This window comes from Mus musculus, chromosome 12 (genome assembly GCF_000001635.26).
Source record: "Mus musculus strain C57BL/6J chromosome 12, GRCm38.p6 C57BL/6J".
NCBI classification, from domain to species: domain Eukaryota; kingdom Metazoa; phylum Chordata; class Mammalia; order Rodentia; family Muridae; genus Mus; species Mus musculus.
This window is the reverse complement of record NC_000078.6, coordinates 18,475,498-18,619,676: the sequence shown is the minus strand read 5'-3', so window position 1 is coordinate 18,619,676 and position 144,179 is coordinate 18,475,498. Positions and strand designations below refer to the sequence as shown.

Sequence of the window (144,179 nt, the reverse complement as noted above, 5' to 3'; positions counted from 1 at the left end):
TATAGGGCAGTGATTCTCAACCTGTGGGTTGAGACAACTTGTGGGGAGTCATATGACCTTGTCATACGGGTCATATATAAGATATTTACATTATGATTAACTACAGTAGCAAAATTACAGTTATGAATTAGCAGTGAAATACTTTTATCGTTGGGGGTCCCCACAACATGAGAAACTGTATTAAAGGGTCACAGCATCAGGATGGTTGAGAAGCACTGCTCTAGGGGATATTTCTATTTCAAACCACTACAGAAAGGAGGTGTGGCCTGTGTTCTGTCGTACTTCACCATGTTAACTATCTGTGAGGTAGGCTCTCCACGCACACCTTACAAACAAGAGTCAGCTGGCTCTGTGAGCTAACATCACTTCAAAGTGGTGCTCGCCCATCTGTAAGCACAGGAGCCCCTTGTTCAGACCCAAAGAGTGGGTCAAAGGCTTAGATGCCCACCCGGGGCTGAGCAGAGAGTGTATGGTAGCTCTCCCACATCTCTGTCCAGAGCATAGGTGGAACTCTGGCAGGGTGTTAGCCTTCTCCCCTTTCCTTTCTTACCCAGGGCCCCCTTTTAGTTCCCAACACATTCCAGCTCAGGCTAGTCAGCTGCCTGATCCTGCCCTTTGTGAGCAATGATCCTGCATTACCAGGACCTGACTTCAGACCTTGCCTGAGCTTGCCTCACAGCACTTGCCTTCTTCTTCCTGAAATCCAGGGGAAGAGCATGCATAGCCCATTACCCAAGGTGCAGTGGGGTTATCAATCTGAGTGGGAAGGTACCCAGGCAATGAACATTAAAGAGGGATTTGAGGAAACAAGAGTTCTGTTTGTGGCTCAGTGCTGGGCTCAGGGAGACTGCAGCTCCCTTTCCCAGATGATAGGTACCAACCAACCCTGGGAGGAAAGCCAGAAATGTAAGGGAAACACTGTTGAGCCTTCTTGTTAGCCAGCACATCGCCATCAGTGGCAAAGTAGAGAAAAGCCACAGTTGTATTAGGACAGGTTCTCTAGATAAACATATCTCAAATCAGAATGAATTTCTCCGTGGATACAGAAAGTAAATTTAAGAGAATGTCTCTCTAATGTCTAATATAGAAAGGTTCTTGGCCAAGGGAACTTAGAAAAATCAAGGACGGGTTATCTCATGTTGCATGATATTACAGCTGATATTTAGCATGTACCAGAATTCTGAAGAAATAAGTATTTTCCAATGCCAATTTTAAAACTCAAACACTCAAATCGCCTTTTCTAAAATACAAAAATAGGGCAAGTATAAAAAAATGAAAGAACAACCCTGTTCATTGTCTTTTATGTATGTAGGATGCCAAAAGAATCTATTGCCTAGATTGGAGGTGGATCTGATGATCCAAAAGATCAAGATTAATAAATGGTTTCTCACTTCAAAAGGTATACTGAAGACATTTCCCTCATAGTAAACAGGGTTAGACTTAGGGTTAGGCTATTAGAGGGTTAGGGTTAGGATTAGGGTTCTTAGCGTTAGGGTTGTTAGAGGCAAGGCAATGGTCAGGAAGCAGGGGTGAGCTGAACTGGAAGGTTTATTACTTATTTGTTAGTAATTTATTCTTTGACAATTTCATATGTGCACACAGTATATCTTGATTGTTTCTATCTCTCATTTCTACTCTACCTACATCCTCTCTGACACTTGCACCTTCATGTCTACATTGTGTCTTCTTTTTCCTCCTAGTTCCCCCATTTCACCTCCCTCTCCATCCCCTCCTCCTCCTCCTCTTCTTCTCTTCTTCCTCCTCTTCCTCCTCCTCCTCCTTCTTCATCACCATCATCATCATTACTAAGGTCACTTAGTGCTGCCTGATGCAATATTACTCAATATCTGTTAGGCTGGATCTTGTGCATATAAATGGAATGGCACTGCCCAGGGGGCAATGGTCGCATTATATCCAGAAAACAAGTGTTTTACCAAATGTATCCTCTGATGCTCTTTTTAGCCACTCTTCTGCCATGTTTCTGTGCGTATTAGTTTTGGAGACTTTTTCTTTGATCTGAGAAGAATGGATCCTGATGATTAGGACAGCCCTAGGTGGAAGGTATGTTCCTAACAGTTACCTTAATTGGCATGGTTTAGCTTGTGCCCCTCTAAGAAGCAGCAGCCACCATACACAGATCTCCTGGCCTAGAAGACCCAGCCTGAGTCCATTCACTATGAGGCGTTTATGTACACAACCCAGATGGTTTTCTGGAACCCACAGCCCTAAGGGACCAGGTATATTATTAGACAACTCACTCTGTAGCAGTGAAGGACTCTCAGTAAACGCCTCTAGAGGCTACAGAGGCAGCTCAGTTGGTAGAATGTTTGCCTGGCATTCAAGAGGCCCAGGGTTTGATCCTTGGCACCACATAAAACAAACATGATAACACATGCTGTAATTGCAGCCTTCGAAGGTGGAGGCAGACGCAGGAGGATCTGAAATCCAAAGTTATATTTGATACATAGAGTTCAAGGCCACCCTGAAGCCCTGAATAAAAAGTAAAACAAGAAAAGAAAAGCCTCTAAAAAAGGGCCTCTAATGCTACCTGTCTCCCCAGGGGTTAGCACTTGATAATCTCTGGAGTTGTCAGTCTTGGCTCCTCTAAGTTGACAACAATGGAAGCTGGCCTGCAGAGACTCACTGGACACCAGCTTGCACTAAGGAAACCCACCTCTGTACAGTGAAAGGACACTGAAGAACCAACCAGAGTGGTCAGAACTCCTGTTTTGTCAACTGCTGAAACCCAGAGTCACATGACTCCATGGTGCCAATATGACCTCTCTCAAAAAGAAATAATCTTAAATAAGCCCATTTAATGCTTTCTTACTTTACAATTACTTTTCTTTATTTTTTGAAATTGTAATATAATCTCATCGTTTCTATCGTCCAAACCAACCCACATACCCCTGCTTGCTCTCTTTCAAATTCATAACCTCTCTTTTCCTTTGTTATTTTATACATATATGTATATTCCCTAAACATATAAACAGAGCCTGCACAATCTGCATAATATTATTTATATGTCTGGCTTTGGTGCTGACCATTTGGTATTAGACAACCAACTGGCAAAAGCACATTTTCTTAACATAGAATTAAAGCTCATAAAAATGCGAGTTATAACCAGGTGTGGTGGTGCACGTCTTTAATACCAGCACTCAGGAGGCAGAGGCAGGTGGATTCCTGGGTTCGAGGCCAGACTGGTCTACTGAGTTCCAGGACACCCAGGGCTATACAGAGAAACCCCGTCTCGAAACAAACCCACCCCCCCCAAAAAAAACCAAAACCAAAAACAAACAAACAAACAAACAAACAAAAACAAAAAAGACTGTTTTCAATACAAGGCCTCCAGCCAGCCAATCTTCACAGTAGACCTGGTCTCTACCACTAAGGCATGCTGGACAGTGCCACTTTTACCTTGGGGATGATAGGAGACCCATGCTTCAAGTACCAGGGAATGACACCCAGTTGAAAGGACACTTCTGCACTGCCACCCCCGCAGCATCCAAATGAACCTCTACTCCCTTGCTGGTCTCTTCACTTTTCTCCTAGGCCTAGGAACAAGCACCGAAATGTCTTTAAACTGTGAAGCAGTGACTGGAGAAATGGTTTATTGTAAGAGAATTTCCTGCTCTTCTGGAGGTTCCAAGTTTCATTCCCAGCACCCACAACCAAGCAATTCACAGCTGCCTACAACTCCAGCTGCATAAACTCTGAGGGCATCTGCAATCCGAGTGTCACACACAGATACAAATCAATAAAAAGTAAATCCTAAAGAGGAAATCAGACCATGGGAGTCTGAGCCCCAAACCCTCTAACAGCTTTGAGCCACTTCACAGCCAAAGTGCAAATTCTCTCCCCAAGGTAAAGCCCAGTGCTATCTAGACCTAAGCACCCCTCCACACAGGCCCCTCTGCTCTCCCTCACCTCTGATCACAGGCCTTCTGTCTGCCCTGATACTCACATCTCACCTCTTTTCCAGGACTCCTCTATGCCCAGGTCTTTGCAAGCAGGCAGCCTCTACATTCCAGACTGCTCAAAGGTCACCTCTGCAGAGATGCCTGTCTTGACTTCAGTTTCCTACCCTCCAAAACCACATCCTATCCCCAAGTTATGCATAACCTTGATTCATCACTACCTGGCACACAACATGACATAATCACCTGTCTATCAGTGATTATCAACTAGGGAGGAGCCTTTTACAAATATAAAAGCTCCAGGTCTCACCCAAATCATATGAAATCAGAATTCAGGAGAGCAGAACCAGGTTCTTCCAGTCCACACACACCCCCTCCCCCACCAGGCAACTCTGAACACAGCCAGGACTCAGGGCAGCCTACAACAGTACTTTCAAACCCTGGTGCACACACTGCTCTTGAGAGTGCTATTAAAATGCACCCTCTATTTCCACAGCTCTGCCATGGAATCTGAGGCTCTGCAAGTTCCACACCACATTGACTGGTGCTGTCAGGTGAAGCATTTTGCACTTGCAAGGGCCTAAAACTGTGCTCATCAACAGGACTTCCTACAAGTATGGAGAACAAAGTCCTGAATCTACATCATGCAACAGAGTGGCCAAAAACCAATGTGGCCACCAAGCATCTGAGACAGAGTAATGTGAATAAAGAGCTGACTGCATTCTTGGGCTACAATGCTGACCAAAAGCCAAAAGTGCAGTTCCCCACCATGAAAGGCCTCTGTAAATTCTTGGCCTAAGGAGCCTTCTGCAGTCTGGATGGATAGGAAAATTCCACCAAAGGCCTAGTTGATTACCAGCCCAAGAGTGGATAAATATTTCCCTAAGGTAGGGACACAGATATGGAAGACTGGATTAAACCACCCTGGAGCCTCTTACACCAGGCTTCCATTCAAGGCCTTTCATCCACATCCCTGATCACATGTAAGCAGTTCCAGTCTTCCTGTTTTCTATATAATCACCACAGATGCTCTGATCACATGTAAGTGGTCCCAGTCTTCCTGTTCTCTACATCATCGACATGGATGCTCTGGCAGACATGACCTCAGGTCACTGATATGCCTGGAGAATCAGTTTCTCACCACAGAACCACAGATTCTTTCAAAGAGAAGAGATGTCTAATCCCTTCACCTAACACACAGCAGCAGGTCCCAAATGAACCACAGCAAGAGCTGGGATGCACAAGGAGTGGTATCATAGTAACTGCACTACTAATCATAAAAGAGAAATTGAATTCAGCTGGAGGGAAACCAATTCCACCCTAACTGATTCAAGACGTCCCAGACACACCAATTCAGATTTCGGGGCAGCATAAAATGATGGCCTGTTAACCTACACCCTTTCAAGGATACACTGAGAAAAGGGGGGCATCTTTCTGACCATAGATTCAAAATCTGTTAGCCTGGGATTCTGAAGGAGCTGGTTTACAAACAAGTCATCACAAAGGACTACAACTCAGAATCAAATGCAAGCCAGTTCCCACTGGAACTGCTGGGCGGAGCCTGGCCCCATGAACAGCATCCCCCTGAGAGTCTGTACAGTCCAGAAGGTCATTTTCCTTTTGCAGTTAGAACAGCAAAGCGATTTCCAAGGTAACCAAGGACAACAGAATAAGAGACTCATGGCATGGAATGAAAAAGTTAAATTTTAATACTTAAGAGTCAATATCAAATTTATTTTTAAAACTACATCAATGCCAAATAAGAAGGGTAGGAATGAATGGAGCTATGAAGAAGCCCTAACAAACAACAGGACTGTCCCAAGAATGCACACAATGTTTCTCTATTTCCAGAGTATTTTGAAGTAACCAGAGGCTTAAAAAAACTAAGATACAAAAATCAAAGCTGGGAAGAGGGTGGGGGGTGGCGCAGCTCAGTTTTCAGATTTATGCCACAACTACTTATTTCCTCCCTTATTTCCAAAGCACAAAGCTGACACCAGTTGCACTCTGCACTTTGCAAACTGTGCAAAGTAAGTCACCCAGAGAAAGTCATCACGAAGTGAAAAGTTTCAAACCAGCTACACTCTCACCTGTTACCAAGACAATAAGCTCCTTAGAGAGAATGCATGGGGGCTGGGAAGGCAGCTTAGGGGGTCAGGTGCTTGCTGCACAAGCTTGTGAACCTGCATGGGGATCCCCAGGATTCAGGGGAAGCAGAGACAGGCAGTGGGGAACTGATTCAAGAAAGCAAGTTCAGCCTGTGGCCTCAGTCAGCACAGAAGCCATCACACACACACACACACACACACACACCCATCCACACACAGTCACACCTAGGGGGAGGGACAACAATTTCCATTTATATGCATGCCTTCATTCATACATCCATTTTCTTCCCCCCTCCTCCATTCTCATTCCAGGGTCTATACAGTAACTACAGTGAAATCTGGTAAAGCAGCTACCATTTACTAAGTCTACTGGGTACTGTACCAGAACCTTCAGAAATAGACATGATTATCTAGACTTTGAACTGGACTGAAAACGGTAAAGGTATATATAGGCGGTTAGGGTCTCATCCCAATTCATACAACTGGAAAGTGATGGAGCCTGACTTGGAGGTGGCTGATCTAGCTATGGGCAGTTTTGAGAAAGCACCATAACTAAGCATTAGATAACGCCATGCAGTTTGAGAAAGCAGCATCCAGCCAAGTTTAAACTCCACTTGCTGTGTCTATAACCTCAACTAATCTCCTAGCCTCAAATTCCTTATCTGCACAGCAGGGATAGAGATTAAACACAACAGTTTGATACCTGTAATACAGGTCAGGCACTGGCTAACTACTGACATTCTAGCTACAGGTGTGCAAGTCAAGAAAGCCTATTTCAGTCAGAAAATGACAACAGCTAGACATATTCTCCATTGGGAGCAATCAGTTTTTCCAAAGTTAATCAGATAAGTCTACTAATTCCATAACTTATTTAAGTAGAAGGCCAGGGACTTATTTCTTTAGTTATATTTCTATTAAATGCGTAACTTTTTGTATGTCACAAAACCTACCCTAATGTCTCATCTGACCATAAAAAGACATTTGCTTAAAGTCTAAGTATTGTAAACATGGTGTGTTATTACACTAGACAGAGAACAACTTTTTGTTTTGGAAGTAAACATTAAATAATGTAAGAGGAGAAAGACAGCATTATTTTAAGTAATCCACACTGAGTCCTTTTACCCTTCAAATCAGTTCATACACACTATTAGCTTAGAGTGGATGCTGGCCTCACTTAAAATGAGATAAGCCTGCAAAGAGTTCAGGTTTTCCCTGTTTCATACTCAAATCCATTTTCTGCTTTGGAGGCTGAGTGAAGCCAGCCTGCAATTTGACAGAATGACCAAATCCAGTCTCTCTTTAATCTACTCAGTAACTGAGCTCTTGGGTAATCTCCTGCACTGCATGCAAAGGCAGCTTTGGGTTCATCCACTATAAACTAAAATTAATCAGAGAGAGGCCATGCCAACTTTAATTGCAACTCCTATTTGCCAGGCTTTCCAACATCTGCCAGTATTACTGACACCTAACTGATTCAATACAATGAGAGAAGCGTCCTGACTTTATAAACATGGGCTGTCTTTTAAGGACATCACACACAAGTGTCCTTTCCACAGAGGGAATCCCACCTTTTTGGATATAATTATTTTCATAAGCATTAATGATGTATTTTCAAAACACTGTGACTATCTTCCTAGTGCTTTTCAAGGGCCTCATGGGGGAGGGGCTCTCATCCCCCTCATCCCCCACCTGCCTCATTAAAGGCATCAGTGGCACCTAAAGGCCAGGCTGAGAAAAGTGGACTAAAGCAATCTGCTCTCACTGAATTTGCTACAAAAGATTTACAAGCAGATCTTTGGGAAGACAGGAGAGAGAAAAGAAACGGGATGAGGGTGAAGGAGAAGAACGGATACCCTAGCTCATTTCCAAGAGCAGGATGCTGAACCTAGTATTTTTCATTGAGTCTAGTCCTGACTGTGTAGGTCTACAAAGTCAAATATTTTACACGAAAGAATAATAGTCTAGTCCACCACCCCACCCCACCCCCCACCCCCGCCCAGGCAAAGCCTAATATCGAATGCTTTGTTCAAGCAAGGGGAAAGGATGTAATGACATAGCTTAATTTAAAAGCTCTCCGAACACCAATCTCTGGCACAAGTATTTTAAAATGTCTACCTTGATCTTAAAATTCTGAGCAAAAGAAATGTAGTCATCGGTTCACTACTGCTACACATGTGTGTCTCGTTCTCCAGCTACCTTTTGTGAGTTCAGCTAGACACACAAAGCCTACAGAGCTGAAAACACGAAACTCTAAATTCTGTTGGGGAGGTAAAGAAAATGATGTAAGTGAGGCTTTCCCAAGCTGTGGACAGCCGTGGTCTCTGGACTCACACAGCCTCTTCCAAGCCTGCTTCAATTTTCAACCCAAACTGCTTCCTTCTCGAAGTCCCTCTTCCCCAGGGTCTGGAGAGCTCACTGCTTAGCCACTCAATACAATGACTATGCAGTTATCCACGTGGATAACTTATCCAGGTTAAGGGCAAAGGAGCTGATCATACTGTCAACAGGCACCACACAGGTAGCCCAGAAGCGGCCACCAAAGACCTTTTGGACCTCAAAGAGACCATTCTCCACATCCCTCTACAGCGCTGCTCTGTGGCACGTAGTGGGAACTGCCAGGCCTCCCAAGATGGGATGGGCATCCGTGCCTAAGCAGCTTGGGGTCCCTGGATCTGCTCTACACGTTGGCTCAGAAGCCACAGCTGCCCCCGCCGGGCTACTTCCGGAACAAGTTGGAGAGGTCCGCGCAGGGAGACCCATCACTCCGGGGCCGCAGAGCTCGCAGGGGTCCCCGGCTCGCAGCCGCCACAGACTCTGCAGCTGAAGTTGACCTCTCCGAGGATGGGAGCAAAGAACTTGAAACCCTGCGCTGGAAATGGGAATAGAGGGGCATTCCCAAAAAAAGGTCCAAGGTGGCCAAGCAGCCTCTCCCTAGAGCAGGGAACAAAGGGCTTCTGTGTCGGGCACTGCTGGTCCGGCTGCGTCCGGCTTTGGGGTACCAGAAACTTTTCCCGGGTGTGGGCGCAGGCGGAGGGCACTGGGTATCGTGCACTAGGCGCGGAAGCCTACCAGGTGCCCAGGGCGCAGCGCGATCCCCGCGACCCTAGCCTCCCGCCCGGCGCGGGCTACGCTACCGCTCACCTCCTCGATGGCCGCCACGGTGTCCCAGCACTGGGCCGTGCGCGTGGTGAAGCTAGAGGCCGTGGGCGCCATGTAGTCCTCAAGGGTCTCGGCCACGAATTCGGACACGGAGATCTGGTCCGGCATCGCCACGGCGCCGGGGCGCGGACTGCGGGCGCCTCAGTCGCCCAGGGCGCGGGCTCCGACCCCGCCGCCGCTCGGGGACTTGAACAAAGCGGAGCGCGGGCGCGGAAGTAGCCGCGGGGCGCGGGAGCCACCGCGGGACGCCCGGTGGCAGCAGGGGCGCGCGCAGCCCGCAGTTCTGCCCGCTGTGCTCCGGGAGCAGCAGCTTCCGAGTCCTCTGCAAATGAAACCAGACCCGGGAGCGAACAGTCAGGGGGAACTGCGCGCCAGCAAGCCGCTGTCTGGGACGCCTCCCGCGGAAAGGGGAGGGCCCGGCTGGGGAGGCGTGGAGGACCGCCCGGCGGGGCGGGGCGCAGGCCTGGCCACCAATCGGGGCGCCCGCCGCTACCGCGCCGCCAGGAAGCGGAGACCTCAGCAAGGAGGGCTACGTGCGCTCAGGGCCTGTCAGCGGCTGTGGGCTGCTTTACCTCTTCCTTCCGGACGTGCTGGGGTTAGAGGGCAAGCCCTCTCATGAGCTGCGGTGCCAGGCTCCCACCCCGCACCCGCCATGACCTCTAGCAACATTGCCCAGAGGGCGTGGAGTGGATACTAGCTTCCCGGCTGGAAGGGAGCCCACCCTTTTGCTCCCCAATCCCACCGTTAGCCTCAGAACCCCCTGAATTCCCCACCAGAACCTCAGGAAAGGGCCAGTGAGACAGTGTGGGTAGCTCGCCCCCTACAAGACAGTGAAATCCTCCAGGGCACTTTAGCAGGACAAGATGTAGGGACAGTTAGTTGGGGATGCAATGATAGGGACCATGTTCTGTCTGTGCTCCTTCTCACAGCCTTAAGAAGCCAGGGGTAAAGGGTAAAGGCAGGTATTGTCATAGGGAGTTGACCATGGTACAAGCCAAATGGAAATTCAAACCCATGACCTTCGACTTGGAAGAATACTCCAACCCCTATAAAGCATCCTGTTCCCTAAGCTTGTACAATTAGGGACACTCCCAGTTACCTGAAGACAGTTTTAGGGTGCTAGGCCAGGCTTCACCCTGAGAAAATCATAGAATGCACTGATGTGCTGTGGGAAGTGGGGGATACCCAAGAGAACCAGAGGTACAGATGGTTCTCAGAGAGTACTCCAACCCACAGCTGACTGATCACAGACATAACTGGGCCAATAAATCATCTGAACTAGGACATTTTCGTCTATATCTCATTCAGAAATTCTCAGCTGTATTTTATTTTATTTTATTCACATTTTGTGTTCATTTTAATGATAAAAAAAAAGGCACAGGAGAAAACAACCTGACATTTGACTTATATTGCATAACAAGCTAACCAACCTGGACATGGGGGATGAATTATAAAACAAATCATTTTATGTATCTTCCTAGGACTATTCTTCAATTAGACTTCTGTATTTCAAATAAGGCTGAGGTATAGTACACTAAGAGGCAAAAAAGAATAGTGCCAAAGTAACAGATCCCCAAAACCAGACCCCATGTCAGAACACATCATAGAGCAACCATTTATCAGATCAGAGCCTCAGCTGTATTTTAAAAACCCAGAGTTTCTGAAGACACTAGTCAAAAATCACACCCTCTAACTCCCTGAGGCAAGAGGCATGGTTACTGCTGCTGCCAACGATACAGCCTAGAGAAACTTTACAAAAAACCTTTTGTGGGTCTGAAAAGAAGGGAATGTGAGGGACATTATAAGCCCAACATGGGAAATAAAAGTGGTCTCCTGCTGCCATAGGACAGTAGACCACTCCATCTTTTTAAGGCTCCCATGTACAAATATGCTGTATAAGGTAGCAGCTGAGGTCAGACATTATATATGGCTTCTGGTATTTACCAGCACTGCCTGTGAATAAGTTCAGCCTTCAAAAATAGCTGTGCGAGCAGGTAGCTTTTATTCCTGCGCAAGGCAATAAACTGCAATCCCAAAACTCTGCAACTCTCTGCCACTTTCCACCGTTGTGAACATCCTTCCATTTAGTGTCTCAGGGACACACCTATCTCAGCATGTATAACTTGAGGGTATTGTGTTATAGCACAGGCTCTCCTTCACAAGGGAATTTTCTGATCCCTCTGCCTCTCTTCTCAACTATAAGTCCTTTTGTTCTTCTCTGAAATTGAAGACTATTCCCTGCGACTTTTCAAGGTTTTATTTTTGGAGACATGGTCTTGTGATGCCTTGGGAAGTTAAAAGAAAGTAGTGTTTTTCCTTGACATAATATAGTACCAGTCAAACTAATCCATGTGTCTAACACACACACACAGACGCACAGATACACACACACAGAGACACACACAGAGACACACACACATAGAAACACACACAAAGGGATACAAACACATACACACAGAGACACACACACACAGACATGAACATAATTTAAGGTTGAACAGGAATCAAGAGAACACTACCCACTCCTTTGTATGTGGTACTGAGGATTGAATCCAAGGCCTTGAACCTATAGGCAAGTGCTCGAACACAGAGTTACTACCCCAGCCCTCATTTACATATTTTAATGCATCGAGAAAAGAAGATGCTGATATTACCATTAGAGACACGGACACCACTAAGTTTATTTTAAAAAATACCCGAAATATCTATTTTTAAAAATAATTCTTGTTGGGCAAGGTGTCACATCCCTTTAACCCCAGCACTCAGGAGTCGGAGACAGGTGGATCTCTATGAGTTTAAGGACAGCCAAGTCTACAAAGTGAGTTCCAGGATAACCAGGGCTCTATACAGACAAACCCTGACTCAAAAAATATATAATAATTCTCAAGGATAAAATTGTCCTAAAACTGATTTGAGGCAATATACAATTTCACTTATCCCATACCATACAAACATTTATGTTTTGCTGTAAAATATAAATGCCTTTGATCATACAGTATTCTTGTAGACCTCACTAGGGGCTTGGTTCAAAATATATACCACGTAAACCTATGTTAGTTTTAAAGCCTGAGAAATTATGAATCCATATATATTTGAGCCTATGTTTTTCATATAAAAGACTATAGTCCTATTATTTTTTTCCCTTGGGTGTACTGGTCTGTTTTTGTTGCTATAATATACCTGAGGTTGAAATTTTTGAAGAAGAGGAGGTTGGCTAGGATGTTGCCCAAATGGTACATTGTTAGTGCTTGTCTGGAGTATATAGAGCCTGTGGGTTCATCTCTACACCAGGAGAAAATAAGAACAGCAAGGGGAGGGGAGAGGGGAGGAAGTTAGCTAGTGGTTTTTGAAGCTGCCCTGGTTAGTTTTGTCAACAGGACACAAACCTAGATATAACTGGAAGGAGAATCTCAGTCAAGGAATTGTTTCCATCAGATTGGGATTCAGACATGTCTGTATGACATTTTCATGATTATTAATTGGTGTAGATGGCCCAGTCCACTGTGGGTGGCACAATTCCTAGGCAGGTGAGCCTGGCCTGTGTAAGAAAGAGGCTCAGTAGATCAAGGAAGGCAAGCCAGTAAGCACCATTCCTCCACGGTCTCTGCTTCTGCCTCCAGTTCCTGCCTTGGCTTTCCTGAATGATGGTCTATAACCTGTAGCCCAGTTAAACCCTTTCCTTCCTCGAGTTCGTTTTTAATCAGTGTTTTATCACAGCACGGAAAACAAACTAGGACAGAGGTGTACAGTCTAAGATCAAGAAGCACGTATGAGAATCAATTAGCTACATGGGCTTCACTATAGAGTAGCGGATATCTCTGAATCCTTTGCAGGCTGTGTGCTGTCCAGTCTGTAAGTCAGCAAACATAAAATAAGTGTATTTATGGATATATACACACATCTACTTTCAGAGACTAGCCTTTCAATATTTACCAGCCCACTTTGAATATAATTCTATCTTTCCTCCCAACAAGCAGAGCAGTGGCCCTCCCAACTCTGATTCATGCCCCTTGAATTAAATACATATAGGATTAAAGCCCTGATATGCTGAAATGCAAGCAAAGGCAACTAGTGTTATAAATATTACTTGTCTTTCAGCAATTAAGGGAATGCCATTTGTTGTTTTCAAGCACTTAGAATAATACAAACAATTGCCAGCAGAGGGCAGTGTTTGTTTTCATGGGAAAGCAAAAAAAAAAAAGAGTTTAATTAGCACTCCATATGCAGATAGCTCTTGTAAAGCTTTTAAAGAGTGCTTGCATATTTATTTTTTTCTTAGATCACAGCACTCTCTTCATAGCTGGGTGTGGTGATGCATGCCTGTGATCCCAGCACTGGTGAGGCTGAGTGGAAAGCTCAGGAATTTGAAACTACAAATTCTGGGCAGCAGAGCCAATTAGAATCCAGACATAGTGAGATCCTATTTCTAGAAAACAAAACAAACAAACAAACAAAAATCCCTCTTCCTTCAGCGTGTGGATGCATTCATAGGTTTCTCTCCCTCTCCTTTAGATGGGGCAGGCATTTCTCCAGTGTTTTCCTATTGTCTATGAAATAAAAGTGAACCTCTTGATTCTACACTAGCCCTTCCCCAATCCTTCTCCCAGCTACCCTCTGACCTCTAAGGACCTCCAAACCCTGCCTGCCTTTGTAGGGGCCTTCCACTAAGAATAACTTTGACAGGTTCTGTGGGACTCAGACATGAATGCCTGGGAAACTTTTTTATTGCACATTTCATAACATGTGCATAGTATATAATATGCTGCATAGCCTTGTAACAGGAACAGATGACCATAGCTGAGTGATTTTTCTCATCAGCCAGGAAAACACTTCCTTAGTCAATGTTCTCCAGGCCCTTGGGACTGAACTTGAGCAGCTGTGTTTCCTTGCCCCTGTTGGTGACATTGTGGATGTATGCAGTGGACACCCCAGAGATGATCAAGCACACCCCCATAATGGCGAGACCAGGGAGAATCTAGAACCACAACTCCACACCGTTACTCACACTCCAACCCGTCACTGGCTCCTCAGGTGATCTGGCTTCACCTCTCTTCCCCTGAGAAACTTTCTTGACCACACCATTCATCCACCTGTAGAGAGTTGAGAAGTTGCAGCACTCACCCAAGAGCCCCACACTAAAGCATCTGCAGTACACTAGACCTGCTCAGCAGAGAGTGTCAGCCACATCCTTGAGACTTCAAGCTGCCCTTCCCCACAACTCACAGTGCCCCTCTGTGTTTCCCCACTGAGAGCAGCTCTGCTCCTCATTGGCTTCCTGTAGGACAGGCTAGCTAGCTTCTGACCCTGGAACATTGTTGTGAGCTTCCTCATCGTCACACACCTTCATACCCTCGCACCAAGTCCTTGGCCTGGAACACTTTCTTTTTCTTGACTGCTTGGGAAGTGTCTCAGTCATCTTTCAGAATCAACCCCAAACCTGAGCCTGAGGGTCCAGCTTTTTTCAATTCTTTCTCAGCCTGTCTGTGCAAAATTGGTGGTCTTGGCTACTCTCCTTCCTTGAAGCATTAGACAGAGAATCTGTGAGGCAGCAGAAAAGAAACAGAGCAGAGCACAGCACTAAGGTCTTGGTGCATGGGGGCAGCGGGGAGGGACATCGTCTTGGAGACTGGGAAGAGGAAAGGGATGAGAAACTGTCGGAGGTTAGACCAGGAGGGGGATAAAGACTGGACTGTAGAAAAAAGAACTATTATTAATAAGAATAATACTAATAGATCTTGGTGCACAGTGAGACGCCTACCACCCATTTCTCTGCCTGTCTCCATCCTCACTGAAATGTGAAGTGATTGGTTTTTGGACAAATACTGAGTCAGACAAGGAGAGAGCACTCACAATACATCTCAACCCCAATCTGTTCTAGAAGCTTCCATTATAGAATTTGCACTTATCGCTAAAGTATCTGCTTTTAATATTTATTTATTTATTATATGTAAGTACACTGTAGTGTGTCTTCAGACACTCCAGAAGAGAGCATCAGATTTTGTTACCGATGGTTGTGAGCCACCATGTGGTTGCTGGGATTTGAACTCAGGACCTTTGGAAGAGCAGTCGGCACTCTTAACCATTGAGCCAGCTCACCAAGCCCAGCATCTGCTGCTTGATGCTCACCTCTTGCACTCAGCTTCTTGGAAGCTCTAAAATGGGGCAGACACAGAGTAGGACCTCCATGAATTTCATTTGTCTTTTTGAGACTGGGTCTTTCTATGGACTCCCTAACCATTACTAGAAAACTAATTGCATGGCACCACTTAGCTTTTGGAAGGCAGAATGAGAGGCGACATGAAATCCTTACTGAGAAAGCCTGCCATCTGCCAAGAAGAGAAGAAACAGCTGAGCCTAAGGGGCTGGGGAGGGTCCTCTAAAGGAATGTAGAGAGCCAAGGCCCTGATGTGGGAACTTGTTAGCTGTGAGAAAGATGGCCTTACCTGGGTTAGAGCCTGGTCTGCAAAGGAAAAGAAAGCAGGTGCTGCAGACATGGGCAGGCACTGATTGGACAGGGCCCCTAGAACCTTCTGGAGTGTGGTTTTTCATGTCTGCAACTAACACAACTGTCCTTTCACTTTAAAAACAAAGAAGACTTGACTCTGGGGAGATGGCTCAGCAGGTAAAGTGGTCACTGCTCCAGCATGGGGACCCCTAACACTCGGGTACAAACTGGGTGTGGCAGCTTTTCATCCAGGTGTTGATAGACAGAGGCAGGAGAATCCCAGGGACACACTGCTCAGCACTGTAGCCAATTGGTGAGCGTCAGGTTGAGCAAGAGACCCTGTCTAAGCTTAACAAGACAAGAGGGCAGGGGAACAATGAAAGGGGATAGCCAACAATCCAATGTTAACAGTATTCCAGAAACTCACACACATGCATACACCACACACTACACTCTCACACATACACACACACACACACACACACTAATATTCCTTTGGCCGCTTGCAGAGAAATGATTTCATGGGTTTAGGGTGGAGCCAAAACAGATGGTAAAGCAGTTATTAGTAGTAATAAAAAGTCGGAATACATCCACTTTTTAAATTAATTAGCTTATGTTATTTGTACAAAATGACATGGTTTGTTATCAAATTATACATGGGTGGCCTTGGCAGCACACATCAAGGAAGTAAAGGTGGGAGCCAGAGTGGGCTCCAGATAAAGGGGGCTCCAGGCAGTGCTGGCCTTGCTGCCTGCTGCTAAGCAAGCAGGTGGATGCAAGTGGGCATTGTGATGAGCTACAGGCCCCAGAATGTAAGAATTAGAAGCTTTTGTTGGATGCTGGGTTTTAGGAGCCTATCGGAGCTCTGGAAGAGTCCCTCCTGACCATGCACTAACTTTTCATTGGATTCTTAATTCTTATCATGTGTCTCCTCCAAGACCAATCTGGGACTTTCTAAAAGCTTTGCTGAAAAATAGCTGGCACAGTCAACTGCATGTTAATTACTAACTAACTAATTAATCACTAATTAATTAGTCACTAATTAAGAAAATGCCCTACAAACTTGCCTACGGGTTATATAATGTATATGATTTGGATAGCTAGAGAATACATATCTGGAGATATACATATACACATATATGAATATGTGTGTATATCCATCTACAAATATTATCACAATCAAATCGTAAATCAAATGGGTTGGGGTATAGATTTAAAAACTTAGGAATGACTGAAAATTCAAAGTAAAGCTCAGTGGAAACAGTAGGCTATTTAGCATGCAACAAACCCTGTGTCTTAGTTAGGGTTCCTGTTGCTGAGACAAAACACCATGACCAAAGCCGGTGATGGTACTCCCCTTTCATCCAGCATATGGGAGGCAGAGGCAGGCAGATTTCTGAGTTTGAGGTCAGCTTTGTTTTCAGAGGGAGTTCTGGGGTTGCTGGGCCTACATGGAGAAACTGGTCTCTGTGTTGAAAAACAAACAAAACAACCCCGAACAAACCAAAGAACAAAAGCAAATTGGGAAGGAAAGGAAAGAAGGAAAGGAAAGGAAAGGAAAGGAAAGGAAAGGAAAGGAAAGGAAAGGAAAGGAAAGGAAAGGAAAGGAAAGGAAAGGAAAGGAAAGGAAAGGAAAGGAAAGGAAAGAAAAGAAAAGGAAAGGAAAGAAAAGAAATGAAAAGGAAAGGGTTAATTCCATCTTTTGCTTCCATATCACTGTTCCTTTGTAAAGGAAGTAGGGGCAGGAACTCAGGGCAGATACTGAAGCAGAGGCCAGTGAGAAGGGCTACTTACTGGCTTGTTCCTCATGAGTTGCTCAGAGCCTGCTTATACATTCCAGGACCACCTGCCCAGAGGTGCTCAAATGGGTAGGGCCTGATCCTAATAGTCACTAATTGAGAAAATGCCCTACAAACATGCCTACAGGTCAGTTTTGTGGAGGCATTTCTTAAAAATTATGTTCACTCTCCCAGCTTGTGTCAAGTTCATATACGAAAAGAGATAGATGAATAAATAAATACATTTACCCAAGAAACCTCTTCCTCTTCAACTAATGACAATCAGTTGGCAACGAATCCACGTGTCATTGGATTGGATATTTCAGTTTATTATCTGCGGGCACTGTGGTCCTGAGCCCTCATTTCCCACTGTGCCCTTATCCATTTAGGTCTATCCTCATCTGCAAGTGTTATTTTATAATAAATCTTCCCATCTCTGGGTTAATGAACTTTCCAATCACCCTGTTTACTGGGTGCCAGACTCTTTCCCATAGTGATCCTTCTAAAAAGCAAATGTAGTTTTAAGTGGCTCAATATCTTCCAGGGTCTCCCTACAGTCTACGAATAAACACTAAATTCTTCAATATGCTCTAAGAGATCCTTCATGGCCCAGAATGCCTGACTGTGCTGCCTCACTTCTCCTCCAACCTTGCTTGTACCCAGATATTGAACCATAGTCTATTGACTCAGGCATTTCCTCATTCAGTTCCTGCTTTATTTCTTTTTAAAGGTGTATCTATTGTATGTATATGAGTACAATGTAGCTGTCTTCAGACACACTAGAAGAGGGCATCAGACCCCATTACAGATGGTTTCAAGCCACCATGTGGTTGCTAGAAATTGAACTCAGGACCCCTGGAAGAGCAGTCATTGCTTTTAACCACTGAGCCTTCTCTCCATCCCCAGTTCCTTCTTTATTTATCATTACACAATTAGTGTTTGGGAAGGGGGGGCTGGAGCATACATATAAGGGAGTGTGCATTTGCCCTAACATGAGGTCAGAGGGCAGCTTGCAGGAATTGGTTGCTCTATCTTCCCATGATTTAGGTCACAGGATCAAACTCAGGTTGTCTGCTCATGGAAAGTCACCAAACCACTTCAAGAAATGAAATGAAAGAACATTTTGAAATCCATGCATAATCCATGCAAGGTACATGCCTTGAATCCCTGCACATGAGAGGCAGAGGCAGGTAGATCTCTGTGAGTTTGAGGTCAGCTTGATCACCATAGTGAGTTCTAGGTCAGCCAGGGCTACATAGTGAGACTCTGTCTCGAGAAAACAAAAACCAAAAAGAATGCCTTGAACCCAGATTATCACATGATCTTCTGCACTTAACAGAAGCCAACCAACCTTTTATCCACTAGGGCTGACCTTCAGGATACCTGATGAATTCATTCCCACAGTTCAAAACTCAGCTTGCAAGCTTTAAAATTCAAGAGCACTCCTTCCCTTCTTCCCTTGCCATGTTGAGCATATATCTTCAACACTTCCCATGGTACCTTGTTCTGTTATAGCATGTGGTAGTTTAGATGTGAAATGTCTGCCAAAGACCCAAGTTTTGAAGAATTGCTCCTCTAGTTGTGGCCTGAGGAAGAAAGTTAGGTCATTGGGAGCATGCCTTTGAGGCACTGTTGGGACCTTGCTCCCCTTCCCCTCCCTGCTTCTCTACCATAGTAAACCTGCTACAAGCTGCTACCATGATGCACTAAATTGCTAGATGCCCAAAACTACAGGGCCAAGAAATCATGGACAGAAACCATGAGCCAAAACCTAACTCTTTCCTCCTAAATTGATTCTTTCATTTCATCACAGTGATGTAAAAGTGAGTGACACACAGCACTCTCCACTCACAGGTCTGTCTTTGTCACTAGATTAGTTTGCTGCAGATCAGGTATATAATCCTTTCAGCTTTATGTCCCTAAAACCCAGCACTTGATTTAATTGTATCCTTTGAATGGATACATTTATACTGGTGTGTGTGTGTGTGTGTGTGTGTGTGTGTGTGTGTGTGTGGTACAGAAAGGTCCTCCTTTGAATCATAGAAAATGCCTTTATTCACAGTCTTTCTCTACTGGAGGACCCTGGCCATCTAAGACCCAAAAATCTTTTAAGGGATAGGTGGACCCTGTGTTGCTAATATTCCACAAACAGACTTCTAGAGGAAAGAGAAAGAGGGTTTTTTTTTATTCATTTGGTTAGGTTTGGCTGTTGCTGTTGTTGTCCTGGGGAGTCAAACCCAGGGCCTTAAGCTTGCCAGACAAGCACTCTCCCATTGAGCTGTTCCTTCGCCCAAGGAGAGGGGTTTTGAGCATTCTCCCAAAATTGCATGATTTGGAATAGAAGTCTCTTGAACACAGACCTACATGGGAGGTGTAAACTCACAGTAGGCTTCAGTGAAGCAGGGCAGAAGGCCATGCAGACTGTGTGACATGGAACTATGGGGAGGGAGGTTTCCTTGTCCTTTACAATTGGCAAGATAGACCTGCAGATTTCCTGCCCTCCATGACCTATGGGTGACATTGGAAATAAGAGAAATAGGTAACTTCCCCATGATGAAAACAGCTCCCCACTGACCAGACATAGTAAAGCTTGTGAGGTTTGAAAACCAGAAGGGGTGTTTCAGTGAGAAGCTTGACTGAATTTGTGACTAAATCCTGTCAGTCTTTAGTTGAGATTAATCAGTTTAGGAAGAAGCAGGGTGGGACTCGAACTCAGAATGCACCTAACACCTTTGCTGAAATGGTAAGCTCATTTCTATATATGAATCCTTGAAAACTTAGATTGACTCATTCTTTCATTCATTTCCTCATTCATCCATTCAACATGTTCATGAAGGACCGCTTTTCTAATATTTTTATTTCATTTAACACTTTAAAAATTATTATTTTGTCACTTTTATCATTATTAATCTGTTTGTATCATACACATACCACACTAGGCATGCAAAAGTCAGGGGACCATTTTCTTTTCTTTTTGCAAATTTTTTTATTTTTAAGGTTTTATCTATTTATTATTTATGTGTACACTGTTGCTGTCTTCAGATACACCAGAGGGTGCATCAGATCCCATTACAGATGGTTGTGAGCCACCATGTGTTTGCTAGGAAGTGATCTCAGGACCTCTGGAAGAGTAGTCTCTGCTCTTAATGACTGAGCCATCTCTCCAGCCCCATCTGAGGACCATTTTCAAGAGTAAGTTTTCTCCTTCTACTGTGGGTTCCAGGGATAGAATTCAAGATGTCAGAAATGCCTGTGGGCACTGTTACCTACTGAGCCATGTTACTGGTCCATGCATCACTTTTGTGCCTAGCAATGACTCTGCACAGTTTATTCTCTAAAAGCCTTTTTAGTGCATCTATTAAAATTGCCATTGTGCTACTTACAAAGCTAAATAAGTGTGCTTAGTTTAGGACATAATGTAGGGTTTCAGTCTGGGTCCTCTCCCTTTTAGAACTGAAGCATTCCAGGAAATACCAATGACCTGCAATAGAAGTTCCTATCCTGGAACTCACTATATAGACTAGGCTGGCCTTGAACTCACAGAACTCTGCCTACTTCTGCCTCCCAAAGTGCTGGAATTAAATTTTATGCCACTATGCACTTTGATTTTTTATTATGTGTGTGCATGCATGTTTGTGTCTGTGTGTCTATGTGTGTGTGTGGGCTCGCCCGCAGGTACATTCATGAGTGTGCTTTCCCATAGAAGCCAGAAGCCAGAGTGTGATCCCCTGGTTGTGGTCCCCAGTTGGGAATGCTGGGAACTGAACCCAAATGTTCTGAAGGGGCAGTAGATCTTAATTGCTGAGTCATCTCTCATTGATCATTGATTTATCTCCCTGGCTCCGGGAAGAACCTTCTAGACTGGCAACATGTGAGGCAGCTTCTTGGCACTGACAGAATTTGGAGATGCAGAGAAGAGGATGAGATCACAGAGCAAGTGATTGCATGCAGCTCTGGTTCTCAAGCTCTATCATCCTGGAAGGATGCAAACATCAGGAGGTGTTGAAAACAGAAGGGTGGAAGGACTGAGTTATGCAAGCCACCCCCCCCCCACTCCCGGCACTAACCTTTGAAAAGTCATAGCCTCTGCTCCAGTGATCTAAAATTTAAGAGGCTAAGAAGGGGCCCTATGCCATCCAAGCACACATAAGGTAGGAGGGATTCAAATTAGCAGAACAACCTCCAGATCAGACTCTGTGTTCGATTTTATCTTCCTAGGCAATAAAACATGAGGCACATTCTTTGGCAGCGAGGAGAAAGGCAGACTGTGGGCTTTTCCTAATTCTTTGGAGTTTTATAGCATGTCAGTTAGTATAGCTCTGCTTACCACAGAGCCTGTGTCTCTGGAGCTGGAGGAGGCTGTGGATGTAAAAGGAAGTGTGGTCAGAACAGTAAAGCTCATGGTGGAGGGAGCACTTGGTATCCAGGCTCATGAATCTTTCAAGATCTGTTCAGCAAACAAATGCATGTCTGACTGACTGGGGTTAGAGCTCAGTTGGTAGAGTGCTCACTCAGTCCTGGCTTCAAGTCCCAGCACTGCACAATGTGGGTGTGGGGATGGTACAGGCTTGTTATGACAGCCCTTGGAGGGTGGAGGCAAGGTCAAAGTTCAAGGCCATTTCCCTCCTTGCAGTAAGTTGGAGGTCAGCCATAGTTATATTGAGATCCTATTATTATAAACAAACAAATATAGAATACAGTTTCTATCTACATTACATACCAGGACTCCCCTGGAAAATACTCCCTAGTCATTAGGGATCTATTTTACATGAAACCTGTTACCCTAGGCTCTCTACTGTTATGGATGCTTTAGTGTGTTCTATGGTGTTCATGTCTAAGGGGTTTGCTACCATTCAATTTATTATACTTTCACAAGTACTTGGTAGATGGGATTGCTTTCAATCTTATAATCTCATAGCTATCTTTTGAATAGAGTTTAGCATATATAAAATAATTATACTATGAATCCTGATGATTATTCCTTCATGATAAACATCTGCTTTCAAGGATCAGTTCTTGTATAGAGTAATGCTAAGTTTTCCATGTCTGAAACACAAGTTCTCAGAAAGAAAGAAAAAAAAAGACAGGATTACTGGGTGAGAAAATTTTTTGGTGCTAAAACACTGGTGTCCAAACCTCTGTCTTCAGCCTTACCAAAGTGCTGGACTCAATGATGAAGAACAGTTGGCATGAGAAGTAGAAAGGAACCTTCAGAAGATAGACCTGCGTCATTCAGTCCCATACCTGTTGCTGCTACTGTGAATGGAGCTAATCTCTGACCCTAACCCAGAGTGCTGGATCCCAAGGACTAAGCTGAATAGCAGGAAAAGTGGTACTGGAATGCTGGCCAGAGGGCCTTTAGCAGGTGAACTTTGTTGTAGAACACAGCCCTCTGACCAAAACAGACATCATCTTTATCAGATCAACCATGCATTCTCTCAAGAGACCATCAGAAGCAACCTGTGGAATTCTGACCTTCCTCAGAAAAGGAGTCCCTGGATCCTTAGGTGAGACTCCAGCTTCTCCTTGCAGGCATTTTCAATTCGGCCCAATTGTACTTAGTGTGCGGCTTAGGGATTACTAAAGCACAATGGCTGTGGAGGGGATGTAGTTAGATGGGATGTATCAGATGTGCTGTGTGAAGAATTTCCAGTGTGCCTTCTTAGGGTTCACCCATGTACCTGCTTGTAATTCTTCATACCCACACTGTAAGGAATAATTTGCTTAGTTTGTTTTCTATTGGTAGGATAGACTGCCATTAACAGAAGTGACTTGGGGTGGAAAGGGTTTATTTCATCTTACAGCTTGTAGTCCATCATGACAGGAAGTTGGGGAGGGAGCTAAAAGGTCTGGAATCAGGAACTGAAAAAGAAGCCATGAAAGTATGCCGCTTACTGGCTTGCTCTCATGGATTGCTCAACCTCTTTTCTTATGCTGTTCAAGAGCAGGAGCTTAGGGGAACACCATCTCTGGTGGGCTGGGTCGTCCTCTCTCAATTATCAGTCAAGAAAACCCTGCAGATTTGCATATAGTAAATCTGATGGAGGCATTTTCTCAATTGTGGTTCTTTCTGTTTGACTCCAACTTGTGTCAAGTTGAGAAAAAACTAACCAGGACGTAACCTCAGTAAACTCATTGGTTCTGCTGGATGATCCTCAGTAGAAACATATGTTGGTTTGTCATTGGGGCCTTAGGAGGAGGGAGTAGATGTTGCTTATGTTTCTCCAGAGAGAAACCAAGGCCTATCATTGCATATCTAGCCATAGAGTAAGAAGGAGGAATTTCCAAGATAATAAGACTAAGCTGGCACGCTAAGCCTCATAGAAGCAAAAATCTATGTTCTGTGTTTTTCCCCATCAGTTCCTTAGAAAGCAGATCCCTTGGGATGATAGAAAGGGAAAGTGGGTTCATTGCTTTTCTGTTGCTATAACAAAATCCCTCACCAAAAACAATTCATGGAAGACAGTGTTCATTTTAGCTCATAGCTACAGTGGGATACGAGTCTCTCCTGGCAGGAAGGCACAACAGCAAGTGACAGGCACAAACGGAGGAAGAGGAGGTTGAAAGATCACATCTTCAACTCCACTCAGAAAGAGGACAAGAGCAAAAGTGGAAGTGGGGAGCATTTACAAAGTCTGAAAGCCCACCCCTATGCTATGCTTGCTCCAGCAAAGCTATACCTCCTGAACTTCCTCTGACAGAACCACCAATTGGAGATTTGCTGTTTAAATCCCTGAGGTTTTAGGGCAGTGGTTCTCAACCCGTGGGTGGCAATCCCTTGTGGAGAGTCACATGACCTTTTCATATGGATCATATATAAGATATTTACATTATGATTCACCACAATAGTAAAATTACAGTTATGAATTAGCAGTGAAATACTTTTATGGTTGGGGGTCCCAACAACATGAGGAACTGTATTAAAGGGTCACAGCATCAGGATGGTTGAGAAGCACTGCTCTAGGGGATATTTCTATTTCAAACCACTACAGAAAGGAGGTGTGGCCTGTGTTCTGTCATACTTCACCATTTTAACTATCTGAGAAATAGGCTCTCCACGCATACCTTACAACAAGAGTCAGCTGGCTCTGTGAGCTAACATCACTTCAAAGTGATTCTCGCCCATCTGTAAGCACAGGAGCTTCCCTGCTGTCTGGTTGTCCTTCTGTGAATGTTCTATGTAAGCCAGACTCTAAGGATCAGGGTCCATATGGAGGTGGTATAACCTAAGCTAAAGGAATATGTCTTTTTGGGTTTCAAACTAAGCTGACTGCACAGTGCATAGTGCACTTTCCTTGGCAAGGGAATAAAAACAAGCTGCCTAAATCAGGTGGGAGAAGAGACAGCCGTATTTGGTTTGTCCATAGAAGGAACATGCCAGAAGCCTACCTGCTCTTGGAGATAGCACTTCAGAGTCCTCCTTACCATCTTGATAACTTACCAAGAAGAAGGATAGTGATACCAAAATGCTACTTCTCTCAGAGAAAAAGCCAGGGGCAGGCCTGGCCTTGCAGCCTGGCCACTCCCACCAACCCCCCTCTTCCTAGCTTGAGCATTAAAGTTTTCTCTGTGGAAGCTGGATGGTCAGTCAGTCCCACTGAGACTATTCACAGCTGCCTGCCTGAGCTGACTAAAATAGAATGTGATCTCCATTGTTATGGTCACAAGTTGAAGATGTCCAGGGTTGCTCTGCAAAAAAGGAACCAACACAGGGCTCTTCCCACGTAAGGGAGGTATTTATTTCATTTCCTGCTGTTAAAGTTCTTTGTATAAACTGCTCTGATCACAGATGATTTAACAAAAGCCACATAGGAGAGTAACAAGAGCCAAGGGCACTGAGGTCCCTCCATAGCCCACAGAAGAGACTTTGGGGGTCTAAGTGAGTTTGGGAAGTTTCCACAGAGTCGGCAGATCCCAGACTTGGGTCCCAAGAGGGGTCTGGGCCAGGGACAGTCCAGCCAGAAAGACAGAATTAAAACATGGCAAGGTCTTTGCCAAGGGCACGCTAATAGCTCCCATCTATCACCCAGGGAAGGCAACGTCTGGGAAGAGATAATTGACTTTTCATGGAACAGATGAAGTTTTACATGCCAGGCTTACTGAGTGGCAGCTTTGCCTTGGAACAGCAGCAGCACGCAGGAGGGAAAGCATGTCCAAACTCTCACCCTATCCTCAGGCCGGGGTATAACTTAGGCCTGCAAGGTTATTTCCATCACTTAGACCCCAAACTCCATCTGTCCTTGTAGTCATCCCAGAAAACAGAATGGTCCCCGCATTCCAGTCCACAAATTGCTATTACTTATATTTTCAGGTTTTTGTAAAAATGTGCTTACACATTTTGTACCTTTTCATTGCTACCTTAGTAACGGATATGCAAATGGTATGCTGCTGCAGACCCTCTGGGTCCCTGTGTCTGCATGGAACAGGATCTCTTAAGCAGATGGGCAAAGAGTCGGATGGGGTGACAAACAGACGAACACACAAGGGTGGTGTTGGATCTGAATGTAATTTTCTGGTCGAGCTTAGACTAATTATATTACAGCGAATATCATAAATTGTAAAACATAACAGATACGGTACATTGAAGTTTTCCAGGTGCAAGAGGAGTGACTACAAAAAGAATTTGCAGGAACCAGATAAATGTTTACGCTAGGGATTAGTATCCCTCCAGATGTAATAGGAGTGACTTCAAAAGGACTATGTTTACATTAGAGATTAGCACCTGCTTCGGATCAGCCCTGTGCCAGGCAAGAGTTTCACACCTCAGCGTTAATTGGGATGGGGGATATAAACTCTTGCCTGGCTTCAGGAATAAAGTAGTGTCATGAACCTTGGAATTCTTAGGCCTCGTTAATACTTATCTATGTCTGGAGAATTTCCATTTATCAGTATAGTATACTAATTTGCTCTTGGCATGGAATGTAGTCTGTAATATGAATTTCTATCTCAGTGAGAATTTTAGACTCTTTCTGCAGACAACTGAATTAATGGCTAGTGCTTTATTAGTTACTGAATAGGTTAAACTCCTTGCTGCTATCTGGAATCTAAGAACACTGGGAAAAGGCTTTAGCTATGTTAGAATACAATCTTAAAAGGCATTACTATAAGGTAATGCTTAATAGAGTGCACGTGAATCTATACATTAGACTAACTCGGTGGAAATTTGATTGTTATGGGTTAGGGGAAAACGCCAAAACTCCGGGAGGGGAATTTCCATGGAACTCTTATCCTCGTTAACAGCTTTCAGGCTTTTCGCCTGTCAAGCTGACCCAAACTGGAGAGCTGACTTTCGTCACACTTCCAGGAGGAGAGTCCTAGAAATTCATTTCTCATGAGCAGCTTTTTGGCATTTCTGCCTCACAAGCTGATTCCACCGGAGTGCCCTGGCAGTATGCAAGGAGTGACAAGATTTTATCTGGTTTACCTGTAGGTAGACAAAATGGGGGCGGGCACTAATATGCCCTCTGCAGTTCAGAAAGGCAAAGTGGCACACTCATTGTTGCAGAGCAAAGCTGGGCTTGACCTCATCCTTCAGTTCTCAAGCTCTGCCTAGACACTGTACCCCAATTCAGCCCACAGGTAAGAAATGCCTCCATACCTGATGCTCAAGGGTCATGTGACGAAGCTACCTGCCCATTATCCTCAATGTTTGTCATGAGCCTCTCCTGTAATAACACTGCTACTCACAAAGTCGCCAATCAAGTTGTCCCCAAGCAGACACAAGGAAACACCTGTCTTCCTTAGTGGGTCTCTCCTGTCTTTTTGCGAGCTTGGTGAGGTACCAGACCACCCTGCCTGTCCTTTCTGTCACCTTCCAGACTCACAGCTGGGCTCTCAGAGTCACCCAAAGGAACATATACATCTCTGTTCAGACTTCTGGAACTCCTGAAGCTGGTTCAACCAGTCTGATTTTTCTAACAATAGATGTTTTGCCTCTGTGTTGCTGTATACACCTTATTTGGATAAGGACTTCACACAGTGTCTTATACATAATCAGCAGTTAACAACTGAGGGTTAGAGGGTGTTCCTAAAAAGGACCACATTTGGAACAGGGACACAACACAGGAACACACTCATAGGAGCACCTAGGAGATGCTCTGGGTGACAAAATACATATGAGGATGTCCCTTTAGGCTCCAACACCTCCCAGGGGTCTCCTCTTCCTACCAGTTCACACTGCTCAGCATTCCACATACTGTCTAAAATCCCTCTGTATTAGTCAGGGCTCTTTCTGTTTTGAGAGATCAAAGTCCTATTCTAAGGGACTAATTACAGAAACATATGTTGATTGGCTTTCATGGCTACCTGCCCACTAAGGAGTGCTGACAGGGGAGTCACAGAGAGGCTACTATATGCCTGGCGTCCTGAGGCAAGACCTAGGATTTGCACACAGTTATGGGGGAATGAAGAGGCAGTATAATAGGAAGTGTGGCACTGATTGTTCTGAATTCTGGCTTTGATGCCATCACCACACATGGGCATGCAGGGCAGCCTACTGCTGTCTCTCTGGGTGGCCCCCCAGTGGGTGTTAAGGACTTTCTATAGGACTTCCCTAGTTAGGGTAAGGAGAGAGGGAAACACTCCCAGCAAGGAGAGGAGGTAAAGTGGTCAAGAATGCCCACCCAGCGCAAGTCATTTACAAGAAACCCCTCCTCTATGTGGATATCATTTCCTTCCTGGAGAGAGCTTCAGGACCAGGGCTGCCCTGGATAACTTACACTTGTGGCCAGAAATCAGAGAGCTGCTTCCTGCTCCTTCACTGTGATTTGTTGTGGCTTCCCCTTTGTCAACATGGGATTTCCCCCATTCAAAGAGGTTGATACAAACCAGCCGCATTTCCTGGAAACCCAAGACAATTTGATGAAACCAAGGTTGACAGCCGCAGGAACTACTGCTGGCATTAGTCTGTGCTTGGCATGGAGTACTGTGGTTCACAGCTGATGGGTTCCTGTTGGCTGTGTGTATAGGAGGGACACATTTACCATCACTGTACATTCAGGCAGTTCTCATAACAACAGATCAGGATGTGCTGGAGGCCCATAGAAACCTTGGCTGCTTCCTCTGCTTCTCCACCCAACCATTGCACACAGAGGCCTCGAAGCCTGAGTGAAGACACTGCATCTTGCTGCCGGTTGTCCCCACAGAGACATCCTCTATGTGACCCTGGCAAGTCTCTAACTCTTTCTGAGCCTAGGAAAGGAAAGGAAACTAGGAAACTTGTTTGTACACAACACAGAACTGTGTTGTACATATACCTGGAGGCAGATATTTAGGACATACCACTATCCAGATCAGCTCATGTTTCTCCTCCAATAACAGTATCATCCACCTCCTACATTAGAAAGGTTAAGTTAAGGGCTGGAAAGAAGGCACAGCAGTCAGGAACACTAGCTGTTCTTTCAGAGGACCTGGGTTCAATTCCTAACACCTGCATGGCCCCTCACAACCATCTGTAACTCCAAGTCCGGAGATCCTATGCCTTCTTCTGACCCCAGTGGTCAGCAGACACTTGAGTGGAGCAAATCCATACATGCAAGCAAGTCACCCATCCACAAAAAATAAATAAAATCTAAGTAAATATTTATCCATCAGGTACAGTCTAGAGTAGTGGCTCTCAATCTTCCTAATGCTGCCATCCTTAAATATAGTTCATCCCTTAAATACAGTTATATGGTGGTGACCCCCAACTATATTTGTTGCTATTTCATAACTAATTTTTTTCTACCGTTGCAAATTTTAGTGTAAATATTTTTGGAGATAGAGGTTTGCCAAATGGGTTATGACTCACAGGTTTTTCCTGCTACTCTAGAGAGGCACTGCATCTAGCTGCCTGGTTGTCCCCACAGAGACATCCTCTATGTGACCCTGGCAAGTCTCTAACTCTTTCTGAGTCCTGGTTCTTCCTTTGAGAGGCTAGGAAACTTGGTTGTACAACACACAGAACTGTATTGTAAATATAGTAAATGTTCCATAAGGGGACTCAGGATTATCTGTTATCTTGCTACAGAAAGTGATTCACCTACAAGCACAGCAGACTGTAGACACAGCATCTTTTCTAAACAGCCCTGGGAAAGCTGTTTCCCTTTGCCACCAGGGCAAGGCTCTTGTTTTGTTTTGTTTTGTTTTGTTTTGTTTTGTTTTGTTTTGTTTTTTGGAGACAGGGTTTCTTTGTATAGCCCTGGCTGTCCTGGAACTAACTTTGTAGACCAGGCTGGCCTTGAACTAAGAAATCTGCCTGCCTCTGCCTCCTGAGTGCTGGGATTAAAGGCGTGCCTCACCACACCCGGCTTATATTATGAATCTTGATGCAAGTATCTGATATGCAGGATATCTGATTGGGGGACATGACCCACAGTTTGAGAACCACCACCTTAGATGAAAGAACGTGGACAGCTGTCTTTGAGCACTGATCATCCCAGCCACCTCTCCATTCTTCTCTCCAGTCATCTCTCCATTCATCTCTTTATTCATCTCTCCATTCATCTCTCCAATCATCTCTCCATTCATCTCTCCATTCATCTCTCCATTCATCTCTCCATTCATCTCTCCATTCATCTCCCCATTCATCTCCCCATCCATCTCTCCATTCATCTCTTCAGCCATCTCTGCCTATTCTTAGACATTTATTTTAACTGTAAATGTACATTTACTCATCTGGTCAGTGTATTACCATGGCAATAGCAAAGTAACTAAGGCACTGTCTTTTTTCCACAAGCAGTCATGGCGCTAGTTCCCCATTTGACACTCCAGAGTGCTCACAGCGAGGAACACTTCCTTTTTGTCCCCGCAACGAATTCTCCTATGCTGACAACATTCAGATGACTCAGATGAGAGTGTACTTTGAAGTGAAAGATAATGTTGAAGAACAGGTAGAGAGGACTGGAGTTATGGCTTAGCAGTGAGGAGACATTTATTTTTTTGCTCTTGTAGAGGAACCAGGTTCAGTTCCCACATCCATATGGCAGCTCACCACTGTTTGCCATTCAGCTTTGAGGATCAGATGTGCTCTTTCAGCCTCCACAGGCACCAAGCACACACATGGTGCACATACGAACATGCAGGCAAAGCACACAGACACATAAAGGATTTTTTTTCCTTTAAAAGAGAGAGAGAAGAAAAGAAAATTAGCAGCTTCAGTCTCATATATTGGTCTCTGTCTTCCAATGAGGAAACAGACTAGGAGACAAAGTGTGGCTCCACCAGTATCCAGATGCTAACTAGATGCTAACTAGCTGTCATGGCTGGCCTAATGCAGTGGATGCACTTGGCTACTGATGAGTCATATGTCTCTTGGGGCATCTGCATGGCTGCAGCTTGGAAGCCCATCCTCCCCAATGCTGAATTAAGAACTCCAAGATGGATCTAGGTCCTATTTATCCATGGCAGGTTTTCAATTAGTTTCCTTTTTTTAAAACTCGTCATAGCAGCTTGGGCCATTATCTATCTTGACATGAATCTTCAGAGCATGTTCTTTCTAAAAGGAAGACTTGTCAAAGGAGAGTATCTGTGAAGATGGGTCTGTATGTTGTCAGCATAGCAGAGTCCTTTTTGGGAAGGAAAAGGAAGTGGTATTCAACTGGAGTGTCAAATTAGGGAAAGGTGTCATGACCTAAGAAGACAATGTCTTAGTTACGTTTCCATTGCTGTCATAAAACATGGACCAAAACCAACTTAGGGAGGAAAGGGTTCATCCAGTCTACAGTTTATTCTCCATCTTGAAGGGCATTCAGGGCAAGAACTCAAGGCAGGAACTAGGGGGAAGAACTGAAGTGGAGACCATGGAGGAATGATGCTTACTGGCATTCTCCCTTTGGTGGTAGTTTGCCTTCTTATACACCCCAGGACCCTCTGTCTAGGGATGGGACTGTGGGGCCTTCCAATCAATCACCAATCAAGAAAATGCCCTACAGACTTGCCACAGTTAGTCTTATGGGGGCATCATCTCAACTGAGGTGCTGCTTCCCAGATAACTCTAGCTTATGTCAATCAGAACATTTGGCCCCTGTCAACTTGTTACACCAACACTACTATTAAGCCAGAACTCTTTCTTCCTTGTTTATCCTCAATATTTCATATATCAATGCCAACATTACAGCATGAATAACTTTAAAAGTCCAACCATCTTTACATTTTTCTGAGACTTTTAGTCCAAAGTCCTTTTAAAAATACAGAATTTTTTAAAAGGCCAATGTCTTTAAAATGTATACTGCTGTGAAAGAAAATAATAATAATATTTTCTCATTTCATGAGGGAAGACCCAGGGTGTAGCCACAGTCTGAACAAAACAAAGCTAAACTCCAACCATGCAAATAACTCAGTCCCCAGTGCCTGGCACTCATGAACTTCTGGGCTCCAGAGATTCTATGCAACTCCACTTCTTGACATTTCTTCTGACATTTCTAACACACACAATTCAACTCAACTCATAGGCTCAGGCCAGCTCCACTCTACAGCCTCTGCTCTCATGGGCAGTGGCCTACCATCCTGATATCTCCATCTGCTGGGGGTTCCAAAAGCTGCACCTTTACATAGCCTCCTGGTCTCTTTTCAGGGACCGTGACCCTGACATATGGAGCCAAGCCTCAGCCTCCCTCCATGGCTCCATCAGTCTTGGGTTCCCGCCACAGCTGAGGCTGCACTTTCACTGATGATCTCTGCTGGCCTCTCAGAGTGCCAAGCTTCAGCTGTTCTCCATGACCCCACTGTGTCTTCAAAACCAGTTAGATGTGAGAGACTCTGACACATTACTGAGTTGGCTACCAGCATGGCCTATGGGCTTGGCTCCCTCTGAACAACAGCTTTAGTGTGCTTACTCTAAGGAAACACTCCCAAACCTCACCTCAACGATGATGGTCTCTCCTTAATCACCACTAATTTCTCAGTTCCAGCTACTTTTGATCAGTTCTCTGTTTTCCCAGTAAAGCAAAGGTTTCAGTTTAGTGGTACTGGTTTCTTATTAATCACACCAGATTTTTCATCTCAAATTGACAAGACCCACAGATTCATAATTCAAATATACCATGCACACTGCCCTGATAGAATCTTCAAGGGATTCTCAAATATCCCTCTGAAACGCCACAAGCCAGGCCTCCATTGTCTGCATTGCTCTCAATATTCCCTTCCAAGCTCCCACAGGACAGCTCACTAAGTCCCTACTACTCAACGGCTCCATAAAAATACATTTTTATACATTTATTATTATTGCAAGATGTGTGACTGAATCCCTGTCTGCTGTGTTTGTTTTTTTGTCTACTTGGCACATGCTAGAGCCATCTGAGAAGAGGGAACTTCAACTGAAAAAAATGCCTCTATCAGACTGCCTATAAACAAGACCATCCAGCATGTTCTTGATTTCAATTGATGTGATGCTGTGGGATATAAAAAAAAGCAAACTGAGCAACCCAGGGGGAGCAAGCCAGGAAACAGTCCACAAACCCCCAGGTTCCTGCCTTGGGTTGGTGGCCTGACTTCCCTTCCAGATGGCCCATAAACTGTAAGCTGTAATAAACACTCTGTCCTCTCATTGTTTTTGGTCAGTGTTTATCACACTAACAGAAAAGTAACTAAGACAGAAACTGAAATTAGTACCAGAGTAGGGTATTGTTAAGAGCTGGCCCTGTGTTTTGGGAAGGATTGTGGAAGGAGTTTGAAACACTGGGATAGAAAAGCTACTGGGTATGTAATGGGGTTTACTGCGCTGTTATGTGGGGCCTGTTAGGTGAGGTAGAGAATGGTCCTGGGCTGGGACCATTCACTGATTGAGCTTGGATAACATGTACTGCTGCTTCTCATGGCTGTCACGCCAGAACTCTTGAGGCTGGGTCTCTTCTCCCTGCTTAATGTTTCTATGTTTTGCCTTAAGAAAATAAATGGCCCTGTAGAGCCTGTGAGAATGCCCAGAGATAAAGATACTTGCTGCACAGTCCTGACACCTGAGTTCCATCTCAGAACTCACATGGTAGAAGGAGGGAACCTACTCCTGAAAGTTGTCCTCTTACTTCAATGTACCGTAGTACATACATACACACATGTGCACATGCATGCACAAAGAAAACAAAAACACACACAAATAGTAATAAAACAAATTTTTAAATGTCCTTGAAAACTCAGAGGTAGGGAAAGGATGCTCATTTGATACTTTTTTTTTTTTTATGAGACAGGTTTCTCTTTCTAAGACAGGCTTCTCTGTGTAGCCCTAGCTGTCCTGGAGCTCACAGTGAAGTCCAGACTGGCTTCAAACTCACAAATCTATCTGCCTCTGCCTCCCAGGTGCTGTTATTAAAGGCATGTGCCACCAGTGCCCGGCTCATTTGATAATAATATAAATATTCACATGTTTTAAATTCAATTCTTGGGCCATGTATTGTGGCATGTGCTTTTAATCCCAGCACTTGAGAAGCAGAGACAGGCAGATCTCTGTGAGTTTCAGGCCAGCCTGGCCTACATAATGAGTTCCAGGCTAGTCAAGGTTATATAGAGAGAACCTGTCTCAGAAAGAAATAAAAACAATTATTGAAAGGGAGTCAGGATGTAGCTCAATGGAGTGAATGGTAAGCATACCTGAGGCCCTGACCTTTACCCTCACAACTGCATCTACAGGGTATAGTGGCCAGACCGGGTGATAGATAGATAGATAGATAGATAGATAGATAGATAGATAGATAGATAGATAGATAGATCGATAGATACATCGATAGATACATCGATAGATACATCGATAGATACATCGATAGATACATCGATAGATACATAGACAGATGAACAGACAGAAAGAGAGAAAGGAAGGAAGGAAGGAAGGAAGGAAGAAAGAAACAAAGAAAGAAACAAAGGAAGAAAGACAGACAGACAGAAAGAAAGTTACCAAGTACTTCTTATACACCCGTGGCCCAGTGAAGAGAAATCACACAAATCAGGGATGGCAAACCCTTGCAATCTTATGCCTGCCACCTGTGCCTCCTGCCCAAACTCTAGGAAACCTTCAACTCAGAAGACAGTGACCAACAACCAGTGAGTGCAGGCCCCAGTTCCCCTTGTCAGCAGCTTGTTCAAACAGTACAGAGCTGAAACTTAGAATCTAGGCTTGTCACTGTAATCCCGGGCTCCCTGAATTTACTCTGTGCTTACACCCGGAAATCATTTAACATCCTGTATTCCCCAGAGAAGAGCTATGAAGAAGTTGGCCCCAGTGCCTCAGTGTGTGGCCTTATTTAGAAATAAGATCTTGGCTGAAGTGAGCACAGTGTGTGTGTGTCCTAATAGCATCCCTGTCTTTCTGAGAAGAAAAATTTGCCTTTCTTCTTTTTCATTTTCAGTTTGGTTTAAAAGCCATTACAATCAAGGACTTCTAAAAATTACTTTTTTAATGTATGAGACAGGGGTTATCTCACTGAAGTTGGTGCTAAGCAGGTGGCCAGTGTTCCTAGTGATCCTCCTGTCTCCACCCACCACAGTGCTGGGCTTACAGGGCCACTCCTGGCTACTTATGCTAGTCCTGGGAAAAGGATCCCAGACCTCAAGCTAACACAGCAAGCACTCTGTCCACCTTGTCATCACTTCAGCCAACAACTTGTGCTCCATTTGATTCATAGGAAAGGCAATTTGGACGCAGAAGCAAATACGGATAGAAGAAGGAAGACACAGGAAGATGGCTAAACACAAACCAAAGAGAGGTGTGGGCAAAGTTCGGCCTCCAGGCTTGTCTTTGGGTTTCTATTCCTGCACAAAACATCATGACCAAGAAGCAAGTTGAGGAGTTCAGGGTTTGTTCAGCTTACACTTCCACATTGCTGTTCATCACCAAGGGAGTCAGGACTGGAACTCAAGCAGATCAGGAAGCCAGAGCTGATGCAGAGGCCATGGAGGGGTGGCACTTAATGGCTTTCTTCCATGGCTTGCTCAGCTTCCTTTCTTAAAGAACCCAAGAACACCAGACCAGGGATGGCACCACCTACAATAGGCCCTTCCTACTTGATCACCAACTGAGAAAATGCCCCACAGCAGAATTCATGGAGGCACTTTCCCAACTGAAGCTCCTTTATCTGTGATAACCCTAGCCAAGTTGACAACACAAAACCAGCCAGTACATGGCCTCACATGGAATCAACCCTTTCAGCACATTGATCGTCTAGAATGCTAAGATAACACATTACCATGTGAGCCACCCTAAGGGTTAACCTTTTTTTTATTTATTATTTAACAATAGCCCCAGGAAGTGAAGAAGACACTGATGAATGCTACAGTCATCTTAAACTAACTACTGTTATGGGAGACAGTGGGGTTTGTGTTTGTTTGTTGTCTTTTGAGACAGAGTCTTATGCATCCCAGGCTTGCCTGATATAAAGATATTCTTGAGCTGGGCAGTGATGGTGCAGGACTTTAATCCCAACACTCAGGAGGCAGAGGCAGCTGAATCTCTGATTTGGAGGCCAGCCTGGTCTACAGAGTGAGTTCCAGGATAGCCAGCGCTACATAGAGAAACCTTGTCTTGAAAAACAAACAATAACAAACTGCACTGCAAGTACTAGCATCACAGGCATGTACCTCCAAACCAATTTTATGTGGTGCTGGAACCCAGGGCTAAGCAAGAAGGACAGCAGAGTCTGGCTGTTTTCCACAAGGGTGACTACCAGCACGGCCATTGCAAGAACAATGTCCCTTGACTCCACATCCAGTGCTCACACTAACGAGGATCACCACCTACTCACTGATGGCTCTGTGACCGTGGATAATGATTGTCAATTTGATGGAATTTAGAATTACCTAGAAGATAAACCTGTGGACACATCTGCAGGGGAATTTCTAGGTAGCACCATATAAAAGGAAAGACTCACTCTAAGTGTTGGTAGCACACTTCTGTAGGTTGGGATTCTAGGCTGAATAAAATGGAGAAAGCAACTGAGCACCAGGATTCATCTCTCTCTGCTACTGATTACAGATGTGTTTAGGTTTGGCAGTCATGGTCAGGATTCATCCCGTGGTCGACCCATCTTTGTCTCTTCTCAGCACACAATCCTTCCCCATATCTGTCCTGTAGGCTGTCAGCAGTAGAGACAGACTCCTGTTCTAGATAGTGTCAGGGTCCCAGCACTTTCCCTATGTCAGCTTGAAATTCCTGGTGAAAATTCCAGTTCCTTGGGGTCCATTGTCACGGTCCTCAGAAAGCTGAAGGGAGGGCACAAGTGTGTCTTTAGAACAACCTTGGTCTTGCCACGACAGTCGCAGTTTCTTCCTGCTTTCCAATCTGATAACTCCAACAGAGTTTGCATCTCCAACCTGCCCTATCTACACAATGAACTCTGTGCTTTTCTAGTGGGGTGCAATCTAGAGTGATTGCTGTGGGCTCCCTCTTCTCAGAACAATGCTCCTGTCTTCTAGTATCCTATGGTCTACACTCCAATCCTCACAAATCAATGGCTCTTGAATAAACCACTTGGCTATCCAGCTTCAGTTTTCTCATTGAAAAATGAAGGTTTTTATGTTGGGAGACTTCAGTCTCTTTCCATTAGGAGAGCCCTGCCTTCTCAAGGGCTGCTCCAGGCTTGCATTGAAGGCTAAGACCAGGGCTCTCAAGCTTCAGCTCCCAAAGGAATTGCTGCAGGAGAGGTGTAGGAATCAAGGTGCCACAGTCCAGTACTGTGATGCTGTGGCCTGGGGCCTGGCTTAAGGAGCTGCATTCCAGGAGACCCAACCTCAGGCACATTGCTGCCTCTCTGGCTACTGAAGACTGACAAGCCTACAGGCCAGGAGATGGCTTGAAGAGCACCCAGAACCCTCCCTAGATCTGAGCATGCTCTTCAGACTGGCTGGTCCCATGAAGGACAAGTGTTTTGTTTTGCTTTGCTTTGTTTCGCTTTTTGTTTTTGTTCCTTCCACTGACTTCACAGCCAACAGGCTCTTTGTTCTAAGGAAGCAGCAACCTAATTTGGCTAATGGAAGTAATAAGGGAGTTTATTTGTGAGATCTGGGTGACTCCCAGATCTCCAGAGGGGCCCAGACTATGTCAGGCTCTAACACAGCCTGAACCACGTGTCAACTGTGTACAGAGGTGTTTGTCCTCTCAGGACACTGCTGCCCAGCTGTGGCTTCTGAACATTCTCTGATGGTAGAGGGGGGTAGTTAGATCTTTCTGCTGATGTCTGCCACCCCAGGGAGGATTCTTGCCTCCTTTTTCACAATAAAATCCCAGTTCAGGACCAGGGCCAGGATGTAGGCACTGTACAAGGTGGCTGGGACCATAGTTCTGGGATTTCAGTTTCTAAAAGCCAGAAGGGTTTCTGCTTAAAGGAAGAGTCAGTGGCAGACAGATACAGGTACAGAAACTTCTGCTTTATAGGGCAGTACAAAGCTTGTCACTAGCCCTACTGCCTCCCTTGACAGCAGAATCTACCTTCCAGAGTCCAGGCCCCCATGCTCAGGGGGAAGACATGAGCACACCTTCCAAGAATAGACTTAGGGTCTCTAGGAGACCAGGGAGGAGTGTTGTTCAGTGCCTGTGGCTCCTCCCAGCTCTCCCAGCATCCCTCAGTACTTATGGCTCCTCCCAGCTCTCCCAGAATCCCTCAGTACCTATGGCTCCTCCTAGCACTTCTCACCCCATCCCCTACCCTAAACTTCTCCTTCCTGGGAGCTAGACTTTAGAATCCCTTCCCCAAGCCTGATCCCTGTATAACTCAGCCATTTGGGTTATGCTATTCTCTTGGCGCTGGCTACCTCTCTTGGTTAGTGATATTCTCTCTCTCTCTCTCTCTCTCTCTCTCTCTCTCTCTCTCTCTCTTTCCCTCCTTCTCTTCCTCCCTCTCTTCTCTCATGGTTTAGTCTGCCGGCAAGTTCAGTCTGGCCTCTTTCCTCTGTCCTCTTTCTTCCTTATAGCTACAATAAAAAACTTCCCTATGCTTTAGGAGTAGTTATGACCCCTCTACTATTTAATTTTTCATTCAGATTGTGAAGTTGATTTTCATCCTTGAAGCCATACTAGAATCACCCAGATGATTTAAATATTCCCAGCATACGGGGATTGGACCAGAACCTTGGGACCTGGAACCTGCCCACGGCTGTCTTTTTTTTTTTTTAATATTTTGTTTCTGTATTTGTATACATGGGTGGTGTGCATGGTCAGAGGACAACTTGCTAGAGCCAGTTCTCTACTTCCACCACATTTGTCCACAGGATCAATTAAGCTTGGTAATAAACTCCTTTGCCCACTAAAGCCATCTTGCCAGGCCTCATGAATATTCTTCAGCATTCTACTTAACTGATCTTAGCTCGAATCAGGACTGGGAGTCATGTGTCTTAGTGTGAAAATCTGTGTTGACTGTGTTCACTCAGGAAGGAGGATTAGAGAAGTAAGGGACTGGGGAGCAGTGCTCCTGAGTTAGAGGGAAGGAAACAGCCAGGTAGGGCACCTGAGGAGGGACATGGGGGTGGGCCTGTCTTTGCATTCCTGTGCCCGAGCCCCAGGTCCAAACAGGAGCCAGGGAGAGCAATTTAGTTTCCCACTAGGTGGATCTGACTCGGCTTACAGAGTTTATTACATCCTCAGGCACAGGGAACAGTCAAAGGTTTTTCCTTGTTTGACAGAGACAGATTCAGTCTGGATACTCAAATCAGTGATCAGAGAGAGTCCTTGTAGCCTGAAAGAAACTTGTGATTTTGACCTTAGAAAGGGTGGCCACACAGACCGGACAGACAACTGGACAGATATAAGACGTCAGCTGTACCACAGACACGTATTCTGGGATTCTGACATCCATCGATATTTAGTCTGTGGTGAGTTGCAACACCCTGTAAGGGTTCCAGCTTGCTCACCTGTAAAACAAGATGGATTCTCTTAGCTCTTTAATAGGGGGTGTGCTAGTTAGTGGTTTTGTCAGCTTAACATGAGTTAGAGTCATCTAAGAAGCAAGAACTTGAATTGAGAAAATGCCTCTATCAGATGGCCTGTAGGCAAATCTATGAGACATTGTATTGATTAATGATTGATGTGTGGGAAGGCCCAGCCACTGTGATTAGTGGGCCTGGCTTCTATAAATAATGCTATCTGAGGAGATGGAGAGATGGCTCAGTGGTTAACACTGGCTGCTCATCTAGAGGACCTGGTTTCAACTCCCAGAATCCACATGGTGGCTGACAACCATTTGTTGTTCCAGTTTCAGGGGATCTGGAGCCCTCTCATGGCTGCTTTGGACATAGCATGTACATCTTATGCAGACAAGCAATAAGTAAATACATACATACATACATACATACATACATACATACATACGCTAAAAATAGGTAAGTCTCAAAAAAATAAAAATAAAAAAGCAAGCTGAGCAAATTGTGAGGAGCAAGACCATAAGCAGCCCTCCTCCATGGTCTCTGCTTTAGTTCCTGCCTATTGGTCCCTGCCCTGATTGAGTTTCTCCCTTCTTTTCCTTCATAATGTACTTTGAGCTGCCAAATGAAATGAAATCATTCCTCCCCAAGTTGCTTCTGATCATAGCGTTTAACGCAGCAATACTAAGCAAAGTAGTTCAGTGAGTTAGATGTTGCTTTTATTGGCATTTGGGGACCATGAAGAGCTGTGTTCAGTTAATACTGGAGGGAGGTTATCCTCCGTGGATCTACACATGACTGTGTGGGTGTCAGGGAGATCAGCAATACCTCTGAGGAGGTGGGGAGCAGATGAACAGAGATGGCTTAGTTTTTTCATGAATCAACTGAAAAATATCTTGCATTGGCAGGGCTTTACTCCCGGCACCTCAGGGGACTGGGCCCTAAAGACAGAAAGTTAAGTCTAACCTGAAAACGAAAGAACCTGAAGAAAACTAAATAAACTAAGAAAACTAAAGAATGCACCTGAGCATGCAGATAAAAGAAAAGCTTTTTCAGCCAGGCTGTGGTGATGGTGGTGGCTGCCCTCTCACCTTTATTCCCAGTACTTGGAGTGTGGGGAAGAGGCAGACAGATCTCTGAGTTCAAGTCCAGTCTGGTCTACAGATCGAGTTTCAAGACAGCCAGGGCTACACAGAAAAACCCTTTCCTGAAAAATTAAAATCCAACCAACTAACCAAACATACAACCAAAAAACAAACACAAAAACTACAACAAAAAATCCAGATAAACATATAAAAACCAACAAGTTCTCCAGGAGAAGAGAGATGGATCAATGAAAGTCCTTGTTTTTCTTGCAGAGGACCCAGGTTTGATTCCCAGCCCTGCTCACAACCATGGTAACTCCAGTTCCAGATGAGGGGGGTGGGGTTTATGCTCTCTTCTGACCTCCACAGGCAGCAGACACACATGCACTGCACACCTCTAGCATGAATGCATAAAAACTGTTTCCCTGGACATTTGACATCAGTGAATGTTTTATCTAAATTTTCTTTGATATTTAATTATGTAGAGATTTGTGTGTGTGTGTGTGTGTGTGTGTGTGTGTGTACACACACATACACACAGATGCACACAACTGAGTGCAGTGCACAAGGAAGGTAAAGAGTTGGTTGGTTTCCTGGAGCTGGCCTTACACTTGGTTGGGAGCTGCCTGATGGAGGTGTTGGGAACTGAATTCCCGTCCTCTGGAAGAGTATCAAATGCTGTTAACCACTGAGCCATCTCTCTAGACCCTTCTCTTTGTTTTTAATCAAATATACCCCATAGTGAACTATCATTGCAAAATGGTTAAAATAAAAACAGTGACACACCAAACACTGGCAAAGGTTCACAGTGACTGAATTTCTCATAAATTGTGGGTGTGGATATACAATGTCCCAGCTACCTGTAACGGCAACTTTTGGTTGTCAACTTGACTTCATCTGCAATGAAGTAAACCCCAAGCTGCTGGGAACACCTGTGAGAACTTTTTTTCTTTTGAAGTGGGGAATCCCACTTTTAATCCAAGTTTTCCAAGGTGGGAAGACCAGCTTGTAATCTATATCCTTTGAAATGAGAAGGTCCACCTTTTATCTGGCTACACTTTCCCATGGCAGCCTATAGAAAGAACATGGAAAAGGGAAGCTTTTGCTCTTTGCCTGCTTGCCCTTGCTCTCACTGGCAAGCTCATTCATTCACTGGCATTGGAGTCTATGTCCTCAGGATTCCAGTGTCTACTGAAGACCAGCTGAGAGGCCCATCGTCATGAACTGAAAAACTACTAGATTCCTGGACCAGTAGACAGCCATTGTTGGACTAACTAGACCACAGCCTGGAAGACACTATAATAAATCCCCCATTTATGTCTCTGTATAGGTTCGCTATCTGTTCAGGTCTCCTAATTCACCTTCCTAGAAAACAGTTCAGCTGTTTTGTAAGAAACAAAACATAGCACACTGTGGGTACTAAAGGGGGTCAAGGGAAGGAGGGGGAAGGGAGGATAGCCCACGTCCGGCCAGAGTTCCTCCTATGCTCTGGGCAGGCAGACGCGGGAGGGCTATCAGATGCTTTCTACCCAGACCCGGGTGGGCATCTAAGCCACTGACCCCACTCGAAGGGGGGTGGTGGTGGATGAAAAGGGACAGCCCCTTACCTGGGGCCCCAGGACGACACCCTGTAGCACTGGGTTTATGGGAGTGAGGGCTGAGGGAGAGAGGTTCCAATGCAGGCGAGAGTAAACACAGCAGGCCTAGATGAACAGAGACAGTCTATGGTTTTAGAGCTTTATTATCAAAAGGCAGGGAGAATGAGAAAAGGTAGAAAGAGAGAGAGACCAGCCATGGCCAAGAGGAGAGAAAGGGGAAAAGAAGAGAGAGAAGAAAGTCTAGAGTAAGAGGGAGTGAGTAAGAGGTTAGAGAGAGAGAGGAGAGGAGAGGAGAGGAGAGAGTAAGTGTAAGGGGAGTAAGAGCAAGAGAGCAAGAGAATGAGGAGGGGCCACATAGCACCTCTTATAGTATGCTGTTATCTTTACTGTTGCTAGGTAACTGGGGAGGAGTTTAACCTGAAGGTCAGAAGCTTGGAACATTGGCTATTTGACTAAAGCCATGCTTCTCTTGTGAGGGCTGTGGGGGCAGTAACTTTGACAGGAGCCAGAGTTCCAGGAGACATGAGAGAACTTCTGTCCCATGTAAGTCAATTATCACCACTGGGTCCCGGGGTTACACCTCAGCTTGACTGGAGGCCAGACTGTCAGTGTATAGCCCAATGCCCAACAGCACACAGGCTGATAAGATGGCTAAGTGGGTAATGGTGCTTGATAACCTGAGGCTAAAACCCAGGATCAATGTAGCAAAACTGACTCCTTCAATTTGTCTTTTGACCTCCACATTCATACACTCCATCTATGAAAGAAGTAAATGAATAAAATTTTAAAACAAACAATTGAGCTGAGCATACAATTGTTGTGAGGTCCAACCATTGTGCTCCTGGGCAGTTATCCCACAGACATGGAAACTCATGTTCACAGATACACCTTTTTGTAAGTGTTCACAATGATTGTGTGTAATGGCCATAAGCACTGTCCAGATGTCCTTCAATAGTGACTTGGTAACCCAGCTGCCATGCACTGGTGCTGTGGAATGCAGCTTAGCCATAAAGAGTCTCTAGGGAATTCTATGTTTGAAAAAATATCCCAAAAAGGAAGAGAGGAAGAGAGAGAGAGAGAGAGAGAGAGAGAGAGAGAGAGAGAGAGAGAGAGAGAGAGAGAGAGAGAGAAAGGTATATGAGGCAATGGGAGGCTCCTGAGGGGGCTGGAACCATCTGGAGAATTGAGGGGTGGAGTTGAGACAGGGTTTCTCTGTGTAGCCCTGGCTGTCCTGGAACTTACTCTGAAGACCAGGCTCGCCTCCAACTCAGAAATCCACCTCCCAAGTGCTGGGATTAAAGGTGTGCAACACTACTGCCTGGCTTATTTGAAATTTTACAAGTGTCATTTATTTGTTTGTTTGTTTATTTCCAGGATAGGGTGTATATAGCCCAAAGTGGACCCAAACTTCATGCTTGCTGTTCAGAGGATGACGATGACCTTAAATTTATGATCCTCCTGCCTCCACCTCTGAGTTCTGGGACTATAGATGTGTGCAACCATGCCTAGTTTTATGTAGCACTGAGTACCCCACCCAGGGTGTCATGAAAGTTAGGCAAGCCCTCGACCAAATTCGCTACATGCCAGCCTGAATATGATTTATTTTTGTAACTACAAGGGAGATTTTGCTTTAAAAATAAACCTCTTCATATTAGTAGCAGTTGCTTAAGCCTTGCTAAGCTGGAGCCTGAAGAACTTTCTTGGGCTGCTAAGGCGTGGTGAGAAGGCAGACACTTCTATTGCAAATGAGGACTTCTAAATTTCTACCCAACTTCCATCTCCACCTGGGTTGGTGACACATGGTTTCTGAGAGTCACCTGCAGCCTCAAAAGCCCCAAGAATGCCTGTAGCTCACGAAATGTAGGCACGGGTTCTTGTTCTTTACCCTCACATCTTTCTGAAATCCCTGGCTGCTGGAAGATGTATCTGCTGCTGGAAGATGTTTCAGTTACTGGAAGATGTATCTGCTGCTGGAAGATGTATCTGCTGCTGGAAGATGTTTCAAATACTGGAAGATGTATCTGCTGCTGGAAGATGTTTCAGATACTGGAAGATGTATCTGTTGCTGGAAGATGTATCAGTTGCTAGAAGATATATCTGTTGCTGGAAGATCTATCTGCTGCTGTAAGATGTATCTGCTGCTGGAAGGTGTTTCAGATACTGGAAGATGTATCTGCTGCTGGAAGATGTATCAGTTGCTGGAAGACGTATTTGCTGCTGGTGTTCCTGTTCATACCAATCTACAAGTCTCTTTATTATATTCTCTGTCCCTCTCCTACTCCAAACATTCTCTTTGGCTCTATCAGGGCCAGGTCTCTCCTTGTTGATTATTAGGTCTATATTTTGCTGTAAGAAAAGATATCCCATACAAATCAGAGACCTTTTAAAGCAGGTGAACAGTGGGTTAGACTCTCCTAGGTTCCAAACTTGCCTCAGAGCACACAGCAGAGGGACAACTGCAGTCCCAGGTGAGCTCCCTAAGGGCCCTCTCCCCACCCTGAGGGAGGTGACTTCCTCATAGTCCCTGCCAGGATGGGAGCCCATTCCACTCTGGTACTCCTAGCAATGCCATCCTTTCTGAGACCAAATGTTTCTCTTTTCTCATACAAAACCCATAGACAGTCAATTGTTGTGCTTCCTCTACTGATCTCAGCTCTCCGATGGCAGGCCCACCTCACTAACAACTCTGGAGTAGGCGAGTGGGCAGAGGAAGCAGTGAGATGGGCTCGTGTGTGTGTGTGTGTGTGTGTGTGTGTGTGTGAGAGAGAGAGAGAGAGAGAGAGAGAGAGACAGACAGACAGACAGACAGACAGACAGACAGACAGACAGAAGGTGAGAGCACTGAGCACCTATCTCAACGTGTCTTGAGAAACTCTTGGGACTGATTCTCCCTCTGTTACTTGCTGGCCAGTCTGTGTTGGAGACCAGCAGTTGGCATGGTGGGAAATGGGATGAGTGGGCCATTTCTTTACTTCAGCCCAATGCTCCCTCCCTCCCTCCTCTCCCCTCTCCCTCCCTTCTCTGTCTCTGTCTCTGTCTCTGTCTCTGTCTCTGTCTCTCTCTTTCTCAACACAGACCAGGTATCTCTATAATGTAACTTTGGCTGTCCTAGAACTTGCTATGTAGATACAGGCTGTAGATCAGGCTGTATCTTTGTGTGCTGGGATTAAAGGTATATGCCACCGTGCCTGGCTTCTGCTTTTTTTTTTTTAAGGGGTTGTTTAATTTTATGTGTATAAGCATTGGTCTGCATGTATGTAGGTGTGCCACATGAGTGCAGTACCTCTGAAAGCCAGAAGAGGGAGTCACTGAGAAACTGACAGTTGTAAGATGCTATGTGAGTGCTGGGAACCAAATGGGGTTGTCTGCAAGAGCAGCCAGTGCTCTGAGTCACTGAGCCATCTCTCCAGCCTGTTTTCTTTTTGTTTTAAATGTTGTCTGTGACTGTTGAAGAGCTCTTAGTGACTGTCAGCAGCCCAGGCCTTCTCAGGAAGCAGTCACATTCCTGATGGGTCCCCACGGGTGTGCCTTCAGACAGTGGACCTCCTCCCAAGGTTACCCTTAAGCTCTCAGTGTTCGCTCTCCCAGCATTCCTGTCACTCAGGAATGCAGTAGCTCAGCTGGCCCAGAATCTGGGCTGTGGCCAGGGCAGCTTTCTCTCTGTGTGTTTTCAGGTGGCAGCTGGCAGGCCCTGGTTCCTGTGGGATGTTGCTACCTGGGCCTCTCTATAGGGCTACTACATTGGCAGGTAGCCTCCCTCCTCATAATGAGTGGGCAATAGGTTGAGACCAACTCAGGGGCCTGTTTTATCACCAGATCTTAGAAGTCACCCGTAGCTCAAGGTTGGAACTCTCGGGGACTCCTAAGGAGGTTGCCTCTCATCTCTCTCCTTTATTTTATTTGTTTGTTTGTTTGTTTGTTTGTTTGACATAGGGTTTTTCTGGGTAGCCTTGTCTGTTTGGGAACTCACTCTGTCGACCAGGCTAGCCTCAAACTCAGAGATTCAGCTATTGCTGCCTCCTGTTGGGGTCAAAGCCATGCTCCACCACTGCCTGGTGCCTGATTCTTATATACAGAATTATACCAAGCTTTTTCATGTGGCTATTTAGATATATCTTAGTCTTGTGAATGTATGTACCTATGTCTGTGTATCACACATTCTGCATACTGCATTCCATATCCCAAAATTGCTTGACTGCATCTCTCAGGATTGATGTTCAGTTCCTTTTTTTTTTATTACGTATTTTCCTCAATTACATTTCCAATGCTATCCCAAAAGTCCCACATACCCTCCCCCCCACTTCCTTACCCACCCGTTCCCATTTTTTTGGCCCTGGCGTTCCCCTGTACTGGGGTATATAAAGTTTGTGTGTCCAATGGGCCTCTCTTTCCAGTGATGGCCGACTAGGCCATCTTTTGATACATATGTAGCTAGAGTCAAGAGCTCTGGGTTACTGGTTAGTTCATAATGTTGTTCCATCTATAGGGTTGCAGGTCCCTTTAGCTCCTTGGGTACTTTCTCTAGCTCCTCCATTGGGAGCCCTGGTTCTTATGACAAAGAATGTTCTAGTGAGCATTTGCCAGTCCTGTCTGTGTGGCTGAGGGAGAAAGCTCTGATGTCAGACTTCCTTCCTCCCTCTGACCTCTAAGTGACCTACACCCTGGCTCATCTCATAGCTTGTTAACAAATACCAGCAAGGCCCTAACAGTCATCTCTTCTCTCATCCCCTCCTCTCCCCTTTCCATCCCCTCCCCTTCCCCTCCCCTTCCCCTCCCCTCCCCCTCCCCTTTCCCTCTCCTCCCCTCCCCCTCCCCTTTCCCTCTCCTCCCCTCCCCCTCCCCTTTCCCTCTCCTCCCCTTCCCCTCCCCTTTCCATCCCCTCCCCTTCCCCTCCCCTTTCCATCCCCTCCTCTTCCCTTCCCCTTTCCATCTCCTCCCCCTCCCCTTTCCCTCCCCTTCCCCTCCCCTCCCCTCCTCTTCTCTCCCCTCCCTTCCCACTGATCATCTTGCCTCTATCTTGTGCTTCTTGTTCTTCCCCAGATGGCCCTGCTTGTATCCTAAGCTCCATAACTCCCCTTACCAGCTTCTGGCAACCTGTATGAACATTCCAGGTCAGACTGGGCATCTCTTCTCCAGGTCCCACAGTGACCTGAGCAGGGCTCCATTCAGAACTTGGAGGCTACCTCAGGACTATCTGCCATGTCTGTCTTTCTGGGCCTGGGAGATCTCCACTAGCAGGTATCAGCTGAAACTCTGAATGGAAGCTTGTATAGTCCTGGCCTTAGCTGCCACGCTCTGACAGCTAAGTGCAGGAATAATGGATCAACCACACCTTGAACACGAACACTGTTGTTAACAGAGTTGCCTTTCAAGGCTGGAGACAAACATAGGGAACTGTCAGTTCTAAGTACTTGTGCAGTGTAATTGCATTTCTGCTCTGCGGCTCTGTGACCTCCAATCCTTTTCCATGCAGCCCTGAGCACGATAGAGTTTTCTTCCTCCTTTGGTCCTCTGACATTGATTTCTGCTCAGCCCCAAGACCTGAAGGGGCGGTCATCTCCACACTGAGTTACAGTGCCTAATGTTGGCCTTCCTCACTCAAAGGCCTCTGACAAGCCATGCTCACAGTGGTTACTGGAGGTCAGGAAAGGCATTTATCTCCCTGTCGTTAGTCTGTGCCCACTGGGGAGACACATTGGTGGCAATTTTTCTTCTACCCAAATTATAAGAATCAGTGCAGTGAGACTCAGTGGGCCTAGTATGGATGGAGTTCCATTGGAAGAGATTTGTGATTGACCCTCTGTGGTTGCTTTGAAAGACTCTGAGAGGAGCCCCTCGCTCAGGCCTCAGGACAATAGCGGACACCCAAGAACTCACAATAGACTGAGCTTGTTGCAAACCACATGAGGCTTTATTCGGGGAAAGCAAGAGCTCTGAGGACGACTCATATCCCATGCAGGGGTAGAGGAGTCGACCTCGAGAGGAAAGAGATCCCAGTTTTTATAGGCCCTCAGGGGGGGAAGGAGAAGGGGAAGAGTAGGGGATTTCCAGATCTAAACAATGTCTATTCTCAAGAAATGGGTATGGGAGGGGTACTATTAGTTGTTAATTTGACAGGATCTAGAGTAGCGATTTTCTTCTCAGCCTTCCTAACACTGCAACCCTTTAATACAGTTCCTTGTGCTTTGGTGACCCCCGAACCACAAAGTTATTTGTTGCTACTTCAAAACTTTATGTTTCTACTGTTACAAATCGGATTGTAAATATCTGATGTGTGACCCCACCCCCCACCCTCAAAGGGGTTGAGACACACAGGTCGAGACCCACTGATCTAGAATCACCATAGAGATATGATTCAGGGTATGTCTTCAGGGGATTGTCTGTTAGGTTAATTGAAATGGGAACAGCTACCCACCTTAAACAGGGGCAGCAATATTACCCCAGCTAGCTTTCCAGAGAGCATAAACAGGACAAAGCCAGCTGAGTCCCAGTATTCATCTCTCTCTGCTTCCTGCTGCTATAATAGACTGCATCCTTTTAAATCATCTGCCATAGAAACCCTTTCTCCCATGAGTTGCTTTTTGAAGATATTTGGTCACAGACACCAGAGAAGAAACCAGCACACCCTGCCAGCTCTGGCTGCATTGCTCAGCCACTCTGAGCTGAGGAACTGTCTCTAGGAGATCTGCCCTAGGGGACGTCAGATGTGGCTCAGTGAAGGACTGAGTGTATAATTGCTTGGAGTCTCCATTAGAGTGAGGGGACCACTCCCAAGCATCATTCCTCAAGTCTTTGCTATACCCCTTCAGAGACCACATCCCCGCAGGCTATAGTTTCATATTACAGCCAACTCCTGATGTCCATTTCCACAGTGGAACCTGAACTCCTGACAAGAGCCACCATTGTAGCACGGCTCTGGCCTCTGAGCACAGTGTCTGTTGAATGGACTGACTCTCTTCACTGATGACCTCCTATCCAAGCTCCCTGCCACAGTTAACCCTCACTGTGCAGCTCTTCCATGCCAGCACCGTTCCAGGCTTAACAAAATCCATCCTAGTTAGTATCCAACTGGCCCCAGTGAAGAAAGTGCTGCCCAGCCTCTCTTTACCCCCATAACCACTGATCTTGGCCAGTTATCTTGGCTACATCTGGCATCAACTAAAATCCAAACTTGTTGGCTATGTCTGTGCACCAGTAGATTATACAACTGCAAACACAGATGAGAGAGTTAGGGTGTTGTTGGTCCCTGCTTGCTCTTTATGTCCTGCATCCCAGCCTGCACATCTGTGGGTATGAGGAAGACTTCCCCACCCTGGCTTAAACAAACACCCTCCAAAATGGCCAGGACATCTGAAAAGACTAGGGGTGGGGCTCCGTCATCCATATGGCTATGGAGAAGAACTGGTCCCTGCAGGATAAAGGCTTTCTATCTGTAGCCTTTTGGGTGAGGAACACCCACACTACTGCAAACACCTCCCCCTTATGTTCTCTATGGAAGCTCAATAAACTCATTGGCTTTACAGAATGAACTTTGGCAAATCTTGTTTCCCTTTGACCTTGAGACCTTAGGGGAAACTGTACCATTTTGTCTCCCCAGAGGAGGGATTTTAGTGCTGCATGTGTTTAGTTAGTCTCACTTCACAAAGGAAGAGCAGAGGTTTGGGAAGTTGTGTGACTTGTGGGCTCACACATATGTCACATGGGTCCTAGTTGTGGTTGAGAAGAGCAGCTGAGGTACAAAATGTCCTTAAACTCCAAACTCCCCTATCACATGGCCACCTGCTCCCATGGAAGTTGCTCCAGGCCTCTTATCTGGTGCCTAATGCCTGAGAGGTTCTGAGTGGACTTTTGGAGCCAGCCCTGACTCTGGAACCAGAGGATCAGGTTTGGCTAGTTGGTTCTGACCAGATAGAACCTGGTCTCTCTAGAGATTGCTTGTCTTTCATTCTGAAGCTCTCCTTAAATCTTCATGTCTTTTGCTTCAGACACTGAGTTTGTCTAAAATTTCCACAAAAGAGGAGGACATTACCTACGAAGACAAACCCTGTATCCACCATAGGGCTACCCTGTAAGGCAGGTGCCCAGCCCACAGGGGGCAATGTCAGGTGATTTTTCTGCCGGGAAAGGCTCCTGGCCATGATTATGGGTCTGGACTTATGGGTCTATTCTCAGTGTCGATTGCTCAAGATGACAATTGTCAAGAGCCTCAATTCTTGACAGGTCTAAAGATGGAGAAACAAGCCCCAATCGGAGCAAGGCAAATTTATCAGTTCTCAACCTAAGGGTTAACTTTTTCAGTACACTTCTATCTCCAAAAATATTTATATTAGAATTCATAATAGCAGCAAAGTTACAGTTATGAAGTAGCAAGGGAAATAATTTTTTTGGCTGGAGGTCACCACAACATGAGGAACTGTATTAAAGTGTGGCAGCATTAGGAAGGTTGAGAATCATTGTTTTAAGTGGACATAGAAGGAGATGCTAAGGAGGACCCCAGTTTCTAGCATGGAGTGGCCCTGGAATTCAGGACCAAGGCAGTGATGGGTTTCCTTCAGGCCAAGCTAGTATGAGAAAGCTGAGGGATACGTAGAGAGGAAAGGGCCAGATTTACAAACCTCAGCTTGAGGTCAGAAGAATGTACTGGTCACAGACACCCGGACCTACAGATTTCTTTACATTTCTGAATTTAATGTTTTTGCATGTGTAAGCATATGCACTGTGCATGTGTATTTCCATATTGCGGGCACATGTGCATGTGTGGGCAGCTCAAGATAGACATTGGGTGTCTCCCTACCCCACTCTCCACTGTATTTATTGAGGCCAGTTCTCCTGAACTGTAGCTTGCTGATTCCAGGTAAGCTAGCCAGGCAGCTGGCCCTGAGGATGTCCTGTCTGCCTCTCAGATGCTGGGATTAACGGTAACTGCCATATCTGCCCAGCTATTACATGGTTCTAGAGATCTGATTTCTGGTCTTCATGCTTACATCGAACATTTTTTTATGCACTAAGCCATTGTCTCCCCACAGCTCTGTTTTAAAAAATTAAATAAAATTTAATTTGGTGTTTAAATAATGACAGACCCAAGAGAAGCTGCAGCTGGGTCCATGCATCTGTCCTTCAGGTTCACCCCTGGTCCTGTCCTGCACAGCTACAGTGATATTGAAGTCAGGGATAGGGACACTGCTACCATCCACACAGCTTTGCCATATCATGATTGTGTTCTCGCACAGACACATGCATGCTGTGTGCATGGTATCTGATGCAGTTTCAGAGCTTGTGTAGATCTGCGTTGTTACTGTCACTGATGGCTCTTCCTATGGTTAGAAAATTGCAGAGAAGATTCTGTGGGGAGGCGACTGTAGGGTCTCTTAATAATGAACCTTCCTGCCCCATCCCCGGCTCTGTACCCTTCTTTCCTGCCCCATCCTCAGCTCTGCACCCTTCCTTTCTGCCCCATCCTCCTCTCTGTACCCTTTGTCTAGGCGGCTTTCTGCTCAGGCTCACTTCTGAGTACCCTCCCCCTGTGGTCCATCCTGTGGTGAATAACCAGCTTAGAAATCACAATGTACTAGTTTCTAAGCTACATTTACCAGAAAAGGCTTCATGTCTAGAAGGCTTTGCAGGGCCTTGTGCTAATTATAGCTTGAATCAAAGAAAATACACTTTCATGATTTGTCTATTACATTTAACAGCTGCAGCTGACTCTGGAGTGACCCTAAAGTCCGTGTCATGAGCTTAAAGCATAGCTCCGTGCACAAGTGACACCACTGGGGGTGCTTCTGTTTTTTGGCTAAATTCTACACTTTGAGGGGTCTTTCCTTACTGAGACAGTCTCTGGGAAACCTAGCAAGTGAACTCCCACGAAAGCAAGGGGGAGGGAAACACACTATCTTCTTGATATCAATTTTCTGATCCACAAATTTTCAGTCACTCACTAGCATATTGATTCTTCCATCCATGAATTCTGATGTTGGAGGTCTGTAAACAGAAGCCCCAGACTCAACCAGTGGAAAAACAGTCCTGCAGGCTGCAGAAGCAGCAATTGAGTAGCGCACCACTGCCATCTAAGGCTCACATTTAGTGTTGCACCATAGGGTGGCTCTTGAAAATCTTTGAATCGAGACTTGTTAGACTGTTCCTTGGCCTTTCAATGAGAACAATTTAGTCAACGTCAATGGCTCCCAGAAAAAGGAAGTCCCATGGACAAGGCTAGCTCAAGGTTTGGCCACAAAACAGTTTCTTCCTTGAATAAGTTCTTCTTTTTCTTTTTAAAGGTTTATCTAAATTTATTTCACATGCATTTTTGCTTGTATGTATGTCTGTGTGAGGGTGCCACATCGCCTGGAACAGGAGTTAAAGACAGTTGTGAGCTGATATATGGGTGCTAGGGAATTGAACTCAGGGCCTCTGGAAGTGCCACCAGTGCTCTTAACCACCAAGTCCTAATTAGTACTTTCTATGACAGTTGTCACGTTTTGTTTTTGAGGCGTGGTCTCACTATGGAACCCTGACTGGCCTCAAACTCAGTATGTAGCTAGGAATGGCCTTGGACTCCTGATGTGATTGTCAGGTCCCCAGACTGCTGGGGTTGTAAGCACAGGTGGAGGCCAGAGGACAACTTATGGGAGTCGGTTCTTCCCTTTCACCATGTGGGTCTGGGAGATCAGACTTGGTCTCTGATCTTGTATTTTTGAGCTTAGGTCTCCCTATGGAGTCCAGGTTGTCCTAGAACTCATGACTTTCCTGCCTCAGCCGACCCTTTCTGTGCTCTTATTTCTGCCCCTCACTGTACTCTCACATCTTGTGTGTCTTTAAGTTCTCCATTTGAGAAGACTCCCAAGGCTGGAGAGATGGCTCAGTTATTAAGAGCACTGACTGGTCTACCTAAGGTCCTGAGTTCCAATCCCAGCAATCAGATGGTGGCAGAGAGAGAGAGAGAGAGAGAGAGAGAGAGAGAGAGAGAGAGAGAGAGAGAGAGAGAGAGAGAGAGAAGTCTTCATAACTGGGCAGACACATCCATCCATCCTCTTATTCCCCATTATTTGAATAAGTGATCCTGAACTTGCTGTGTAACCTTCCCTCAGCCTGAAGCTGGCTGAGCCAGACCTTGACCTTGCTGCCACTAAGGAGATTACCTAGGGTGGAGCCTTCCTCCCTAGATCACTCAATTGTTCAGCCACTGTCTCTGTTCCTCTTCAAGAAACTGCTACCTGCTGAGAGGCCGCAGAGCTATTCCGGAGAGTATGCCCTATCCTGCACATCATCATCTGCAGCTGGTTCCAAGCTCCAAGGATGAATTGGTGGGAATGGGCCTCCCCGCCTTCCTGCCCTTTATAAGTGCATTTGTCATTAAACATTTGAACCCTGATCAGAACATTGTCTTGGCTCCATTTCTCTCTCGTCTTCCTAGTTTCCCTTTCTTTAAGTGCCAGCCAGCCACTCAGGTGTACCCCATCCATGTGAGCCGCCGGACGGCTTGCAAGATTGGTGGGTGACATTAGGCAAGGCATATATTTGGCCCTGAGGGACTGCTTCTGTCCAATATCTAAAACACCTTCTAGCCAACAGCACCTTTCTTCTTGAGGTGAGGTGGGAGCAAAGACAATGTCTGGCCAATCTCAGAGTCTCCAGTGCTCACCCTGGACAGGTGCTCAGTGGGTGCTTCCTGAACATCTTCAGACGGTCTGGGGCTCAGTCTACGGGTTCTGTGGCTTTAAGCAGGAGGGCCAATGGCCTTGCTGTGTGTGGAGCCCACTGAGTGGGGAAAGGCTGACATGGACTCCTCTCTGACTAAATTCTCGGCTGTTCTAGACATCCAAGAACTTTCCCCGTATCTACCACTTATCTCCTTCATCCCCACGCTCACTGGAGAGTGAACCATGAACAGGGTGCTTGCGGCAACACAGGAAACTCACAGACCTTGGTTTATTTGATCATTTTAATATGCCAGGTCAATGGAAAGGAAGGATGGAGCACACAGGAACACCTGTGTTTGCAGGACAGAGGGCAGATGTCCAGAGCCTTGGGCATGCATGTATCTCCTGTGTAATTAGGCAAATGAATACATAAATACCACAGCACAGCCAGACTTGGGGGTGGGGAGAATCACAGGCCACAGGGGACCATGCTTTAAAGGCAGTCAGAGGCTTTAAATACAGGGGCTGAACCTTCTCCCTTTATATAAAATTTATATATTAAAAGAAAGGATACCGCAGTATATACATGCAAGCAGCTTTGGTCGGAGAAAATGAAGAAGGGAGGTGAAGCCATGCACAGGAAGTGCTTGCCTATCTACTGTCCATCTTCTTCATCCTCACAAAGTCACCTGGGATCATAGAATAAGTCAGCTGGTCTCGGTAAGATACTGAAAAGTCCTGTCTGGTGTCCTTGAGGGTCTCCAGGCTCTCTGTGGGCAGGGAAGAAGTCCTACATCCCAGAACACTTGAAACCTTGGAAGGAACCAGCCTGGACTGGATGGGGAGGGACATCTATTGGATGAGACAGAGGAGGGAGCTGCATCCAGCCAGACCAGGTGAGTGTGATGTGCTGTCTGGACCCAGGTCCCTAGAGAGAAGGAGAAATCAGGGAGAAAACCACTTTTGCAAGCAAAGCTGAAGATGGCAGGTCAAGCCTGTGTTTTCACAAGTGTGTAAAAGCCCATTTCCCTCAGAACTGGCTAGCACTGCTGGGGTCACACTGCAGCAACCGGACAATGGATGGTCGCTCTTGGCACCTTTGTTGAATTCTTCCAGGGACATTTTGCCTGAGGAATGGAAGAGGGAGACTTAGGATTAGCCAGTGCTCTGGTTAAAGTCTGGAACCCTCTGGAAAATGGACAATGTCCAGTCTCCTCTCTCTCTCTCTCTCTCTCTCTCTCTCTCTCTCTCTCTCTCTCTCTCTCTCTCTCTCACACACACACACACACACACACACACACACACACACACACACACACACACATATGGGGACATGTGCCATTTTGAGGCACACAAGTGGTCAGAGGAAAACTTATAAGAGCTGGTTCTCCTTTCAAGGTGTACGTCCTGAGGATTGAGCACTAGTCATGAGGTTAGGTTTGGTAATGAACTCTGTGGCCTGAAGTAAGTTGATAGCCCCACCTAGAGGCCTGGAGAGCCACCACGATCTGGGGCAGCTGGGGAGACAGGACAAATTATGACTGCAGGTCAAATTGCATTTCTGTTACTGTGATAAAATTCCCCTGACTAAAAGCAACTTAAGGGAGGAAATTTTCTTTGGTTTACTTCTAGGTTACAATTCTTCACTTCAGGAAGTCAAGGCTTTAAAACCTCACAGGGCAGAGAGAATAGAGGTATGAGCACCTGGCTCATAATGATACTCTGCACTTTTTTAATCTGATACTCTTCTTTTCCCTTTATTACACTGTTCAGGCCCCCTGTCTAGAGAATAGGAATGGGATTTCCCACATCAATTAACCAACAACACAACCCCCAACAGGCATGCTCATAGACTGCCATGATCTAGATGAGTGGTTCTCAGCCTTCCTAATGCTGTGACCCTTTAATGCAGTTCCTTGTTTTGTAGTGACCCTCAACCATAAGATTATTTTCACTGCTACTTCATAACCGTAATTACACTATTGTTATGAATCTGAATATGAATATCTGTGTTTTCTGTTGGTCTTATGCCACCTCTGGGAAAAGTTCATTTGATCCCCGAAAGGGGATGGAACCCATAGGTTGAGAACCACTGATCTAGATAATTCTTCATTAAGATTCTTCTGAGCTGAGCAGTGGTGGCACACATCTTTAATCCCAGTACTCAGGAGGCAGACTTGTGGATCTCTGAGTTTGAAGCCAACATGCTCTAAACAGCAAGTTCTAGGACAGCCAGGGCTACACGGAGAATCCTTGTCTAAAAAACAAACCAACAAGCAAAAAAAGACTCTCCTTTATGGCTGGTGAGATGGCTCAGCAGTTAATAGCAGTTGCTGCTTTTTCAGAGGGTCCTGGATAAAGTTCCCAGCATCCATAGGGCGGTTCCCAAGCATTTGTAACTCCAGTTCCAGGGCGACCCAGTGCACTTTTCTGGCCTCTAACATATTACACAAACATACATTCAGTTAAACGCTCATGTAGAAAATAAATACTAAATCTAAAATAAAATAATAAAAAAAAAATTCTGAGGTGATCCTAAACTGAGTCAAGTTGACAGTTAAAACTATCACAGTGCCCCCTAGTGTAGACTCTTGCCAGCTTCGGGTGTTGAGAGCTATCCACCTTTGCTGTCCTATTCTGGTCCTATTCTGTACCAGTTTCTCTGACAGCCCAGACTTCTCATCTCTTGAGTGCTAGCAAGTGGCCCCTGGCTTACAGGGCAGAGTATGCGCTCAATGGCCTCCATAGTGAGACACAAACAATTGGACAAGTGCACAGTGGGAGCACGGTCTACACTCTGAAACTGCTAAAGCTCCTGGCTTTGACAATCAGAAACAATGGCCCTCCATGTTAAGTGTGCCACCAACATAGTGCTACTTTAGCCTCACAACCACGCCACTGGGCTTATCCCCATTTCACAGAGAAGAAAGCCAAGCCTGGGAAGTGGGCAAGCCTCAGTATGGTCTGTTGGAACACAAGCCTCCGTGTCAGAGTACACAAGAGAGTAAAGAACACTTTAGAAAATGCAGCACCAGGCAAGAGGCTGCATTGCTTTGTGTGCATTGAAAAGCATTTCCTTGGTGTCTGGAAAGCTTTTGCTGTCTACAGTTCCATGGAGCCTTGAGTCCCACTGAGCACGGTCCTCAGCTCATCTGCACAGAGCACTGGAGGCTGTTCACTGCTCTTTCCTGTGCAATAGCTTACATTCAATCTAAGTGCGACCTGGGGAGCCTTTCACGCCTTAATGCTGCATTTCCTGTTGGAACAAAACCCAACCAGTCTTGGCTCTACAAAGCCACAGAATGGCAGAATCAACTCACCATGCAGCTACCTCACCCTTGCTGAGGTCCTGTGAGAAACTCAGCCAAGGCACAGCAGGACCTCTCACCACCTCACCTCCTCCTGAGACCTGCCTTTTTGCATCTGTGGTAGAACCTCAGACTCCTAGTACGATGAGGCTCAGTGGCTTCTATGTTTGATGAGCCCCATGAGAATCCACAGTGCCTCACATCACAGGATGATGGCCTGGTTCAGAATCTCAAGACTCAAAGCCCCTTGATTCAGTGTCTCACCTCTCAGCCACCAGTATGACCTTCCTCCCCTCTGCATATATAATTGTGGAAGTAGTAAGAAAACTGTTTCTCTCAAAATGTGTGCTAGCTAATTTTATGTCAGCTTGATACAAGTTTTAGTTATCAGGAAAGAGGGAGCCTCAGTTGCGAAAATGTCTGCATAAAATGTCTGCCGGAAAACTTGTAGGGCGTTCTCTCTCTCTCTCTCTCTCTCTCTCTCTCTCTCTCTCTCTGTGTGTGTGTGTGTGTGTGTGTGTGTGTGTGTGTGTGTACCTCCCTCCCTCTCTCCCTCCTTTCCCCTCTTTTGTTTTGTTTTGTTTATTGAAACAGGGTTTCTCTATGTAACAGCCCTGACTGTCCTGTCCTAGAACTCACCTTTTAGACCAGGTTAGCCTTGAGCTCACAGACAGCCTCCTGTCTCCTATGAGCTCCGATTAAAGACATGTGCCACCATGCCTGACCAGAGGGTATTTTCTTAATTAGTAATTGATGGAGGAGGGCCAACCCTGTAGGTGGTACAACCCTGGGCTAGTGATCCTGAGTTCTATAAGAAAGCAGGCTGAGCAAGCCATGGGGAGAAAGCCAGTAAGTAGCAACCCTTTCATGGTCTCTGTATCAGCTCCTGCCTTCAGGTTCCTGCCCTGTTTGAGTCCTGCCCTCACTGCTTTTGATGATGAACAGTTATATGGAAACTGTGAGTGAATAAACCCTTTCCTCCCCAAGTTACTTGTGGCCATGGTGTCTCATCACAGCAATGGAAAGCCTAACTCAGACAACTCCGATGAAGCCTACAGCTCAGAGGGTCTACTGACAATGCCCATGGTTATAGAGCCCTAGGAAGGGTGCAGGATGCAGGCTAGGTGTACCTGACCCTGAATTCTAGTCTCCCTCCCTCAATCAGAGCTGAATCCATTGGGCTGGAAAAGGGCAAGCCTGCATACGGCAGAGACTGTATACCAAACACCTCTGTGCCATCAACAGTTTCACAGACTCACCTACTCCCCTCTCCCCACCCCCATCCCCTCTCCCAATCCCCTCTTCCCACCCCATGTGCTCACTCCTACCATGTTTCCTACCTTCATTGTTTGTGTCCATCTGCCTGAAGATCTTGTCTGTTCGATTCTCAGGCATGGACTTGTCCTCGGGCATCTTCATCATGGAGGACACCATCTTGTAGATGGCCTGCAAAGGGGCATCTGTGAGTGTGCTCTGGAGGACGGAGGGTGGGTTATGGTCCTCGCTCTGCTAACCAAGGAGCATGGACAGGGCAGAGTCAGGACCCTTCTCTCATCACAACAAGTCTCACAGACAAGGTGCTGGGCAAAGGGAGCCAGGAAAGTTTAAGTGACGTTCAAGAGCACAGGATACAGCTGGGGCGTGGAAGAATGGAGGGCTCCTTGGTTCAGAGTAGAGGGGAGGTTGTGTGACAAAGCATCTGTCTGAAAGGAAAATCTTTGGTGGGGAGCTGGGAAATCCTGGAGGGAAGGTCAAAGGGGAAATACATTGATCCCTGCCCAACCATGGGTCCTGAATCTGCAGATTCAACAAACTACAGGTGGGAAATTGTCTAGAAAACGAAACTGGAGGCACACAGTTTCTTGTTATTTCCCAAATGATACAAATTATTATTAACATCTATAGATATTGTATTAGGCACTGTATATAACTACTTTACATATTTTATGGATGTATGTAATTATTTATTTGGGGGAGATGATCTCACGTGGAATTCAGAGGACAACTTGTGGAAGCTGGTTCTCTTTTCCTACTATGTGGGTCTTATGGATCGAACCCAGGCTGCCAGGCTTGGTAGCAAGTACCTTTACCCACAGAGTCAGCCCACTGGACCAAATACAGAGATGGTTTAGAGCATGGAGCAGGAAGGATGCAGGGTGCACATAAGCATCGCTCCTGTGAAGAACTGACTGCTGATTCATCCTTTACTGTGTCGTTCTGATTTCTATAGGAAGCCCTATAGACAGCTAATGTGTGTGTATGTTATACATGTGTGTGCAGATGAACACCCACCCGTGCAAAGGCCAAACAGGAATACCGGTGTTCACAAGGTTCCCTTTTCTCTATCACTGAACCCGGCCGGGGCTTACCATTTTAGCTAGGCTGCCTGCTCAGCAAGCTTCTGGGACTCACTTGTCCCCTAGTTCTAGGGTTTCGGGCATGCTCAGCCACTCCTGGCTTTTCCATGGGTGTTGGTATCAGAACTCAGGTTCTCATGATGGGTATCAAGTGTTCTTCAACACTGAGCCATTTTCCCAGTTCTTGCTTTGACAATTCTTAATCACCTATCTGAGCCTCAGATCTCATTAGAGGTTAAAAAAAAAAGACCCGTTTTATAGAATTGTGTGAATAAGCCTGATGGATGAGCACAGCTGGGGCCTGATGTCCAGCAAGCAATCGATAGATGCTTGGCTTTTATCCTTATTCTCTGCAAAGACAGGCAGTCCTTTAGTACACCAAGTAGCAACTGGGCAGAGGAAATACCTGGTGCATGGGGCCGGGGATGGGGGTCCTGGATGCCTGCACTCCCCATGCGCCAGGCCCTGTAAAGTGCAGGTACCTGCACTAACTCCAACATTTCACTGAAGCTGATGTAGCCATTGCTGTCTAGGTCAGACATGCTGAAGGCCCACTTCAGCTTCTGTTCCAGCTTGCCCCGAGAGGTCAGGCTCAGAGCAATGATGAATACTCGGAAGTTGATAGTGCCGTCACTGTTGGTGTCAAACGTGTGGAAGACATGTTCAGTGAACTTGGAGGTGTCTCTGTAGGGGAAGAAGTTGGCCTAGATCTTAAAATTGTCCACAGTCAGGTGACCAGTGGGACAGTCATTGAGGGAGTCCTTCTACCACTCCTGAAGCTCATGGTCAGTGAACTCCCTGTGTTTCCGCAGGTCCTGCAGCACCTCAGGACCCAGCTTGCTGTTCTGCTTGCCCATGGCAGCTGGCAGTGGAGACTAAACCTACAAGGCCAAGACACAAGGTAAGCTGTGTATACCTGAAACCCCATGTCTGCCTTCCTATCACACCCTACCACCACGCTGGCTAAGCAATATCCTCTGTATGTCCAGTGCCATTCATTACAGCAGTGGTTCTCAGCCTTCCTAAAGCTGCAACCCCTTAATACAGTTCCTCATGTTGTGGTGAACCCCCAGCTATAAAGTGATTTTCATTGCTACTTCATAACTGTAATTTAGCTATGGTTATGAATCATAATGTAACTATCTGATATGCAGGAGCATCTTAGGTGACTTCCTGTGAAAGGGTCATTCCATCGTCAAAGGGGTTATGATAACACAGGTTGAGATCTTCTGGGCCAGAAGAATTCAAGACTATGATAGTGCAAGCTCTGGCTTTTAGTATTTCCAGGATGACTTTCCTCAGGAGGTACAAAATGGTTCTATATAACATGGCAAAACCCAGAACACTCTAGGAAAGACAGAAAGAATATCTTTTTATGTCTAAATACAGTCTACTTGGAGCAATCATGCACAATCGTGGTATAAGGGGACAGGGAGAGGCAAGCCTAAATCGGTGGAATGAAACTTTGTTACATGTCCTGTAAGGGTTACACAAGAGGCAGGATCGAGACAAACCCACTCAGCTCATCAGCTTGGGGCACAGGGGTCTCATGGACCCAATCCTGACTCTTCGCTTTGAACAGCTAGTTCTTTTTCTCGTGGGGGACCCGGTGTGTTTGTTTCTTTACTTGTCACAGATACATTTGCTGATGCTGCATAGTAAATAAATCTTGCCTGTGTAGGTGGATGCTAGTGGTTCACATTCTAGCTAACACAGCTAGGGTAAATTTAGAACTAGGTTGACACCCATCCTGAGTGGACTCTGGGATGAAACTGGAGAACAGGAACATGGCTTTGGCCCTTCAAAGTTCAACTTTTTTTGTCAGCAACCCTAATTTTATAAATGACGTTTAAAAACCCCATTCTTACGCAGATTTCTGGATTAATCTGGGTAAGTAGGGTTTCATGTGGACCCAGGTATAAAAGCTTTGAAGCATGTTGACAGGGGGTTTAGAGACCCTCCCAAGACCTCCTTGTCCCCCTCCATACAATACTGGGAGAAGTTACCAGCACATGCCATGATGTTTTTAACCCTAGAAGAGACACCTGGGAAACTTATGGGAGGCCCCACTCTTTATTATGCCTATGAGATATTGTTCTGCCAGAGAGATCTAGAATTGGCATCAATCGCTTGGTGAATGTTGATGTGAATGTTAACAGTTGAAACAGGCCCCATGGAAATTCAGGACTGTGCTTCCTTGGCCAGCACACTGCACTGCAGTCTCCCACAAGGCCCAAGTGTGAGATCCTGAAGTGATTGGCCATTGGCCATTAATACTCATTCACTTCCCTACCTCAATTTTGATTTCTTTCTTTCACAATAACACACCTGCATAGCTCAGTTATTTTTGAAATGTGTAGAAGAACTAGTGTGGGTGAGTGTCCTCTACCCAAGTCCCAAAGGAATCCACTCTGAACTGCTCAGAGGCTTATGAATTCTAAGCACTAGGTGCTAGGTCCTGTTAAGGAAGATGAGACATGCACTCAGTATTACCTGCTACCGCCCGTCTTCTTCACCTCTTTCCCAGGATGTTAGTGTTCTATGTACACATTTTAATTACTTATCTACAGGACTGGGAGATATTTAAAGTTCCTTGTCCAACACAGACATATGGCAGCTTGATATTGCCTTTCAAAGTACACATTTACTTATCTAAACATGCCCTCCCCTGTACAAACAACCAACTCAAATGTCCACAGTATCTTGATCAGAAATAATCATCAATTCAGGTAGCCAGGTGCCACACATCTGTAATTCCATAACCGGAGGGTGGGGGCAGGATTATCAGGAGTTCAAGGTCATCTATGACTATATAGAAAGTTCATGGCCAGCCTGAGCTACATGAGACCCTGTCTAAAAAGGTTATATTAAAAGAAAGAGAACAGGAAGTCCAATAGTGGTACATGCCTTTAACCCCAGCATTCAGTGACAGTGAAGACAGATAAGAGTTCAAGGAAGGCTACCCTGGGCTACAGAGCAAGTTCTAGGATAGCCAGGACTACACAGAGAAACACTGTCTCTCAAAGACATATACACAAACACACACACAAACATACACACGGGCAGGTGGGGAGAGAGAGAGAGAGAGAGAGAGAGAGAGAGAGAGAGAGAGAGAGAAAGAGAGAGAAACTGAGAAACAGAGAAACAGAGACAGAGAGACACAGAGAGATCTACAAATGGAAGATTATGCACAAGGGCATGTGGTGATTGATGCCATCTGTGAGAAGAAGTCCGATGGGTTTGTGAGTGGAGGCCTCCTGTGGAAGAACTTACTGGAAAGGTAAAGTTAACTGAAGTGGGGAATTGGCTAAATGGACAGGTACCTTGTAGGCCCTTTTGTCGTGTTTTCCTTTGTAATTTTATTTGTTTATTTGTTTTCTGAGATAGGGTATCATGTAGTTAGAAAGGAGCGAAGACACTACGGTCTTCTCAAAGCAGTTTATTCAGGAACCTTTCAACATGCATGCATGAATCTCTCTCCAGGAATAGTATCTTGTGTATCTCTCTGCCCCCAATCGCAATCCCTTATATAACCCCTCAACCACGCCCCATCAGCCCAGTCCATGTAACAGCAGTCCATTGGCCAGAATAATCACTCGTCATATGGTCCGATCATGCATCATGGTGCACCTGCGCAGTTCTCACGATGGTCGTGGCTTATTTTCAGGTGTATGAGGAAGTCGGGTGCAAGTCATAAGACTTGGTGCAGTCCCGGGCGCCATCTTGGGACTGCTGCCACACCCACTCCCCACATCTCCCCCTTCTGTACCTATTGGCAGACAGAATGTCTGTCTTAGGTTGCACCCTGTGGCAATGCCCCTTACCCATCATCAGGAGACAAACAGCATTGGTTTGATACCTATCTTAGGTTGGTGACACGCCCAGGGCGTCTTACCCATCATTGACTACTTCTCTAGTATGCCAAGCCACACATGAGGAGATTGTCCTGTTTTCGCTTCCGCAAAAGCCTGTATCATCAAGGCTAGGGCTCCGCACTGACGACTCTGCATGCAAGTGCACCAAAAGGCCAGGATGCTGATTAATATCAGACACAGGGCAAGTCCATCAATTCCGGCTCACTCTTTCAAGCAGGAGAGAGCGGTCAGCAATTCAAAGCTTCTGCAACATCAATGGTTAAATTATTCACAGCCGCGGCAGTTTGTAAGGGAAATGGCCGCACCGGTGGCTGTGGTGGCAGAGATTGCTACAGCAGTGATAATGGCTGCAGCAATACCAAAAATCCCTCTTAGGTCCAAACAAAGTCATAGCAGAAGGAGCCTAAAAGGGCCAAGGTACAAAGCGAGGCATCCTAGTCACAACAGCTAAATGATATTCAGATGCATTCCAGCACATACTATCATAACAAATATCACTACTACAATTAACAACATTATTCTCATAACTACCATTATAAACAATAAACACAAAAAGAGGCCACATACAAACAGGCGTAGCCTGAAAAGAAACATTCCTCCCTCCAGGAAATTGGAATACAGAAGTTTTAAACATATTTGAACCATTCCAATAAAAACTTGCATTGACCCAGGCCCCTCCCACAACCATGCTTAAGGGAGAAAGATCAGTGCAACTACCTTGCTTCTACCACAGTTTAGTGTCCTCTTTTCTTATCACCTACAGCCTGGGCTTCAACCACAAGTCAGCCAACTGCTCCCTTGCTCACTGGACACTGAGCTTGACAGGGTGGCCAGTTCTGGCTGGAAGTACCCCCAGAAGCTAGCTACATCCAGCTCTGAACAGGAGCACACAATACCAACTTCTCCAGCCACAGAGAGTCTGCCCTAAGAGGACAAATGTGACTGCTGGTGGCTGAGGGGGTCACCACAGTCCTAGGATAAGCATACAGATGAGCTGTTCTCCATGGAGCCCACTACCCAGGGCTCTAATTCACACCCCAACATAGAGTAAGACCATATCATGACTCTTTGGGAAAGGATAGAAATGCCCTGGTTTTATTGTAGGTAATTCATTTTGGAAACTCAATTAACAAAACACATGTAAAGTTGAAGCCACCCTGGGAACACGGAGGTGTAGGTAAGAATAGGGCAGCCAACAGTGGGAGGGTGGTATACCTGGTGATGTTTGGTCCAAAGAATCCCTTAGTGGAGCAGGACAAGAGGTGCAAAAAGAGATGTCTGGGGACAATCCAGGAATACTGATGGAGAAGGAAGGGAGGTAGGAGGGGAGGAGAAAAGAAGGAAAGAAGGAGGGAAGGAAGGAAGAAATGAGGGAGAGGGAAAAGGAGGGCATGGGAGGGAGAAGGGAACTGGAGTACCTAGAGGAAGGGACAATGAGCTGAGCCAGGAGGTGACTACTAGGATGTTACTATAAGAGGCAGGCCCTCGGGAGGCCCTCAGGCAGGAGACAAAACTGTGAAACAATGTGAACAGGAGACCCCAGAAAAGAGGGCAGAGTTTGGGGTAGTAGCAGGTAAAAGGTAGAGAAGCCAGGTTGGACCAAGATGGGAGGTGTGGGGTCCCCTGAAAAATACTAGTATTGGAGAGAAAAGACCTAGACCTGGTGAAGCCATGTAGCTCCAAGGCCCTCACCACTGAACCATTCACACAGGGAAACTTACAATGTGTCTCTGGCCTGGAGTTCACTTAGAAATGTCACCCATCAGATACATCTTGCTAACCAGAGAACTGACCATCAGAGAGCTGCAGAACCTCTCCTAAGTGAGCCAGGACCTGACTCCAGGATACCCGGCTATGGGATTGTGGGGGTATGACAGTCCAAGAGAGTGCAATGTGGAAACAGCTGCATTGCCACCAAAGCCAGCCCTGTGCTTGTGGCTCCTCTTCATGATCAACAGCCCTGCACCCCACAGCCTAGTCAAAGAACCTTGGTTTCCAGCTCATGCACGCAGCATCCACTCTCCTCATTGAACACACATCACTGCTGTGTCTGTGATTTATCATCTAACAGATGCTACTAAAATGCCAAACTCCTTGTACCTGCTCTGCAGATATCTGCTGGGAGGAGGCTGCAGTGCAGACAGCCTTGGAGGTGTTGGAGGAAAGGCTTCGTTTCCCTTATTTTTCATTCCCTTCCCAATGGCTTGAAGATCTGCTCCTTACCAAATATTTCAGAGGTAGGAGCTCCAGAACACAGGGCTGTGCCTCTGCCCAGCCTTTGCCTCCTCCCTGGTAACAGGCTGCTAATTAGAATTCATGCTTTGCATTGGTTTTGGACATTCTTGCTGTAGTGGTTATAGTACACACACACACACACACACACACACACACACACACACACACAGATGGCCTTGTTCCCAGGATGTACTAATACTAATTTGGAGGCAGGAAGAACTTTGACATAGCTAGCCTCCAAGCAGATCCCAAGTGACCCTCTGTGGATGCAAAGAACAAGGCGTAAGCATCAGGAGGATGGAGACCACCCGGGAGCCTTCAATCCATGTTTCAGGGCTATCCCTGAGGCGTTGAGGGTTCATCGGATGTAGAAAAGGGAAAAGGAAGGGTCTGAGCCTCGGGACCTGGTTCTGAGGAGCAATGGCTTGAAGATCTGCTCCTGCATGCAATGTCATTCAAAGAAAGAGTGGTGACAATGGGAATGTGTCTGGCCATCTTAAGCACCTGGGACCAATGGCACAAGCAGTATGAGATAAGGAGGAAGAGAGGGTAGGATTGACCCTTTTCTAAAACTCCAGTAAAGAAGGGCTCTATGTAAAGAAGCCTTAGTCCTGGAGGGTCTCCATGGAGCATAGTACTACTGCCCTGCCATGTTCCACTACACCCAGATGGGAAATCACACCTTTACATTGCTAAGTGCTGCTGAGACTCTTCAATATCTAATAGCTAGCCCTGAGCCACAGGAACTCTCAGCCACTGCAGTCAGTGACAGTGACCCCTATTCCCCTCCAAAGGGGACAAGGATTCAGTACAGACACTTGGGACAGAGGACCAACAGTCATATAGCAAGCTAGCCAAATAATCCTCCAAGAAGGACAAGAAAGCAGACTTCCAGCAGCAGAAAGCCCCCCACCCCGACCTTAGCCTCTTTCTTGACAGATACACCCCATCACCTGGGAGAGTGAATCACCAGAGAAGCCCATACTTGAGCAGGCAGTCAGGACCTGCTCCAGTGTTTTCCAGTCTCTTGGGTTCTTGAAGTATAGATGCTTGAGTCATGCTGGATTGTGGTCCCTACTCTCGAGCGCTCGGCACTACAAATGCACATTCCTAGGCAGGACAACTAGGTGCTCTGGCCAAGAAGATGGAATTTAGAGTCAAAACTGAAGGCCCAGAGGGGATTTTGGAAGATGACAGAGCCTCTAGTGAGTGGTAAGCCATCTCACATGGCTCAGCTAGTGAAGGAAAATGAGATTTTGTAACTTGTGATTCATGTAAAAGAGTTCTCTAGGAGCCCAGATGCCAGGGCAGGGCTCTTGACTGTAGAGATGAAAAAGAATGCAAGGATGCAGACAAGGCTATCTTGTCTGAGTTGACACCATCTGGCCGGAACCTCCCCTCTGTCTACTGCCCCTTGGCACCGGGATAAAGTCATACATCAACTGGTTGCTATGTGAACAAAGATAAGCCCCCAGCCAACAGGAACAAGGTCCTGATGCCCTTTGGCTGACATGTAATCTTACTGTTAATGTTTGAATGAGCCAATCCCATACCTTTGTTGAAATTCCTCCCACCCCTATCCCTTTTTCTTTCATAAAAACCCCTAGCTCTGGAGACTCGGAGTCGACTCCCCTGCCTCCTGTGTGAGGTACGTGTCAGCCCAGAGCTCTGCCAATAAAGCCTCGTGTGTATTGCAACAAGATTCTTGCATGTTCGTGGGTGCACCCTATCCCTGGATTAGAGTGAGGGTCCCCATATCGGGGGTCCTTCCCTAGGAGTTAGCAGAAAGAGTTCAATTGAGAAATAAAAGACCTAGGTTAGAGCTGGGCTCTGTCCTTTGGGTTTTGATCTATCCTGGCCCCCTTCCCAGCTAACATCCTGAGAGGCAATGAGTTTCCAAGGTGTGTTTAGCTGGTACCCAAAGAAGATCCTGGCCAATAAAGTGGCTGTCAAAGCCATGATCTCTTAATGCTCACATTCATGAACCTGCTAAGTGGAGCCCACAAATGCTGGAGGCCTCACAGATGCTTCCTGGGACTCGCCCGTAGATGCCTAACAGAGACCTGGATAAAACATTTAATATGAGAGAACTCATTTTAACTCTCCTGGAGGCACTGAGACAGCAGCAAAGATGTTACAGGTTCAGTAGTACACACCCCTTTACTCCTCTGTCATTCATTAAGCAACCGAGCCAGCCTTAGTGATGTTTAGCTGTCTGGGAAAACACCTGGCAAAAAAAGAATGCTTATGCAGGGACAGAAAAAACTGTGCCTGCTCAACTGAAGAAAAATACCTACCTAGCTCCAGCCATCAGACTAATCCAGGCTTCATTGATCAGACAACCCTACTTTCATCTTTTTAGGAAGGAGGAATGAGGGTCTCTTGGTTTCACATGGCCACCTCTCACTTCAAATTCTAGCAGGGCTTAGATCTGATAGACAACAGCCTTGGAGCATCAAGGACATGTGACTTCACAGTAATGGGAATTGGGGGAGGGAGCTAACAGCCCCTACCCATTCTCCCAGGGTCTGTTATGCTCTTATTGTCCTTAACACACTGAATTGTAAATTTAAAAAAGGACCAAACAAGTAGTTGGTGAGCTCTGTGAAAATATTTAACCGAGCTTGGTACTGCGAGTAAAAAGCTTTGCTAACAGCACAGATGTGCTGTTGCTGGGAAAGGCCCTTGGGAGCTCCAGTGTCCCATTAACCACAGCTCAGTTCTGGCTAGGAACATGCATGGTACAGTTCATCCCACCACACAGCAATCTCATCAGTCAGACTGCCAAACCTCAAAGACTGCTAGACATAGACCCTGGAAAGAAGGTGGTGGGAGACGTGGGTACCAAATCCCTATGAAGCCCTGGACTCAGGAGAGACTGGGTGCATCCTCTGAATTTGAACTTCAACAGGCCATCTGGACTTGGCTGATGGAGAGCCTGTTCCATGTCAGGTGGAACAGAAGGTGGCAGGGGGAAATCAGCCTCAACTGTGCTCTTCCTTACAGTGACCGGCAGAATATTGTTCCTCGGCCTCCTCATCCTCGTCTTCCTTGTCCTCGTCCTCCCCCTTGTCCTCCTCCATCCTGCTGTAGTTGAAACTCAAACAGCCTTAGCCTCCACTTCAGTGCAGCCACTTCAGAATGGCCATCAGCTGCAGGAGATGCACCTGGCGCCACACAAGCTGCACTGAGTCTGCACGGACACTAGAGGGCGCAGGCTGGCAGATTCCCTAGCTTTCTCCAGACACCCCTTTCAATTTCTAAACTAGGCAAGAAAGCATAGTAGGTCTAAACCAGAGCTTCTCAATGGGTGGGTCCCAATTCCTTGGGGACTGCAGGACGCTTCATAGGGGTTGCCTAAAACTATCAGAAAGCACATATCTATATTATGATTTGTAACGATAACAAAAATTACAGTTATGAAATAGCAATAAAAACAATTTTTTGGTTGGGGTGACCATGACATGAGGAACTGTATTAAAGGGTCATAGTATTAGAAGTTTGAGAACCACTAGTCCAAACTAAGTAAGTCCTTAAGGTAAAATACACAGTTATTGGGCCCGCTTGGTATAAAAAGTTAAATCCAACAGGCTGTGGACATTGTTCACCCCGTTTTTCTTTCCTCTTTCGATGTGGTTGTAGAAAACTCTCATATTATATATGAATGTCATCCTATTTCTTGTACAGTGCTGTGCAGTACCAAGGACTCTGGAGCTGATGCCACCACCCTGGGATCCTATTCACAGCAATTAGCATCCTATGGCATCCAGGGATCGATCACTTTACTCACGGATACCATGAGTGAGAGATAATGTGTTACCATCCCACAGTCCTCCTCAGGTCCACAGACATAGGTTGCAGGGCTACTCTGGACCTCTCTGGAGAAGCCAACCTGACCCCAGCCAGGGAGGCCAAAGGCTACAGTGAGAGATGTACCCTCCTCTTCTGAGTGGGACAACACACAGCCACCCAGTGAGATCTATGGGAGGGAGGATAGGGTATTACTGGGTACCAGCATGCAACCTCAGCCTGCCATCTGAGCCACAGTCCCATGTCAAGGCACTGTCACTGCAAATCCTTCCTGACTCCCAAGCCATACGACAAGACCTCAATCTCCCAACTCCCCAGAGCATCAATGACTTTTTTTTTTGTTTTGTTTTTTGGTTTTTTTTTCTGTTTTTGTTTTTTTGTTGTTTTTAAATAATAATAAAAAAAGGCATCAGAGCCATTGAAATAACTCCCTAGGAAAAGGCACCAGGCACCAAGCCTGATGACTTGAGTTTAAGCCTGAGAACTCACGTGGTAGGAGGAGAGAACTGAATCCCACCAGTTGTGTCCTCTGACCTACATTAGCTGGGACACTTGCCCATCACACACAAACTAATCCATATGCATAAAACTTAAGCAACAAGGTAAAAGTGCAATGTAAAAGGAGAAAGAGGGGCAGCTGGCAAGGCTGCATGGAAAGGCCCACCCTGTACTGCCAGACCTCTCTCCCTCTGCTCTTTCCTAAGCCCGAGAGGCCCCACAAGAGTTGGGGAACCAGAGGAGGTGGAGAAAAGAACAGGAAATCCCCAAGAACTTTTTTCTTAACAGAAACTGCTACTGTAACAGGAAGTGAGCCATGTGGGTGACTCTCCTCACTAAGCTAGGCTGTTCTGGGTCACACCCACTCCAGTCACTGAGGAAGCTCCTACTCACCCTGCAGCCTGTTCAGACACAAACATCCCACCACTCCTTGGGGCAGATTTCCCAGACTCCATGGTCACTCTCCCCAACATCCCGAATGGCATTTCTGACCTTCTGTTAAGACTTACACTTTTGGGACATCATTACTGTGCTTTTCCCCTCTTTGGACCCTGGTAAGTCTGTTTCAGCCCCAGGGTCTCTGCATCTGCAGATCCTCCACCTCTCTGCCCTTCTTGCTGTCTGTTTCAGACAGGGTCAGTCCTTGGGTATATATGCTTTCTCTTGGAAGAGGCCTCTAGGATTAGCATCAATTCTCATCTACCTTCAGACTCTGGTCCTGCTTTGTTCAGAGCACTTCCTCAGATCAGACACTGAACTCCCTTTTCCTGTGTGTGTGTGTGTTACACACTATATTAGAGTTTTACTGCTGTTAACAGATACCATGACCAACCATGGCAACTCTTACAAAGGACAGCATTTCATTGGGGCTAGCTTACAGGTTCAGAGGTTCAGTCCATTATCATCAAGGAGGGAACATGGCATCATCCAGGCAGGCATGGCACAGGAGGAACTGAGAGTTCTACGTCTTCATCTGAAAGCTGCTATCAGAATACTGACTTCCAGGCAGCTAGGATAAGGGTTTTAAAGCCCACACCCACAGTGACATGCCTACTCCTACAAGGCCACACTTACTCCAAAAGTACCACACCTTTTAATAGTGCCAATCCCTGAGCCGAGCATATACAAAAAAAACATCACACACACCCTTATGCGCACACACACACACACACACACGCACCCTCATGCACACACACATGCACCCTTATACACATACACACAGGCATGCTTTCCCATGCAGGATATAGAGGTCGACATGTGAATGTTTTTTTTCCTTCTTTTTGCTTTTCTTTATTCTGCACTTCTCCCAAGACAGGATCTCTCTGTATAGCCCTGGCTATCCTGGAACACACTCTGTAGACCAGGGTGGCCTCAAACTCACAGAGACCCACCTCCATCTGCTTCACGAATGGTGTGATTGAAGTTCTGTGCTATCACTGCCCAGCTATCTTTTTTGTTTTAAAAAAGACTTTCAAATTTATATTCACATGCATGTCTGTGTGTATGTATGCTTAGAGAGGCGGGAAGAAGTCAGGGCTCTGGAACTGAAATTATTGGTGGCTCACAGAGCCAGATGTGGGTGCTGTGAACTGAATTCAGGTCCTCTGAAACAGTAGTAGTTGTTTGTAAGCACAGAGACAGGTCTACAGGCCTCAGAGTCCTGCCCCTGTTTTTGAGTCAGGGCCTCTCTCTGAACCCAGAGAGTACTATTCATCATTTTGTCTACACTAGCTGGCCAGAAGGACCCTAGAATTGGTTTCTGTTGTCTCTATTCCAGAGTGCCAGAGTCACAGCGAACAAGGACATATGTGGCGCTTTACACGGGTGCTGGGATCTGAACCCAGTCCTTATGCTTACACACAGGGAGCACTCCACCTATCAGACTGCAGCTTCTTGCATTTCTGCATTTAATACTTTGCCACCGTGAACCCCCACATTTCCCCCAAACAGGGCAGGGTACACAAACTGTTTATAACTGTGAGTCAGGGCTGCATGACATTTCAGAGGCTTAGCATGAGACCCAAGAGACTCTTCCTATCCTGAAGGCTCAAACACTTTGTGACCTCCAGGGTTAGGGACTCAGGAAGGAATGTGAGGGATGTGGGTGAAATAGTCTTCTAGAAAGCTCCATTCTGGCACAAAAGTGACAGTAGAATAGGCACTCAGGAATGGGTCACACTAGGAGCTGTTCACTTGCCGGATGCTGATGTCCCTCCTTTTGGACAGCAATCCAGCTATGGGGTCCCAAGAAAGGCTTCTTGTTCCTTCCCAAGAGGTCATTATCATCAAAGATGCTCATCACCAGACCAGACCTTTTAAAGGCCTCTGCTTATGTATGGGACCAGCAGGACATCTGGGCAGCTAGTTCCCTGTGGTGGAGGAGGGGAAAGCAAAAAGCAATGTGTGGGTGTGTGCCAGGGCCAGAGCTAAGGAGAACTCACTGCCCTGCAGCACACAACAGCTGCCCAATGAGGAAGTGATAGTATCCCCACAGGGACAGAGGTCGGCCAGCTAACATGGAGCACAACCAAGATGACCAACCCAAGCAGACTAGGAACTGGCAATGGGGATAGCTGGAAAGACATGAAAGGCAGGGCAAATCCAGGCCCTCACGTTCCTCACCTAATGTCCAGCTTTATAGAAACCTTAGGGAATTAGCAAGTCAAAATCTCAGGACACAATCAATGCTGGACTTCACAGTAGAAGCTCAAGGCTGAGCCAGAGGAACAGACGCATGTGTTATACAAAGTCTTCTTCATGTGGGCTGAGTCCACATCTGTGGTTTTGAGACAGGGTCTCATGTATCCCAGGCTGGACACTGAACTCATTATGTAAAGGACGATGACCTTGAACTCCTGATCCTCCTGCCTCGATTTCCCAAGAGCTGGGGTTAGAGCCATGCACCACCACATGCATTTTGTGGTGCACTTAGGGACAGACTTTAGACTTCGGTGAATCTTAGGCAAGCATTCTACCAACAGTCGTAGCCAACTCCAGCCTATCCTCCCTCCTCTCCCTCCCCCTCCCATTTTCATGTGACAGAGTCTTTTCTCTTTGTAGCCCTGGCAGTCCTGAAACTCCCTCTGAGACCAGGCTGGCTAGGAACTCACACAGATCCATCTACCTCTGCCTCATGAGTACTGGGATTAAAGGAGAGCCTCACCACCATCTGGCTATGATAGTCTTTCTATACAGCCCAGGCCAGCCTTGAACTCAAGACACTCCGCAGTCTGCTGAAATTACTGGAACACAGCATGCCTTAAGTGCCCTTTTGAAGGATATGAAAGACATTGTTGCAAGCAGGAGAGGGCAGAGGCCTCCAATTCGTTCCCCCAGTCCCTCTACAGATGGACGTCTTGTGCAATCAGTCCTGGTTGGATTGAGCCAGAATAGGCTTCTCTGCCTTGCTGCTCAGCACCCAGGATCAGGTCGGCATGTTGGCCCCAGGCTTGATGCAGCAGGTTCTTTGGGGTCCCTGAGCCAGCTATGGAATGACTCACACATGGGCTCCTGATTGGCTAGGATGACAGGTCATATCAACTCTGTTCTGATGCTGCAGGCCAAGAAGCCAGCAATGGCCTTTCCCCAGTAGCCAGGGGAATGGCACGGGGCCTCTAAGACTGGTTCTGCATGGTCAATGACTCAGGTTGCCCTGGCCAGTGGCCAGCACCCAACACTCCTGGGAGGGTCCAGCAGTAACCCAAGGGTGCTGAGGCAGGCCTAGCATAGAGCAGGGTAGAATATTTCTCATTGCTCGTGACTGAACCTATGTGTGTCCCTCTCTAAAAGGAACTGCAATTCATTGTGTAAGGCTTTAATGGGACAAGCAGATTTGGTGGTCCCTGGGTCAATCCCTGCCTACAGCCTTCCCTTCTAGCCATATGTTCTTGCTACCTTGATTTCTCTGAGTCCTGTCTCTTTAGTTTTAAACCAAGAGTGAAGGTCCCTGTGTGTGGAGTTTACAGCCTATTTCTATGAAAGGAAGGGAAACAGAAGCTATGAGGAGACAGAGACAAACTGAACCACCAGGCAAATGCTCGGTGGGGACATTGGAGGACTTTTACTGTGAAAGACCACAGGCTTCCTCAATGAGCTCCATCTGAGTACAGCACCCTGTGAGGAGGGAAGCCACCGACCTGAAAAGCTTCTCTTGCAGGTCACACCTAGTGCAGTGGCATTAAAAACTGTGTCCTGTGCTGGTAAAGAGCCTGGGGTCACTGTGATCTGGAAGCATTCCTAGGTAGGTCCAGTGACTTCCTAACTCCTGTACTTCAAAGAGGAAATGAGGGGAGGGAAGGAAAGATGTAGCCAGGCAAACATCAGGGCAGGGACCGCAGAGTCTCCTGTTGCTGAGGGGCTGGTCTAGTACAGGGGCCCAAGCACCAAGGGCTTGCTAGACACAGGGGTGGGGTTTCAGGAGGAGGAAGACCCCTTCTCTCATGGCAGCAGGTATCCTGGGAAGTCCATGCCTACTGCTTGGGAATAGGAGTGTGAGGGTTAGGGACCCTCAGGCAGTGGCTCACACTTCATACCATGCACATTGCAAAGTTTACAGACACACCCACACCCCAACACCCCTTCACCACACAGAGATGTGTTATCTCACTGACTACTCAGAGGCTCCCATCCCTCCTGGCTCCAGTGATAGCCCAGTTGGAAGAGCAGTTAGAAGGAGGACTCCTCAGAGCACTACACAAGACTCTGAGAGATATTTGCCCTTGGAGCTCGCTATTCTTACACACAGGAATATGAGTCCTTTGCTCATTCATTCATCCAGCCACCTTTACCAAGTATGCATGGAGTTGGCCTGAAGATGTGCTGAGCGAATGACTCTAAACTTAGGCAGATGGAGAAGATGCAGACTGGTGGACAGGAAAGATGGATGCTCAGAGGAAGCCTCAGTGTGCTCAGAGGTGAGTCACTATGACACAGAGAGAGCAGGAACATGTGGAGAAATTAGGTAGGGAGGGAGCACGTCATTATCTACTACCGCAGAGCTGTCACTCAGTACACATTGAGCTCTGAGATGCAGAGATTCACTGCACCCCCATCAGCCTGAACCATCTTCCCATCCTCTCTGGCCACGAATATCTCCACTGCTTCTGTATCCATCCTGATGGCTGCCACTGGGCCTTTGCTCCCACACCTTCTTCAGGCTCTCTCCAAGCTCACATTTCTTAGCATTCCTGGAATACTTTGACGAAAAGGGAAGCCCCTACACACAACCTTCTAAGACTAACCTCTCTCCAGCTTTACTTTTTCCAATATTGTAATGAGTTCAAGGCCCAGGCTTTACTTTGCTTTTCTTTGCCATTAGAAGCCAGAGCCCTCAAGATCACTGGGGACAGAGTATATTCTTAATACATGCTGAGCACAGCCATACTGCCTGCCAAGGTAGACAGCTGGCAGCAAGACTGTGCCCCAGACTTGTACATGCTGTCAATCACAGGCATGTGGGTGGGAATGGAGGAGGTGCCAATCATCAGAGGGATCTTTCTACTGATCATCCTCTGACTTCTGACCCCACAGCAAAGTTCTGACATAAGATTAAGAACTATCTGACCCAGACTCTCCTCATTCAGTGCCAAGGTGTGTTTGGCTACAGAGGAGTCACTGGGTGTACAGCAAAGCATCCAAGGGCCTTAGGATGAGAAGAGTCACTATAGGCTAGAACTTGTACTCCTCTGACCTCATTGTCTGCTCCAGCTTCCAGACATCAGTTTCCAGGCTTGACTGGACCCTACCATACACTTGTGCATTGATGGCACCTGGAGTCGAGGACCCTGGGGCCTGGAGGCATGTATGCAGGTGACATTCAGTCATATAGATTCAGAAACTGCTCTCTTTAGCCCTAGCAGTGCACACCATATTCCATTGTGTTTATTTTCAATTGAGGGGACCCAAAGACCCTCTTTCCGAAGACAAGGGCCTCTTCCTGGGTATCTCCTTCAGACTCACTGACAACCTAGACAGAGTGTCTATGGAATGTCGGGGAGTGAAGAAAAAGGCAGCAGGAGATATCCTCTCCCTCCAGGAGATGAAGGCCAGAAAGGAACTCCACCCACAGGAAGTCCTGAGGACACCCTGTGCCATGAAATTCCCTCTATGAATGCTATAGGAGCTTGGGTGTCTGGGGCTGGGGGTATGGGTGAGGGAGACCCAGCCACTCCCAGGTCTGCTGGGAACTGCATGTCTAAGTCTCTAGGGAACTAGCTGCCTTTACTAGAGCCAGGGACAGAAGTACCACTTGACATTTGCCTCTGCATCTTGCAGACCTCTTGAGGTAGCAGGCATTGGGATTAGAAAGAACCATGAAACATGCACAAACTCTGAAACAATGGTGGTGATGCTGGCCTCATGGTTAAGTAGGCCTGGCTCATCCTGGTACTTACAGGGTTTTTCTTACCTCTCAGCCTCAGTTTCCTGACCTGTCCTCTGAGATCACTGAAGAGACTGTCCCCACAGTCTCTGCAAATGGTACCCCTTTCATCCATAGCTCTAATACACTGCAGGCCCTTTGGCCTCAGGTTGACTTTTCTAGGACCAAGTGGAGGCCAAGGCAGAGCAGGGATCAGAACCACTGGGGGATGATGCACAGGCTTGACAAGCTGCTAGACCATGCCTGTGGAAAAGAAGACCACAGGTCATATAGGGCACTGGCACCTGGATGAGCTCACAACATCCCTTCGCTTACCCCAAGTACCCAAGTGTAGTGGCTATTCCTTGTTGTCAACTTGACTATATTTGGAATGAACTACAATCCGGAATTGGAAGGCTCACCAGTGACCCTTATCTGGAGGCTTGGAGATCCTTATCTGGATCTTGGTTTGAAGATCTTGAGCCATAGTGGCTATGGATTCCAGAAGATTGAATCTCCCAGTTTAAGGAACACACCTTTAATCTGGGCTACACCTTCTGCTGGAGACAATATAAGGACATTGGAAGAAGGGAGTCTAGCTCTTGCTCTTGCTCCTTCGCCTGCTTGCTGCGTGAGACTGAGTAACTGCTAGATCCTTGGACTTCCATTCACAGCTGCGACTGAACCATTGTTGGGAATTGGGCTGCCGACTGTAAGTCATCAATAAATTTCTTTACTATCTAGAGACTATCCATAAGTTCTGTGACTCTAGAGAACCCTGACTAATACAGAAGTTGGTACCAGGAGTGGTTCTAGAGTAACAGAAGTACAAGAATGAATCTTTTAAAATTCTGGAATTGGCTTGTTGATCCACCAACACTTTCAACTAGTGAAACCTCTCCAGATTCTCTCCCTCCTGGGAGCTCAGAGAATTTTGAAGACCCATGGTTGAAACTATATTCTGAACTTAAAGAAGCTAATGCCCTTGATTTTCTTAATGAATTAGGTGATTCAGTGCACAAAGCTTTGTACAAGATGGGGAAAAAATCGGAAAATGATTTTACTGGCTGGCTGCTCTTAGTATCTGTGGAAAAAATGATGAATGAAAGGAAGGAGTTGTGTGATAAAATCGAAAGGCTCCAGACACAAGTAAACGATCTAAAAGTTGCTAAGTGTGTCCTTGAGGAGAATCTTCTCTCTTGTAGCAATAGAGCTCAAGTTGCAGAAAATCAAACAGAAACTCTCATTGTAAGGTTGGCTGAACTACAGAGGAAATTCAAGTCTCAGCCTCAGAGTGTAGGAGATCCCTTAGGGCATCTCTTAGTACTACCATGTCCTGTGATTAAAGTCAATGGGAAACTACAACAGCCTAATCCAAGCAGGATGACAAAGGACACAGACCCATCAGGAATGAAGGTATGGGTCAATCCTCCAGAAAAAGAGCCAAGACCTGCTGAGGTGCTGGCTGAAGGTGAAGGAAATACAGAATGGGTAGTAGAGGAAGGTAGTTATAAATACCAATTAAGGCCATGTAACCAGTTGCAGAAACGAGGATTATAAAGTAATATGAATGCCCATTGTAAATTTACTAATGCGTTTGCGATTGTACGAGGGATAGTTATATCATGTTAGGCGTATTTACAACCTTGTTATTGTTTCATGTGAACATGAGATATTATTTGTGTCAAGTTGACAAGGGGTGGATTGTAGTGGCTATTCCTGGTTGTCAACTTGACTATATTTGGAATGAACTACAATCCGGAATTGGAAGGCTCACCAGTGACCCTTATCTGGAGGCTTGGAGATCCTTATCTGGATCTTGGTTTGAAGATCTTGAGCCATAGTGGCTATGGATTCCAGAAGATTGAATCTCCGAGTTTAAGGAACACACCTTTAATCTGGGCTACGCCTTTCATCTGGGATTAAAGGTGTGGTGGAACACACCTTTAATCTGGGCTACACCTTCTGCTGGAGACAATATAAGGACATTGGAAGAAGGGAGTCTAGCTCTTGCTCTTGCTCCTTCGCCTGCTTGCTGCGTGAGAGTGAGTAACTGCTAGATCCTTGGACTTCCATTCACAGCTGTGACTGAACAATTGTTGGGAATTGGGCTGCCGACTGTAAGTCATCAATAAATTCCTTTACTATCTAGAGACTATCCATAAGTTCTGTGACTCTAGAGAACCCTGACTAATACACCAATTAATGCTGATTGTGTGTTTACGTGATTATGCACGTGTGTACTATGTGTGCATTTGTGTATGCATGTTCTGTGTGTGTGTGTGTGTAATTCCTATGATCCCCCATTAACAGAAGCCTGGTGAGATACTGGTGACCCTCAGCTGGAATAACATTGTCACAAAGCCAATGTGGGTGATGGTCATGGCCATTGCTCTATGGATTTAGGTGACTGGGCTATCCAGATGCAGCTGTGTGTGGCTCCTAGACCTTTTTCTTTTCTGGTCATTAGGATGCTTGATGAAGCATCCTGGCTGGGCTTGGGAAGGCTCAAAGGAGCACCCAAGGTCCTGCTCTGGACCTTATTGGGAGTGACCCGAGCCAGGCCTTTTCCTCAAAGCCCATATTGCCCACACGTGCTTCGCTGGCTCAGAAAATGGCACATAGAAAATGTACACATGGAGTAAAACTATATCACAACTCAGACAGCACACAAGCCCTCACCAATCTGGTCAAAGATACACACAGTCAGCATCATGAATATAACTTAGCCACCCTTGTAGAGCCAGCTCAGAAGGCCATCTCTTTCCTCCCTGTCTCTTCCCAACATGGGGACTGGAGGCCTCTTCCCAGTGAACAGTATTATGGGATTGTTCCTAAATAGTCTTGTACCTCACTCAAAGCTGTCATTGTCCCCTGAGATGCTCAGGACAGACCAAGGAAGGAGGCCCAGTGTTACCTCCATTTCCTCGAGAGGGAAGAAGGGCTCACAGGGAGGCTAGTAATTGACTCAAGAGCTAAGTGGCAGTCAGAATGGGACAGGAAAGTCCTGTCAGCCGAGCACAACTTCTCTTCCTAGGCTACAGCACTGTCTCTGTTTCCCCGTATGGTGCAGTCTCTCCATTCACAGCAATGATCATACTTGCAATGTTCTTCCTGAACCAAGCACTGGTTTGGCCCAGAGTCTGTTCTAAAGAGCAGGAGGACCTAGGACTCCCCTTGCTCTGCAGACTGGGGTTAGGGGTGGGTCCGTGTGTCTGCCCTCCTCCCACCCAGCCAGGTTGACTGGACACCATGAAGTCAAGAGGGCATCACTTCATTCATTACCTTGCATCAGTGCCTAGCCAGGAGCTATAAACAAAGCAGGCACTCAATACTCAGTGCTTTGCAAAGGACTACCCCTGAATTTAGACTCAGACAAAAAAATCCAAGAAATGGACTAGAAAAGCCATGCACTTCCCTAACAGATATGTGCACATTAGGGTGGGAATATGCACACTAGTGCAGGTGCCCATGGAGGCCAGACGAGGGCACCCGATCACCCAGAGCTGGAGTTACCAGTGATTGTGAGCCTCTCAACATGGGAGGAAGTGAACTAGTCTGCTAAAAGAACAGTAAGAACTCTTAAGCATGGAGCCACCCCACCAGTCCACATATGTATATTTTTATTAGATATTTTCATTATTTTACATTTCAAATATCCCCTTTCCTGTTTCCCCTTTGAAAATCACCTATAACTTGCCCCCCTTCCTATGCTCCCCAACCCACACACTCCTTCTTCCTGGCCCACAGGACCAAGGGCCCCTCCTCCCATGGATGACTGACTAGGCCATCCTCTGCTACATATGCAGCTGGAGTCATGGGATTCTTTTTTATTGGTGGTTTAGTCCCAGGGAGCTCTGGAGGTACTGGTTGGTTCATATTGTTTCTCCTATGGGGCTCAAACCCCTTTAGCTCCTTGGGTCCCATATGTATTTTTAACTGACTTTATTTTAGGGCAGTTTTAGATTCATAGAAACATTGAGAGACAGGCACAGAGACATTCCCTAAGCCATCTGGTCAACACCCTCCACCAGAATGAGGCATCTGTAGCATGGACAATCATTGCCCTCACTCAGTCTACAGCCTACACAGCATTCATGCTTTGAGCTGCATGTTCTGGGTTCACAGATCCATGTCCTCTACAATGTATACAGACCAGCTTCACTGACCTCGGATACCCCATGCTCCACCTTGTCCATATTTTCTCAAAGTGTCTCAAAGCCCCCAGATTCAATAGCTTCCAGGAGTTCTGATTTGACATTCATGGGGTCAAAGTGCAGGCAGATGGTGGAATCTGTGGAAGGTCATCAGACACACAACCTGGTGGTTGCAGCAGAAATCACCAGGCAAGTAGGTACACAAACAATGTCAGCTACTGATTTCCTCATCCTGCCTTCCCCACAACCTTGGTCAAGAGCCATGCTCCAAGGGGCTCACTGAGGGAGAAGAGACTCTGGGACATGACTTGTCACTCTTGGCTATGTGGAATACCCACAATGCAAATTCCTCAGCCCAGGCCCTGCTTTATGCATTCATTCTTGTTAACCAAATTGATCACAGGGTGTACACATGACATGATTTCATGCAGTCAGGAAGAAAAGTGAAATCATGATACTTGCACAGAAACAGAAGGAACTGGAAATCATTATTAAGCAAAAAGAACCAGAATCAAAAAGGGGTGTGTGGTGTGTTTGTATGTATGCGTGTGAATGTAAGTATATGTTATGTGTGTGCATGTGTGTGAATGTAAGTATGTATGGTGTATGTGTATATGTGTGAATGAATGTATGTGATATGTATGTGATTGTTTGTGTGGGGGTATGTGTGGTGTGTGTATGTGTGTGGCTGTACTTTGTGTGTGTGCATGTGTATGTGTGGTATATGTGTGTGAATATAAGTATGTGGTGTGTGTGCATGTGTATGTGTGAATGTATGTAAGTGGCATATATGTGTGTGGGTGTTTTTGTGGGGGCATATTTATGTGTGTGTGTGTGTGTGTGTGTGTGTGTGTGTATGTGTGTGTGTGTGTGACCTTATTAACAGAGATCCCAGAGAACTTTCTTCCTCTGAAGAAAATTATCGCAAGAAAATAACTGTTGGCCATGTTTCTGTTTTGTCTGTTGGGTTCTGAGGTTACAAGTGTGCAAAACCACATCTTCCTTTCAATTGCATTTCAGTCATTGGGCACAAGCTGTTTTTACAGCCAAGTTGTTGTGGTAAATATTACTTGTGGATTTCTTACCACCACATAAATTATAGAGTTATGAAATAATAATAATAATCGAAGAAGAAAATAATAAACTAATAATAAGAAATAGTAATAATAAATAATATGAAATAATAAGAAATAATAAAATAAGAAATAATATTAATATGATGTAATAATATATTAAACAATAATAATGTGAAATAATATCAAATAATAAGAAATAATAATTATGATTAATAATAATAATGATTATAAGCATTAAAGCACCATCATGGGGCACATACCATTCCTCTATGCTAATTTCTCTACTTCTTTACTAAGAACTGTGAGATATCACTCGCCATATTCTTTTTTTTTTTTTTTTTTTTTTTTTTTTTTTTTGAGTAGGGTTTCTCTGTATAGCCCTGGCTGTCCTGGAACTCACATTGTAGACAAAGCTGGCCTAGAACTCAGAAATCCGCCTGCCTCTGCTTCTCAAGTGTTGGGATTAAAGGCGAGTGCCACCACGCCCGGCTCACTTGCCATATTCTGCCCAGGCTGCTCATACTCTCAGGCTAGCCCTCCTGGCCATGCTCTCCCAATCCATCCACCCATGGGACCTTTTTCCTGCTTCTTCTTCCCTCTCCTTCATGGTCTCTTCCAAAGACACCAAGGCCAGGAACTGAAATGCCATCAACCTTTCTTCTTGCCAGCTGCAGGCATTAGATGTGTTTACTGATTGATCACTGGAGGTAGGAATGATGTAATCATAATCCCTAAAATTATCGTAAAATATGGGTCCAGAGTCGAGGATCTGGTATCAGATCAAATGTTACTCATACTGTTTCCTCTCAGGCTAAACATCTAAAACCTAGAACATAACAGTCCTTTTAGACAAGGCTACATCAAGCAAAACATATACACAGACTTATAGATAGATAGATGGATAGATTAAGATATATATATAAATTTAAAGATATATAGACTTTTATATATAGATTTATATCTATATGAATATATAGATGATATATGTATAGATTTAGTGATATATGTATAGATATATAGATGTATAGTGTAGGATATAGTGTATAGATAGGTGTACAGATATATAGATATATACATATAGATGTATAGATATGTAGATATATAGATTTATAGGTGATACATAGATATATAGATTGAAGATCTATAGATGATATATAGATATAGAGATGAATAGATAGATATAGAAATATATAGGTCGATATATATCTATATATTGATATATTGTTGTAGGGGGAAATGTCACATAAGGACAGGACAGTGTACTGACTTCAGGGGGTGAAGAGGATGGCAACCAGATAGGAAGAACAAAACTGTGAGCTAACCTGGACACTTCAGACCTCCCAGCCAAAAACCAAGAAGCATCCAGGGGTGGCTCATTACCCCAGGCACATGTGTAGCAGAGGACTGCCTTGTCTCTCTGTCCACAATGGGACAGGAACAGGATGTACTTAAATAAATAAAAAAATAATTAAAAAAGGAAAAATTGAAACATAATTGAATATGTGTGTGTGTGTGTGTGTGTGTGTGTGTGTGTGTGTGTGTGTTATCTGGCAGAAAAAAATGGCATTAATTCAATACTCTTTGACCTGGCTCCTGTGTGCAATATCAGTTACTGTGATCTGTCACATGACACACAACTACAGCCAATGGCCTGTGTCATAATCATCTGAGCTGACTAAACCCTGAAGGTACATTGGACATATCTCCAAAATCAGAAATTCAATATTGCTTGGTTCAAGCTAAAGTCCCAAATTTGCATATCTATCAATCTGGTCTGTCTTCATTCACCTAACATGAATAAATACACGCTGGAAAATTACAAAGTTGCTCACCCTGTCACCATCAGCTCTTTTTTTTTAATGATGACTCCAAGGATAGTGATAAAAACAGGTGTCTCACAAAAAGTAACTCGTTCAAAAAGTGCCTCACTTGGCTACCTGTCCAGTATAAGGAGAAAGAAAAACCTCAGAATTAATCACACATCTGATTAAATCTAAGCTGAATACTTAGCTTAGATAGCGCCATTCCATTCCATGACATTGATACTCGTAAAGGAATAAGGACCAGCATTTATCACTCTCTGGCTAATGACTCTGAGCTCATTTATATTGTCAAAGAAGGTCTTAAATATTCCAACAAAGCTAAATTACAAGAAAAACACTATAACCCCAAATGTATGGAGATGACAGAGTTCCTTAAAGAGAAAATGACCAAACCACTTAGAGAAATCCAGGAAAACAGAAAAAAAAAATTAGAGGAAATCAATAAATTCCACAAAGAAGGCCAGAAAAACACAAACCAAAAAGTAGAGGAAGCCAAAATTCCCATAAATAAAGCCAAGAAAGAACACACCAACGGGTGAAGTAAACAAAACTATTCAATACATAAAAGTGGAAATAGAAACAAAAAAGAAAACTAAATCTTAGGAAATAGTGGAAATAAAAATTTAGGACTGCAAAAAGGAACTACAGAGGCAAGGTTCACCCACAGAACACAGATACGGAAGAAAAATCTCAATCATTAAATAAGCAATAGAAGGAATGGGTAAATCAGACAATGAAAACGGTAAGTCTAAATCTTCCTGATATAAAATATCATGGAAATCCAGAACACTGTAAAAGGACTAAACATAAGAATACTTAGGAAGAGAGGAAGGAGAATCCTCCCTCAAAGTCTCAGAAAGTATTGACAACCAAATCATAGAAGAAAAACTTCCTAACAAAAAGAAAACACAAGAATCATCAAACACTAAACAGAAGGGACCATAAAATAAAGTCTCTTCCCTGTGTAATAATCAAAACACACAGTTCAAGGAAAGAATACTAAAAGCTGCAAAGGTAAAAAGCCAGGAAAAACATAAAGGAAGATCTATTAAGATCACAGATGTCTTCTCCTTGGAGTCTGTAGATGCCAGAAGGGTTTATACACATGTGCCGCAGAAACAACAGATGCCTGGATTTTGATATGTAAAAAAATGACTACACTGTAAATAGAAAAAATTAAGATAGCCCATGATAAACTCAAATTTAAGCAAACATAGAGACCTACACAAAGAGATAGAGGTAGAATCTAACCGAGGAAGTTAAGGATACACATGAAAACACAGGTAGTAAATAATCTCTTAGTGTCTGCAAAAGAAGGGAAAGCACACACACAGCCCAACACCAACACCACCCGCAGCTGCAACAACAACAACAAAATACAAGGAGTTAGCAATCACCATTTATTGACTCATTCAATAAAAATAGGTTTTGATTTGGGAAAAAATGTAGCTGTAAGTTGGCCCAGGGCTTTGAGGTTTTTGTGTTTGAAAGCTATACAACTTTCTGTCTCAGGTTGGATGTGGGCAGTGGGGTTTTGAAGAAAAACTTCTGAGTATGCTTTTGTGTCTCTCACTGATAAGTAGTGACTTAATTCCAATAAATTCTTTTTTTTTTCCTAGACAGGGTTTCACTGTGCATCCCTGGCTGTCCTGGAACACACTCTAGACTTGTTAGACCTCTAACTCAGAAATCTGCCTGCATCTGCCTCCCGAGAGCTAGGATTAAAGGAGTGCACCACCACCACCCAGCCCAATAAATTCTTATCCTTTGCATTGTCCTGGTGTGTGAGTTGTGTTGAACCTCAGTGGACCCAACAACTTAAAAGCTTTACCACACTGCTGACATTCATAGCATCTGTCTCCAGTATGAATAGTCTCATAAAAAGAAGAATATAAATAAAAAGAAGTTCAGTGAAAAAGCTTCACTATACTAAATAGATTCACAATGTTTCTACCCAGTTCAAATTCTTCCATGATGAAGATGACTACAAAATTGTGCAAAGGCTTTGCCATATTAAATATACTCAGAGGGTTTCTCCCTCAGCCTTTCAATGGCTAGGAACAGATCTCATGACCAAACCAACTCTCAGAAAAGCAAACATTTAATTTGGGGTTTCTCTGGAGTGTGGTTTGTCTTGTGTATGCCTAAAGAACTCTGACATGCAAAGGTTTTACTATGTTCATAACATTCACGTGGATTCTCACTTGTATGTAATCTTTTATGTCATCGTAGATGACCGTGACATCAAATGCTTTACAACACCGATTACCTTCCTAAGGTTTCTGTCTTCTATGTGTTCTTTAAAAATAATGGAGACTATAGAGTTGTAAAAAGTCTTTACCACATTGATTACATTCATGAGGTTTCTTTCCAGTGTGGAATCTTTTACGTTTTGAAGACGAGTGGGATATGCACAGGTTTTAGCACACTGACGACATTCATGAGGTTTCTATCTAATATGGGTTCTTTTATGATTATAGAGACAACAACTTTGTGAAAAGTCTTTTATCACATTGATTACGTTTCGAGGTTTCTCTCCATTATGAGTTCTTTTATGATATTGGAGACAAATGTGACCTGCAAAGGCTTTACCACATTGATTACATTCATAGGGTTTCTCTCCAGTATGTGTTCTTTGATGAGATTGGAGAACATTGTGACCTGCAAAGGCTTTACCACATTGATTACATTCATAGGGTTTCTCTCCAGTATGTGTTCTTTTATGACGTTGGAGATTACTGAGTTCTGCAAAGGCTTTACCACATTGATTACATTCATAGGGTTTCTCTCCAGTATGTGTTCTTTTATGAGATTGGAGATGACTGGGTTGTGAAAAGGCTTTACCACATTGATTACATTCATAGGGTTTCTCTCCAGTATGTGTTCTTTTATGACAGTGGAGACTACTGAGTCGTGCAAAGGCTTTACCACATTGATGACATTCATAGGGTTTCTCTCCAGTATGTGTTCTTTTATGACGATTTAAACTTCCCAGTTGTGCAAAGGGTTTACCACATTGATTACATTCATAAGATTTCTCTCCAGTATGTGTTCTTTTATGACATTGGAGATGACTGCATTTTTTAAAGTCTTGACCACATTGATGGCATTCATAAGGTTTCTCTCCAGTATGGATTCTTTTATGATATTGAAGATGACTGGGTGTTGGAAAGGCTTTACAACATTGATTATGTTCATGTATTTTCTCTCCAATTTGTCTTCTTATATTACTTTGGAGATGACTGGGACATGAAAAGGCTTTAGAACGTTCATTACATTCATAGAGTTTCTCTCCACTATGATTACTTACATACCTGCAATGAAAATTGGCACATGTGATATGTTTACTACATTAATTTCCCTGTTCAGTCATTTCATCAAGATGAATAAAGTTTACAAATTGGTCTACTGATAAAGATGTACCAGATCATCTGGTTTTATCACTTTATATGTTCATGGTGTTCTCCCTCATTATGGGTTTTTTTCATCTTTGGAGATATCTGTGATGGTTATTACCTGGCTGACGTTCATAACATCCTTTTTATACAGGATATTTGTATGATGTATTTCATCTATATGAGGAAAATAGAACAACTCATAGCTTTATAACAGTAATTGCTTTCATAATTTTTCCCTGTAGCGTGAATTGTATCACATTTGACTGTGAACCAGGACAAACAAAAGAATTTCCAAATTCCTAGTACCCATAAAGATTTTCTACAGTGTGAGCTTGGGGAAGTTCCCAGTAAAATTAGAAAACCAATTGATTGCCACTTTTCTCATATTCAGAATGTCTACCAAAGGCAGAATCTGACAATTTTCTCCCAGTTCTGGGATAGAAAGCAGTACATTGCTTCTTTCAATATCCCTATGCTCACATGGCTTTCATCCATTGTGACACATGATATATATATTGAAAGAAGAATAACAGATGAAAGGTTTCCACATTGCATCCACACTGTTTCACTTTTTGTTCCTTATAGACATGTAATATATGACTTAAGTTTTCTCCTATGACAACACTCTTGACTCTCATAAACTGTACCCTAAACAAATCATCAATTTCAGTATAAGAATATGAGTATCACCAACTTTCCCATGGATTATTTGCTTATCAGAAGGTTTTGGATATATATTTATCACTATTCGATGTTCAATATCTAAGTCTTGTAAGTCTATACACATTGTCAGATCAGTATAGGTCTAATAGAGGTACAAATTGAATAAAGGTATCTCTTAAGGCAATGTTTCCTTGTCTTGAGGAATGCTTTGATAGATAAATCAGATAACTACATCGAGGCAGAACATTTTTTAAAGAATATTATGATTAGGGCTGGCGAGATGGCTCAGTGGTTAAGAGCACAGACTGCTCTTCCAAAGGTCCTGAGTTCAAATCCCGGTAACCACATGTTGGCTCACAACCATCAGTAACGAAATCTGATGCCCTCTTCTGGAGTATCTGAGGACAGCTACAGTGTACTTACATATAATAAATAAATAAATAACACCCCCCAAAAAAGAATATTGTAATTATAGTTACACTTGAAGTATTGACATTTTACACTCCTGATTTTCCTTAGAGATTCCATAAAATAGTAAAATTTCCTCAGAGGCATAATTGCATCAGCTTGCACATGAAAATTACCTTTCATTTCTTCTTGAACTTTGACAATGTCTTTCAATATGATGGTTTTCCCAAGTGTAGCCTAAAAGACAGTACCAGAAAAATGAATGATATAGTATTGGAAATAAGGCAAAATTAAAGGTACTGTGAATTTTCACATCACTGGACACTATTCTGCTCAGTCTTCCTTGTTCTCAATTGTAATAACAGAGCACCATCACTAACCAAAAGACATGTCTTCCCACTATTTTGAAAAGCAAAAGAAAATTCACAGTCATACCTATAACAGCGAGGTTCCAGTAGGTTTCCAGCATCACATCTTTGTAGAGACTCTTCTGGGAAGGATCCAGCAAATTCCACTCTTCCCCAGTGAAGTTCACATGCACATCATCATAAGTCACTGCATCCTAAAATATCCCATACATGTGTACATCACAAAACATGGTACTGAAATCACTGTAAAGTAAATGTACGCTTCCTTGACCATATATTCATGCAATTCTGGTGCTTCCTCCACTGACTTCCTGACACAGAAGTTATAATCTAAGTACCATAACATTTTAAAGGAAATTGAGTTGAAGGTTCACCTGTGTTGCTTATGAATATTTTAAATGATTAAGGTAAAGTCTTTCGAGAGGAATTCCAATTGAGAGGGAGATGTAGGGTGAAACAGATCAACAGTACTGAGGACACATCCCAGAAATTGTAAGAAGAATCACTAACAAGAAAAATCATGGACAAGCAGGATGTATTTGTTCATGTCTTTAATCCCAGAGTCACGGGCAAGTATAAGTCATTGAAGTGGATCCCTGTTTGTTCTATGTAACACATTCCAGGACAGCAAAGTTTACATACTAAGACCCTTACTCCACTGCAAAAATCAACAACGGAGACAAAAATGATAGAAAGAATTCAGTTGTTTACTACAGTTCCTACAAAGAAGTATAAATTCCCTGCACTTCTGTAGTCATCTAGCAGAAACAGGAAGTGTACCGTTTTAAAGTGCAACATTAGTAAAACTTTATTAGCAATCAAGGCACATTTAATGGACCAATGGACAGATGAAAATATTAGTAATATAAGTGTTGAACATAAAAAGTAACATGAGGCAGGAGAGAGCGATAACTCAGCCATGGAACGCTCTTGCTGGTCTTCCAGATAACGGTGGTCAATTACTAGCATTTACGTGACCCATGGCTTTATGAACAGGAGTTCTGAGTCCACCTTCCAACAACACCAAGGATGAGGCACACATGATATTCATATTCATGCACACAGGCAAAACACTCCTATTTATTTAAAAATTTCAAAACAAACACAAGAGTTTGGGGAAATATCAATACTCAGAATCCAATGACTCTGAAGCCTCAGGCAGTATTGATGTCACGAGCATATGCCATTCTAAAAAACAGAGTATAATCTATGTGCCCATGGGATACACATGGGGACCCAACCCTGCTCAAAGGAGAAACAGAGGAGATTGGAAGGAGGGAGTCTGTGTGGGCAGGGACCTAGAGTGACAGTGATCAGGGTGATAATGAATATCTAAATTATAGGATAAACAAAAAAAAAAAGGAAAGAAAGAAAAAGGAAAAATTTGAGTGTGTATACACTTTCATCTTCCCCAAGATGAATCTAGAAAGGCTCCTGCACGGTTCAAATGTCTAAAATCACTGCTGATACTCAAGACAAATATCTTGACAGCCACATCTTGCAAAATCAGAAAGCAAATTATATCTTTCCAATATAAAATGGTACAGAATACCCCTTCCTATTCGAATCGATAGGAATGTGCACATAGGGAGAGAAGATTGGACAAAGGCAAGAAAAACAGCAGGGCAAACAACAAATCCTATAGCTTTGTCTCAAACACATTGGACTTCAATTGCTTAAGGCATAGATGGTGCTCTTCCTGTAACTTCTCATACATCTCTCAGTTTGGGTACTTCATCTCCCTGTAAGCATCTCTCCATGGCATATTTCTCAATGCGTTAGTTTTCTCCACAACCTGTGGTCACAAAATGCAACTCAAGCATCAACCTCACCACTTAAATGCAAGGAACTCAAACAGAGTCTTCCCTGGGATCCTGAGTCTGTCAAAAGATGGCTGGAGTGGTGCTAAACTGAAACCATAGAGAAAGAATCTATGACCATGCTATTTTCATCTTTCAGTTTCCAGAAGTGGCACAATGTGGATGATCCTGTGAAGTTTGGCTTCTAAATTAATGGACCCTTCCTCCCTTGGATCACATTTGCAGCAGGTTTTGTTTAAGGTTCCATCCTGGGATGAGGAAACACGTTGAATACTCCTTCCATTAATTTAAAACATAGCAAGCAGGAGGAAGTACTACACTCAGGGTACCTTCACAGGCATATACCCACAAGGGCATTTGCTCCACTAAGTTCATAGCCACTTTATTCATAACAGAAACAGGAAAGAATGCAGATGTTCCTCAACTGAAATGTGGACACAAAAACCATGTTTCATTTACAAAATGGGATGCTATTCAGGTATAAAAAACAAGGACATCATGAATTTTGCAGAGAAATTGGTACAATTAGAAACTAATATCTGGAATGCAGTAACTCAGGCACAAAAGGACATGCATGTACATACTCACAAGTGAATAATAACCATAAGTACAGAATATCCACACTGCACTTGATAGAACAAAAGACACTAAACAAGACGAGGCACAAATGAGCATGGTTGAATCTCACTCAGAACAGGGTATGAAAGAGACCAAAGAGGCAGATGCAAGGGAGAGAACTGGATGGGACAGTAATTAAGAAAGTAGAAGGGGAGTGTTAGGAACAGGTGTGGTAAGAGACAAGGGAAGGCCATAGAGCCAAGAAAATGAAATGAAATCAGCAGATGCTGGGAGGGAGCGGGGTGAGGGTGGGGGCACCTGTAGAATGTGCCTGAGAATATGAATGGGAGGACACAAATGGAGCTAGGGAGGTGATCTTAGCTGAGATAGATAGCATTGAGTTATGGACTATGAAGAGGTAACAACTTGCAGTCCAGCAGAACCACCAGTGAAGTGTTCAGTACACCAAAAAAACCAAAAACCTTTTTTCCCAAAATTTGTTCTGTCTGCAAGTAAGGCAGGCACAAAGTTGAAACAGAGACTGAGGGAATGGCCAAACTATACCCTGCCCAACTGGTAACCCATCTCTTGGGCAAGCACCAAGGCTGGCATTACTGAGGATAATTTGTTATACTTGCAGATAGTAGCTTAGCATCATTGCCCTCTGAGTGTCTCCATCCAGCATCTGACTGAAACATATGTAGAGCCCCACAGCCTAACATTGGACAGGGCTCAGGGAGTATTTTAAAAGAGTTGGGGAAAGAATTGACAGCCTCTGAAGGAATAGGAAGTCCATGAGAAGACCCACAGAGTCCTAACCCAAAACCTAGGAGACTCTCAGAGATGGAGCCACCTACCAAAGAGCACACACAGGCTGGGATGGAGGCCCCCACCATATATGTACTGGATATGATGCTCAGTCTTCATGGGGTCCCCAACATCCAGAGCAGGGCATGTCCCTTAAGCTGTTCCTGTCTGTGCAAACTGTTTCCATAACTGGGCTGCTTTGTCTGACCTCAGTGGGAAAGGATGTGTCTAACCCTGAAGAGACTTGACATGCCATAGTTGGGGGATACTCAAGTGGTTCCCACCCTCCCTGGGGAGATAAAAGGGAGTCAGTGATGAGGGACTGTGGAAGGTGGAATAGGGTGGGTGTACTGATTGGAATGTAACTTGAATAAAGAAATAGGAAGATTGAACAAATACTTATCAATAGAATAAAAATATACAAATCAGGCAATAATTTTTACTCAATGCTCAATATCTCAGGGCATAAGCCAAGTACAAAAGTTTTTTTTTTTTTTTTTTTTTTTTTTTGCCAAAATATCACAAAATGATCTCTTCCTAAAGTTTTCAGTCTATTTTCCACTGAAATAGTATGATCTCAACTTCATGTGGCTGCATTACGGTCAACACTCCAGACCCTACAGGAAGAACTGATTAAGCTCCATGTACAGCTTTCTATGACTTTTGCCATCTCAATTTCTGATAGTTTCCATATTCCTTCAAAAGAGACCAGAGATTCTGTCCAGCAGCAAAATCAGCTTTTGAAACAATTGCTGTTGTTGCTGTTGTTGTTCTACCTTGCAACTCTGCTGCTGTGATGGTTTCCTCTGAGCAGAAGCATCTCAGGTAATAAATGTTTGTTTTACATGGTTCTGTCAGATCACAGCCCACCATACTGGGAGCTCAGACTAGAAACTGAAGCTAGAAAATGAAAGCAAAAACATTTGACAAACACGACTTCCTGCCTTGCTTTCTTGTTTGGTCACTCTCTCATGCTCTGTAGCCTCCCTCAGCCTTGAAGCAGGCTGATCCAGACTTTGACCTTGCTGCCACTAAGAAGGAGATTACCTAGTGTCTTAGTCAGGGTTTCTATTCCTAAACAAACACCATGACCAAGAAGCAAGTTGGGGAGGAAAGGGTTTATTCGACTTACACTTCTATACTGCTGTTCATCACCAAGGAAGTCAGGACTGGAACTCAAGCAGGTCAGGGAGCAGGAGCTGATGCAGAGGCCATGGAGGGATGTTCATTACTGGCTTGCTCAGCCTGCTCTCTTATAGAACCAAGACTATCAGCCCAGAGATGGTCCCACCCACAAGGGGCCTTTCCCCTTGATCACTAATTGAGAAAATGCCTTACAGTTGGATCTCATGGAAGCATTTCCTCAACTGAAGCTTCTTTCTCTGTGATAACTCCAGCTCTGTCAAGTTGACACACCTTGCAACTCTTCTCCAGAATTTTTACTTCCCTAGAGTTCCACATTCACTTTGTTCATCTCCCTCCACAAGTACTCAAGAAAAATCAAAAAACCAAAGTAAAAAGACACAGTTCTGAAAGACAGGTCACTGACACAAAGAACATAATGACGCATCCTAACAGTGGTCTTTCACCCTTCCGATGGGAGTCCTGAGGGTCTTGGGGTTCCAGTCAAAGCATCAAGGTTTTATGCCCAACTCACAGAAACTGCAATGACCAGCACAGAGCCGATTGCAAAGCAAACACACAGAGGTCTTTTTTATGAGCTCAGTAACAAGGACTCTCAGCAGTCAAACTCCCATTAGGTACAAACTGAGAGATCAAGTCTAGAGGTTTTGAGTATTTATTGTAGTTACAACAAGATTGGGAAGTTTGCATACAAATCAGCATTGTTAATATTTTAAAAAGTGTATGTCTGGCATAATGTGCAGGAACCAAGCAAGGTGGGGACAAAAAAAAATCTGTCAACCATGATGGGTAAGCTGTTTCTGTTTTTGTTTTCCATAGGAGGTCTTAGTTATCTCTATGTAGCTTGACCCTGCTGATGTACCTTAACTGGCTGTTGATAAGGGGATTTTGTCATGGGATTTTTGCTGGAATGTACAAATGTACATTCTCAAAAAGCAAACTGTTTGGGATTTACAAACTCATCTCTGTTCCTAACCCCCTGATTATAGACAGAAACTCCTGGTTAACCACAACCATGCCTGTCTGTGGACTAGACTTTGTCCAAAGACCTACCTCACCATCTGTTACTGCAGACCCTAATATCAGCTGCCCTTAACACTGGAAAAGAGTAGCAGTGGAAATTTCCTCTCCTCCTGTGCAAGCCTCCTATAGATACCACAGACAATCCCCACCTGCCCATCCATTCCTGCCTCATCCCTGTGTCTCAGCCCCCACTTGGGCAGATACTCCCTGTTCAACCACATTCCATGCCTGAAAGGACACAAGGTAAGCTTCCATACATCAACTTCATGATTGATTTCTTAACCCAGATTCAATTTTCCCAGTTGTTCCAACATTGTATTAAACACCATGGGGTACTTGACCTCTCTCCTGACTATGTCTCCTTGTGGATTACTAAGATCTTCTGTTCCTGCCTGTAGCTTCTCCCAGCGTTTAATATCACAAAGCATCCCCTGTTGACCATACCCACAAAACAGGTCAGTAAAATAGGAAACTGTCAGTGAACACTCTCTTCAAATCCATGCATCAAACAGTAACCCAGGAACAAAACTCCCACCCAAAATGACAAACCCAGAGGCCAGTACCTAAGTCAATAATCACCCAAACAGAGATGGCTACACACCAGCATAGCAACACAGAGAGTAACAGCCAGGAACAATTGCAACCAAGAAATCCAAGCTATCCCATCACAGCAGGTCTGAGAAATTAAAGCATGCAACAGATAAAGTGCAAAAGAGGTTGTTTGGGGGAAGGGAGAGGAGTGAGAACCTGGGGAAGGGATAGAAGTACACAAGAGGACCTGCAGACAGGCACACAGACAGGGAGGAGAAAGAGAGCCATGAGGGGAGAGATGACAGAGAGTGTGCATGTGCAGAGAACAGAGACAGGGAACAAAAACAGAGAGCTGCTATAGCTGGTGGTCCATGTATATAAAGCATGCCTGACAACAGACACAGGGGATGGAGGCAGGAAATGACATAAGCTGTTGCTAAGTCTCTAAGAGCAGGACATGAGATTTCCTGTACACTGACAACTACAGAGGCAAGGTTCACCCACAGAACAGGAAAGGAAGACAGAATCTCAGGGATTCAAGACGATGAGAAAAAAATTGATATCTCAGTCAAAAAACGTGGATTCTAAAAGTTTCATGGCAATAAACAACTGGGACTTCTGCAAAATATGTGATGGTGAAAATTACAAACGATTGGAATAGAAGAATATCAGCTCAGAGGTCTATCATTTTTCAATAAAACCACAAAAAAATTCTCAAATTATTAAAGTCGCTTTGCCAAATAATAATCAACTCACTAAACATATGATGCAAAAAATATGAAAAAACTGCAACAGAAAAAAAATTAACAAAACCCAAACAAAACAAAAACAAGTATAATGTATGAAATCAGACCTATTAGATTTTTACCTGTCTTATTAATGTATACTAAAGGACAAAGGGGTTTGGACATGTGTGCTACAGACTCAAAGAAACCACCCTTGTTTTCACAAGCCAGCCTAACTAAGATCCAAATGATTTGGTCAATGATAGGGAAGTTATTCAGAGGTCACCCCCTGATGGAGCAAGTGAGGAGCAACAAGAGAGACCTCACAGGTGCTCACATGTGGCTTATACTTCCCATCCAGAGGACTCACCACCCCAGCTTCCACTGCTCAGCACCCTGCCCCTACCCTCTGTGGGCAGTAACCCTGTGCTCACCATGCCTCGAAATCAGAGCTTCCCTGAGGTCCTCTCACAGCACCCAACAGCAGAGCTCAGAGCAGGACACAGAGAACCATTCAAGCCTGCACAGCCACAGTGAACTTGGGGAAAGGCACCCGGAAGATCCAGCCTCCTTGTCTGACTGGCAGGTCTGCCTGTGGAGATCTTGATTGGCCAGTGGGCCTCACCCTTCCGCAAGGTTAAAGTGTGCTTCATGTCCAGAGCCACACCTTTTCCAGATCTCTGGTGTGGTTTGCAGCCAGTCCCCCAAGAGGACTCTCACCCCTCCCAGCCCTGGCGGAGAACTCAACATTCATGTGGGGCATTGGGCTATGCACAGACTGGTTGTTCTCCAGTTGAGCAGAGGTCTGAACCCTGGGAGGGTGATAATTCACTTACTTGACAAGGAAGGCATCAATTCCCTCATGCTTCTGGAACTCAGGCTCCTGCCTAAGTTACAGTCCCCCACCCCCACCCCAGCCACCACAAGAGAAGCCTGGCTAAAAGTCAGGTAGGCAATGTCCCAAGCTTCTGACCTTCAGGCTAAACTCCTCCCCAGTTACCTAGCAACAGTAAAGACCATAAAAAGGGTTGTTCAGCCCCGCCTATCTCCTTTGCTCTCACTTCTAGCACTCCTCTCTCCTCTTTCCTTTCTCTTTGACTTCTCCTCTCCTCTCCTCTCCTCTCCTCTCCTCTCCTCTCCTCTCCTCTCCTCTCCTCTCCTCTCCTCTCCTCTCCTCTCTCTCCTTCTTACTCCTTCTATCTAGCCTTCCCCCTTCTAGCCTTCTAGGGGGGGCCTCTCTCTCTCTTCTACCTTCTCCTTTCTCCCTGCCTTTCTATAATAAAGCTCTAAAACCATAGAATGTCTCTGTTCATCAAGGCCCACTGCACTTGGAGGATGGGATAGGCTTTCTCCTAATGAGCCCTTTCTAATCTCCCCATGGAAGGCCTTCATGTGCTTCAGTCCAGATCCACTGTGCTCACTCTCACCAGTCTGGGAACCTCTCATCCCTCATCCCTCTCTCCCATAACCCCAGGGCTTTAGGAAAGTAGCCCCGGGGCTCCCAGGTTGGGCTGCCCCTTGTTCAGAACCGAAGAGTGGGTCAAAGGCTTAGATGCCGACCTGGGGCTGAGAGGGGAGTGTATGGCAGTTCTCCCACATCTCTGTCCAGAGCATAGGTGGAACTCTGGCAGGGTGTGGGCCTTCCCCCCCCCCCCCCCGTTTCCTTTCTTCCCCAGGGCCCCCTTTTAGTTCCCAACACATTCCAGCTCAGGCTAGTCAGCTGCCTGTCCCTGTTCTCTGTGAGCAATGATCCTGCATTACCAGGACATGACTTCAGACCTTGCCTGAACATCACTTGCCTTCTTCTTCCTGAAATCCAGGGGAAGAGCATACATAGCCCATTACCCAAGGTGCAGTGGGGTTATCAACCTGAGTGGGAAGGTGCCCAGGAAATGAACATTAAAGAGGTATTTTAGGAAACAAGAGTTCTGTTTGTGGCTCAGTGCTGGGCTCAGGGAGACTGCAGCTCCGTTTCCCAGATGATAGGTACCAACCAACCCTGGGAGGAAAGCCAGAAACGTAAGGGAAACACTGCTGAGCCCTCCTGTTAGCCAGCACTTCTGAATCAGCGGCAAAGTAGAGAAAAGCCACAGTTGTATTAGGACAGGTTCTCTAGATGAACATATCTCAAATCACAATAAATTTCTCTGTGGATACAGAAAGGAAATTTAATAGAATGTCTCTCTAATGTCTATAATAGAAAGGTTCTTGGCCAAGGGAACTTAGAAAAATCAAGGATGGGTTATCTCATGTTGCAGAATATTACAGCTGATATGCACTATGTACCAAATTCTGAAGAAATAAGTACTTTCCAATGCCAGTTTTAAAAATCAAACAAGAAAATCACCTTTTCTAAAATACAAAAATAGGGCAAGTATAAAAAATGAAAGAAAACCCTGTTCATTGTCTTTTATGTATGTAGGATGCCAAAAGAATCTATTGCCTAGATTGAAGGTGGATCTGACGATCTCAAAAGATCAAGACTAAGAAATGGTTTCTCACTTCAAAAGGTATACTGAAGACATTTCCCTCATAGTAAGCAGGGTTAGACTTAGGGTTAGGCTATTAGAGGGTTACAGTTAGGATTAGGGTTCTTAGTCTTAGGGTTGTTAGAGGCAAGGCAATGGTCAGGAAGCAGGGGTGAGCTGAACTGGAAGGTTTATTATTTATTTGTTATTTATTCTTTGACAATTTCATATGTGCACACAGTATATCTTGATTGTTTCTATCTCTCATTCCTACCTCTACCTACATCCTCTCTGACACTTGCACCTTCATGTCTCCATTGTGTCTTCTATTTCCTCCTAGTTCCCCCATTTCTCCTCCCTCTCCATCCCCTCCTCCTCCTCCTCCTCCTCCTGCTCCTGCTCCTCCTCCTCCTCCTCCTCCTCCTCCTCTTCTTCTTCTTCTTCTTCTTCTTCTTCTTCTTCTTCTTCTTCTTCTTCTCTTCTTCTTCCTCCTTCTCCTTCTTCATCACCATGATCGTCATTACTAAGGTCACTTAGTGCTGCCTGATGGAATATTACTCAATATCTGTTAGGCTGTATCTTGTGCATATAAATGGAATGGCACTGCCCAGGGTGCAATGGTCACATTATATCCAGAAAACAAGTGTTTTACCAAATGTGTCTTCTGATGCTCTTTGTACCCCCTCTTCTGCCATGTTCCTGTGGGTATTAGTTTTGGAGACTTTTTCTTTGATCTGAGAAGAATGGATCCTGATGATTAGGACAGCTCTAGGTGGAAGGTCTGTCCCTAACAGTTACCTTAATTGGCATGGTTTAGCTTGTGCCCCTCTAAGAAGCAGCAGCCACACAGATCTCCTGGCCTGGAAGACCCAGCCTGAGTCCATTCACTATGAGGCCTTTATGTACACAACCCAGATGGTTTTCTGGAACCCACAGCCCTAAGGGACCAGGTATATTATTAGACAACTCACTCTGTGGCAGTGAAGGCCTCTCAGTAAACACCTCTAGAGGCTACGGAGGCAGCTCAGTTTGTAAAATGTTTGCCTGGCGTTCAAGAGGCTCAGGGTTTGATCCCTGGCACCACATAAAACAAGCATGATAACACATGCTGTAATTGCAGCCTTCCAAGGTGGAGGCAGAGGCAGGAGGATCTGAAATCCAAAGTTATATTTGGTACATAGAGGTCAAGGCAACCCTGAAGCCCTGACTAAAAAGTAGAACAAGAAAAGAAAAGCCTCTAAAAAAGGGCCTCTAATGCCTCCCCAGGGGTTAGCACTTGATATCTCTGGAGTTGTCAGTCTTGGCTCCTCTAAGTTGACAACAATGGAAGCTGGCCTGCAGAGACTCAATGGACACCAGCTTGCACTAAGTAAACCCACCCACCTCTTTACAGTGAAAGGACATTGAAGAACCAACCAGAGTGGTCAGAACTCCTGTTTTGTCAACTGCTGAAACTCAGAGTCACATGACTCCATGGTGCCTATATGACCTCTCCCAAAAAGAAATAATCTTAAATAAGCCCATTTAATGCTTTCTTACTTTACAATTACTTTTCTTTATTTTTTGAAATTGTAATATAATCTCATCGTTTCTATCGCCCAAACCAACCCACATACCCCTGCTTGCTCTCTTTCAAATTCATAACCTCTCTTTTCCTTTGTTATTTTATACATATATGTATATTCCCTAAACATACAAACAGAGCCTGCACAATCTGCATAATATTATTTATATGTCTGGCTTTGGTGTTGACCATTTGGTATTAGGCAACCAACTGGCAAAAGCACATTTTTTTAACATAGAATTAAAGCTCATAAAAATGCTAGTTATAGCCAGGTGTGGTGGTGCACGTCTTTAATACCAGCACTCAGGAGGCAGAGGCAGGTGGATTCCTGGGTTCGAGGCCAGACTGGTCTACTAAGTGAGTTCCAGGACACCCAGGGCTATACAGAGAAACCCCTGTCTCAAAAAAACCCACCCCACAAAAAAAAAAAAAAAAAAAAAAACCCAAACCAAAACCAAACAAACAAACAAAAAACAAAAACAGAAAAAGACTGCTTTCAATACAAGGCCTCCAGCCAGCCAATCTTCACAGTAGACCTGGTCTCTACAACTAAGGCACGCTGGACAGTGCCACTTTTACCTTGGAGATGATAGTAGACCCATGCTTCAAGTATCAGGGAATGACACCCAGTTCAAGGGACACTTCTGTACTGCCACCACCGCAACACCCAAATGAATACCTACTCCTTTGCTGGTCTCCCCACTTTTCTTCTAGGCCTAGGAACAAGCACTAAAATGTCTTTAAACTGTGAAGCAGTGACTGGAGAAATGGCTTATTGTAAGAGAACTTCCTGCTCTTCTGGAGGTTCCAAGTTTCATTCCCAGCACCCACAACCAAGCAATTCACAGCTGGCTACAACTCTGGCTGCATGAGCTCTGAGGGCATCTGCACTCCGAGTGTCACACACAGATACAAATTAATAAAAAGTACATCCTAAAGAGGAAATCAGCTCATGGGAGTATGAGCCTCAAACCCTCTAACAGCTTCTCGCCACTCCACAGCCAAAGTGCAAACTCTCTCCCCAAGGTAAAGAAAGCCCAGTGCTATCTGGACCTAAGCCACCCCTCCACACAGGCCCCTCTGCTCTCCCTCACCTCTGATCACAGGCCTTCTGTCTGCCCTGATACTCACATCTCACCCCTTTTCCAGGACTCCTCTATGCCCAGGTCTTTGCAAGCAGGCAGCCTCTACATTCCAGACTGCTCAAAGGTCACCTCTGCAGAGATGCCTGTCTTGACTTCAGTTTCCTCCCTTCCAAAACCACATCCTATCCCCAAGTTATGCATAACCTTGATTCATCACTACCTGGCACACAACACGACATAATCACCTGTCTATCAGTGATTATCAACTAGGGAGGAGCCTTTTACAAATATAAAAGCTCCAGGCCTCACCCAAATCTTGTGAAATCAGAATTCAGGAGAGCAGAACCAGGTTCTTCCAGTCCACAGACACCCCCTCCCCCACCAGGCAACTCTGAACACAGCCAGGACTCAGGGCAGCCTACAACAGTACTTTCAAACCCTGGTGCACACACTGCTCTTGAGAGTGCTATTAAAATGCACCCTCTACTTCCACAGCTCTGCCATGGAACCTGAGGCTATGCAAGTTCCACACCACACTGACTGGTACTGTCAAGTGAAGCATTTTGCAGTTGCAAGGGCCTAAAACTGTGCTCATCAACAAGACTTCCTACAAGTATGGAGAACAAAGTCCTGAATCTACATCATGCAACAGAGTGGCCACCAACCCATGTGGCCACCAAGCATCTGAGACAGAGTAATGTTAGCAAAGAGCTGACTTCATTCTTGGGCTACAATGCTGACCAAAAGCCAAAACTGCAGTTCCCCACCATGAAAGGCCTCTGTAAATTCTTGGCCTAAGGAGCCTTCTGCAGTCTAGATGGATAGGAAAATTCCACCAAAGGCCTAGTTGATCACCAACCCAAGAGTGGATAAATATGTCTCTAAGGTAGGGACACAGAAATGGAAGACTGGATTAAACCACCTTGGAGCCTCTTACACCAGGCTTCCATTCAAGGCCCTTTCATCCACATCCCGGATCACATGTAAGCAGTCCCAGTCTTCCTGTTCTCTATATCATCGCCATAGATGCTCTGATCACATGTAAGCAGTCCCAGTCTTCCTGTTCTCTACATCATCACCATAGATGCTCTCGCAGACATGACCTCACGTCACTGATCTGCCTGGAGAATCAGTTTCTCACCACGGAACCACAGATTCTTTCAAAGAGAAGAGATGTCTAATCCCTTCACCTTACACACAGCAGCAGGTCCCAAATGAACCACAGCAAGAGCTGGGGTGCACAAGGAGTGGTATCATAGTAATTGCACTACTAATCATAAAAGAGAAATTGAATTCAGCTGGAGGGAAACCAATTCCACCCGAACTGATTCAAGACGTACCAGAGATAACAATTCAGATTTAGGGGCAGCATAAAATCATCGCCTGTTAACCTACTCCCTTACAAGGATACACTGAGAAAAAGGGGGCATCCTTGTGACTATAGATTAAAAATCTGTTAGCCTGGGATTCTGAAGGAGCTGGTTTACAAACAAGTCACAAAGGACTACAACTCAGAATCAAATGCAAGGCCAGTTCCCACTGTAAATGCTGGGCGAAGCCTGGCCCCATAAACAGCATCCCCCTGGGAGTCTGTACAGTCTAGATGTTCATTCTCCTTTTGCAGTTAGAACAGCAAAGCAATTTCCAAGGTAACCAAGGACAACAGAATAAGAGACTCATGGCCATGGAAGGAAAAAGTTAAATTTTAATACTTAAGAGTCAATATCAAATTCATTTTTAAAACTACAACAATGCCAAATAGGAAGGGTAGGAATGAATGGAGCTATGAAGAAGCCCTAACAAACAACAGGACTGTCCCAAGAATGCACACAATGTTTCTCTATTTCCAGAGTATTTTGAAGTAACCAGAGGCTTAAAAAAAGTAAGATACAAAAATCAAAGCTAGGAAGAGAGTGGGGGTGGCGCAGCTCAGTTTTCAGATTCATGCCACAACTACTTATTTTCTCCCTTATTTCCAAAGCACAAAGCTGACACCAGTTGCACTCTGCACTTTGCAAACTGTGCAAAGTAAGTCACCCAGAGAAAGTCATCAGGAAGTGAAAAGTTTCAAACCACCTACACTCTCACCTGTTACCAAGACAATAAGCTCCTTAGAGAGAATGCATGGGGGCTGGGAAGGCAGCTTAGGGGGTCAGGTGCTTGCTGCACAAGCTTGTGAACCTGCATGGGGATCCCCAGGATTCAGGGGAAGCAGAGACAGGCCATGGGGAACTTATTCAGCAAAGCATTGCAAGTTCAGCCTCTGTGCTCTGTGAGCACAGGAGCCATCACACACACACACACACACACACACACACACACACACACACACAGGGACACCTAGGGGGAGGGACAACAATTTCCATTTATATGCACACCTTCATCCATTCATCCATTTTCTCCTCCCCTGCTCCATTCTCATTCCAGGGTCTATACAGTAACTACAGTGAAATCTGGTAAAGCAGCTACCATTTACTAAGTCTACTGGGTACTGTACCAGAACCTTCAGAAATAGACATGATTATCTAGACTGTGAACTGGACTGAAAACGGTAAAAGTATATATGGGCGGTTAGGGTCTCATCCCAATTCATACAACTGGAAAGTGATGGAGCCTGACTTGGAGGTGGCTGATCTAGCTATGGGCAGTTTTGAGAATGCACAATAACTAATCATTAGATAACGCCATGCAGTTTGAGAAAGCAGCATCCAGCCAAGTTTAAACTCCACTTGCTGTGTCTATAACCTGAACTAATCTCCTAGCCTCAAATTCATCATCTGCAGAGCAGGGATAGAGATTAAACACAACAGTTTGATACCTGTAATACAGGCCACGCACTGGCAAACTACTGACATTCTAGCTACAGGTATGCAAGTCAAGAAAGCCTATTTCAGTCAGAAAATGACAACAGCTAGACATATTCTCCATTGGAAGCAATCAGGTTTGCCAAAGTTAATCAGATAAGTTTACTAATTCCATAACTCATTTAAGTAGAAGACCAGAGACTTATTTTTTTAGTTGTATTTCTATGAAATGCGTAACTTTTTGTGTCACAAAACCTACCCTAATGTCTCATCTGACCATAAAAAGACATTTGCTTAAAGTCTAAGTATTGTAAACATGGTGTGTTATTACACTAGACAGAGAACAACTTTTTGTTTTGGAAGTAAACATTAAATAATGTAGGAGGAGAAAGAAAGCATTATTTTAAGTAATCCACACTGAGTCCTTTCACCCTTCAAATCAGTTCATACACACTATTATCTTAGAGTGGATGCTGGCCTCACTTAAAATGAGATGCGCCTGCAAAGAGTTCAGGTTTTCCCTGTTTCTAACTCAAATCCATTTTCTGCTTTAGAGGCTGAGTGAAGCCAGCCTGCAATTTGACAGAATGACCAAATCCATTCTCTCTTTAATCTACTCAGTAACTGAGCTCTTGGGTAATCTCCTGCACTGCATGGAAAAGCAGCTTTGGGTTCATCCAAAATAAACTAAAATTAATCAGAGAGAGGCCATGCCAACTTTAATTGCAACTCCTATTTGCCAGGCTTTCCAACATCTGCCAGTATTACTGATACCTAACTGATTCAAAACAATGAGAGAAGCGTCCTAACTTCATAAACATGGGCTGTGTTTTAAGGACATCACACACAAGTGTCCTTTCCACAGAGGGAATCCTACCTTTTTGGATATAATTATTTTCATAAGCATTAATGATGTATTTTCAAAACACTGTGACTATCTTCCTAGTGCCTTTCAAGGGCCCTCATGGGGGAGGGGCTCTCATCCCCCTCATCCCCCACCTGCCTCATTAAAGGCATCAGTGGCACCTAAAGGCCAGGCTGAGAAAAGTGGACTAAAGCAATCTGCTCTCACTGAATTTGCTACAAAAGATTTACAAGCAGATCTTTGGGAAGACAGGAGAGAGAAAAGAAAGGGGATGAGGGTGAAGGAGAAGAACGGATACCCTAGCTCACTTCCAAGAGCAGGATGCTGAACCTAGTATTTTTCATTGAGTCTAGTCCTGACTGTGTAAGTCTACAAAGACAAATATTTTACACGAAAGAATAGTAGTCTAGTCCCCACCCCCACCCCACCCCCCGCCCAGGCAAAGCCTAATAGAGAATGCTTTGTTCAAGCAAGGGGAAAGGATGTAATGACATAGCTTAATTTAAAAGCTATCCGAACACCAACCTCTGGCACAAGTATTTTAAAATGTCTACCTTGATCTTAAAATTCTGAGCAAAAGAAATGTAGTCATCGGTTCACTACTGCTACACATGTGTGTCTCGTTCTCCAGCTACCTTTTGTGAGTCCAGCTGGACGCACAAAGCCTACAGAGCTGAAAACACGAAACTCCAAATTCTGTTGGGGAGGTAAAGAAAATGATGCAAGTGAGGTTTTCCCAAGCTGTGGACAGCCGTGGTCTCTGGACTCACACAGCCTCTTCCAAGCCTGCTTCAATTTTCAACCCAAACTGCTTCCTTCTCGCAGTCCCTCTTCCCTAGGACCTGAAGACCTCACTGCTTAGCCACTCAATACAATGACTATGCAGGCCCTTTCCAGGTTAAGGGCAAAGGAGCTGATCATACTGTCAACAAGCACAACACAGGTAGCCCAGAATTGCCCACCAAAGACCTTTTGGACCTCAAAGATACCATTTTCCACATCCCTCTAGAGCGCTGCTCTGTGGCACGTAGTGGGAACTGCCAGGCCTCCCAATATGGGATGGGCACCCGTGCCTAAGAAGCTTGGGGTTGGCTCAGAAGCCACAACTGCCCCGCGCCGGGCTACTTCCGGAACAAGTTGGAGAGGTCCGCGCAGGGAGACCCATCACTCCCAGGCCGCAGAGCTCGCAGGGGTCCCCGGCTCGAAGCCGCCACAGACTCTGCAGCCGAAGTTGACCTCTCCGAGGATGGGAGCAAAGGACCTGAAACCCTGCGAGGGAAATGGGAACAGACAGGACTGTTCCCCAAAAAGGCCCAAGGTGGCCAAGCAGCCTCTCCCTAGAGCAGGGAACAAAGGGCTTCTGTGTCGGGCACTGCTGGTCCGGCTGCGTCCGGCTTTGGGGGACCAGAAACTTTTCCCGGGTGTGGGCGCAGGCAGGGGGCACTGGGTATCAGGCACCAGGCGCGGAAGCCTACCGGGTGCCCAGGGCGAAGCGCGATCCCCGCGACGCTAGTCTCCTGCCCGGCGCGGGCTACGCTACCGCTCACCTCCTCGATTGCCGCCACGGTTGCCCGGCACTGGGCCGTGCTCGTGGTGAAGCTAGAGGCCGTGGGCGCCTTGTTGTCCTCAAGGGTCTCGGCCACGAATTCCGACACGGAGATCTGGTCCGGCATCGCCAGGGCGTCCGGGCGCGGACTGCGGCCGCCTCAGGCGCCCAGGGCGCGGGCTCCGACCCCGCCGCCGCTCGGGGACTTGAACAAAGGGAAGCGCGGGCGCGGAAGTCGCCGCGGGGCGCCGGAGCCACCGCGGGACGCTCGGTGGCAGCAGGGGCGCGCACAGCCCGCAGCTCTGCCCGCTGTGCTCTCAGAGCTGCAGCTACCGAGTCCTCTGCAAAGGAGACCAGACGCGGGAGCGCACAGTCAGTGGGAACTGCGCGCCACCAAGCGGCTGTCCCGGACGCCTCCCGCTAAAGGGGAGGGCCCGGATGGGGAGGGCGCGGAGGCCCGCCCGGCGGGGCGGGGCGCAGGCCTGGCCGCCAATCGGGTCGCCCGTCGCTACCGCGCCACCAGGAAGCGGAGGTCTCAGCAAGGAGGGCTATGTGCGCTCCGGGCCTGTCAGTGACTGTGGGCCGCCACCTTGTGTCTGCCTTTGGGACTTGCTGGGGTTCGAGAGCGCGCCCTCTCCTGGGCTGCGGTGCCCGGCTCCCACCCTGCACCTTCCTTGACCTCTAGCAACATTGCTCAGAGTGAACCGGGGATACTGGCTTCCCTGCTGGAAGGGAGCCCACCCTTTTGCTCCCAATCCCACCGTTAGCCTCAGAACCCCCTGAATTCCCCACCAGAACCTCAGGAAAGGGCCAGTGAGACAATGTGGGTAGCTCGCCCCCTACAAGACAGTGAAATCCTCCAGGGCACTTTAGAGGGACAAGATGTAGGGACACTTAGTTGGGGATGCAATAATAGGGACCCTGTTCTGTCTGTGCTCCTTCTCACAGCCTTAAGAAGCCAGGAGTAAAGGGTAAAGGCGGGCGATTTGCATAGGGAGTTGACCATGGTACAAGCCGAATGGGAATTCAAACCCATGACCTTCGACTTGGAAGAATACTCCAACCCCTATTAAGCATCCTGTTCTTCTTTTTTTTTTTTTTTTTTAAAGATTTATTTGTTTATTATATGTGTGTACACTGTCTTCAGATACTCTAGAAGAGGGCATCAGATTTTTGTTACGGATGGTTGTGAGCCACCATGTGGTTGCTGGGATTTGAACTCAGGACCTTTAGAAGAGCAGTCGGTGCTCTTAACCGCTGAGCCATCTCACCAGCCCCAAGCATCCTGTTCTTAATAAGCTTGTTCAATTAGGGACACTCCCAGTTACCTGAAGACAGTTTTAGGGTGCTAGGCCAGGCTTCACAGTGAGAAAATCATAGAATGCAGTGATGTGCTGTGGGAAGTGGGGGATACCCAAGAGAACCAGAGGTACAGATGGTTCTCAGAGTACTCCAACCCACAGCTGACTGATCACAGACACAATTGGGCCAATAAATCATCTGAATTTCATCTATAAAATAAATCATCATTTTCATCTATATCTCATTCAGAAATTCTCAGCTGTATTTTAAAAACCCAGAGGTTCTGAAGACACTAGTCAAAAATCACACCTTCTAACGTCCCGAGGCAAGAGGCATGGTTACTGCTGCTGCCAACAATACAGCCTAGAGAAACTTTACAAAAACCTTTTGTGGGTCTGAAAAGAAGGGAATGTGAGGGACATTATAAGCCCAACATGGGAAATAAAAGTGGTCTCCTGCTGCCATAGGACAGTAGACCAGTCCATCTTTTTAAGGCTCCCATGTACAAATATGCTGTAAGAGATAGCAGCTGAGGTCAGACATTATGTATGGCTTCTGGTATTTTACCAGCACTGCCTGTGAATAAGTTAAGCCTTCAAAAATGGCTGTGCCAGTGGGTAGCTTTTATTCCTGGGCAAGGCAATAAACTGCAATCCCAAAACTCTGCAACTCTCTGCCACTTTCCACCATTGTGAACATCCTTCCATTTAGTGTCTCAGGGACACACCTATCTCAGCATGTATAACTCAAGGGTATTGTGTTATAGTACAGGCTCTCCTTCACAAGGCAATTTTCTGATCCCTCTGCCTCTCTTCCCACCTATAAGTCCTTTTGTTCTTCTCTGAAATTGTAGAATATTCCCTGTGACTTTTCAAGGTTTTATTTTTAGAGACATGGTCTCTGTGATGCCTTGGGAAGTTAAAAGAAAGTAGTGTTTTTCCTTGACATGATATAGTACCAGTCAAAGTAATCAATGTGTCTAACACACACAAAGACACATAGACACACAGACACACAAACACACACATACAGAGTCACACAGAGAGACACACACACAGACACACACACACACAGAACACAGACATACACATAGACATATACACACACATACAAACACAGGGACACACACATACACACAGGCTCATCGAGACACACACACAGACACACACATACAGAGACACACACACAGAGAGACAAACACAAAGGGATACACACACAAACAGAGACACACACACACAGACATGAACATAATTTAAGGTTTAAATGTTGAACAGGAATCAAGAGAACACTACCCACTCTTTTGTATGTGGTACTGAGGATTGAATCCAAGGCCTTGAACCTATAGGCAAGTGCTCTAACACAGAGTTACTACCCCAGCCCTCATTTACATATTTTTAATGCATTGAGAAAAGAAGATGCTGATATTACCATTAGAGACACGGACACCACTAAGTTTATTTAAAAAAAAATACCTGAAATATCTATTTTTTAAAATAATTCTTGTTGGGAATGCTGTCACATCCCTTTAACCCCAGCACTCAGCAGTCAGAGACAGGTGGATCTCTATGAGTTTAAGGACAGCCAAGTCTACAAAGTGAGCTCTAGGATAGCCAGGGTTCTATACAGAGAAACTCTGACTCAAAAAAGATATAATGATTCTCAAGGATAAAATTGTTCTAAAACTGAATTGAGGCAATATACAATTTCACTTATCCCATACCATACAAACATTTATGTTTTGCTGTAAAATATAAATGCCTTTGATCATACAGTATTCTTGTAGACCTCACTAGGGGCTGGTTCAAAATACATACCATGTAAACCTATGTTAGTGTTAAAGTCTGAGAAATTATGAATCCATATATATTTGAGCCTATATTTTTCATATAGAAGACTATAGTCCCCTTGGGTGTTCTGGTCTGTTTTTGTTGCTATAATATACCTGAGGTAGAAATTTCTGAAGAAGAGGAGGTTGACTAGGATGTTGCCCAAATGGTACATTGTTAGTGCTTGTCTGGAGTATATGGAGCCTGTGGGTTCATCTCTACACCTGGAGATAATAAGAACAGCAAGGGGAGGGGAGAAGGGAGGAAGTTAGCTAGTGGTTTTTGAAGCTGCCCTGGTTAGTTTTGTCAACTGGACACAAACCTAGATATAACTGGAAGGAGAATCTCAGTCAAGGAATTGTTTCCATCAGATTGGGATTCAGACTTGTCTGTATGACATTTTCATGATTATTAATTGATGTTGATGGCCCAGTCCACTGTGGGTGGCACAATTCCTAGGCAGGTAAGCCTGGCCTGTGTAAGAAAGAGGCTAAGTAGATCAAGGAAGGTGTCACGGGACTCCGGTGGAGTCAGTTTGTTAGATGAAAGTCTGAAAGCTTTCTCATGAGGAAAGAGTTTCAAGGAAACTTACTCCCGGATCTTTGGCTAGTCCCCTAACCCATAAAATTAATTTTCCAAATCCACATTAGTCTAGTGTATGGATCCACGTGCACTCTATATAGTATTACCTTATAGTAAATGCCTTTTAAGATTGTATTCTAACATAGCTAAAGCCTTTTTCCAGTGTTCTTAGATTCCAGATAGCAGCAAGGAGCTTAACCTATTCAGTAACTAATTAAGCTGTATCATAAAACAATTAAACATCTGTCATTTACTCAGCTGTCTGTAGATAGAGACTAAAAGTCTCACTGAGATAAAAATCTTTTACTACAGGCTACATTCCATGTCAAGTATAAGTTGATATACTACCCTGATAAGGGGGAACTCTCCAGACAGGATAAGTTTTACTAGACCTTAGAATTTAGAGCTCTGTGATAACGCATTACTCTTAAGGCCTGTTAAGAGTTAACAACCCCCTGATGCTTTTAACCTTAAAGTGTGAAATTCTTGCCTGGCATTAGGCTGATCCTAGGCAGGGCTTGTTATCCCTAATGTAAACATTTAATTAGTCCCTGCAAATTCCTTTCTGCTGTAACTGGTGAATTTCAGTGTATCTTGTCTTTTTGTGATTTGTATCTTCTGATAATTCGTTGTAATATAAGTTTGAATCTCAACCAGAACATTACATTCAGATCCAACACCTCTCTTGTGTGTTCGACTGTCTGTCACATCTTATCTCTGCCCATTTACTCTAGAGACTCTTTCTCACGCAGGCACAGGGGACCAGAGGGCCTGTGGCAGGAAGGCAAGCCAGTAAGCACCATTCCTCCACGGTCTCTGCTTCTGCCTCCAGTTCCTGTCTGGGCTTTCCTGAATGATGGTCTATAACCTGTAGCCCAGTTAAACCCTTTCCTTCCTCGAGTTCCTTTTAATCAGTGTTTTATCACAGCACAGAAAACAAACTAGGACAGAGGTGTACAGTCTAAGATCAAGCAGCCCCTTCCATGTAGCTTCACGTAGGTGGTAGCATAATGTTGACATAATTTACTTGTAAGATTGATCACAGGCTGGAAGCCAGAAAAACAGACATCAACTCCCTACTTTAGAACTCGCTTTAATGAGAACTAATTGAGGTTCCCAAGAAAACTCCCTTAATTGCTTCCAAGGATAGTACCCTTAGTGCCCTAACTCCTCCTAGTCCCCAACTGAGCCCCACCATGACACAAAGGCCTAGGCTCCAATACGAGGACCATTAGGGAACAAACCACATCAGAGCGGTAGCAGAGAGAGAAAGGATTTGTTATTGCAGAAGTTGGGATAAGCAAGAACTATGCATAAATTCATACAAGTTCATTTCAGATCATTTTTTTTGTTTTGTTTTTGTTTTAATTTTTTTGGAGACAGGGTTTCTCTGTGTAGCCCTGGCTGTCCTGAAACTCACTTTGTAGACCAGGTTGGCCTCGAACTCAGAAATCTGCCTGCCCCTGCCTCCCGAGTGCTGGAATTAAAGGCATGCACCACCATGCCCCCCACTTCAGATCAGTTTTACCACTGAGAGTTATTTTTAAAAACTAGACCTTTGCCAGGTGTGGTGGCCATACCTTTAATCCCAGCACTCTGAAGAAATAAACAGGCAGATCTCTCTTAGGCTGTGGCTAACCTGGGCTACAGAGTGAGACCCTCTCTCAGACAAGTGGATTCTTTTTGAGACTTTGAAGAGCTAAAAAGGTCTGGATAAAGACTTGTAGACCTCTGATGACATCATCAGCATCCTCTCAACAGTGCTTCTGGGAGGTAATGGAAGTTAGCAAACAGGCCTTTGTTGGGGAAGTGTTACTACATCCTTTCAGGGAAGAAAATGCTGGAAGTCTGGCTTCTCTCCTCTCTCTGATTCCCCTCTGTCATGCCGTGAGCATCTCCCCTACCCTGCATTCTTCCACCACAATGTCTTGCCTCACCTACAGTCCCTAAACCAGCAAGACCAAAAGACAGAAATCTCTAATCCTGTGAGCCAACATAAACTTCATCCTTTACTCAATTCAGCTAAGGAAACCAAAGGAAGAAGGATAGAAAAGCCCATGCCTGGTACCCAGTAAGATTGGCTAACAGCCCATTTTCCAGAGGAATGTTCTGCCTCTAGTAATTCCCAAGAACCTGAGATTTCTCACTATCCAGCCAAGGGAAAAGTTCATGTTCTCAGCTCCGGAATTTTCTGGAGGCTTGGCTGGTTTAAGAGACATTTCCAGTTTGCTTGTAGTTAACTTGTAAATGATTACTCTTGGAATGAACAGATCTAAGTATTACAGGAACTTTGTGGTAAACAATGCAATAAAATAGGGACACCCACAAGTACCCGTGATGTGAACAGGGAAATGTCACTGGGACTTTCTCCTCCACCTCATAGAGTACTTACCCCCAGATAATGTTGTGAAAGCAAGCCATTTAGACCCCAAGGTGAGAGACAGTCACATGTATGTGTCACTCACCTCATGGTTTGTGCTTTGGGGACAGAAGGAGGGAAGGATTTGGCAGCACACAATTATAACACAGATGGAAAATTAGATCTGGAGGTCAATTTTTTGCTGGTGTGCCCAAAGACCAGAGAGGGTGTCAGATCCCCTTGAACTGGGTTTACAGATAGTTGTTTTGTTTTGTTTTGTTTTGTTTTGTTTTTTCGACACAGGTTTCTCTGTATAGCCCTGGCTGTCCTGGAACTCACTCTATAGACCAGGCTGGCCTCGATCTCAGAAATGTACCTGACTCTGCCTCCTAAGTGTCCCAGTGGTTGCATGTGCCACCACTTCCTGGCCAGATAGTTGTAAGCCACCATGTGAGTGCTAGGAGGAGCAACAAGTACTTTTAACTGCCAAGTCATCATTTTCCACCCTACCCCTATCTTTAAAACACACTCAAAGGCATGTACACACATGTACAAGTGTACACATATACATGCACATATACACACACATTTTAAAGTTCTCGTCATTATTGTATGTGGCTGTTTTGCTTTCATGTATATCTGTGCACCACATACATGCAGTGCTCTCAGAGACCAGAGAGGGCATCACATTCCCTGGAACTGGAATGACAGATGATTGGAAACTTCTGTGCTGGGAGTTGAACCTGTTCTCGACCTCTGAATGATCCCCCCTTTAAAAGGTGTTCTTCCACTGAGCTATGCCCTAGATGTGCTCATGTCTACACCACAAGTCTCTGCTCTAGTGTTCACGATCCCATTATCCATGTTTTGTGTTTGCTTCTGAAAAGAAAAAGATACCTTAGGAAGCTCATCCTTGGGCCCAGACACTTGTGTTTGTTCTTATTTTTTGAGACAGGGTGTACTTTGCAGCCTGGATAGCCTGGAATTTTCTTGTAGACCAGGCTGGCTTCAAACTCACAGAGAATTGCCTGCCTCTACATTCCTGAGTTCTGGGATTAAAAGTAAGTGCCACCATGCCCAGTTTAGGCCTCAACATTTGAAAATGTGTGTTTTCTGGGTCACCTTTATGACTGACTTTAGAAAATGAATGACAAGCAGATCTACCCTCAGCTTATTTCAGAGAACAGCACACAAAGACTGTTCATTTTGTCATTTTAATAACAAAATAGACTCTCCGTGCTGAAATAAAGTAGACAGTCCTAGATAAAGGAGCCTTAAACTGGAGTCTGTGGGGGCTAGTCAGGTGAGCTCTGCCACACAGTCAGGAAAGCTGGGTTTGGGAACTTGTGGATGTGGTAGAAACACTACATGGTGGTATGTCACTGTGCATCTCTTCCCTGTTCCATAGTCTGGCAGCTTGAAATTGCTTCATAGGAGTATTTACACCAGAGAAATGGCCAGCCACTGATCATGACTGGAATTCTTGCTTAACTGATTGTCTAAGCCAAACAAGACAGCGGAGTGTTGTGACTTTGTTGAGGATTATATTCACAGGCAGGCACATCTGAGCCACCGCATTGTAAGTAGCAAAGATGTTTCTGGAAAAATGCTGCCAATCCTCTATGTTATAGCCAGGAGGCCACAGGTGTCATGGGCAGATGAAGTTAAACCAGACATCTTTACCAGCCTTGCTTGCTCATTAACATAAACAAATGCCAACTGACATTGATGTCAGAAAGAGACTCATCTGTCAATGACAGCAGCTACTTCTTTGCTGTCTGAGCTGGATAATAAGCATTTCTTCTATGTCTTATTTTGTCCAGGCATGGATAAACTGCAGACTGGGTATTGATGTAAGCACTTGGCAAAAATCAATGGAAGCATGGATGAAAATCAATTAGCCACATGGGCTTCACTATAGAGTAGTGGATATCTCTGAATCCTTTGCAGGCTGTGTGCTATCCAGTCTGTAAGTCAGCAAACATAAAATAAGTGTATTTATGGATATACACACACATCTATTTTCAGAGACTAGCCTTTCAGTATTTACCATCCCACTTTGAATACAATTCTATCTTTCCTGCCAACAGGCAGAGCAGTGGCCCTCCCAACTCTGATTCATGCTCCTGGAATTAAATACATATAGGATTAAAGCCCTGATATGCTGAAATGCAAGCAAAGGCAACTATTGTTAAAAATATTATTTGTCTTTCAGCAATTAAGGGAATGCCATTTGTTGTTTTCAAGCACTTAGAATAATACAAACAAGTGCCAGCGAAGGGCGGGGTTTGTTTTCATGGGAAAGCAAAACAAACCAAAAAAAAAAAGTTTAATTAGCACTCCATATGCAGATAGCTTTTGCTAAAGCTTTTAAAGAGTGCTTGCAATACTTTATTTTTTCTTAGATCACAGCACTCTCTTCATTGCTGGGTGTGGTGGTGCATGCCTGTGATCCCAGCACCAGTGAGGCTGAGTGGGAAGCTTAGGAATTTGAAGCAACAGATCCTATTTCTAGAAAACAAAACAAAGAAACAAAAAAAAAATCTCTCTTCCTTCAGCGTGTGGATGCATTCATAGGTTTCTCTCCCTCTCCTTTAGATGGGGCAGGCATTTCTCCAGTGTTTTCCTATTGTCTATGAAATAAAAGTGAAGCTCTTGATTCTACTCTAGCCCTTCCCCCAACCCTTCTCCCAGCTACCCTCTGACCTCTAAGCACCTCCAAACCCTGCCTGCCTGTGTAGGGGCCTTCCACAAAGAATAACTTTGACAGGTACTGTGGGACTCAGACATGAATGACTGGGAAACTTTTTTTTATTACACATTTCATAACATGTGCATAGTATATAATATGCTGCATAGCCTTCTAACAGGAACAGATGACCATAGCTGAGTGATTTTCCTCATCAGCCAGGAAAACACTTCCTCAGTCAATGTTCTCCAGGCCCTTGGGACTGAACTTGAGCAGCTGTTTCCTTGCCCCTGTTGGTGACATTGTGGATGTATGCAGTGGACACCCCAAGGATGATCAAGCACACCCCCATAATGGCGAGGCCAGGGAGAATCTAGAACCACAACTCCACACCATTACTCAACTCCAACCCGTCACTGGCTCCTCAGAGGTAACCCTATTTACCTCTCTTCCACTGAGAAACTTACTTCCTTCTTCCTTTCTTCCTTCCTTCCTTCCTTCCTTCCTTCCTTCCTTCCTTCCTTCCTCCCTCCCTCCCTCCTCTCTCTCTCTCTCTCTCTCTCTCTCTCTCTCTCTCTCTCTCTCTCTCTCTCTCTCTTTCTTTCTTTCTTTCTTTCTTACTTTTGTTTTTGTTTTCTGAGACAGGGTTTCTCTGTGTAGCCCTGGCTATCCTGGAACTCACTTTGTAGACCAGGCTGGCCTCAAACACAGAAATCCACCTGCCTCTGCCTCCTGAGCACTGGGATTAAAGGCATTTGCCACCATGCCCAGTCTGAGAAACTTTCTTGACCACACCATTCATTCACTTGTAGAGAATTGAGAAGTTGCATCACTCACCCAAGAGCCCCACAATAAAGCATCTGCAGTACACTAGACCTGCTCAGCAGAGAGTGTCAGCCACATCCTTGAGACTTCAAGCTGCCCTTCCCTGCAGCTCAGAGCGCCCCTCTGTGTTTCCCCACTGAGAGCAGCTCTGCTCCTCATTGGCTTCCTGTAGGACAGGCTAGCTAGCTTTTGACCCTGGAACATTGTTGTGAGCTTCCTCATCTTCATACACCTTCATACCCTCGCACCAAATCCTTGGCCTGGAACACTTCCTTTTTCTTGACTGCTTGGGAAGTGTCTCGGTCATCTTTCAGAATCAACCCCAAACCTGAGCCTGATGGTCCAGCTCTTTTCAATTCTTTCTCAGCCGGTCTGTGCAAAATTCGTGGTTTTGGCTACTCTCCTTCCTTGAAGCATTAGACAAAGAATCTGTAAGGCTGCAGAAAAGAAGCAGAGCAGAGCACAGCACTAAGATCTTGGTGCATGGGGGCAGCAGGGAGGGACATCGTCTTGGAGACTGGGAAGAGGAAAGGGATGAGAAAGTGTTGTGGTTAGACCAGGAGGGGGGTAATGACTGGACTGTAGAAAAAAGAACTATTATTAATAAGAATAATACTAATAGATCTTGGTGCACAGTGAGACGCCTACCACCCATTTCTCTGCCTGTCTCCATCCTCACTGAAATGTGAAGTGATTGGTTTTTGGCCAAATACTGAGTCAGACAAGGTGAGAGCACTCATTTCACTAAACTTACAATACATCTCAACCCCAATCTGTTCTAGAAGCTTCCATTATAGAACGATTTGCACTTATTGCTAAAGCATCTGCTTCTTAATATTTATTTATTTATTTATTTATTTATTTATTTATTTATTTATTTATTTATTATATGTAAGTACACTGTAGTTGTCTTCAGACACTCCAGAAGAGAGCATCAGATTTTGTTTCCAATGGTTGTGAGCCACTATGTGGTTGCTGGGATTTGAACTCAGGACCTTTGGAATAGCAGTCAGCACTCTTAACCACTGAGCCAGCTCACCAGATCCAGAATCTGCTGCTTGATGCTCACCTATTGCACTGGGCTTCTGGGAGGCTCTAAAATGGGGCAAACACAGAGTAGGACCTCCATAAATTTCATTCGTCTTTTTGAGACTGGGTCTTTCTATGGACTCCATAACCATTACTAGAAAACTAATTGCATGGCACCACTTAGCTTTTGGAAGGCAGAATGAGAGGCGACATGAAATCCTTACTGAGAAAGCCATTGGTCTGCCATCTGCCAAGACAGAATGGGGTCTTCACCCATGATAGATTAGGCAAGCTGCTCAAGTAGTCTGGGAAACTTATTTATAGAGGAATGAACATGCTGGTTGGGATGGTGGTGATTGGACCACCTTGCACTTCCCCACACTGCCCCCAATCAGACACAGTAACTTTCAAGCCTCCTCTTCCTCCATGTTGGAAGCCTAAGGCTCAAGATGACAGCCATGAACACAGTTCCATATGAATAAAGGAACTCCTGCCTCAATCTGTGGTGTGCCAACTGTGGTCTGGAGAGCAGCAGCTGCCTGGGAGCCTGGTAGAAATGCAGAACTCACTCCTACCAAGAATTAGGGAGACCTCGAGCTACCTCGTTTGCACTTAACCTTTGAGAGATGTTTTTCTAGCTTACACAGGGATACACCAAAAACAAGGACTTTGTTTTCTCATCTTGTCAGACGGCTACAATTTCAAATCATGCGAACTCTATTGTACTATTGGGATTTAATCTAAGAAAAATCAGAGGTTTGGGTCTCTATCATATGAATGTGTCATTTTGAAGTTGTGTGTATGTGTGTGTTTAGGCTCATGTGTCTCCCAGGTTTTCCTCTAAATTGATACATAGCTAAGGATAACCTTGAACTCCTGAGCCTCCTGCCTCTACCTCTCATATGTGGGAATACACTCTATGCAGAGTTTATTTTGTTCTGGGGTCAGGGCAGGGGCGGGGGTGGGTGGAGTTACAACTCAGAGTTTTGTGCATGCTGGAGAAGGACTATATCACTGAGCTACATCTACAGTCCTCCTGTGAGTCCTATTGAGAGAAACAAAATGCGGTGACGTAATAATAACTGGGGCAGGGGCAGGACATCAACAGTGGCAGTCAAAAAAGGCTTCCTAGAGGAAGCAACTTTCAAGCTAAGTCTGAGATGAAGAGAAGAAACAGCTGAGCCTAAGGGGCTGGGGAGATTCCTCCAAAGGAATGTAGAGAGCCAAAGCCCTGAGGTGGGAACTTGTTAGCTGTGAGAAAGATGGCCTTACATGGGTTAGAGTCCTGCCCTCAAAGGAAAATAAAGCCTATCCCATCCTGCAGTATTCAGTTATTCATGGTTGCGAGGGGGCCCACAAACCTGGAAGGAGATGAGAGGAAGGGAAAGAAAGCAGGAGACCAAGCAAATTTGTCCAGGTCTCGTTTATTATGCTGAGGTGCCTTCTTTTTAAAGCATACATCTCGGGGAGTAGGGGAGGGGTCGAGGGGGAATTTTACAAAGAACAAAGAAGCAGGCATCTGCTGACATGGGGGGGCGAAGTCAGGCACCAGGCAGCGGGCACTCTGCATCTTATCTTCGGAACATAGATCCTCCTTGACAGCCTTGGGTGTCAGGCTGGGCTCAGGTGTAACTCCTGTCCTTGGATGGCATGGGAGTTCATGAATTGATAGGGAAGAGGAGACTATAATTCAGCTTTTACAGCCTCAGGTGCCAGGAAGGGAATAGGGAGGAGGGGATGATAACCAGCTCCTAGCAAAGGCCATTTCACCTAGGGAGATTGTGAAGGGCTCCCTTTCTCATGGGATGGTCTCTGACAAAAGCTGGTGCTGCAGACATTGGCAGGCACTGACTGCACAGGGCCCTAGAACCTTCTAGAGTGTGGTTTTTCATGTCTGCAACTAACACAACTGTCCTTTCACTTTAAAAACAAAGAAGACTTGACTCTGGGGAGATGGCTCAGCAGGTAAAGTGGTCACTGCTCCAGCATGGGGACCCCTAATACTCCGGTACAAACTGGGTGTGGCAGCTTTTCATCCCACTGTTGATAGACAGAGGCAGGAGAATCCCAGGGACACACTGCCCAGCACTGTAGCCAATTGGTGAGTGTCAGGTTGAGCAAGAGACCCTGTCTAAGCTTAACAAGACAAGAGTGCAGAGGAGCAATGAAAGGGGATATCCAACAATCCAATGTTGACAGTACTCCAGAAACTCACACACATGCATACACCACATACTACACTCACTCACTCACACACACACACACACACACACACACACACACACACACACACACACTAATATTCCTTTGGCTGCTTGTAGAGAAATGATTTCATGGGTTAAGGGTGGAGCCAAAACAGATGGTAAAGCACTTATTAGTAATAGAAAGTCAGATTACATCCCCCTGTTAAATTAATTACCTTATGTTATTTGTACAAAATGACAGGGTTCATTATCAAATTATATATGGGTGTGCTTTGGCAGCACACATCAAGGAAGTAAATGTAGGAGCCACAGTGGGCTCCAGATAAAGGGGACTCCAGGAAGTGCTAGCCTTGCTGCCTGCTGCTAAGCAAGCAAGCGATGGAGGTGGCATTGTGATGAGCTACAGGCCACAGAATGCAAGAATTAGAAGCTTTTGTTGGATGCTGAGTTTTAAGAGCCTAACAGAGCTCTGGAAGAGTCCCTCCTGACCAAACACTAACTTTTCATTGGATTCTTAATTCTCATCATGTGTCTCCTCTAAGACCAATCTGGGACTTCCTAAAAGCTTTGCTGAAAAATAGCTGGCACAGTCAACTGCATGTTAATCACTGACTAATTAATTAATCACTAATTAATTACTCACTAATTAAGAAAATGCCCTACAAACTTGCCTACGGGTTATATAAAGTATATGATTTGGATAGCTAGAGAATACAAATCTGGAGATATGAATATGTGTGTATATCCATATACAAATATTATCACAATCAAAATCATAAATCAAATGGGTTGGGGTATAGCCTAAAAAAATTTAGGAATGACTGAAAATTCAAATTAAAGCTCAGTGGAAACAGTAGACTATTTAGCATGCAACAAACCCTGTGTCTTAGTTAGGGTTCCTGTTGCTGAGACAAAACACCATGACAAAAGCCGGTGATGGTACACACCTTTCATCCAGCACATGGGAGGCAGAGGCAGGCAGATTTCTGAGTTTGAGGTCAGCTTTGTTTACAGAGGGAGTTCTGGGGCTGCTGGGCCTACATGGAGAAACTGATCTCTGTCTCCAAAACAAACAAAACAACCCTGAACAAACCAAAGAACAAAAGCAAATTGGGAAGGAAAGGAAATGGTTAATTCCATCTTTTGCTTTCACATCACTGTTCCTTATTAAAGGAAGTAGGGCCAGGAACCTAGGGCAGGTACTGAAGCAGAGGCCAGTGAGAAGGGCTACTTACTGACTTGTTCCTCATGAGTTGCTTGGCCTGCTTATACATTCCAGGACCACCTGTCCAGAGGTGCCCAAATGGGTAGGGCCTAACACTAATGTCACCAATTAAGAAAATGCCCTACAGTCTTGCCTACAGGTCAATTTTGTGGAGGCATTTCTCAAAAATTATGGTTCACTCTTCCAGCTTTCATCAAGTTCATATACGAAAAGAGATAGATGAATAAATAAATACATTTACCCAGGAAACCCTGGTTTCATCCCCAATACCACAAAATAGGAAAGTAGATAATGGTTGACAAATATAGATTATAGATGATAGTGGTGAATAATAGAAGACAGTTTACCAGATAGATATATTGATAGATAAATTATGGATAGATAGATAGATAGATAGATAGATAGATAGATAGATAGAGGAGATGATAGAAAATAATGATATAGGTTATAGGTAAAAGACAATAGAAGAGAGATGGATGACAGATACGATACTATCTATAGATGATAGGGAATAATAAGGTACACGACCAGCAGATGAAGAGATAAGAAAAGAGAAGACAGAGCTAGGTAGATAACAAAGACAATAGATAAATAAAGTAGCTGAGCATGGTAGCCTGATTCTTTAACCACAGTACTCAGGGGCCAGAGTCAATAGGATGTTTGTGAGTTCAAAGCCAGCCTGATCTAAATACTGAGTGCTAGGATAGGTAGGGCTATTCAGAGAAAGCTTGTCTTGAAAAACTAAAACTAAAACAAAACCAAAATGTAGATGAAATAGATGACAGGTCTAGACCATAGAAGAAGATATCACAGAGATTAATTGTCATACAGGAGATCTGTAATTTATAGAGAGATACTAGAAGATAAGATTAGCTGGATAAGTAGATGAAGATAGAAGGAATGTAAGGGAAGGTCTGGTAAGGGAGCATGGGAATTGTTAGACCACAGAATGAGAGGACAGCCTAGTTGGAACTGGGCAAGCATTCCACATTACTCCTTTCATAAGGACAGCAGTCATATTAGTTACTTCCTATTGCTGAGAAAAAGTCCCACCATGACCAGCAGTTGGGAGCTCATGTCTATCTTTTTTCTTCATTTTTCCACAATAGTTTTCTTTTTTTAAAGAAAATGTTCGTTTTCATTCTCGTGCACTGGTATTTCACCTGCATGAATGTCTGTGTTAGGATGTCTGATCTCCTCGATCTAGAGTTACAGACAGTTGTGAACTGCCATGTTGGTGCTCACTTTGGGATTCATTCCATCAACAGCAGCCCCACGTTATTTCAGAAGTACTCTCCAAGGATGGGCTATAAGCTCCAACACACAGAATAGTCCAGCAAAACCTCCCCTTTCCACCTGTTCAGAATGCTGTGTCTTTTCTCATGGCCAGCCTAGGCCTCTCCACTCCTGGGTTACCATAGGTACAGTCCTCAGCATCTTTCCTCACCTACTGGGGTTATGGTTGCAATGACCATGGTCCAAGCCATGGTCATCTCTTTGGATGTGATCCTGTGCCAGAGCTGCCATGCTGCTGAATTAAAATTCCTCTCCACATGTGTGCTAGGCTTTGAACTCAAGTCATGCTTGCCCAGTAAGTACACTTGCCCTGACCTCATTTTCCAAATCTAGATTCTGGGAGACCTTATTTAGACCTTTAAAATTAGTCTTCAGGAGAGGAGCTCAGGTAGCTTGTATGCTTAATAGGATTTCCAGGATTTTCCATCAAACAAAATTCTGAAGCTTTATGTGGCAGTTAGGTGGAGAAACTCAAAGCCAGAGTGTTGGGAATTTCTTTATGAGTGTAGACAGGCAGGGGGTCATTCTTGGAGGTAAGTGAGCAGTGAGCCCATTCAAGAGCCCACAATCCACAAACCTCTGAGGATCTATCTACAAAATAATGACTCGAGAATAAACATGGCCAAAAAGTAGGGAAAAACACTTGCCACAAAGCCTGGTGACCTAAGTTCAGTTCTCAGAACCAACATCCTGCAGATGAGAAGAGAACCAAGTCCTGCAGAGTGCGCTCTGATTTCCACATTAGTGCATGCTCACACAAATATAATGAGAAATATTTTTAAGACCAAAAGCGTTCCCAGTGGAGCTGAAAGTGTCTAATATCCACGCTTGGATCACTCCTTTGCTCTCCTGGTATGTGTTTGAGGCAGAGGGATTTGCTTGTAGGATTCTGAGCTACCTGTAAGTGGAAGCAATGCCCAAATCACAGAGGTGACCTAGTCCCTACAGACTGTTTTCTCAGTGCATGGAATTCATAGTGTCTGATGCCCTGTGGGGGGCTTTCTTTGCAAAAAGCTTATAGATTGTTTTCCTGAGGCTTTTTGATTTGCTTGGAAAACTAACTCTAGCAGCCTGAGGGTTGGGCATAATCCCCCCAGACAGCAGTGGGGAGCCAGGCACTTTGCCCCCAAACTTTCCCTTTTCTCTTAGTGCTTAAAAAACAGGGCTACATTCTGGTTCTCTTTGTTCCAGTTCTCCTCTCCTCTCTCTCCTGACCTCTCCCACTCAGCTTGGGCTTCACAGCCAATGCTGATCTCACTGGCTGAGTCTGCATTGCATTTTGGTGAGTCCCACTTACTAGTGCCAAGAAGTGAACGACAAGCAGCTAGCTCCTGTCCTGGTCAAAGTTTCCTAGGGGCTCCCAGCCTCCCCAGGGCCATGCCCTGAACCCTCTCCTGGGTAGAACCCCTGAGTGTGGCAAAGAAGGTCCCTGCATGGGCCAGACCTGTAGAAATGTCTGGTTAGGCAGGCTCTCTGGGTCCCTCTGAGTAAATGGCTGGAGACGGGAGCCCAGCAAGGCCAAGACCAAGGGATTTGACAGCAGGGTTGCCAGCTGATCAATTTGGTCCTTGTCCCTTGTTCCAAAAAAAGATGACACAGTGATCCAGCCTGAAGCTTTTAGGAAGAAGCAGCATCCCTGGAAGATGCTGCTCACTACTGTGAACCAGGAAGAGCACTGATGGCAAGTCAGGAGTAACCTCCATCTTTCATGTCTCAGGGGACTCATAGCCCATATAAGCAGGCTTCTCCCTTGTCTGAAGTCTGATCCTACAGATCCTGTCCTGGCTAGTTTTATGTCAACTTAACACAAGCTAGAATCATCTGAGAGGAGAAATCTAGATTTAGAAAATGCTTCCATAAGATCCAGCTGTAAGGCATTTTCTTAATGGAGAAATTAAGGCAATTTCATAATTAGATGGGGAGGGCCCAGCGAAATGTGGATGCTGTTATCTATGGGCTGGCGATCCTGGGTTCTATAACAAAGCAGGCTGAGCAAGCCAGGAGGAGCAAACCAATAACTAGCACTCACTCCTTCAAGACCTCTGCATCAGCTCCTGCCTCCAGGTTTCTGCCCTGCTCAAGCTCCTGTTCTGACTTCCTTTGATGATGAACTGTGAAGTGGAAGCCTAGGCCAAATAAGCCCTTTTCTCCCCCATGTTGCTTTGGTCATGCTGTTTCAGCACAGTAATGGTAGCCCTGACTTCAACAGGTCCCTTGTCAGATGAACTACTTGGGGCAGTAAAACATGCTCACTTTCACGGAGGTCCCAGTGGTTGCCAACCCACAGGGAGTGGACGCTTCTCTTGCCCACTGTTCACTGTCTTTGTTCTTCTCCCTCTAATTATCTAAGCAGAAGCTTCAGCACCACTTTCCGGGCTCTTCCTCTTCAACTGATGACAATCACTTGGCAACGAATCCACGTGCCATTGGATTGGATATTTCAGTTTATTATCCATGAGCACTGTGGTCCTGAGCACTCATTTCCCACTGTGCCCTTATCCATTTAGGTCTCTCCTCATCTGCAAGTGTTATTTTATAATAAATCTTCCCATCTCTGGGTTAATGAACTTTCCAATCACCCTGTTTACTGGGTGCCAGACTCTTTCCCATAGTGATCCTTCTAAAAAGCAAATGTAGTTTTAAGTGGCTCAAAATCTTCCAGGGTCTCCCTACAGTCTACTAATGAACCCTAAATTCTTCAATATGCTCTAAGAGATCCTTCATGGCCCAGAATGCCTGATTGTGCTGCCTCACTTCTCCTCCAACCTTGCTTGTACCCAGAGATTGAACCATAGTCTATTGACTCAGGCATTTCCTCATTCAGTTCCTGCTTTAATTTTTTTAAAGATGCATCTATTGTATGCATAGGAGTACACTGTAGCTGTCTTCAGACACACTAGGTGAGGGCATCAGACCCCAATATAGATGGTTGTGAGCCACCATGTGGTTGCTGGAAATTGAACTCAGGACCCATGGAAGAGCAGTGTGTGCTCTTAACCTCTGAACCATCTCTCCAGCCCCAATTCCTGCTTTATTTATCATTACACAATTAGTGTTGGGAGCAGGGGCTAGAGCATACATATAAGGGAGTGTGCATTTGCCCTTACATGAGGTTAGAGGGCAACTTGCAGAAATAGGTTGTTCTATCTACCCATGATTTAGGTCAGAGGATCAAACTCCTGTTGTCTGCTCATGGAAAGTCACCAAACCACTTCAAGAAGGTTTGCATTTTCAAAGTATCTCCCTGATTGGGAATGAAAGAACATATTGAAATCCAGGCATAGTGGTACATGTCTTGAATCCCAGCACATGAGAGGCAAAAGCAGGTATATCTCTGTGAGTTTGAGGCCAGCCTGATCTCCATAGTGAGTTCCAGGTCAGCCAGGGCTACATAGTGAGACTCTGTCTCGAGAAAACAAAATCCAAAAACGAATACCTTGAACCCAGATTACCACATGGTCTTCTGTGCTTAACAGAAACCAACCAACCTTTCATCCACTAGGGCTGACTTCCACTTCAGTCTACCTGATGTATTCATTCCCACAGTCCAAAACTCAGCTTGCAAGCTTTAAAATTCAAGAGCACTCCTTCCCTTCTTCCCTTGCCATGTTGAGCATATCTTCAACATTTCCCATGGTACCTTGTTCTGTTATAGCATGTGGTAGTTTAGATGTGAAATGTCTTCCAAAGACCCAAGTTTTGAAGAATTGCTCCTCTAGTTGTGGCCTGAGGAAGAAAGTTAGGTCATTGGGAGCATGCCTTTGAGGCACTGTTGGGACCTTGCTCCCCTTCCCCTCCCTGCTTCTCTGCCATGGTAAACCTGCTACATGCTGCTACCATGATGCACTAACTTGCTAGATGCCCAAAGCTATAGGGCCAAGCAACCATGGACTGAAACCATGAGCCAAAACCTAACTCTTTCCTCCTAAATTGATTCTTTCATTTTGTCACAGTGATGTAAAAGTGAGTGACACACAACACTTTCCACTCACAGGTCTGTCTTTGTCACTAGATGAGTTTGCAGCAGATCAGGTATATAATCCTTTCAGCTTTATGTCCCTAAAACCCAGAACTTGATTTAATTGTATCCTTTGAATGGATACATTTATACTGGTGTGTGTGTGTGTGTGTGTGTGTGTGTGTGTGTGTGTGTGTGTGTGTGGTGAGAGTACAGAAAGGTCTTCTTTTGAATCTAGAAAATGCCTTTATTCACGGTCTTTCTCTACTGGAGGACCCTGTCCATCTAAGACCCAAAAATCTTGTAAGGGATAGGTGGGCCCCGTGTGTTGCTAATATTCCACAAACAGGCTTCTAGAGGAATGGGAAAGAGGGCTTATTTATATTGTTTTGGTTGGGTTTGGCTGTTGCTGTTGTTGTCCTAGGGAGTCAAACTCAGGATCTTAAGCTTGCCAGACAAGCACTCTGCCATTGAGCTGTTCCTTAGCCCAAGGAGGGGGGTTTTGAGCATTCTCCCAATATTGCATGATTTGGAATAGAAGTCTCTTGAACACAGACCTACATGGGAGGTGTAAACTCACAGTAGCCTTCAGTGAAGCAGGGCAGAAGGCCGTGCAGACTGTGTGACATGGAACTATGGGGAGGAAGGGTCCCCTTGTCCTTCACAATTGGCAAGATCGACCTGCAGATTTCCTGGGCTCCATGGCCTATGGGTGACATTGAAAATAAGAGAAATAGGTAACTTCCCCATGATGAAAACAGCTCCCCACGGAATACACATAGTAAAGCTTGTGAGGTTTGAAAACCAGAAGGGGTGTTTGGGTGAGAAGCTTGACTGAATTTGTGACTAAATCCTGTCAGTCTTTAGTTGAGATTAATCAGTTAAGGAAGAAGCAGGTTGGGACTCAAACTCAGAATGCACCTAACAACTTTGCTGAAATGGTAAGCTCATTTCTATATACGAATTCTTGAAAACGGAGATTCAGTCATTCTTTCATTCATTTCTTCACTCATCCACTCAACATGTTCATGAAGGACCACTTTTTTAATATTTTTATTTTATTTAACACTTTAAAAATTATTATTTTATCACTTTTATCATTATTAATCTGTTTATATCACACACATTCCACACTATGCATGCAAAAGTCAGGGGACCATTTTCTTTTCTTTTTTAAATAATTTTTTTATTTTTAAAGTTTTATCTATTTATTATTTATGTGTACACTGTTGCTGTCTTCAGACACACCAGAAGGGTGCATCAGATCCCATTACAGATGGTTGTGAGCCACCATGTGGTTGCTAGGAAGTGATCTCAGGACCTCTGGAAGGGTAGTCTCTGCTCTTAACCACTGAGACATCTCTCCAGTCCCATCTGAGGACCACTTTCTTTTTTTTTTCTTTTTTTTTTTTTAAAGATTTATTTATTTATTTATTATATGTAAGTACATTGAAGCTGTCTTCAGACACTCCAGAAGAGGGGGTCAGATCTTGTTACGGATGGTTGTGAGCCACCATGTGGTTGCTGGGATTTGAACTCTGGACCTTCGGAAGAGAAGTCGGGTGCTCTAACCCACTGAGCCATCTCACTAGCCCCTGAGGACCACTTTCAAGAGTAAGTTTTCTCATTCTACTGTGGGTTCCAGGGATTGAACTCAAGATGTCAAACTTGCATGTGGGCACTGTTACCTAATGAGCCATGTTACTGGTCCAAGCATCACTTTTGTGCCTAGCAATGACTCTGCACAGTTTATTCTCACAAAGCCTTTTTAGTGCATCTATTATAATTGCCACTGTGCTACTTACAAAGCTAAATAAGTGTGCTTAGTTTAGGACATAATGTAGGGTTTCAGTGTGGGTCCTCTCCCTTTAAGAACTGAAGCATTCCAGGAAATACCAATGACCTGCAATAGAAGGTCCTATCCTGGAACTCACTATATAGACTAGGCTGGCCTCGAACTCACAGAACTCTGCCTACTTCTGCCTCCCAAAGTGCTGGAATTAATTTTTATGCCACTATGCATTTTGATTGTTTTTTTTAGATTATATGTGTGAATGCATGTGTGTGTGTGTGTGTGTGTGTCTATGTGTGTGTGTGGGCTCGCCCACAGGTACGTTCATGAGTGTGCTTTCCCATAGAAGCCAGAGTGTGATCCCCTGGATGTGATCTCCAGTTGGAAATGCTGGGAACTGAACCCAAATGTTCTGAAGGGGCAGTAGATCTTAATTGCTGAGTCATCTCTCATTGATCATTGAGTTATCTCCCTGGCTCCAGGAAGAACATTCCAAACTGGCAACCTGTGAGGCAGCTTCTTGGCACTGACAGAATTTGGAGATGCAGAGAAGAGGATGAGATCACAGAGCAAGTGATTGCATGCAGCTCTGGTTCTCAAGCTCTATCATCCTGGAAGGATGCAAACATCAGGGGGTGTTGAAAACAGAAGGGTGGAAGGACTGAGTTATGCAAGCCCCCCCACCCCTTTGGCACTAACCTTTGAAAAGTCATAGCTGCTGCTCCAGTGATCTAATATTTAAGAGGTTAAGAAGGGGCCATATGGCATCCAAGCCCACATAAGGTAGGAGAGCTTCAAATTAGCAGAACAACCTCCAGATTAAACTCTGTGTTCGATTTTATCTTCCTAGGCAATAAAACCTGAAGCACATTCTTTAGCATCGAGGAGAAAGGTAGACTGTGGGCTTTTCCTAATTCTTTGGAGTTTTATAGCATGTCAGTTAGTATAGCTCTGCTTACCACAGGGCCTGTGTCTCTGGAGCTGGAGCAGGCTATTGCTGTAAAAGGAAGTGTGGTCAGAACAGTAAAGCTCATGGTGGAGGGAGTGCTTGGTATCCAGGCTCTTAACTCTTTCAAGATCTGTTCAGCGAACAAATGCATGTCTGACTGACTGGGGTTAGAGCTCAGTTGGTAGAGTGCTCATTCAGTCCTGCTTCAAGTACCAGCACTGCATAATGTGGGTGTGGGAATGGTACAGGCCTGTCATGCTAGCCCTTGGAGGGTGGAGGCAAGGTCAAAGTTCAAGGCCATTTCCCTCCTTGCAGCAAGTTGGAGGTCAGCCATAGCTATATTGAGATCCTATTATTATAAACAAACAAATATAGAATACAGTGTGTATCTACATTACATACCAGGACTCCCCTGGAAACACTCCCTAGTCATTAGGGATCTATTTTACATGAAACTTGGTACCTTAGGCTCTCTACTGTTATGGATGCTTTAGTGTGGTCTATGGTGTTCATGTCTATGGGGTTTGCTACCATTCAAATTTTTTATGCTTTCAAAAGTACTTGGTAGATGGGATTGCTTTCAATCTTATAATTTCATAGCTATCTTTTGAATAGAGTTTAGCATATATAAAATAATTATACTATGCAGCCTGATGATTATTCCTTCATGATAAACATCTGCTTACAAGAATCAGTTCTTGTATAGAGTAATGCTAAGTTTTCCATGTCTGAAACACAAGTTCTCAGAAAGAAAAAAAAAAAGACGGGATTACTGGGTGAGAAAATTTTTTGGTGCTAAAACACTGGTGTCCAAACCTCTGTCTTCAGGCTTACTAAAGTGCTGGACTCAAAGATGAAGAACAGTTGGCATGAGAAGTAGAAAGGAGCCTTCAGAAGATAGACCCGGGTCCTTCAGTCCCACACCTGTTGCTGCTACTGTGAATGGAGCTGATCTCTGACCCTAACCCAGAGGGCTGGATCCTAAGGCCTAAGCTGAATAGCAGGAATCATGGTACTGGAATGCTGGCCAGAGGGCCTTTAGCAGGTGAACACTGTTGTAGAACACAGCTCTCTGACCAAAACAGACATCATCTTTATCAGATCAACCTTGCATTCTCTCAAGAGGCCATCAGAAGCAACCTGTGGAATGCTGACCTTCCCTCAGAAAAGGAGTCCCTGGATCCTTAGGAGAGACTCCAGCTTCTCCTTGCAGGCATTTAATTAAATTCTGCCATAATTGTACTTAGTCTGGGGCTTAGGGATTACTAAAGCACAATGGCTGTGAAGGGGATGTAGTTAGATGGGATGTATCAGATGTGCTGAGTGAAGAATTTCCAGTGCGCCTTCTTAGGGTTCACCCATGTACCTGCTTGTAACTCTTCACCCCCACACTGTAAGGAAATAGTTTGCTTAGTTTGTTTTCTATTGGTAGGATAGACTGCCGTTAACAGAAGTGACTTGGGGTGGAAAGGGTTTTTCATCTTACAGCTTGTAGTCCATCATGACAGGAAGTCAGGGAGGGAGCTAAAAGCAGGGACCTGGAAGCAGGAACTAAAAAACAAGCCCTGGAAGTATGCCGCTTATTGGCTTTCTCCAATAGATTGCTCAACCTCTTTTTTTATGCTGTTCAAAAGCATGTGCTTAGGGGAACACAATTCATGGCCGGCTGGGTCATCCTCTCTCAATTATTAGTCAAGAAAACCCTGCAGATTTGCATATAGTAAATCGGATGGAGGCATTTTCTCAATTGTGATTCTTTCTGTTTGACTCCAGCTTGTGTCAAGTTGAGAAAAAACTAACCAGGACATAACCTCAGTAAATTCATTGGTTCTCCCGAATGATCCTCAGTAGAAACATATGTTGGTTTGTCACTGGGGCCTTAGGAGGAGGGAGTAGATGCTGCTTATGTTTCTCCAGAGAGAAACCAAGGCCTATCATTGCATATCGAGCCATAGAGTAAGAAGGAGGAATTTCCAAGATAATAAGACTAAGCTGGCACACTAAGCCTCATAGAAGCAAAAATCTATGTTCTGTGTTTTTGAAAGATCCTGGCAGAATGTAAAAGGACACAGAAGCCCTGAAATTGGCAAGATAGACGTCAGTGTTAGCAGAACTAGCTTCACTGATTTAGAAAAATAGAGGTGCACAATGCTCTGGCCACTCCTTGAACCTGTGTGTCTGCCAATGTTCTGACCAGGTGTGTGCCCATTGCTGCACCTTCATTAGACTCTTTCCTTGTACCCCTCCCATACCCATTTCTTGAGAAAAGACATTGTTTAGATCTGGAAATCCCCTACTCTCCCCCTTCTCCTTTTCCCCCTGAGAGCCTATAAAAACTGGGACCTCTTTCCCCTCGAGGTCGACTCCTCTACCCCTTCGTGGGATATGAGTCGTCCCCAGAGCTCTGGCTTTCCCTGAATAAAGCCTCATGTGGTTTGCAACAAGCTCGGTCTGTAGTGAGTTCTTGGGTGTCCGTTATTGTCCTGATGCCTGAGCGAGGGGCTCCTCTCAGAGTCTTTCATTTTCCCTATCAATTCCTTAGAAAGAAGATCCCTTGGGATGATAGAAAGGGAAAGTGGGTACATTGCTTTTCTGTTGCTATAACAAAACCCCTCACCAAAAACAACTCATGGAAGACAGGGTTCGTTTTAGCTCATAGCTACAGTAGGATACGAGTCTCTCATGGCAGGAAGGCACAACAGCAAGTGACAGGCACAGAGGGAGAAAGAGGAGGTTGAAAGATCATATCTTCAACTCCATTCAGAAAGAGGAGAAGAGCAAAAGTGGAAGTGGGGAGCATTTATAAACTCTGAAAGCCCACCCCTATGCAATGCTTGCTCCAGCAAAGCTATACCTCCTGAACTTCCTCTGACAGCATCACCAACTGGAGATTTGCTGTTTAAATCCCTGAGCCTTTAGGGCAGTGGTTCTCAACCCGTGGGTGGCGACCCCTTGTGGGGAGTCACATGGCCTTTTCATATGGATCACAAATAAGATATTTACATTATGATGCAATACAGTAGCAAAATTACAGTTATGAATTAGCAGTGGAATACTTTGTTGGGGGTCCCCACAACATGAGGAACTGTATTAAAGGGTCACAGCATCAGGATGGTGGAGAAGCACTGCTCTAGGGGATATTTCTATTTCAAACCACTACAGAAAGGAGGTGTGGCCTGTGTTCTGTCATACTTCACCATGTTAACTATTTGTGAGGTAGGCTCTCCATGCACACCTTACAAACAAGAGTCAGCTGGCTCTGTGAGCTAACATCATTTCAAAGTGGTGTTCTCCCATCTGTAAGCACAGGAGCTTCCCTGCTGTTTTGTTGTCCTTCTGTGAGTGTTCTATATTAGCCAGACTCTAAGGATCAGGGTCCATATACAGGTGGTATAATCTAAGCTAAAGGAATAGGCCTTTTAGGTTTCAAACTAAGCTGGCTTTACAGTGCACAGTGCACCTTCCTTGGCAAGGGAATAAAAACAAGCTGCCTAAATCAGATGGGAGAAGAGACAGCCATATTTGGTCTGTCCATAGAAGGAACATGCCAGAAGCCTACCTGCTCTTGGAGATAGCACTTCAGAGTCCTCCTTCCCATCTTGATAACTTATCAAGAAGAAGGATAGTGATACCAAAATGTTACTTCTCCCAGAGAAAATGCCAGTAGTAGGCCTGGACTTGCAGCCTGGCCACCCCCACTGACCCCCTCTTCCTAGCTTGAGCATTAAAGATTTCTCTGTGGAAGTTGGATGGTCAGTCAGTCCCACTGAGACTATTCACAGTTGCCTGCCTGAGCTGACTAAAATAGAATGCGATCTCAAATAAATAGGTCTTAGCAACCAGCTTGCTCCATTGTTGGTCACAAGGTAAAGATGTCCAGGGTTGCTCTGCAAAAAAGGAACCAGCACAGGGCTCTGCCCACATCAGGGAGGTATTTGTTTCATCTCCTGATGTTAAAGTACTTTGTATAAACTGCTCTGATCACAGATGATTTAACAAAAGCCACATAGGAGAGTAACAATAGCCAAGGGCACTGAGGTCCCTCCACAGCCCACAGGAGAGACTTTGGGGGTCTAAGTGAGTTTGGGAAGTTTCCACACAGTTTGCAGATCCCAGACTTGGGTCCCCAGAGGAGTCTGGCCAGTGACAGTCCAGCCAGAAAGACAGAATTAAAACATGGCAAGGTCTTTGCCAAGGGCACGCTAATAGCTCCCATCTATCACCCAGGAATGGCAATGTCTGGGAAGAGATAATTGACTTTTCATGGAACAGATGAAGTTTTACATGCCATGCTTCCTGAGTGACAGCTTTGCCTTGGAACAGCAGCAGCACGCAGGAGGGAAAGCATGTCCAAACTCTGATCCTATCCTCGGGCCGGGGTCTAACTTAGACCTGCAAGGTTATTTCCATCACGTAGACCCCAACCTCCATCTGCCTTTGTAGTTATCCCAGAAAACAGAATGGTCCCCATATTCCAGTCCACAAATTGCTATTACTTATATTTTCAGGTTTTTGTAAAAATGTGCTTACACATTTTGTACCTTTGTATTGCCACCCTGGTAACAGATATGCAAATGGTATGCAAGGAGTGACAAGATTTTATCTGGTTTACCTGTAGGTAGACAAAATGGGGGCAGGCACTAATATGCCCTCTGCAGTTCAGAAAGGCAAAGTGGCACACTCATTGTCGCAGAGCAAAGCTGGGCTTGTCCTCATCCTTCAGTTCTCAAGCTCTGCCTAGGCACTGTGCCCCAATTCAGCCCACAGGTAAGAAATGCCTCCATGCCTGATGCTCAAGGGTCATGTGACAAAGCTACCTGCCCATTATCCTCAGTGTTTGTCATGAGCCTCTCCTGTAATGACACTGCTGCTCACAGAGTCGCCAATCAACTTGTCCCCAAGCAGACACACACAAACACCTGTTTTCCTTAGTGGGTCTCTCCTGTCTTTTCCCGAGCTTGGTGAGGCACCAGACCACCCTGCCTGTCCTTCTTGTCACCTTCCAGCCTCACAGCTGCGCTCTCAGAGTCACCCAAATGGACATTTATATCTCTGTTCAGACTTCTGGAACTCCTGAAGCTGGGTCAACCAGTCTGATTTTTCTAACAATAGAGGTTTTGCCTCTGTGTTGCTGTAAGAACCTTATTTGGATAAGGACTTCACACAGTGTCTTATATATAATCATCAGTTAACAACTGAGGATTAGAGGGTGTTCCTAGAAAGGACCACACTTAGAATAGGGACACAACACAGGAACACACTCATAGGAGCACCTAGGAGATGCTCTGGGTGACAGAACACATATGAGGATTTCCCTTTAGGCTCCAACACCTCCCAGGGGTCTCCTCTTCCTACCAGTTCACACTGCTCAGGACTCCACATACTGTCTAAAATCCCTCAGTCAGGGCTCTTTCTGTTCTGAGAGATCAAAGCCCTATTCTAAGGGACTTAATTACAGAAACTTATGTTGTTTGGCTTTCATGCCTACCTGCCCACTAAGGAGTGCTGACAGGGGAGTCACAGAGAGGCTACCACATGCCTGGCTTCCTGAGGCAAAACCTTGGAGTTGCACACAGTTATGGGGTAATGAAGAGGCAGAATAATAGGAAGTGTGGCACTGATTGTTCTGAATTCTGGCTTTGATGCCATCACAACACATGGGCATGAAGGGCAGCCTACTGCTGTCTCTCTGGGTGGCCCCCCAGTGGGTGTTAAGGACTTTCTATAGGACTTCCCTAGTTAGGGTAAGGAGAGAGGGAAACACTCCCAACAAGGAGAGGAGGTAAAGTGGTCAAGAATGCCCACCCAGAGCAAGTCATTTACAAGAAACCCCTCCTCCATGTGGATATCATTTCCTTCCTGTTAAGTAATCAAGGAGAGAGCTTCAGGACCAGGGCTGCCCTGGATAACTTACACTTGGGGCCAGAAATCAGAGAGCTGCTTCCTGCTCCTCCACTGTGATTTGTTGTGGCTTCCCCTTTGTCAACATGGGATTTCCCCCATTCAAAGAGGTTGATACAAACCAGCCACATTTCCTGGAAACCCCCTGGGAACCCAGGACAAGTTGATGAAACCAAGTTTGACAGCCGCAGGAACTACTGCTGGCATTAGTCTGTGCTTGGCATGGAGTACTGTGGTTCACAGTTGATGGGTTCCTATTGGCTGTGTGTATAGGAGGGACACATTAACCATGACTGTACATTCAGGCAGTTCTCATAACAATGGATCAGGATGTGCTGGAGGCCCATAGCAACCTGCTTCCTCTGCTTCTTCTGCTTCCTCTGCTTCCCCACCCAACCATTGCACACAGAGGGCTCAAAGCCTGAGTGAATCAGATAAGAACTGGAGGCAGATGTTTAGGACATGCCACTATCCAGATCAGCTCATGTTTACTGATTGTCTCCTCCAATAACAGTGTCATCCACCTCCTCCATTAGAAAGGTTAAGTGAAGGGCTGGAAAGAAGGCACAGCAGTCAGGGACACTAGCTGTTCTTTCAGAGGACCTGGGTTCAATTCCTAGCACCTGCATGGCCCCTCACAACCATCTGTAATTCCAGGTCCAGGGGATCCTATGCCTTCTTCTGACCCCAGTGGTCAGCAGACACTCAGTTGAGCAAAGCCTTACATGAAGCAAGACACCCATCCACAAAAAATAAACAAAATCTAAATAAATTTTTATCCATCAGGTACAGTCTAGAGCAGTGGCTCTCAACCTTCCTAATGCTGCCATCCTTAAATATAGTTCATCCCTTAAATACAGTTCCTTATATGGTGGTGACCCCCAACTATATTTGTTGCTATTTCATAACTATTTTTTCTAGTGTTGCAAATTGTTTTCCAAATGGGTTATGACCCACAGGTTGAGACCTGCTACTCTAGAGAGGCACTGCATCTAGCTGCCTGTTTGTCCCCACAGAGACATCCTCTATGTGACCCTGAACTCTTTCTGAGCCCTGGTTCTTCCCTTGAGAGGCTAGGAAACTTGGTTGTACAACACACAGAACTGTGTTGTACATATAGTAAATGTTCCATAAGGAGACTCAGGATTATCTATTATACTGCTACAGAAAGTGATTCGCCTAGAAGCACAGCAGACTGTAGACACAGCATCTTTTCTAAACAGCCCTGGGAAAGCTGTTTCCCTTTGCCACCAGGCCAGGCTCTTTACCCCCCACCCCCACTCTGGGCCCAGGACCAGGACACAAGATCCTCATGGGGAAGGTCAACTGGGAGCTTTGGGTGCGTTTCCCCTCATTGGCCTAAAGTAGATGGGCTGATGGCTGTTTGGGAAAAAGCAGCTGCATTCTTCATGTGTTTTCCCCATCAGAACATGTCTGTTTCATTCTCTTTTAAAGGACATCCATGAGTCATTTAACAGGAACAAAGACGTCTCAGTCTGTGATTTCCCAGGCGATTCAGCTTCAACAGTGTGTGTGCATAGAATCTTTTAGATCTGAAAATATGCCCCAGAGATTCCTACAGGCACCTGAGAGCAGGGGCTGTCCTGACAGAGCATTACACAGGTGACATCAGAATTCTCAGCATCCTTTACTCACAGATGTCATCTGGCAGGGAAGCAGTCATAGGCAGCATGCTTGTTATGTCAGGGAAGAAAGAGAGGCACAATGTGTTTCCCAAGGCTAGCTTCCCAAGACACAATGTGTTAAGCCGGGCAGTGGTGGCACACGCCTTTAATCCCAGCACTTGGGAGGCAGAGGCAGAGGCAGAGGCAGAGGCAGAGGCAGAGGCAGAGGCAGAGGCAGAGGCAGAGGCAGAGGCAGAGGCAGAGGCAGAGGCAGAGGCAGAGGCAGAGGCAGAGGCAGAGGCAGAGGCAGAGGCAAGCTGATTTCTGAGTTTGAGGCCAGCCTGGTCTTCAAAGTGAGTTCTAGGACAGCCAGGACTATACAGAGAAACCCTGTCTCAAAACAAAACAAAACAAAAAACAAAACAAAACAAAACAAAACAAACAAAAAAAGACACAATGTGTTTCCCCAGGCTAGCTCACTGTTGGAGAATCATGCTCTCAGGATGGTTTCGACTCTTTTGGGGGACAACTCTCCACTCAGTCCCCAGGATCAATAAAGGCAGATGGAATGAGAGGAGATAGAATAAATTCCAGTCTGTTCCCTGGGCCTCTCATACCTTCACCCTATGTATCTCAAGCAGGCTTCTAGTTGAGGGTTCCCTTGACACCCATTCCACATTCCACTCGATCGTTAATCGGCTGGGAGAGCCCAGAGGCCAAGAGCACAAGTTGGATGCCGGCTTTCCTCACTGACCTTGTGATCAGACCCTGTTTCAGGGTTTCATGAAAAGCACAGTCCCTTATCTGATACAGAAGAAGCCCAGAACAGAGGTTACATGCTGTTCTCAAGAGCATTGTTGTCTTGACTGCCTCTACCACCACCACCACCACCACAAACACCACCACCACCTAAAACAACAACAATTTCTTCCTCTGTTCTCAGCAATTGGACCTCATTCTCTGCTCCTTAATGTCATGTGTATGCTGGTTACCTTATGTCAACTTGACACAAGGTAGAGTCATCTCAGGGATGGTGTCATACTTCCATTGAGAAAATGCCTCCTTCTGTAAGGCAGTTTCTTAATTAACGATTGATAGAGAAGGGCCTAGCCCATTGTGAGTGGTAGGTTTCCCAGAGCTGGTGGTCTTGGGTCTATAAGAAAGCAGGTTGAGCAAGCCATGAGAAACAAGCTAGAAAGCAGGATTCTTTCATGGCCTCTGCATCAGGCTCTGCCTCCAAGGTCCAGCTCGGTTTGAGTTCCTGTCCTGACTTCCTCTGATGATGAACTAACTACTTGTGCAAGTGTAAGCCAAACAAACCCTTTCCTCCCCAAGTTGCTTTTAGTCACGGTGTCCTAACCAGGAGAAGGTGTGATCTCATCGACCTAAAACCATCAGGACAATAACACATGCATCTGTGCACGGCTTACTGCACCTTCCATTCTCTGATCCACTTGCTCATTCTTTCACTTACTTACACATTTGTTCACAACACTGAAGAACACGCTGAGGCCATTGCCTTCCAGGCACTGTGTTCATCCAAGGCAACAGAGCTATGGAATGTCCCTATCTCTGCCTCTTAGAGCTGAGGTAACACATTCTACAGGACAAACTGTTATCAGTAGGATGGGAGATGGAGGGAGCAGGGCAGTAACCAGCAAAAGTGACCTGGATGGAGGCTGAGCCAGGATCCCAGGAATCTCCTAGAGAGTGCTCTGAAGTTCTGGGGATGCCCATTGACTCTCTCAGTCTTCCATACCTCATCCAAGGACTAAAGAACTATAATATGTGTTCTCTATATGGCATAGCATCTTCCCTATTGAATCTTGCTGGCTCTTCCAGCCTCCCTGGCCTTTGCCCCCTCATCCTCACCATGGTCCATGCCCTCTGAAGTTCACCCAGCCTAGTATAGAATCTTTCATTGCTTGCTTCCTTATGTTTTCCTTGGTACCTTGTCTGTCTCCACAAGACTGTGAAATCCCTGGGGGAAGGCACTTTTTCACTGGTGTCTGGATCCTGGGAGCTATACAGCCATTGTAAGGCGAGTCCTGTTCTCAGGAACTACTGGTCCAATGGCTAAGTGGTCCAGGGGCAACAAGATTGTTCACTGCAGGTTACCCAGTTTGTAATGGCTAAATCTAATCTTAAAGAACAAATAATCCGGGGGCTGGTGAAATGGCTCAGTGGGTAAGAGCACCTGACTGCTCTTCGGAAGGTCTGAATTTCAAATCCCAGCAACCACATGGTGGCTCACAACCATCTGTAATGAGATCTGATGCCCATCTGTAATGAGATCTGATGCCCTCTTCTGGTGCATCTGAAGACAGCTACAGTGCACTTACATATAATAAATAAATAAATTAATTAAAAAAAAAGAGCAAATAATCCAGCCTTGGAATCAGTTTTTGTTAATGTCCCTGGATCCCTCTTGAGAAATGCAGTTTGTTAGGGATTTGTTTAGGCAAACCAGTGTGGTTTTCAAACTATTCAGTAGCCAGGAAGCCTAGGCAAAAATATCTCAATGAACAAGTCATGATGAGAAAGGGACTCCTGGAATCACCTCTATTTGAAGATATAGCTGCAGTCCATCCTAGTATGGTGGATTGAAGGAGAGTGGCCCCTATAGTCTCATATATTTAAATCCTGGGGCTCCAGTTGATGGAACTGCTTGGGAAGGATTAGGAGGTGTGGATTTGTTGGATGAGGTGTGTTATGGGGGTGGGCTTTAAGCTTCAGAAGACTCCTGCCATTCCCAGTGTTTCTTCTCTGCCTCTTACTTGCAAAATCAAGACGTGAACTTCCAGCAGCTGCCTCAGTGGCCTGTTGCCATCCCTTCACTCTACCAGCATAGCTTCCAACCTTCTATAAGTTGTCTTGGTCATGGTAATAAGCACAGTAATAGAAAGGTAACTAAGGCCCTTTAACAGCCAGCAGTGACAGAGCTCCCAGGCCCAGTGACTTGCACCTGCAAACTCAACATTTGGGAACCTGAAGCAGAAACATTGTCACAAGTTCAAGGCCAGCCTAGGCTACATGAGGAAGTTTACACCAGCCTAGCCTGGCTGCAGGGTGTGACTATCTCAAGCAAAAAAAAAAAAAAAAAAAGATGAAGCCTGGAGAATCTATTGGTATTGATGAGACACTGCACAGATTCTGGGGCCTGTCTGCTTTCATCTCTGCAGAGTAGGAGAGCCCTGTGAAAGGATAAAATTTAAAATTAACCAAAGATCCTAGGAATCCCTGCCCGCCACATATCCCTGTGCTCTAGAGCAAAACACTTCACATTCTGGCATGTCCCCAGTCTGGGCTATGCTTCTTATGTCAACTACACGGGATGCTGATGGAGGAGGATTGCAAGTTCAAGGCCTCTCTAGGCAACATAGTGAGCCTTATTTGTCTTATTTATCTCAAGATAAATAAAAATGAACACGAGGGTATAGCTCGGGGGTAGTGTACTTGCATAGTGCACATGAGGCCATGGGTTCATTTCCTGATACCACAAAAAGACAAAAAGTGCTTGGATTTCAATTTCCTTTTCTGTAGCATGGATCGAGAGTCCTGTGAAGTAAGAGAAAACATCCATGCAAAGTGCATGTAATGACAACAGCTTGCTGTTCCCCTGGGCTGCTGTGACAGACAGGGCCTCGTTCCTCTAGCAAATGGCCTGTTCCCCAGGCTATGGTCACTCAGCTCCTGAGAGCCAAGCATGGTGCTCACCAAGGGCCTCTGCTTACTCTGAGCCTCTTTACATCCTCGTGCTTGTGACTCTAAGTCCATGATTTTACTATGCATCTGCAGGCAGTAAACCCGTGGTGTAAATAGAGTTATACAGAAGCAGCAACTTCATCTTAGAGCGGTGGTTCTCAATGCTGCGACCCTTTGATGCAGCTCCTCACATTGTGGTGACCCCCCACCCGCCATCCAATTACTTTATTGCTGCTTCATAACTGTGATTTTGCTATGTTATGAATCTTTTTTTTGTTTGTTTTTGTTTTTCGAGACAGGGTTTCTTTGTATAGCCCTGGCTGTCCTAGAACTAATTTTGTTGACCAGGCTGGCCTCGAACTCAGAAATCCGCCTGCCTCTGCCTCCCTGAGTGCTGGGATTAAAGGCATGCACCACCACACCTGCCTTATGTTATGAATCTTGATGCAAGTATCTGATATGCAGGATATCTGATTGGGAGTTATGACCCAGAGTTTGAGAACCACCACCTTAGATGAAAGAATGTGGACAGCTGCCCTTGAGCACTGATCATCCCAGCCACCTCTCCAGTCATCTCTCCATTCATCTCTCCATTCATCTCTTCAGCCATCTCTGTCTGTTCTTAGACATTTATTTTAACTGTAAATGTACATTTACTCATCTGGTCAGTGTATTATCATGGCAATAGCAAAGTAACTATGGCACCGTCTTCTTTCCACAAGCGGTCATGGCGCTGGTTCCCCATTTGACACTCCAGAGTGCTCACAGTGAGGAACACTTCCTTTTTGTCCCTGCAACAAATTCTCCTATGCTGACAACATTCAGATGACTCAGATGAGAGTTTACTTTTGAAGTGAAAGATAATGTTGAAGAACAGGTAGAGAGGACTGGAGCTATGGCTTAGCAGTGAGGAAACATTTTTTTCTGCTCTTGTAGAGGAACCAGGTTCAGTTCCCACATCCATATGGCAGCCCACAACTGTTTGCCATTCCAGCTTCGATGAGCAGATGTGCTCTTCTGGCCTCCACAGGCACCAAGCACACACATGGTGCACATACATACATGCAGGCAAAACACACAGACACATAAAGGGTTTTTTTCCTTTAAAAGAGAGAGAGAGAAGAAAAGAAAATTAGCTAATTAGCAGATTGAGTCTCATAATTTTGTCTCTGTCTTCTAATGAGGAAACAGACTAGGGAACAAAGTGTGGCTCCACCAGTATCCAGATGCTAACTAGATGCTAACTAGCTGTCATGGCTTGCCTAATGCTATGGATGTAGTTGGCTACTGATGAGTCATATGTCTCTTGGGGCATCTGCATGGCTGCAGCTTGGAAGCCCATTCTCCCCAATGCTGAATTAAGAGCTACAAGATGGATCTAGGTCCTATTTATCCATGGCAGTTTTTTAATTAGTTTCCATTTTTGAAAAATGGTCATAGTAGCTTGGGCCATTGTCTTGACATGAATCTTCAGAGCACTTTCTTTCTAAAAGGAAGACTTGTCAAAGGAAAGTATCTGTGAAGATGGGTATGGATGTTGTCAGCATAGGAGAGTCCTTTGTAGGGAGGAAAAGGAAGTGGTCTTCAACTGGAGTGTCAAATGATGGAAAGGTGTCATGACTTAAGAAGACACTGTTTTAGCTATATTTCCATTGCTGTGATAAAACATGGACTAAAAACAACTTAGGGAGGAAAGGGTTCATCCAATCTACAGTTTATTCTCCATCTTGAACGGCAGTCAGAGCAAGAACTCAAGGCAGGAACTTGGGGGAAGAACTGAAGTGGAGACCATGGAGGAATGCTGCTTACTGGCATTCTCCCTTTGGTGGTAGTTTGCCTTCTTATACACCCCACGACCCTCTGTCTAGGGTTGGGACTGTGGGGCCTTCCAATCAATCACCAATCAGGAAAATGCCCCACAGACTTGCCACAGTTAATCTGATGTGGGCATCATCTCAACTGAGGTGCTGCTTCCCAGATAACTCTAGCTTATGTCAATCAGCACATTTGGCCCCTGTCAACTTGTTAACACCAACACACTACTATTAAGCCAGAACTCTTCCTTCCTTGTTTATCCTCAATATTTCATATATTAATGTCAATATTACAGCATGAATAACTTTAAAAGTCCAACCATCTTTACATTTTCTGAGACTTTTAGTCCAAAGTCTTTTTAAAAATACAGAATTTTTAAAAAGGTCAATGAGACTGCCCAGAGATAAAGATACTCACTGCACAGACTTTACACCCCGAGTTCCATCTCAGAACTCACATGGTAGAAGGCGGGAACCTACTCCTGAAAGTTGTCCACTAACTTCAATGTACCACAGTACATTCATACACACATGTGCACATGCATGCACAAAGAAAACAAACAAACACACAAATAGTAATACAACAAATTTTTAAATGGCCTTGAGAATTGAGAGGTATGGGAAGGATGCTCATTTGATCCTTTTTTTTTTCCCAAGACAGGTTTCTCTTCCCAAGACAGGCTTCTCTGTGTAGCCCTGGCTGTCCTGGAGCTCACTGTGAAGTCCAGGCTGGCTTCGAACTCACAAATCCACCTGCCTCTACCTCCCAAGTGCTGTTATTAAAGGCATGTGCCACCAGTGCCGGCTCATTTGATAATAATATAAACATTCACATGTTTTAAATTCAATTCTTGGGCCATGTATCATGGCATGTGATTTTAATCCCAGCACTTGAGAAACAGAGACAGGCAGATCTCTGTGAGTTCCAGGCCAGCCTGGCCTACATAGTAAGTTCCAGGCTAGTCAAGGTTATATAGAGAGAACCTGTCTCAGAAAGAAATAAAATCAATTATTGAAAGGTAGTCAGGATGTAGCTCAATGGAGTGAATGCTAAGCATACCTGAGGCCCTGACCTCTACCCTCAGCACTGCATCTACAGGGAATAGTGGCCACGCTATATCTATAGATAGATAGATAGATAGATAGATAGATAGATAGATAGATAGATAGATAGACAGACAGATAGTTGGATATATAGACATAGATAGATAGATGATAGATAGATAGATAGATAGATAGATAGATAGATAGAGAGATAGATAGATAGACAGATAGTTGGATAGATAGACATAGATAGATAGATAGATAGATAGATAGATAGATAGATAGATAGATAGATAGATAGATATAGATAGATAGTTGGATAGATAGACAGACATAGATAGATGAACAGACAGTCAGACAGAGAGAAAGGAAGAAAGAAAGAAAGAAAGAAAGAAAGAAAGAAAGGAAGGAAGGAAGGAAGAAAGAAAGAAAGAAAGAAAGAAAGAAAGAAAGAAAGAAAGAAAGAAAGAAAGAGAGAAAGAAAGAAAGAAAGAATTTACCAAGTACTTCTTATACACCCTTGGCCCAGTGAAGAGGAACTGAGAAATCACTTAATTCAGGGAGAGCAAACCCTTGCCATCTTATGCCTGCCACATGCGCCTCCTGCCCAAACTCTAGGAAACCTTCAACTCAGAGGACAGTGACCAACAACCAGTGAGTGCACATCCCAGTTCCCCTTGTCAGCAGCTTGTTCAAACAGTACAGAGCTGAAACTTAGATTGTAGGCTTGTCACTGTAATCCCGGGATCCCTGCATGCACTCTGTGCTTACACCCGGAAAGTCCTGACTTCACCAAGGAAGTCAGGACTGGAACTCAAGCAGGTCAGGAAGCAGGAGTTGATGCAGAGGCCATGGCGGGATGGTACTTACTGGCTTGCTATCATGGCTTGCTCAGCTTCCTTTCTTATAGAACCCAAGACCACCAGACCAGGGATGGCACCAGCCACAATAGGCCCTCCCCACTTGATCACCAACTGAGAAAATGCCCCACAGCAGGATCTCATGGAGGCAGTTTCCCAACTGAAGCTCCTTTTTCTGTGATAACCCTAGCCAAGTTGACAACACAAAACCAGCCAGTACATGGCCTCACATGGAATCAACCCCTTTAGCACATTGATCTTGTCCCTTTGCATCTAGAGTGCCAAGATGATACAGGTGAGTCACCCTAACTGCTAACCATTTTTTTTAAACAATAGCCCCAGGAAGTAAAGAAGACACTGATGAATGGTACAGTCATCTTAAACTAACTACTGTTATGGGAGACACTGGGGTTTTTGTTTTTGTTGTTGTTGTTGTCTTTTGAGACAGAGTCTTATGCATCCCAGGCTGGCCTGATATAACGATATTCTTGAGCGGGACAGTGATGGTTCAGGACTTTAATCCCAACACTCAGGAGGCAGAGTCATCTGAATTTCTGATTTGGAGGCCAGCCTGGTCGACAGAGTGAGTTCCAGGATAGCCAGTGCTACACAGAGAAACCCTGCCTCAAAAAACAAACAATAACAAACTGCTTGCAAGTACTAGCATCACAGGCATGTACTTCCAAACCCCTTTTATATGGTGCTGGAACCCAGGGCAAAGCAAGAAGGACAGTAGAGTCTGGCTGTTTCCCACAAGTGTGACTACCAGCAAAGCCATTGCAAGAACAAGGTCCCTTGACTCCACATCCAGTGCTCCCACTAACAAGGATCACCACCTACTCACTGATGGCTCTGAGACAGTGGATAATGATTGTCAGCTTGATGGGATCTAGAATTACCTAGACGATAAACCTGTGGACACATTTGCAGGGGAATTTCTAGGTAGCACCATATAAATAGAAAGACTCAACCTAAGTGTTGGTAGCACCCTTCTGTAGGTCGGGATCCTGGCCTGAATAAAATGGAGAAAGCAGGCTGAGCACCAGGATCCATCTCTCTCTGCTCCTGACTACAGACCTGTTTAGGTTTGGCGGTTGTGGTCAAGATTCAGCCTGTGGTCGACCCATCCTTGCCTCTTCTCAGCACGCAACCCTTCCCCATATCTGTCCTGCAGGCTGTCAGCACTGGAGACAGACTCCTGCTCTGGCTAGTGTCAGGGTCCCAGCACTTTCCCTATGTCAGCTTGAAATTCCTGGTGAAAATTCCAGTTCCTTGGGGTCCATGTCACAGTCCTCAGAAAGCTGAAGGGAGGGCACAAGTGTGTCTTTAGTACAACCTCGGTCTTGCCATGACAGTCACAGTTTCTTCCTGCTTTCCAATCTGATAACTCCAACACAGTTTGCATCTCCAACCTGCCCTATCTACACAATGAACTCTGTGCTTTTCTAGTGGGGTGCAATCTAGAGTGATTTATGTGGGCTCCCTCTTCTCAGAACAATGATCCTGTCTTCTAGTATCCTATGGTCTCCACTCCCATCCTCACTAATCAATGGCTCTTGAATAAACCACTTGGCTCCCAGCTTCAGTTTTCTCATTGAAAAATGAAGGTTTTTATGTTGGGAGACTTCAGTCTCTTTCCATTAGGAGATCCCTGCCTTCTCAAGGGCTGTTCCAGGCTTGCACTGAAGGCTAAGACCAGGGGTCTCAAGCTTCAGCTCCCAAAGGAATTACCTCAGGAGAGGTGTAGGAATCAAGGTGCCACACTCCAGTACTGTGATGCTGTGGCCTGGAGCCAGGCCCAAGGAGCTGCATTCTAGGAGACCCAACCTCAGGCACATTGCTGCCTCTCTGCCTACTGAAGACTGACAAGCCTATAGGCCAGGAGATGGATTGAAGAACACCCAGAACCCTCCCTAGATCTGAGCATGCTCTTCAGACTGGCTGGTCCCATGAAGGACAAGTGTTTTGTTTTGCTTTGGTTTTTTGCTGCTTCCTCTGACTTCACAGCCAACGGCCTCTTTGTTCCAAGGAAACAGCATACTAATTTGGCTAATGGAAGTAGTAAGGGAGTTTCTTTGTGAGATCTGAGTGACTCCCAGATCTCCAGAGTGTCCCAGACTAGGTGAGGCACTATGCAGCCAGAACCACGTTTCAACTGTGTACAGTGGCATTTGTCCTCTTGTTGGACCCTGGCTTAGAGCATTTCTCCCTGGAAGGTAAAGCCCTTGGATGTTCCCCAAACTTGTTTTCCCTGACCTCTAAAAATATAGCCAGAAAGAAGCTCTTTGTTCTCTATAGCCAGCAAAAAGTCTTTTTGTTTCTATACTTTACAACCAGAGGTGCCTGCCTTCCTGTGCCGAGGACAGGGAGATAAAAATTCAG

General features: G+C 45.0%; 1 protein-coding gene and 1 pseudogene across 3 annotated transcripts; both read right to left on the bottom strand.

The window, feature by feature from the left end:
• Positions 1-53,827: 53,827 nt before the first annotated feature.
• On the bottom strand, positions 53,828-60,265 carry Gm19786 (annotated as a pseudogene).
• Positions 60,266-81,562: 21,297 nt separating this feature from the next.
• 5730507C01Rik (RIKEN cDNA 5730507C01 gene) lies at positions 81,563-105,237 on the bottom strand. 3 transcript variants are annotated; one of them, XM_011243861.2, is made up of 4 exons: positions 104,814-105,237; positions 87,941-88,067; positions 87,682-87,742; positions 81,563-82,660 (listed from the first exon to the last, which is right to left on the bottom strand). In XM_011243861.2, exons 1-4 carry the CDS (start codon positions 104,937-104,939, stop codon positions 82,531-82,533), a joined length of 444 nt encoding a protein of 147 aa, XP_011242163.1. In that variant the 5' UTR covers positions 104,940-105,237; the 3' UTR covers positions 81,563-82,530. The 3 variants fall into 3 exon arrangements, with proteins under 3 accessions (XP_011242163.1, NP_001188259.1, NP_001028329.1); NM_001201330.1 differs by lacking the exon at positions 81,563-82,660 and adding an exon at positions 84,423-86,350 and having other exon boundaries at positions 104,742-105,167; NM_001033157.4 differs by lacking the exon at positions 81,563-82,660 and adding an exon at positions 84,423-86,350 and having other exon boundaries at positions 104,814-105,167.
• Between the last annotated feature and the right edge of the window lie 38,942 nt (positions 105,238-144,179).

Coding starts and splice junctions, on each gene's coding strand:
- 5730507C01Rik (NM_001201330.1), bottom strand. CDS start 104,939: ATGCCGGACCAGATCTCCGTGTCGGAATTCGTGGCCGAGACCCTTGAG. Junction 88,068..104,741: donor CGCTTCGCCCTGGGCACCCG/GTAGGCTTCCGC, acceptor GGGATATTTTAG/GATGCAGTGACTTATGATGA. Junction 87,743..87,940: donor CTGGAACCTCGCTGTTATAG/GTATGACTGTGA, acceptor ACTGTCTTTTAG/GCTACACTTGGGAAAACCAT.